This window comes from Thalassophryne amazonica, chromosome 7 (assembly GCF_902500255.1).
Source record: "Thalassophryne amazonica chromosome 7, fThaAma1.1, whole genome shotgun sequence".
NCBI lineage: Eukaryota > Metazoa > Chordata > Actinopteri > Batrachoidiformes > Batrachoididae > Thalassophryne > Thalassophryne amazonica.
Genome location: NC_047109.1, coordinates 36,210,916 through 36,326,006, shown reverse-complemented (window position 1 = coordinate 36,326,006; position 115,091 = coordinate 36,210,916). Strand labels below are relative to the sequence as shown.

At 41.6% G+C, this 115,091-nt stretch overlaps 3 protein-coding genes across 3 annotated transcripts; 2 read left to right on the top strand and 1 right to left on the bottom strand.

Annotated features, from left to right (window-relative positions):
* Nucleotides 1-16,895: 16,895 nt before the first annotated feature.
* Nucleotides 16,896-51,449, top strand: LOC117513420 (E3 ubiquitin-protein ligase CBL-like). Its single transcript, XM_034173605.1, is given in 12 exon segments — nt 16,896-17,123; nt 19,440-19,524; nt 19,527-19,560; nt 22,805-22,942; nt 23,031-23,118; nt 23,264-23,395; nt 33,824-33,997; nt 37,206-37,343; nt 37,492-37,544; nt 44,987-45,064; nt 45,174-45,232; nt 50,836-51,449. Coding segments are annotated over 12 exon segments (1,341 nt in total). The 3' UTR covers nt 50,970-51,449.
* A 1,217-nt stretch (nt 51,450-52,666) lies between these two features.
* Nucleotides 52,667-71,719, bottom strand: LOC117513786 (trypsin-like). Its single transcript, XM_034174015.1, has 6 exons — nt 71,611-71,719; nt 71,018-71,174; nt 54,563-54,661; nt 53,378-53,541; nt 53,153-53,289; nt 52,667-53,071 (listed from the first exon to the last, which is right to left on the bottom strand). The coding sequence occupies exons 1-6, from the start codon at nt 71,702-71,704 to the stop codon at nt 52,919-52,921; spliced, it is 804 nt and encodes a 267-aa protein (XP_034029906.1). The 5' UTR covers nt 71,705-71,719; the 3' UTR covers nt 52,667-52,918.
* Nucleotides 71,720-88,443: 16,724 nt separating this feature from the next.
* Nucleotides 88,444-94,486, top strand: LOC117513787 (anionic trypsin-1-like). Its single transcript, XM_034174016.1, has 6 exons — nt 88,444-88,449; nt 88,628-88,706; nt 88,804-88,957; nt 89,052-89,311; nt 93,941-94,077; nt 94,168-94,486. The coding sequence occupies exons 2-6, from the start codon at nt 88,667-88,669 to the stop codon at nt 94,318-94,320; spliced, it is 744 nt and encodes a 247-aa protein (XP_034029907.1). The 5' UTR covers nt 88,444-88,449; nt 88,628-88,666; the 3' UTR covers nt 94,321-94,486.
* The last annotated feature ends 20,605 nt before the right edge of the window (nt 94,487-115,091 follow it).

The window sequence follows — 115,091 nt, the reverse complement described above, 5'->3', positions numbered from 1 at the left end:
GGTGGTGTGGTGGTTATGGTTAAGGTTGGGGTTGGGGGTAGGAGTAAGGTTAGTAATAGTGAGTTAAAAAAAACCTGTCATGAAAATTTTAATCATTTCGTGATGGGAGCACAAAAAAAACGTGAGACTAGGATGACCCATACTCAGGTGTCCCCTCATGACACAAGTCCTGTTTCACATCTGACTCTCCCTAATTCGCCACTCGTTTGAGAAAAAGAAATTCCAATGATAGTGCCAAAGTTATCCAGCCATTACCTTAGGTCACTGGTTAGCACCCTCTCTAACACCATACAAGAATCACCAGGACCCTAAAGACTTGCACCTTGGTGAAGTATATAATTAAATTTTGATTATATCGAGATCTATTTTCAGTTTAAAAATAAATGGCAGAGTATATAAAAAAGGTAAAACAAACCTGACAAACTTTATTTGTTAACATTGCACCAAAGTGCTGTATAGAAGAATAAATAAAAATCATAATAAAAGACATAACAATTCACATAAAATGTAAAGTTGTAAACAAAGTACAACTAAAATAATTAAAACTCATATAACATTAGTAAAAATAACAACCATATGATAAAAAACAATGACAAAATCAAATAAATGAATGAAGACAATGTCTTAATAGGTGATGAAGGCCACGGAGGAGATATGGGTTTTCAGACAAGATTTAAAAACGGAGACAGAGATGAGGCCTGTCCAGTTTGCTGAGGCAGGTCATTCCATAATGTTGGAGCTGAAACAACGAATACATGGTCCCCTCTGAGCTTCTACTTTGTTTTAGGCACACTCAGGAGCAGCTGATCAGCTAACCTGAGAGAGCAGGTGGGTTTATAAAGGTGTAGGAGCTCAGAGAGGTAGGTTGGGCAAGAGCATTCAGGAATTTAAAAACAAATTAAAGAATTTTAAAATGAATCCTAAAGGTATGGGCAGCCAGTGGAGTGATGCTAAAATGAAGGAAATGTGCTCAAATATACATGTGCCGGTTAAAAAGACATGCAGCAGTGTTCTGTACCATCTGGAGACAAGAGATGGAGGATGCATCAACCCCCACATACAGTGCATTACAATTATCCAGCCGAAGTAGTAACAAGGGCTTGGATTACTGTCTCAAAGTGTTGTCTCAACAGAATTGGCTTTATTTTGGCCAGCTGTCTCAAGCTCTGATATGACTGCCAAATTTCAAATCTTTGTCCACTTCAACCCCTAGATTTGTGATGGTTGACTTCATATACTGGGCCAAGGAACCCAAATCTAGCAGGAGAGTCCCAGTGGTGCCACCAAAAACCATCACTTCAGTATTCTTTTCATTAAAATTTAAAAAGTTCAGAGCCATTCAATCTATGCTTTTATGTCATCAAGACAATTGACTAATGAAGCAACAGAGTGTGCATCATTCTTTTTAAGAGGCACAATATATTTGACAGTCATCTACATAACAGTGGAAAGAAATACCATGCTTTCTAAGTATAGAACCAAGTGGGAGGATATATAGAGAGAAGAGGACAGGGCCTAGAACTGAGCCTTGTGGGACCCCACGTGAGAGAGGAACAGAGGAGAACACAGAGTCGCCAAGGCTGACACAGAAAGTTCAGTCTGTCTAGTATGACCTCAACCACTTCAGCACTATGCAACTGATGCCCACCCACTGCTCCAAGTGAGAGATCAGGATTTAAAAGCACGAGTCACCAGAGTCAGTGGCTATAAAAATATCATTAAAAATTCTTAAAAGGGCTGCCTCTGTGCTGCGGAGGGTTTTTAAACAGGGATGGAAAACCTCAAGAATATTGTGTTCTTCCAGAAAGGCCATGAATTGACTGTAAACAATCTTCTTGAAGATTTTTGAAAGAAAAGGCAGATTGGAGATAGACCTGAAATTGGCAAGAACTGCAAGATCTAGCCCAGGCTTTTTAATCAGAGGTCACACTACTACCTGTTTAAAATTTTTAAGGACCACACCTGAGGACAAAGTGCTATTAAAAACTGCAAGAACAGATGGTCCTACAGTGTGAAAAACCTCTTTAAATAGTCAAGGAGGGACAGCATCATTTGGAGAACCTGAGGGCTTCAATGACCAACAATCTCCTGTAAAAAGGAGAGAGCCACAGGCTCAAACTGGTCAAAGACAGCAGAGCAGGGACAGAGATTGAGGGCTCATAAGCAGAAGGTGAGATAAGAGCCCTAATAGAAGAGACCTTGTCAATAAAAGTGAAGAAAATTTTCACAAACAGCAGCGGAGGTCTCTATACAGTCTGTGGACATTGAGAACTGAGCAGATAGTCTTAAACAAAACATGAGGGTTGTGACAGTTTGACAGAATAATCTCAGACAAATGCTTTCTTTTAGTATTTTTCACAGTTGTTTCATAATGATGACAGCAGTCCCTTAGCATATGAAAAGACACCTGCAGTTTGTCCTTCTTCCACTTGCGTTCAGCTCTACAGCACTTGCGTCAAACAGCACGAGTTGTGTCATTTCACTAGATTCAGGTTTAGTTTTAGGCTGCCTGATTTTTAAACGGAGATACAGCATCTAAAACAGTCTGGCAGGTGGAGTGAAACCATGAGCTAAGCTCCTCTGTACTGCACACTGACTCAGGAATGACACAGTTGTAATAAGCCTTTTCACACTCTGGGAATGCACATGCGTGACCAGGTTGGTTCAAAGATGGAGAGGTGTAAAAACGTAAACAGATGCTCAGGCGGTCAGTGACAGCATCAGTCAAACAACTGTCTAATCCATAATAAACATAATTTTACAGATGCTTATAAGAACGAGGTGAAAATGCAACTGTTTTATCAAGCCATTACAATATAAATATTATAAATAATTACCTTTGAGATTCCCTTAGCAAAAAGTAGTATACTTAAAGTTCATTTTATTAAGTATGCTTCAGTATAAGTATAGCAAGTACGTATACTACAGACCGTGTACTGTTAGTATACTAGAAAGTACACACATTTAATACTTTTTGGACTAAATTGGAACATTTCAAGTTTATAAAAGTATATTTAAAGTTCATTTTAAGTTTGCAAAAGTACACGTTAAAGTATACAAGTACACTCATCTATATACTATCAATGTACTTGGTATATCCCCCTTGTATGCTTAAAGTATACCACACGTACACTTATCAGTGTACTTGATATATCCCTCTCCTATGCTTAAAGTATACCACAAGTGCACTTATCGATATACTGCCATTGTACTAGTTGTATACTTTGAGTCCCTATTTTTAGTTTATTATCATATACTTAAAGTATACTGTTATACACATTGGTTATTTCACTATTTTACTTTTTATACTTTAATTTTGCTAGGCATATTACTTGTAGCTTACTATTTATATACTGAAAATATACTCCTTAAAGTATTCTTAAAGTTTACTCATACTGTATGTACACAAGAGTGTGATGCATTTAAAAAATCACAAGACAGAATGTTGAAAACAAGTTTGATATATCTTCAAACATTTCAAAAACAAAGACGTATGAAATTACGTCCTTCCTTTGTGGAGAAAATTAAAGGAAAAAGTGCATGTAAAATGTAAACATAATGGTCTCTCCAAGATCAAGTCCTTATTTGTAAAAATGTAAACATAGCGTCTTCAACTGAGAACTAAAGTCCATCCTTGTCAAAAAAGGTAAAAGAAAAGTGCAAGCCTTTGCAACCAAAAATAAATAACTACATAGAAAAAGAAATCTGTACTTTTATGACTTCTTTTCAGTTACTTGAGTCAATGGCTTGACTTAGTATATCTTGCTCCAAGTGCATAATAAGCGTTAGTACTTTGTGGCAGAAAGATGTAAAAGTATACTAAAGTATAAGTTTTAGTATTAAAGTATAAGTGTAAGTCTTAGTATTAATGTACTTAGACTTAGACTTTTGTTTACGAGTATACTTTTCAGTATAAGCCAAGTATATGTCTCTATACTATTCTTAAGTATATAAAATATAGTTTATAAGAACTCACCTTCAGGTATACTTCCTCAAGCAGAGTGTAGACATTCAGAGCAAACAGTGACACAAACAGCACAAACACACACACACAGCAGTAGCAGTGACAGAAGGCAAGCCGCACACACTGGTGCCATTTTGGCAATCAAATTGGTACCAGTGACACAAATAATTTGCTAATCTGAAGGTGTGCACACATTTTTTTTCAAACTGTACGCTCCACTGCTCAGCTTCTGATGAAGGAAGTAGCCAAGAGGTGTTAACGCCTCTGTAACAAAGCAGTACAGCATGTCCTGATGATTTCCTGTATGCAGCCGTAAAGGGGGGCAAGAAAAGAAAAAATAACTATGCTTCAGAGACCACAGTGGAACCTGCACCCAAGTAAACTTCCTCATTACTGCTTGATTTACTCCAGAATGACCTGCAAGAATGAAAGGCAAATGAAGTAGCTAAGTCATGGTTTTAACATTTCTTCTTTTGTTTGTGCGTGCATGTGCCATAATTGTCTCCATGAGCTAGAACTATTCCAGAAAGGGCCGAGAGGGTGCAGGTTTTCCTTGCAGCCACTGACCTCCAGCAAGTGATTTCACTGATGAACTCATCCCAGGGAAGTTCATCAGTGAAATCACTGAAATCATCTGGAATAGTTGGACACCACTGAGATTTATAAGTAAATAGTTAGTTTTGACTTTGCCTGCTGCCTCATGCACTCTTTTGACAGTGCTGCAAGTATGTTCCAGCAACTACCCACACACTATAATTTACACACTTGCATGTCATTCACTGGCAGAATAGCTACTCCTCAGTGGTAGGTCTCCCATACATTATCGCCACCTCACACTGCAGATAGACGAGGCCCACATGGTAAGTTTGATGCACACATCTGACCTGGCTGTGGCAGATAGATGACTACTTTTGGGAAATAGTGATAAACCACTGGTCTGCCTGTGTGACTGACAGTTGGGACCCAGGGTGATATATAGATGCAAAAACTTGCAGCACCAGCAAATGCCTCCGATAATTGATCTAACGATCTGGCGGTGTAGGTGGACACATTTGGCTGCAGTTTTTCTTCAGTGGTGAATGCAAGTGCATCACTATAATGACTGGAGGGCACACTATAGGTCATGCCCGGGGCTATCTGTCTAACTGAAAGTCATTATCACTCTCTCCATTTGACTCTGACCTCCTAAAGGTATACATAGCCCTTACCCTAATCACCCTGTCCCTAACCTTCACCCTCACCTGTCAAAACCAGTTCTTTTTGTGGCCGCAGTACAAGACAGACTTCTGATTTGTGCTTTGATAGAACTATGACACTGCCACATATTTATTTTTAAAAATGGCTAAATTCATAATGCCACCTTGTGTTGTTGTACTGACAAATTAATTTATACTAGTGTGGTGCCTGTGGGGATCCATGGGTTCTAGATTGGGTAGTGTTTATAAAATAGGTAGCTGACATTTTTTCAAGGCTGGCAATAAATTATGCAAGTTTCGACAATGAGTTGGCATGGCGTGTGAGTCCAGAATATTTTTAGAACCTTACATCTCAACAGTTTTTAGGAGAACTCAACCCTTTCATTTTCTGGTAGTTATGTAATTTTTTTATGTTAATTTGCTGTCTTAATGTATTTATAAATTGTTTAGGTTGCTATCATATACACACTATTATTATTATTATTATCATCATTGTTTGGATTATTATTATTATTATTATTATTTTATTATTACTTCCACAACCCCAATTCCAATGAAGTTGGGACATTGTGTAAAATGTGAGTAAAAACAGAATACAATAATTTGGAAATCTTTTTCAATCTATATTCAATTGAATACACCACAAAGACAAGATATTTATTGTTCAGACTGATAAACTTTATTGTTTTGTGCAAATATTTGCTCATTTTGAAATGGATGTGTGCAACACATTTCAAAAAAGTTGGTACAGTGGTATGTTTACCACTGTGTTACATCACCAATCACTGTTTGGAACATTCCACAGGTAAACAGGTTAATTGGAAACAGGTGAGTGTCATGATTGGGTATAATAGAAGCATCCCCAAAAGGTTCAGCCATTCACATGCAAAGATGGGGTGAGGATCACCACTTTGTGAACAACTGCGTGAAAAAAAATAGTCCAACAGTTGAAGAACAATGTTACTCAACGTTCACTTACAAGGAATTTAGGGATTCCATCATCTATAGTCCATAATATAATCAGAAGATTCAGAGACTCTGGAGAACTTTCCACATGTAAGTGGCAAGGCCGAAAAATCAACATTGAATGCTCGTGACCTTCGATCCCTCAGGCGGCACTGCATTAAAAAACCGACATCATTGTGTAAAGGATCTTACCGCGTGGGCTCAGGAACACTTCAGAAAACCATTGTCAGTGAACACAGTTCGTCACTACATCTACAAGTGCAAGTTAAAACTCGACCATGCAAAGCGAAAGCCATACATCAACAACATCCAGAAATGCCACCTTTCTGTCTGGGCCCGAGCTCATTTAAAATGGACAGACGCAAAGTGGAAAAGTGTGCTATGGTCTGATGAGTCCACATTTCAAAATGTTTTTGAAAATCATGGACGTTGTGTCCTCCGGACAAAAGAGGAAAAAGGCCATCCAGATTGTTACCAGCGCAAAGTTCAAAAGCCAGCATCTGTGATGGTATGGGGGTGTATTAGTACCGATGGCATGGGCAACTTACACATCTGTGATGGCACCATCAATGCTGAAAGGTACATACAATTTTTTGAGCAACACATGCTGCCGTCCAAGCAACGTCTTTTTCAGGGATGTCCCTGCTTATTTCAGCAAGACAATGTCAAGCCACATTCTGCACGTGTTACAACAGCGTGGCTTTGTAGTAAAAGAGTGCGGGTACTAGACTGGCCTGCCTGCGGTCCAGACCTGTCACCCATTGGAAATGTGTGGCGCATTATGAAGTGCAAAATATGACAACGGAGACCCCGGACTGTTGAACAACTGAAGTCGTACATCAAGCAAGAATGGGAAAGAATTCCACCTGCAAAGCTATAACAATTAGTATCCTCAGTTCCCAAATGCTTATTGAGTGTTGTTAGAAGGAAAGGTGATGTAACACAGTGGTAAACATACCACTGTCTCAGCTTTTTTGAAACATGTTGCAGGCATCCATTTCAAAATGAGCAAATATTTGCATAAAAACAATAAAGTTTATCAGTTTGAACATTAAATATCTTGTCTTTGTGGTGTATTCAGTTGAATATAGGTTGAAGAGTATTTGCAAATCATTGCATTCTGTTTTTATTTACATTTTAAACCACGTCCCAACTTCATTGGGATTAGGGTTTTATTTTGTCATTTGATTTTAAATGGACCACAATGGAAACGAGCAATCAGAGATTTCTGACATCCGCCAATCCAGATCTGGATTACCTCCAAAATTTAATGGAGTCTTCCATGCCCTAATATCCATCTATGGTGCAAAATTAGTGAGAATCTCATTCAAAGCCTATATAAAGTGAAATCTTGATCCAGAATCCAGATTCAGATCCGGATCAACTCCAAAATTTAATGGGTTCTTCCAAGGTCTAATATCTATCTGTGGTTCGTCAAAACCTCTGCAGTAGTTTTGATGTAATCCTGCTGACAGGCAGACAGACAAATAAATAAATAAATGCAAGTGATTTTATTATGTCCTTGACAGACGTAATAAGTGTTTTCACATTCTTGTCTCATCCATGCAATTTTAATGTATTTACAGTTATAGTATGTTCTTACATTGAACTTACTAAATAAACATGCATGCTTTTATTATATAGATGATTTACCATCCCCTGCTGGAATGGTGTGTGAGTCCATGTAATTATCACATTGTTCAGTGTTGTTAGCTAATATCCGTAGTTTCTCCAAAAATATTAGTCCTATCAACTTTTTGTTTGGGTGGCCTCATTCTTGACCCAAAATTCATAAGCATACCAGACAGTAAATGTCAGCTCTCCACAGTTTGTCTGTGATCGAGGCCATACAATAATTACGGAAAAAACCCAACGGTCAAACGACCCCCTGTGAGCAAGCACTTGGCGACAGTGGGAAGGAAAAACTCCCTTTTAACAGGAAGAAACCTCCAGCAGAACCAGGCTCAGGGAGGGGCAGTCTTCTGCTGGGACTGGTTGGGGCTGAGGGAGAGAACCAGGAAAAAGACATGCTGTGGAGGGGAGCAGAGATCAATCACTAATGATTAAATGCAGAGTGGTGCATACAGAGCAAAAAGAGAAAGAAACACTCAGTGCATCATGGGAACCCCCCAGCAGTCTAAGTCTATAGCAGTATAACTAAAGGATGGTTCAGGGTCACCTGATCCAGCCACCTAACAGCCCTTATTTTTTCTTTTTGAATTTTTATGCTTAAATAGATTTTTACTGGTTTTTGGTGGTCTGGGAGCAGGCACCGTCTCTACGGAGATGGGGTAATGAGGGGATGGCAGGGGGAGAGAAGCTGCAGAGAGGTGTGTAAGACTACAACTCTGCTTCCTGGTCCCAACCCTGGATAGTCACGGTTTGGAGGATTTAAGAAAATTGGCCAGATTTCTAGAAATGAGAGCTGCTCCATCCAAAGTGGGATGGATGCCGTCTCTCCTAACAAGACCAGGTTTTCCCCAGAAGCTTTGCCAATTATCTATGAAGCCCACCTCATTTTTTGGACACCACTCAGACAGCCAGCAATTCAGGGAGAACATACGGTTAAACATGTCACTCCCATCCGCACATGGATCACCTCTAATTTCCTGCTTTTAAACTCAGATAAAACTGAAGTTATTGTACTTGGCCCCACAAATCTTAGAAACATGGTGTCTAACCAGATCCTTACTCTGGATGGCATTACCCTGACCTCTAGTAATACTGTGAGAAATCTTGGAGTCATTTTTGATCAGGATATGTCATTCAATGCACATATTAAAGAAATATGTAGGACTGCTTTTTTGCATTTGCGCAATATCTCTAAAATTAGAAAGGTCTTGTCTCAGAGTGATGCTGAAAAACTAATTCATGCATTTATTTCCTCTAGGCTGGACTATTGTAATTCATTATTATCAGGTTGTCCTAAAAGTTCCCTGAAAAGCCTTCAGTTAATTCAAAATGCTGCAGCTAGAGTACTGACAGGGACTAGAAGGAGAGCATATCTCACCCATATTGGCCTCTCTTCATTGGCTTCCTGTTAATTCTAGAATAGAATTTCAAATTCTTATTCTTACTTCTAAGGTTTTGAATAATCAGGTCCCATCTTATCTTAGGGACCTCATAGTACCATATCACCCCAATAGAGCGCTTCGCTCTCAGACTGCAGGCTTACTTGTAGTTCCTAGGGTTTGTAAGAGTAGAATGGGAGGCAGAGCCTTCAGCTTTCAGGCTCCTCTCCTTAAAAATTTCCTTTTTGCTAAAGCTTATAGTTAGGGCTGGATCAGGTGACCCTGAACCATCCTTTAGTTATACTGCTATAGACTTAGACTGCTGGGGGGTTCCCATGATGCACTGAGTGTTTCTTTCTCTTTTTGCTCTGTATGCACCACTCTGCATTTAATCATTAGTGATTGATCTCTGCTCCCCTCCACAGCATGTCTTTTTCCTGGTTCTCTCCCTCAGCCCCAACCAGTCCCAGCAGAAGACTGCCCCTCCCTGAGCCTGGTTCTGCTGGAGGTTTCTTCCTGTTAAAAGGGAGTTTTTCCTTCCCACTGTCGCAAGTGCTTGCTCACAGGGGGTCGTTTTGACCGTTGGGGTTTTTCCGTAATTATTGTATGGCCTTGCCTTACAATATAAAGCGCCTTGGGGCAACTGTTTTGTTGTGATTTGGCGCTATATAAAAAAATTGATTTGATTTGATCCATGTATTTATGTCTGAAAGACATTCCTGCAGTTTAACTAATTGGTGTGTGTCCTCCAGCTTCATGGATAGATAAAGCTGGGTATCATCTGCGTAACAATGAAAATTTAAGCAATGCTTTCTAATAATACTGCCTAAGGGAAGCATGTATAAAGTGAATAAAATTGGTCCTAGCACAGAACCTTGTGGAACTCCATAATTAACCTTAGTCTGTGAAAGACTCCCATTTACATGAACAAATTGTAATCTATTAGATAAATATGATTCAAACCACTGCAGCAGTGCCTTTAATACCTATGGCATGCTCTAATCTCTGTAATAAAATTTTATGGTCAACAGTATCAAAAGCAGCACTGAGGTCTAACAGACAAGCACAGAGATGAGTCCACTGTCTGAGGCCATAAGAAGATCATTTGAACCTTCACTAATGCTGTTTCTGTACTATGATGAATTCTAAAACCTGACTGAAACTCTTCAAATAGACCATTCCTCTGCAGATGATCAGTTAGCTGTTTTACAACTACCCTTTCAAGAATTTTTGAGAGAAAAGGAAGGCTGGAGATTGGCCTATAATTAGCTAAGATAGCTGGGTCAAGTGATGGCTTTTTAAGTAATGGTTTAATTACTGCCACCTTAAAAGCCTGTGGTACATAGCCAACTAATAAAGATAGATTGATCATATTTAAGATCGAAGCATTAATTAATGGTAGGGCTTCCTTGAGCAGCCTGGTAGGAATGGGGTCTAGTAGACATGTTGATGGTTTGGAGGAAGTAACTAATGAAAATAACTCAGACAGAACAATCGGAGAGAAAGAGTCTAACCAAATACCAGCATTACTGAAAGCAGCCAAAGATAACGATATGTCTTTGGGATGGTTATGAGTAATTTTTTCTCTAATAGTTAAATTTTATTAGCAAAGAAAGTCATGTAGTCATTACTAGTTAAAGTTAAATCCTCCTAGTAGAGTCTGTCATGGCAAATTGGTCTCAGGTGAGGGGCCAGACTAAGAATGGTTCACAATGACACCATGACAAAACGAGGAAAAGGAAATGTGAGTTCTGCTATGTTGGTGTTTACCCCTTTAGATGAGAGAGTCGCCTCCCTGCTTCTTCAGGTGGAAGTGGGGGAACAGCACTTTGAGTATTCAGCCTTCTTGGAGTCCCTAAATGGAGTCCTGTATGGGGCTCTGGTGGGGGACTCCATTGTTGTGCTGTGGGACTTCAACACACATGTGGGCAATGACAGACAGAGATACCTGGAGAGGTGTGATTGGGAGGAACAGCCTCCCTGATCTAAACCCGAATGGTTGTTTGTTATTGAACTTCTGTGCTAGTCACAGACTGTCCATAACAAACACCATGTTCGAACATAAGAATCCTCATAAGTGTACATGGTACCAGAGCACCCTAGGCCAAAGGTCGATGATCGATTTTGTGATCGTATCATCTCATCTACGGCTGCATGTTCTGGACACTCAGTGAAGAGCTGTCAACTGATCACCATTTGGTGGTGAGTTGGATCAGAAGGTGGGGGAGGACTTTGGACACACCTGGTAAGCCCAAACAGATAGTGTTGGTGAATGGGGAACATCTGGAGGAGCCCACTGTCTGACAGATCTTCAACTCACACCTCTGACTGAGATTTTCTAGCATCCCTGTGGAGGTTTGGGGTATTGAATGAATGAATGAAAACTGTTTATTTCGAACATTTGATACAACAACAATTACAAGATAGATCAGTAAAGACAACAACAAAAAAGTTCCTACTGTGTACCCAACATGTCCGAAAAGGGGTAGGGTGAAGCATCAGCTTATTTATCCCTACCCCTTCTTCCCCACAACCAGTAACCCTTTGCCACATATACACATAGATTCCTACACACCTAAACCGATATCAATATATATATATACATTATATACACCATACACATACATATATACATACACACATCAACATACATACACATATATACACATATACATATATACACATATACATACACAAACAATATACACCTACACATACCTACTTACATACAAAATACTATATATTTACAAGCCGAAGCAAAAAACAAAAACACCCTAACCCTCATTACCCTTCCTCCTCCCTATACCCAGAAAAAAACATATTTTTGTACCGCTGTTTGAACTGGTTCATGCTTGGACATTGTTTGAGCCCCACTCCCAATCTGTTCCACATCCTCACCCCACAGACAGAAATACAGAAACCTTTTAATGTTGTTCGTGCCCACTGATGCTTTAAATTAAATTTCCCCCTCAGACTGTAATCCCCTGATCTGTTAAAAAACATATTTTTAATATTTGCTGGAAGTAAATTGTTTATTGCTTTATACACAATTTGTACTGTTTGAAAATGAACCAAGTCTGTGAATTTTAAGAATTTGGATTGTAAAAATAGTGGATTTGTATGATCTCTATAGCCAGTATTATGAATAATTCTTATAGCTCTTTTCTGCATTACTGATAGTGATTGTGTTGTACCTTTATAAGTATTACCCCATACCTCTGCACAGTACTGTAAATATGGTAAAACCAGTGAGCAGTAAAGAATGCGGAGTGAGTTGTGGTCCAGAATATGTTTCGCTTTGTTTAGGACTGAAATGCTTCTTGACAGTTTACTTTGTATATGTTTTATATGAGTCTTCCAGTTTATCTTATCATCTATTATCACCCCAGAAACTTATTTTCATGTACCCTTTCATATCTACCCCCTCGACTTGTAACTGAACCGTAGTCCTGTATTACAATAGCCAAATAACATGTATTTTGTTTTACTTTAAGTTAATGGATAATTTGTTTTCTGTCAAACCATATTTTCAATTTTCCCATTTCTATACTGATCCTCCTCAGTAACTCCTGCAAATCCCCCCTGAACAAAAAAATGCTTGTGTCATCTGCAAATAATACTAATTTTAATATTTTGGAAAACATTGAACATATCATTTATATAAATTAGAAACAGTTTTGGACCCAATACTGACCCCTGTGGGGACCACACAAGCACTTGTCCAAGCATGATGATGGTAATTCCCCCAACTTCACAAACTGTTTCTGTTACTTAAGTAGCTTCTCACCCAGTGCAACACCAACCCCCTAATCCCATACTGTTCACGTTTATTGATTAATATGTCATGATTGAATTGTATCAAAAGCCTTTTTAAGGTCTATAAATATTCCAACTGAATGTAATTTGTGGTCTATGGCGTTGTAATCTCCTCAACTGATTCTATTAATGCAAGTGATGTTGAACTATGTGCTCTGAAGCCATATTGACTATCAGTAAGTAATTTATGTTTATTATGAATTTGTCTATCTATTATTGAATAACTTTTCTAATAATTTGGAAAATTGTGGAAGCAAAGAAACAGGTCTATAATTTGTGAAGTGGTGTCTATCCCCAGTCTTATACAGCGCACAACCTTAGCTATTTCATTTGATTGGGAAATTTACCGGTTTGAAATGATAAGTTACAGATGTATGTTAATGGTTCTACAATCCATTCAAATGACCTGTTTAAACCACCACCCTATCAATTTCATGTTAAATCGTAGATGTTTTATATTACAATTATTCACAATGTCTATAATTTCATTTCCTCCACTGCTGTGAGGAACATTGAACAGGGATTTCTTTCTATAAGATTATTATCCCAATCCTCAGGTTGGGAATCGGAATTTTTTCTGCCAAGCTTGGTCCATATTTACAAAAAATTATTAAAACCGGTTGACTACCCTCATCCGTATTTTCCTTCTTGACATTATTATCATGAAATACTGAGGGTAACTCTGTTTTTTATTACCATTTTTGATAATGCTATTTAATATATCCCATATTCCTTTAATATTGTTTTTGTTATTATATAATATGTTACTATAATATTCCTTCCTACATACCCTTATAATATTAGTTAATCTATTTTTGTATTTCTTATATCTATTTTCTGCCTCTTTAGTCTTTAGTTTTATGAATTCTCTATACAGTGTATTTTTCTTATTACATGCATTTCGTACCCTTTCGTCATCCATGGTCGAGCTTGGATTTTTTGTTTTCTGTAGTCTTGTTTAATTGGGACAATTTTATCATATAAATGATGTAAATATTTGTAAAAAAGTTCATATGCACTATCACATCACTTTCACTGTATACCTTTTCCCAGTTTTGCTCCTGTAAATCCTTCTTAGTGTGTTCATGTTTCCTCTGTCCGCACTCGCCTGTATTTTATTTTCTCCTCTGGCTGATTCCGCCGATGGTTTCTATTATAAACGGTGAAAACTGGTAGATGATCACTAATGTCATTGATTAATAATCCCTCACAGTGTATTCTCAATATCATTGCTGAATATATTATCAATTAAGGTGGCACTATGGGATGTAATTCGCTTGGCCTGGTGATTTTTGGATATAAACTCATACTGTACATTATACTGATAATTCATCTGTTATTTTATGCTTATTTGGATTGAGCAGATCAATATTTAAGTCACCACAAATGAACACAGTTTTTTGATTAGTTTTTGAGAACATTTTTCCCAATACAGTCAGTGAATGTTTCAATACTAGATCCTGGTGCTCTAATATACAGCTGACTAATACATTTTTGCTTTTTTCTTCACATATTTCAATAGTTATACATTCTAATAAGTTATCAATCACAGTTGTCATATTGTCTACTATTTTAATCCATGTTCTTATCCACATACACAGCCACTCCTCCTCCACTCTTATTTTTTCTGTTTTACACAATTAAATTCATATCCATCCAGTTCAAAATCCATTCCTTTATCTTCATTGATCCATGTTTCTGATATAGCAATTATGTTAAATATTTTTTAAACTGACTTAAATATTCTTTAATGTTGTTAAAGTTTGCATATAGACTTCTGCTGTTGAAATGGATTATTGATAATTTGTTATCCGTTTTAATGATCCGATTAAACTGTTCATCTGTATAATAGCAACAACTGTCATTGATATTTGAGAAGAAATTATTGTCCGGGTCTATATCGTGCTCCAAGTCCAGTATATTGTGGTCTGTGTATTTAAATGTTCTCAGTTCTACTTTTCCATGATCAGCAATCCTTTGAGTTATATCCTTCTTGTCTCCAGATGTAGATGAGTAGGTAGTAGATGAATAGGTTCCTCTGGTCTGTGTCATGGTGTTGTGATGTGTTTGTGTCCTCATACCTTATTGGTCATATTTGTCCAGATCCTCGCTTTAAAAACACTATGGTCATATTTGTCCAGCTCCTCGATGTTCCTTATTTGCCATGACTTTTGCTTGTTCTGGTGATCCGTTCAGTTTGATGAATATTTACAGTTTGAAGTCCATGTGTGCTGGATTTTCCTGTTTCTTCAAGAAGCGTGCTTCCTGGCGATGTCGGCATTCCGTTTGGTGAGATGTTCATTGATGAATCCGTTGTCCCTTTCAGTTTTCTTTCCTTTTTTAACAGTGCTGTTTGTGTTTCTGTTGATGAATCTCATGATGACGGTTCGTTTATCACCGTCATTTCTTCCGGGGCAGAGGGTGGCACGCTTCAATGTATTAAATCCCATTTCTATACTTTAGATAGGAGGAAATCAGCAACCTTTTTTCCACAGAGCTGACCTCCTGTTCACTGGGCTCCCCTCCGCTCTCATCTGTTACCCGCCCGTGCGTAGGACCGTGGTTTGATAGTGAAGACCTGTGATGATGAACGTCGTTAATTCTGGTGTACTGCTCCAATTCAGCCACTCTATTTTCCAGCTGCACCAGATGCCGGTCTTTCTCGGCATTCTGGAGCCGTAATGCCTTCACCTCCTCCACCAGATCCATGATTGATTTCTGTTGCTGCTTCACAACAGAAATCTCCTCTGATAAAAGTCCAGAGATTTTTTAATATCGTCACCTTCCTCCGCTGTCAGAACCTTCTTAGGCCCATGGTCGGCTTATTGAGCAGCTTGTCGATCCGCCGATGTTAACAGCCTGCGTTGTTTGTCACCGGGATGGATCTGCACTGCGCTGGTTGCCGCGCGGCCGTCGGTGTTTCCGCGCTGATGGATCCGCGGTGGCTGCACGAGGCCTCGGGGAAGCGGCACTCGTGACGCGCGGCTCTAATGACGCAGCCGCGCGGCCTCAGTGAATTCACCACGTTGGGCCTCGGACGTTGTTGCTGTCCAGTCGCGGGGCTAAGTTGCCGGTTGAGGTGGTATTCCCACTGTCCGGGTTGGCAAACACCGGCGTGGCAGATGGCAACTACAAACACCACCTCTGAAAACTCAGGTACAAACTTTTTGCAGCTCGCTCTGACGACACGCAGCTCTGACTGACTGTGATTGAACAGAATGGGCAATGTTCAAAGCTTCCATTGCTGAAGCTGCAGCGGTGAGCTGTGGCCCTGAAGGTCTTAGGTGTCTCACGGGGCACCAACCCTTGAACACCATGGTGGACAACGGTGGTCAGGGGACACCATCCCACTGAAGAAGGAGTCCTTCTGCGATATGTTTTCTTGGAGGACCCCGGTGGCAGTTGTAAGGTACCGACAGGCCCAAAGGGTGGTAGCCTCTGTTGTGGGGAGGCAAAGCAGCGGGTGTGGGAAGAGTTTGGCGTAATCATGGAGAAGGGACTTTCGGTCAGCCACCTTCTGGCAGACAGTGAGGCACCTCAGGAGGGAAAAACGGGAACCATCCAAGCTGTCCACAGTAAGGATGGGACTCTGTTGACGAAACTGAGGATGTAATCTAGCACTGGAAGGAAACACTTTGAGGAACTCCCGCATCACACCAGAACTCCCTCTATTACTAGGGGCACAGCTGTAAACTGATGGGAGATCATCATCAATTTCCCTGGTGGAAGTCACTGAGGTAGTCACACAACTCTGCAGTGGCAAAGCCCTGGGGGTTGATGAGATCCGTCCAGAAATGCTGAAGGCTCTGGGTGTGGAGGGACAGTCATGGATGAGACTCTCTTCAACATTGCGTTGAGGTCTGGGACAGTGCCAAAGGAGTGGCAAACTGGGGTGCTGGTCCCTATTTAAAAACGGGGGACCAGACAGTGTGTGTCAATTACATGGGCATCAGACTACTCAGCCTCTCTGGTAAAGTCTACTCCCAAGTGCTGGAAATGAGGTTTCGGCCAATAGTTGAACCTCTGATTGAAGAAGAACAATGCAGGTTTGTCTTGGTCATGCAACAACTGACCCAGCTCTTCACTCTCACAAGGATCCTGGAGAGCGCCTGGAAGTATGCTCATCCAGTCTACATGTGTTCTGTGGACTTGGAGAAGTCGTACCATTGGGTATCCTGGAGATGCTGTGGGAAGTGCTGTGGGAGTAGAAAGTGAGGGGGCCATCCAGTCTCTGTACTCAGAAAGCAAGAGCTGTGTTCAGGTTCTTAGCAGTAAGTCAGACTTGTTTAAGGTGGGGGTTGGCCTCCGCCAGGCTGCGCCTTGTCACCAATCCTGTATGTGATCCTGTTGGTTTCATTGGTCCATGACCTCCAGCACTCACTGGATTGGTTCGCAGCTGATTGTGAAGCAGCTGGGATGAAGATCAGCACCTCTAATCTGAGGCCATGGTTCTCTACAGAAAACCGTTGGATTGCCTGTTCCGGGTTGAGAATAATGGTCTTGCCACAAGTGAAGGAGTTCATGCACCTCGGGGTCTCGTTCATGAGTGAGGGGACGATGGAGTGTGAGCACTTCTTTTCTCCTTTATTTCTCCCCTCCGAGGTTGAAATTCTAAATTCTTCCCAGACTACTTGAATTTTGATCATATTGTCAGTATTGTGTTATGAATTCCTTATCTAATGCTACAGAATAAAATTATAGTTGTGCCAAAGAAAATTCTTTTCATAACGTAACTCTTTAAAAAAATCCCAGGGGCACTATACCTTTAAATAATTAGTGCAGAGCTGAATAATATAGTGAAAAATGTATTAGTGGGAAAATTGACATTGTTCTTTTCAGGAAAGCCAAAGTATATTTTTTAAAAAGACTGACATGAAAACATCAGTGTTGTGTAAACGGCTAGCCTGCAGTGACACACTGCCCAATGGAACATTTGTGGTTTTTTGCACACAACCAAGCAAAAAAACAGCATCCTGTTTGCTCACTGGACTACAAATGCATGTGCATGTGAGTGCAACAATCTGTGGAAAGTATCAGCACTACTGCAAACAAAGGAAAGTGGTACATCATCATATCTGCCATAGATTTCCACATCTGAGTCACTGATTTTATTTCTATCGTGTGTGTTTTTTTTAACCCAGCTTTGTTGTGCAAAATCTGCTTTTGCTGGACTTTCACATTTAATCATTTGGATATTCAAGTCAAATGCCCTCAATGCCCACAATAATGTGGTGCATGTAGAAACTCCCCTAGTATGGGCAAATTATGACCTAATTTGCTTCATTTTAGACATACGGTATGTCACAGAAGCTCATATCTGAGCTCTCATTTACTATGAAAGCCTGAACAGTCTTACATAGGACAGACTGATCCTTTCTGTGTGATCTGCTTATGTGAAGTGGTGACAAAGCATCGAAGGTAACTGTAACCTTAGCCCATTGTTCAAAAATAACTTTAACCTAGCTCTATCCACTTGTGCTATTTTTGGTTTGAGGTAAACATGTGCTTCCTGTGCAGTAATCAAAACAGAATCACTTTCAGAGATCACTACCATGAAGTAGGTAGGTCGGTTGTGAGGTTGAAGAGATCTGATAAAACATTAAGATTTGGCAGACTTGAATAGTGTTGTTAGACTGTGTGCTATCACAGACTTAAATGTCTTATTTGTCTTTCATTCCCAGGAGGAACTTGACTAAACTGTCCTTACTATTCAGCCACATGCTGTGGGAGCTGAAAGCTCTGTTTCCCGAGGGAAGATTCATGGTGACACTTACAGGGTGACCAAGTCAGAGGCTGAGGAGTTTGGAGACATTCATTTGGCAACAAGTGAGTATGGAGACATATTGAGGACTTTGTGGATTGTCTGATACTGAAACAGTTTATAATGTGGGATTATTTATGTTCTTCTGACAGGTGCATTGTGCAGTGGACTACTTTCAAACAGCAGCTAAAAGCGTCCATGCATTTGAAGAAGGGATGGAATCAATGGCTCTGAAGTCAACAATAGATCTCACCTGCAATGACCATATCTCCATCTTTGAGTTTGATATCTTCATTAGACGTTTCAGGTGATTATGGCTTAGTTTAGTATATTTTTACAAAGAAACATCTCATTAAATGTTCTGATTTTCTTCTCTCCTCTTTTCACTGCAGAGCAGGTAGCACAGTTCCAATATGTAGGTTTGGGTCAGTTCCTACTTATGCTACCTGTCTGTGTCCCAGTTAACCAGCTGTAAAGGGGTAGCAGCCTTGTCGTAGACTCTCACCTGCTTTTTCCCTATGGAATCCAGGCCTTGGGACATATATAGAACTTAATTCTTCTTTTTTAGCCTCGAAGATCACTTATTCTGAACTGGAACTAGTTCACAGTGGACAGTTCACCCAGGTGTAAATGGGTACCAGCCTTGTCATAGACTCTCATCTGTTTTACACTATGGAATCGTGGCCCCAGGACTTATATAGAACTTACTTCTTTTTGTTTTTTAGCCTTGGATGTCACTTATTCGGAACTGGAACCAGTTAGCGGTGACCCATCCAGGGTACATGGCCTTCCTTACCTATGACCAGGTGAAGGTCGTCTGAAACACTACCTGCACAGACCTGGAAGGTAAGAACGGGAACAGAAAGTCGATGCTACTAATTAGCCACACAGAAAAACTAATATCTGTTTCATAGTCTCCTCAACTTATGAATCACTCTGGACAGAGTTGTGTTTGATATACACCAGAAGCCAAATCAACAGACATTCTATCATCACATTCCCTTCATCTTTTCCAACTCTCCCTGCTGCATCTATTGTTAATTAACTATGTCAGGTGTGCTCAACCTATCAAGGGCAAGGAAATACCATATTAATTTACCATATTCATTAATCAGCTATGGTTGGAGCAGGTACATGGAAAAATTGTAGGGCATGTGATCTCCAGGACCAAAGTTGCTGATTTCTGTGGTAGAATAATCATTATGAGAAGTTCAAAGTAGGGATGCACCAATCCACATTATTCACTTCCAATCTAATCCTGATACCTGACTTTGAATATCTGTCAATACCGATACTACACTGATACCAGAGCTCTGTTTGCTTTAATATTATTATCATTATTGTTCATTTTCTATGAGGATATTTTATATCCCCAGTTGTAGAGCTTCATGATGAAGTGGTATAGAGGAGGTTTTTCTTAAACAGAAGACCTGAAAGTTCAGCTACAATTTGCCAGAAGGTACATTTAAGATGCAAGCCCAGATTTGATATTTTGGTGAAAGAATTAAGTACTTTTATTTATTTGACAGTTCTGGGCACTACTCATGAATCCTTATTCCACAAAGAGCTATAAAATTCTAAGAGATGTTGGCAGACTCTTTGCTGATTTTACACTGAATGACTTCTCACCGGACAGGCCTGTCAAGTTGCTTTAGAAGGGTTGTTGCTAATCACAGGGACTTGGTGACCACTGAAGGTCACAGTTGCTTGTTTTGACAAACCACAAACTATTTGTAAGAGGTGCGTGCAAAAAGTAAGAAACCTTATTTTATCCCACGGAAACAAATGAAGCATGGGAGTTGTTATTTTATTCAAGAGCACCAAACCAAAGAGTGAACCCATCTACTGCACCTCCTTCAGATTTTAACATGAGGGAATGACTTGAGGCAGAGACTTTTGACAGAGAATTTGGGCATGTAGAAAGCTCATTCAGGCTTTCCTGGCCAAACACATCACTCCTGTAATTGGTCAGACTTCTTACTCTCCTAATATGGCTGTCTCTGATTTTTGGCAGTTAAAAATGACACTAAAAGGGACTTGATTTGAGTCATAACAAGACTTCATGCAGAATGTGACGGCCTAGCTGGACACTGTTCTGACAGACGACTTTCCGAAATGCTTCTATCAATGGTACAACTGCTGTGAGAAGTGTGTGTGAGAGAGAAGGGATCCTGAAGAATCACAGGAGTAGTGTATCATATGTCATTTTTTGTCATCATTTCGGTTACAGAAGCATTAATAGGCTTTGTTAGTGGAGAAGATGTGAACCCTTATAGCTGTGTGTCTGCTTTGGATACAGAGTGAAAATTGTCCTTCAAGAATTTCTTATTCTTATAATATAGAGTAATTTGTACACTTTGGTATTTGGCACTTTTTTGGTTTTAGACAGTGTTCCAGTCTGAGATCTTCCAGATCTTTAATTAATCATTTTTTACCATTAATATATTGTCAGGATACTAAAATCAATGTTCCCTTGCCTGGTAACAGCAGGGGCTGTGTTTTTCTCCAGATAAAACATGGAGTTGCATCAGTAATGGCATCCGGTGTAAAACTTGAGCCACATGCCAATGCGGATCTAACTGTATCCATTGTGGCTACCCCGAACAGCCAATAAGACAACAATATTATTTATTCTCTTTTGATGCAAGTAGTGGCAGTCTTTGTGGCCAACAGACATTGATTATGGAAGTGAAAACGAACTGACAAGCAAGCACATGATGTGGGTGAAGTTACAAGTAACTTCACCCACAATAATTATCTAAATATTTTTTCTGGTTTATCCTGGGTGGGAGGCAGGGGTTTCCCTCTGGGTCAACACAGCAGATCTGAGATAGATCCACATGTTGATTGTCATTCCTGATGTAACCCCAGATGCTAAAGAATGCTGCACAAATGGCCTTCAACTTTGCGAAGCAACCACACTAAATGCTTAAAATATAACTTTGACTATGCTCCTAATTCCCATTATGCATGTGACGATAACATTATTTCCTGCAGTAACTTTAAAACCTGATATACACTGAATGGATCTGATGCTTCAAAGTTAACCTACATTTAATCAGTTTATTGTCATTATTTGCTCTTTTAATCATAACTTTTATTTCATAAGTTATCACATTAACACTCACTTTTCTATCAATTGGCTTCCTGCATTTTATAGCGCACCTACAGAAACCTTTGCCAAAACCTCAGATTTTTGATGAGGACACTGATCTCTGATTGTGCCTTTTATCACAGCCTTATTTTCCATCAAACATTAGAGCTAAAAAGCTTTAAATCATTTTGTTTGTTTTAAAGAAGTGTGTCAAATTAAATGCAGCATCCTTAAATTCTATTAGTTAAAAGAAGAGAGAGGGCAGTTTAAAGAACTGTACTTTATAATGTTTACTGCTGTACTGTAGTTTCAACTTGGATGTTTAGAATTTATAACGCAAGTAGAGCCAATTAAAAGACAAAGCTAAAATAATAAAGGGACAAAGTAATTTTGAATTCACTCATGACTGAACTATTGAACATCAGTGCTCAAGGTGTCACCCCCGAAAAAAATCGGTCCACCCTGCCTTCACTGCACATGCATCATTTTGCGGTGTCAGCAGCAATTCACTGATTATCACCTCGTTTCTGCTTCAAACTACACTCCAGTCATCATCTATCTCAGCGACAGATATCTGAAGCTTTTGTACAACAATCATTTGCACATAAATTCAACATTATTTCATCATAAAAGACAGGGGACTGATCAGAGTGCCACAGCAGCACGTCTGAGTCATTCGTGCTGCTCTGCCTATATCATTTCAAAGCGTCAGTAGCGATTCGCAGTTTATTGCCTTGTTTCTACTTAAAACTGTCTTTACAATGATTTAAGAGGTTTTACTTTGTCATCTGATGCTTAATAATCACATTATTCCCTTTGATCACTTTGGGTATAGAGAATCAAACCCAGAGTCAGTCTCAGACGCATGCGCAGTGAAGGCAGGGCGGACCGGTTTTAGAGGGAGTCGTTCGGTTGGCGACAAAGGTTCTGTTTATGTCAGTCTTGATGTTGTGTCTTATAAATGTGAAGCCCACAGATCATCTCTCTCCTTCTCAGCTATATATACCGTCTGAGCTGCACGAGGATGGGCCAGTGGGCCATTGGCCATGTGACCACGGACGGTGCTGTTGTGCAGACTATTCCACAGAATACACCTCTCTACCTGGCACTCATTCAGGGATTCAAGGAAGGCTGGTTCGGACAAACACACACAAACACAGGCCTGTCTTGTATTTAGCCTTTGAGTGCGTTTACTCATGCCGACCGTGTGTTATGCCTGCAGCTACTTGTACCCAGATGGCCGCGATGTGAACCCTGACCTGACGAGCCTGTGTGAACCTTCCCAGAGGGGTAAAGTCAAAGTCACAGAGGTAACACACACCTTCTTCAATTTTGCAGCAGGCTGCAGGCAGAATTCTAAAGTCATACTGAGACAAAATATGTCACATCCTCATGTTTGTTCCACTGTTTTGTGTCTTTATTTCTATGTCTTCCTGTCTCACCTCCATCCAACAGGAGCAGTATGAGCTCTACTGTGATATCGGCAGTACTTTCCAGCTGTGCAAGATCTGTGCAGAGAGGGATAAGGACACTCGTATCCAACCCTGTGGACATCTCCTGTGCCAACCCTGCCTCTCCGGATGGCAGGTATATTCCTCCAAATCCCCAGTCATAATATTTGCAGCTTCATTAAAACCGCATCATCTATGCAGCCACTCATACATGAAACTGAGAGGAACTTTCACTGTAAAAGGAGAGATTGTCCCATCAGAGTGACACACTCGTGTTTCAAACCAGTGGTTTTTTGCATCTCAGGCCAGCCACTCTTTACAGGAATGTAACAGAAACAGGACATGCTTGCAGGTTTGTGCATCAAAAACACAAAGTGCATAAATAAACCCGCTCACTATGCAGCTTATATAACACCCACAGGGATACACGAGCACTATCTGAAACATCTGAGGGTGAAGCAACATGGTATCTAGGTTCATTTTCATTCAGTTCTTTTCTGGCATGGCCAAAACATCAGTCAAAGTTCAATATCCCAGCATGGCTTGCAGTATTTGGCGTGGTCAGATAGGAGCATGCATTTGGACAAATACACATTACATCAGGTATGACAGTCTGATGGTCCAAGACCTCAATGTACAGTCAAGATGTTATTCAGTCCACAGTATAGAAACTTATTTGTCAACAAAGAGAGGCTTAAAAAAATCACTCAAACTGCAAAATCTACTTATTAAAAAAAAACAGGAATTAACAATTAAACTGCAAAAATAGAAGCTCATTAACTGAATAAGCAAAGGCACTCTTTAACATAACACGAGTGGCTTTGGACAAATCCTCGGCTGTATATAACAAACGTATGTAGTAGTGTTGTAACGGATCATAGTTAATCCATGAACTGTAAAGATCCCCCCACCCTGTACACATACACACACAGACAGTTTGGCATGTATGTGGATTGCAAATTGATAGCAAAATTTACAGAAGTGGAATTAAATGTCATGGTGACTTTTTAAAGTGATAGCACTGTTAGCCTCAATCCAGTTGTGGTAAAATCAAAGTCTGACTGCAGGGTAAAGCAGCTGCATGTGCACAACGTGAAGTCACAAACTCAACCTGTTAAAAACAGCCTTGTGCTCTCCTTGCTTCATTCTCAGCACTCTTCAGGATCCAAAAACTGACAGAATCTCTCAAAAAATTAAAGGAGTTGAGGGCAAAGTGTCCGTCATCTCTTCCCTGTGCAGCAGTGAACCCACTGACTGACCCAAGCATTGCACTCAAAGTGGTGTGTAGCTGGGCTTGCCAAAAGTCGACAGCTCCAAAAAATAATGAGTATTTCTTATTTTTTCTGAACATATGCTATGCAGGACCACATGGGCTTCTCCTTGGCTTTGCCCAAATGGTGGAGTTTGCAGCATTGAGGCATTTCCATGATGTATTATACCCATACCAACCCAGTCTCATGGCATGTTGTGATTCAGTAGTACGAAATATACATTAATCTATTGGTTCATGATATTATCACAAAAAGTGCCTCATTTTTGTCATGGCAGCACAAATTCATTCTAATTTATTCCGTTATGGCTGCAAGAAATTAAAAGTGAAGCGGGGGGGTGGGGGGGGTGGGGGGTGGTGGTGGTGGGGGGTGGTGGTTATGGTTAAGGTTGGGGTTGGGGGTAGGAGTAAGGTTAGTAATAGTGAGTTAAAAAAAACCTGTCATGAAAATTTTAATCATTTCGTGATGGGAGCACAAAAAAAAACGTGAGACTAGGATGACCCATACTCAGGTGTCCCCTCATGACACAAGTCCTGTTTCACATCTGACTCTCCCTAATTCGCCACTCGTTTGAGAAAAAGAAATTCCAATGATAGTGCCAAAGTTATCCAGCCATTACCTTAGGTCACTGGTTAGCACCCTCTCTAACACCATACAAGAATCACCAGGACCCTAAAGACTTGCACCTTGGTGAAGTATATAATTAAATTTTGATTATATCGAGATCTATTTTCAGTTTAAAAATAAATGGCAGAGTATATAAAAAAGGTAAAACAAACCTGACAAACTTTATTTGTTAACATTGCACCAAAGTGCTGTATAGAAGAATAAATAAAAATCATAATAAAAGACATAACAATTCACATAAAATGTAAAGTTGTAAACAAAGTACAACTAAAATAATTAAAACTCATATAACATTAGTAAAAATAACAACCATATGATAAAAAACAATGACAAAATCAAATAAATGAATGAAGACAATGTCTTAATAGGTGATGAAGGCCACGGAGGAGATATGGGTTTTCAGACAAGATTTAAAAACAGAGACAGAGATGAGGCCTGTCCAGTTTGCTGAGGCAGGTCATTCCATAATGTTGGAGCTGAAACAACGAATACATGGTCCCCTCTGAGCTTCTACTTTGTTTTAGGCACACTCAGGAGCAGCTGATCAGCTAACCTGAGAGAGCAGGTGGGTTTATAAAGGTGTAGGAGCTCAGAGAGGTAGGTTGGGCAAGAGCATTCAGGAATTTAAAAACAAATTAAAGAATTTTAAAATGAATCCTAAAGGTATGGGCAGCCAGTGGAGTGATGCTAAAATGAAGGAAATGTGCTCAAATATACATGTGCCGGTTAAAAGACATGCAGCAGTGTTCTGTACCATCTGGAGACAGGAGATGGAGGATGCATCAACCCCCACATACAGTGCATTACAATTATCCAGCCGAGTAGTAACAAGGGCTTGGATTACTGTCTCAAAGTGTTGTCTCAACAGAATTGGCTTTATTTTGGCCAGCTGTCTCAAGCTCTGATATGACTGCCAAATTTCAAATCTTTGTCCACTTCAACCCCTAGATTTGTGATGGTTGACTTCATATACTGGGCCAAGGAACCCAAATCTAGCAGGAGAGTCCCAGTGGTGCCACCAAAAACCATCACTTCAGTATTCTTTTCATTAAAATTTAAAAAGTTCAGAGCCATTCAATCTATGCTTTTATGTCATCAAGACAATTGACTAATGAAGCAACAGAGTGTGCATCATTCTTTTTAAGAGGCACAATATATTGACAGTCATCTACATAACAGTGGAAAGAAATACCATGCTTTCTAAGTATAGAACCAAGTGGGAGGATATATAGAGAGAAGAGGACAGGGCCTAGAACTGAGCCTTGTGGGACCCCACGTGAGAGAGGAACAGAGGAGAACACAGAGTCGCCAAGGCTGACACAGAAAGTTCAGTCTGTCTAGTATGACCTCAACCACTTCAGCACTATGCAACTGATGCCCACCCACTGCTCCAAGTGAGAGATCAGGATTTAAAAGCACGAGTCACCAGAGTCAGTGGCTATAAAAATATCATTAAAAATTCTTAAAAGGGCTGACTCTGTGCTGCGGAGGGTTTTTAAACAGGGATGGAAAACCTCAAGAATATTGTGTTCTTCCAGAAAGGCCATGAATTGACTGTAAACAATCTTCTTGAAGATTTTTGAAAGAAAAGGCAGATTGGAGATAGACCTGAAATTGGCAAGAACTGCAAGATCTAGCCCAGGCTTTTTAATCAGAGGTCACACTACTACCTGTTTAAAATTTTTAAGGACCACACCTGAGGACAAAGTGCTATTAAAAACTGCAAGAACAGATGGTCCTACAGTGTGAAAAACCTCTTTAAATAGTCAAGGAGGGACAGCATCATTTGGAGAACCTGAGGGCTTCAATGACCAACAATCTCCTGTAAAAAGGAGAGAGCCACAGGCTCAAACTGGTCAAAGACAGCAGAGCAGGGACAGAGATTGAGGGCTCATAAGCAGAAGGTGAGATAAGAGCCCTAATAGAAGAGACCTTGTCAATAAAAAAGTGAAGAAAATTTTCACAAACAGCAGCGGAGGTCTCTATACAGTCTGTGGACATTGAGAACTGAGCAGATAGTCTTAAACAAAACATGAGGGTTGTGACAGTTTGACAGAATAATCTCAGACAAATGCTTTCTTTTAGTATTTTTCACAGTTGTTTCATAATGATGACAGCAGTCCCTTAGCATATGAAAAGACACCTGCAGTTTGTCCTTCTTCCACTTGCGTTCAGCTCTACAGCACTTGCGTCAAACAGCACGAGTTGTGTCATTTCACTAGATTCAGGTTTAGTTTTAGGCTGCCTGATTTTTAACGGAGATACAGCATCTAAAACAGTCTGGCAGGTGGAGTGAAACCATGAGCTAAGCTCCTCTGTACTGCACACTGACTCAGGAATGACACAGTTGTAATAAGCCTTTTCACACTCTGGGAATGCCCATGCGTGACCAGGTTGGTTCAAAGATGGAGAGGTGTAAAAACGTAAACAGATGCTCAGGCGGTCAGTGACAGCATCAGTCAAACAACTGTCTAAATCCATAATAAACATAATTTTACAGATGCTTATAAGAACGAGTGAAAATGCAACTGTTTTATCAAGCCATTACAATATAAATATTATAAATAATTACCTTTGAGATTCCCTTAGCAAAAAGTAGTATACTTAAAGTTCATTTTATTAAGTATGCTTCAGTATAAGTATAGCAAGTACGTATACTACAGACCGTGTACTGTTAGTATACTAGAAAGTACACACATTTAATACTTTTTTGGACTAAATTGGAACATTTCAAGTTTATAAAAGTATATTTTAAAGTTCATTTTAAGTTTGCAAAAGTACACGTTAAAGTATACAAGTACACTCATCTATATACTATCAATGTACTTGGTATATCCCCCTTGTATGCTTAAAGTATACCACACGTACACTTATCAGTGTACTTGATATATCCCTCTCCTATGCTTAAAGTATACCACAAGTGCACTTATCGATATACTGCCATTGTACTAGTTGTATACTTTGAGTCCCTATTTTTAGTTTATTATCATATACTTAAAGTATACTGTTATACACATTGGTTATTTCACTATTTTACTTTTTATACTTTAATTTTGCTAGGCATATTACTTGTAGCTTACTATTTATATACTGAAAATATACTCCTTAAAGTATTCTTAAAGTTTACTCATACTGTATGTACACAAGAGTGTGATGCATTTAAAAAATCACAAGACAGAATGTTGAAAACAAGTTTGATATATTTTCAAACATTTCAAAAACAAAGACGTATGAAATTACGTCCTTCCTTTGTGGAGAAAATTAAAGGAAAAAGTGCATGTAAAATGTAAACATAATGGTCTGTCCAAGATCAAGTCATTATTTGTAAAAATGTAAACATAGCGTCTTCAACTGAGAACTAAAGTCCATCCTTGTCAAAAAAGGTAAAAGAAAAGTGCAAGCCTTTGCAACCAAAAATAAATAACTACATAGAAAAAGAAATCTGTACTTTTATGACTTCTTTTCAGTTACTTGAGTCAATGGCTTGACTTAGTATATCTTGCTCCAAGTGCATAATAAGCGTTAGTACTTTGTGGCAGAAAGATGTAAAAGTATACTAAAGTATAAGTTTTAGTATTAAAGTATAAGTGTAAGTCTTAGTATTAATGTACTTAGACTTTTGTTTACGAGTATACTTTTCAGTATAAGCCAAGTATATGTCTCTATACTATTCTTAAGTATATAAAATATAGTTTATAAGAACTCACCTTCAGGTATACTTCCTCAAGCAGAGTGTAGACATTCAGAGCAAACAGTGACACAAACAGCACAAACACACACACACAGCAGTAGCAGTGACAGAAGGCAAGCCGCACACACTGGTGCCATTTTGGCAATCAAATTGGTACCAGTGACACAAATAATTTGCTAATCTGAAGGTGTGCACACATTTTTTTTCAAACTGTACGCTCCACTGCTCAGCTTCTGATGAAGGAAGTAGCCAAGAGGTGTTAACGCCTCTGTAACAAAGCAGTACAGCATGTCCTGATGATTTCCTGTATGCAGCCGTAAAGGGGGGCAAGAAAAGAAAAAATAACTATGCTTCAGAGACCACAGTGGAACTGCACCCAAGTAAACTTCCTCATTACTGCTTGATTTACTCCAGAATGACCTGCAAGAATGAAAGGCAAATGAAGTAGCTAAGTCATGGTTTTAACATTTCTTCTTTTGTTTGTGCGTGCATGTGCCATAATTGTCTCCATGAGCTAGAACTATTCCAGAAAGGGCCGAGAGGGTGCAGGTTTTCCTTGCAGCCACTGACTCCAGCAAGTGATTTCACTGATGAACTCATCCCAGGGAAGTTCATCAGTGAAATCACTGAAATCATCTGGAATAGTTTGGACACCACTGAGAATTTATAAGTAAATAGTTAGTTTTGACTTTGCCTGCTGCCTCATGCACTCTTTTGACAGTGCTGCAAGTATGTTCCAGCAACTACCCACACACTATAATTTACACACTTGCATGTCATTCACTGGCAGAATAGCTACTCCTCAGTGGTAGGTCTCCCATACATTATCGCCACCTCACACTGCAGATAGACGAGGCCCACATGGTAAGTTTGATGCACACATCTGACCTGGCTGTGGCAGATAGATGACTACTTTTGGGAAATAGTGATAAACCACTGGTCTGCCTGTGTGACTGACAGTTGGGACCCAGGGTGATAATAGATGCAAAAACTTGCAGCACCAGCAAATGCTCCGATAATTGATCTAACGATCTGGCGGTGTAGGTGGACACATTTGGCTGCAGTTTTTCTTCAGTGGTGAATGCAAGTACATCACTATAATGACTGGAGGGCACACTATAGGTCATGCCCGGGGCTATCTGTCTAACTGAAAGTCATTATCACTCTCTCCATTTGACTCTGACCTCCTAAAGGTATACATAGCCCTTACCCTAATCACCCTGTCCCTAACCTTCACCCTCACCTGTCAAAACCAGTTCTTTTTGTGGCCGCAGTACAAGACAGACTTCTGATTTGTGCTTTGATAGAACTATGACACTGCCACATATTTATTTTTAAAAATGGCTAAATTCATAATGCCACCTTGTGTTGTTGTACTGACAAATTAATTTATACTAGTGTGGTGCCCGTGGGGATCCATGGGTTCTAGATTGGGTAGTGTTTATAAAATAGGTAGCTGACATTTTTCAAGGCTGGCAATAAATTATGCAAAGTTTCGACAATGAGTTGGCATGGCGTGTGAGTCCAGAATATTTTTAGAACCTTACATCTCAACAGTTTTTAGGAGAACTCAACCCTTTCATTTTCTGGTAGTTATGTAATTTTTTTATGTTAATTTGCTGTCTTAATGTATTTATAAATTGTTTAGGTTGCTATCATATACACACTATTATTATTATTATTATTATCATTGTTTGGATTATTATTATTATTATTATTATTATTATTTTATTATTACTTCCACAACCCCAATTCCAATGAAGTTGGGACATTGTGTAAAATGTGAGTAAAAACAGAATACAATAATTTGGAAATCTTTTTCAATCTATATTCAATTGAATACACCACAAAGACAAGATATTTATTGTTCAGACTGATAAACTTTATTGTTTTGTGCAAATATTTGCTCATTTTGAAATGGATGTGTGCAACACATTTCAAAAAAGTTGGTACAGTGGTATGTTTACCACTGTGTTACATCACCAATCACTGTTTGGAACATTCCACAGGTAAACAGGTTAATTGGAAACAGGTGAGTGTCATGATTGGGTATAATAGAAGCATCCCCAAAAGGTTCAGCCATTCACATGCAAAGATGGGGTGAGGATCACCACTTTGTGAACAACTGCGTGAAAAAAAATAGTCCAACAGTTGAAGAACAATGTTACTCAACGTTCACTTACAAGGAATTTAGGGATTCCATCATCTATAGTCCATAATATAATCAGAAGATTCAGAGACTCTGGAGAACTTTCCACATGTAAGTGGCAAGGCCGAAAAATCAACATTGAATGCTCGTGACCTTCGATCCCTCAGGCGGCACTGCATTAAAAAACCGACATCATTGTGTAAAGGATCTTACCGCGTGGGCTCAGGAACACTTCAGAAAACCATTGTCAGTGAACACAGTTCGTCACTACATCTACAAGTGCAAGTTAAAACTCGACCATGCAAAGCGAAAGCCATACATCAACAACATCCAGAAATGCCACCTTTCTGTCTGGGCCCGAGCTCATTTAAAATGGACAGACGCAAAGTGGAAAAGTGTGCTGTGGTCTGATGAGTCCACATTTCAAAATGTTTTTGAAAATCATAGACGTTGTGTCCTCCGGACAAAAGAGGAAAAAGGCCATCCAGATTGTTACCAGCGCAAAGTTCAAAAGCCAGCATCTGTGATGGTATGGGGGTGTATTAGTACCGATGGCATGGGCAACTTACACATCTGTGATGGCACCATCAATGTTGAAAGGTACATACAATTTTTTGAGCAACACATGCTGCCGTCCAAGCAACGTCTTTTTCAGGGATGTCCCTGCTTATTTCAGCAAGACAATGTCAAGCCACATTCTGCACGTGTTACAACAGCGTGGCTTTGTAGTAAAAGAGTGCGGGTACTAGACTGGCCTGCCTGCGGTCCAGACCTGTCACCCATTGAAAATGTGTGGCGCATTATGAAGTGCAAAATATGACAACGGAGACCCCGGACTGTTGAACAACTGAAGTCGTACATCAAGCAAGAATGGGAAAGAATTCCACCTGCAAAGCTATAACAATTAGTATCCTCAGTTCCCAAATGCTTATTGAGTGTTGTTAGAAGGAAAGGTGATGTAACACAGTGGTAAACATACCACTGTCTCAGCTTTTTTGAAACATGTTGCAGGCATCCATTTCAAAATGAGCAAATATTTGCATAAAAACAATAAAGTTTATCAGTTTGAACATTAAATATCTTGTCTTTGTGGTGTATTCAGTTGAATATAGGTTGAAGAGTATTTGCAAATCATTGCATTCTGTTTTTATTTACATTTTAAACCACGTCCCAACTTCATTGGGATTAGGGTTTTATTTTGTCATTTGATTTTAAATGGACCACAATGGAAACGAGCAATCAGAGATTTCTGACATCCGCCAATCCAGATCTGGATTACCTCCAAAATTTAATGGAGTCTTCCATGCCCTAATATCCATCTATGGTGCAAAATTAGTGAGAAGTAATCATTCAAAGCCTATATAAAGTGAAATCTTGATCCAGAATCCAGATTCAGATCCGGATCAACTCCAAAATTTAATGGGTTCTTCCAAGGTCTAATATCTATCTGTGGTTCGTCAAAACCTCTGCAGTAGTTTTGATGTAATCCTGCTGACAGGCAGACAGACAAATAAATAAATAAATGCAAGTGATTTTATTATGTCCTTGACAGACGTAATAAGTGTTTTCACATTCTTGTCTCATCCATGCAATTTTAATGTATTTACAGTTATAGTATGTTCTTACATTGAACTTACTAAATAAAATCATGCATGCTTTTATTATATAGATGATTTACCATCCCCTGCTGGAATGGTGTGTGAGTCCAGAATGTAATTATCACATTGTTCAGTGTTGTTAGCTAATATCCGTAGTTTCTCCAAAAATATTAGTCCTATCAACTTTTTGTTTTGGTGGAGCTCATTCTTGACCCAAAATTCATAAGCATACCAGACAGTAAATGTCAGCTCTCCACAGTTTGTCTGTGATCGAAGTTAAATGCACGCAATCATGCACACAGAGTTTTTTGTTTTTTCTGCATTCTGCTGCAAGCAGGTGCTTTTAATTTCACACACCCACAAACAGAGACATGGTGGAAGATATCAAAAACACTACACTTTTCACTCATTGTAACGGCAACATGAGACTTAACTCACTCATGGTAATGACAACATGAGACTTAGCTAAATTGACTAAACCAATTGAACTACAAAAAACACAATAAATCAATAACACTAACAACACTGTTAAGCTAACATGAACCACAATAACAACATTTAAAACCCCAAAAAGCCCAAACTCCCATGGTGCATTGCCGCACAATGTCCATTGTTCACTTTTGTTAGCTAAAATTGCAAATTTCTCCAAAAATAGTCCCATCAACTTTCCATTTTCATAGCATTCATCCTTGACCCAAAATACATAAGCATACTAACCGGAAAATGTCAGCTCTCCCCAGTTTCTCTGTGATCAAAGCCATAAACACGCATGCATACATGAATACACAGAGACCACTTGGCTATTATAATTTAGACTTGACACCTCCTAATAAGAAAAGGTTGGGGTGTCTGCATGTTTTCCTGTTTGCATGGATGATTCAGCTTCCTGGCAGAGCCCAAAAAACAAGCAAGTTAGGCTATATTAAATGTAGGTGTGAATTTCAGAGTGAAAGGTCACTGTCTGGAACCTTATCCCCAAACCCTGTGCTGCTGCTTTCACCCTGTCACCCTTAGCAACATAAACAGAAACAAATACATAATGAATTGTTTATTGGATTATTTACATCCTTCTGCATCAGGGAGCTTCATTCCACAATTGCACAAAGTCCAAACCATTCCAGTATTTCATTGTACAACAGTGGCTTAGCCTTACTAGCATTGACCATCATATATGAGTCAGTTTTTCTGTGACTTTCTTCACATTTTATTACTGATCCCAATCTAGCAGAAGTCAGCTGGCCACACCTGTCCTTACTGTCGCTGTGACATCAAAGGCACAGAGTCCATCCTGATTGAGCCATTCTTGCCAAGCAACAATCAGAACAACAGTGAGGACGAGGAAGATGACAATGACCATGAGGATATTGAACTGCTGATAAAGGAAATGGCTGCTATGAAAAAGGTATGTGGCTTTATTGTACACTGCTCAAAATAATTTAAGGAACATTGTGTTCCCTTTATTGTTTTGATCAGTAAATATACGAGGTCTGTCCAAAAAGTAACGGACCTTTTTATTTTTTGCAAAAACCATATGGATTTGAAGCACGTGTGATTGCATCAGCCAAGCTTGAACCTTCGTGCGCATGTGTGAGTTTTTTCACGCCTGTCGGTTGCGTCATTCACCTGTGAGCAGGCTTTGTGTGAGCACTGGTCCACCCCTCTCATCGGATTTTTATTGCGAAGAAATGTCTGAACAATTTGGAGCTTTGCTGCATCAAATTTTTCCAGAAACTGTGAGAGACCTCCAGCTGAACACCATTCGGAAAATTTAGATGGCTTTCAGTGACGATTTTATGGGGATTACACAGATTAAGGAGTGCTCCAGCCGGTTTAAAGACCACCCGCGCAGCGCACTCCGAGCACCAATCGACAGGCTCAAACCCCACTCAAACAACCAGATCATTTCCAATGTGAAGGCTTTGTTGATCTGGGACGTTGTCTGACTTTCACAAAAAAGGCAGAAAGCGTGGACATCAGCACTTTTTCGGCACATTCTACTGTTACAGGAGTTTTTTTCATGGAAAGAGAAGCGGAGGATTGCACCACCGTGCCGATCATGGCGCGGGACAAAACCACCTCCGTGTTGGTCTCACAGGATGGCTTTCAGGTTGCTTTCAGATGGCTTCCGGTTGCTTTTCAGTCATGTGAGTATCCGAGAAATTGTGCATGAGCTGGACATGCCCCAACATGTCCTGTGAGGCTTCATCACGGCGTTGCTTTGCGCCATGCGGCTCAGCCGCGACGCGCGGAATTCCTCCGCACGTCTGTCTCAATGTGCCGAAAAACTGCTGATGTCCATGTCTTCCGCAATTCCTGTGCTAGTCAGAGGACATACCAGATCAAGACAGCGTCCAGTTTAGAAATGAATGGCACATTCCACTGTTACAGGAGTTTTTGTCTTGGAAAGAGGAGCGGAGGAATTCCGCGCGTCGGGACGGAGCCGCATGGCGCAAAGCAACGCCGTTATGAAGCCTCACAGGACATGTTGGGGCATGTCCAGCTCATGCACAATTTCTCAGATACACACATGACTGAAAAGCAACCGGAAGCCAACTGAAAGCCACCTGAAAGCCGTCCTGTGAGACCAACACGGAGGTGGTTTTGTCCCGCGCCATGAACGGCACGGTGGTGCAATCCTCCGCTTCTCTTTCCATGAAAAAAACTCCTGTAACAGTGGAATGTGCCGAAAAAGTGCTGATGTCCACGCCTTCTGCCTTTTTTGTGAAAGTCAGACGACGTCCCGGATCAACAAAGCCTTCACGTTGGAAATGATCTGGTTGTTTCAGCGGGGTTTCAGCCTGTCGATCGGCACTCGGAGCGCGCCGCACTCTCAGACGCTGTGGGCGGTCTTTAAACCGGCTGGAGCGCTCCTTAATCTGTGTAATCCCCATAAAATCGTCACTGAAAGCCATCTAAATTTTCCGAATGGTGTCTAGCTGGAGGTCTCTCACAGTTTCTGGAAAAATTTGATGCAGCAAAGCTCCAAATCGTTCAGACGTTTATTCGCAATAAAAATCCGACGAGAGGGGTGGACCAGTGCTCACACAAAGCCTGCTCACAGGCAAATGACGCAACCGACAGGCATGAAAAAACTCACGCATGCACACGAAGGTTCAAGCTTGGCTGATGCAATCACACGTGATTCAAATCCATATGGTTTTTGCAAAAAATAAAAAGGTCCGATACTTTTTGGATAGACCTTGTATATATATATATATGTATATATATATGGATAAGCACTGAGATCTTCTGGACACTTTATTAGGTACACCATGCTAGTATAGTGTCGGACCCCCTTTGGCCTTCACAATTGCCTTAATTCTTCATGGCATAGGTTCAACAAGGTGATGGAAACATTTCTCAGAGATGTTGGTCCATATTGACATCACAGCATCACAAAGTCACCCATTCAACCAATCTGTCCATTCTCCTCTGACCTCTGACATCAACAATGCATTTTTGTCCACACAACTGCCGCTCACTGGATACCTTCTCTTTTCTGGACCATCCTCTGTAAACCCTAGAGATGGCTGTGTGTGAAAGTCCCAGTAGATCAGGAGTTTCCAGAATACTCAGACCAGCCTGTCTTGCACCAACAACCATGTCACAGTCAAGGTCACTTAAATTCCCTTCATTCCCCATTCTGATGCTCGGTTTGAATTTCATCAGGTTGTCTTCACCACGTCTAGATGCTTAAATACATGGTGTTGTGATTGGCTGTTGAGCTATTTTTGTTAATAAGCAATTTAACTCTCTGGGGCCGACGCTGTCGTATACGACAGCTGAGACCAAGCTTTACTAAATTATAAATAACTTTTTAATGATATGAGATAGAAACTTACTTTTTTGCTGAAAAGTTAACTCCGCAGACTTTTGAGCCACCGTCCACTATCTTTGTACTCCTCATAGAAGCTGTGTGATGACGTGAGCAATGTGAGTGTCCAATCGGAATTGGTTCACCGTCACATGGTTTTCCAAAATACAGTCATAGGGCAGATTCACCTCACGTCACACACCAAAGATTGTTTTTCGGAGTGATGTGTTACTAGTTGGCCTATTTAAGTAGCCCCCTGGCTGCTCCAATGCGCCCTGCGCCATTACGCTCAGCGAAAGTGAAAGTGAGCAGACGGAGAGCCTCTCATACAATCTCACGTGCTCAAACAGTGTGTGAGTATCAGGATTGCTTGACTAGTTTTCCTGTGAATGTTACTGGATATTCCTGTGGCAAGCTCTCTCGCTCCGGCGTAAAGCACTGTTTACCATATCAATGGATCGAGTGGGAAGGGGCCGCTCCTCAAACTGAATGAGCCTCAATGTGTGAATGTTGCTTTCAGAGCAGGAGAGAACAATGATTGTAAACCTTTATTATACTTATAAAACACAACTATAGCATATATATTTTGAAAGTACAGGTTGTCCTGAAAAAAGAGACATAAAACTTGAGCAATAATAAAACATTTATGCCAGGTGAGTGAACTGTCCAAAAAATGCCCTCGGACCCCAGAGGGTTAACAGGTGTACCTAATAAAGTGGCTGGTGAGTGTCTGTATATGTGCGTGTGTATGTGTATGTGTACAAATGCAACCATCCTGTCTGTGTTTTTTGTACAGCTCTCAAGTTTGGAATATCAGGTTCAAACCTCCTCCCTCAATGCTCCAGCACTGCCCCCAAAAGATACAACAACACCATCTGCTCCCACACAGTCTCGGCTATCCAAATCCAATGTCCTGACCAAACACTCCCACTCAGTAAGCTGCCACCTCTGTCTTCAATACTGTTAAGTTCTCTGCAGATGGTAAACTGTGATTAATTCCACATTAATGAGAGTAACGTAACAGGCATCGGCGGAGCAGATAATGCCCGTAAAATCTCTGTGGCATTTTATTTCATCTATAGGCTCACAGTGGAAATGTACAGAGAAGACACAAACAACATGGAACTGTGAGCAGGTGAGCCAGGGAAAGGATGGGTTAGTGTTACAAGGAGTTAATGTGATCGTCACTGTTTGCTCATCGGATGGCTCACAATGCTTTCATATCCGGGTGATTCTTTAACTACGGGCACTATTGGCTTTGTAAATGTAATTTCCACCACACCATTGCCTTACAATATAAAGCGCCTTGGGGCAACTGTTTGTTGTGATTTGGCGCTATATACATGTGCTCTGATGTCACTGTTTATCTCCATAGAAACTACCCAAACAATCTTTCATACAAACTGTTTAGGGACATTACAGTGTTGTGGTGGAAATTACGGCAATAGTGTGGGACAACTACATTTTGTTTAAAAAAATCACAACAGTTGTATGACATTGAATACCCCAATTATGTTTTGATTATTTTACTGATATTTTATTCAGAGATATTTTAAAACATTAGAAAAAACGTTTCTTTACCATTCATTTTTATCATTGAAGATCAAAAGTCTGGGTGTGGGACAAGCACAAAACGGCAATATTTGCATATAATGATGCTGAAAAAAGGTGAAAAAGTCATCATAGACTACTAGAACAAATTTCTTAACACACTTTCATTGTAAAGATAACTATAAAAGTGTGAAATTTCCCCTTTTTTCTGTTTTTCATACAATATGATCAAAGGACATAATAAGTGCCCGTAGTCTAAGAATCACCCATCCGTACTCAAACTGAAGGAAACATAAAAGACAGAGATACATAGTGGTTTTTACGAGGGTCAGCTGAAACATTCTGCATTCTACGTGATTATTTCAATAACAAGCAAGATACTCGCATGAATCGCATATCTGAAGAAAGCTTGGAATGGTCTCTAATAGGCAGTGTCATTACTTTACACATAGTCACACACTTACATCAATGCCTGACAAGTTTTTGTATCCCATGTATGAAGAAATTGGGTGTCTTCTCTCTGCACCAGGGAAGCATAGCCATTTGTACAGAGCTAAATCAAGGCCAAAAGTTTTGTAATATGAAAATAAAAAAGATTGAAAAAATAAATTTTGAAACTGAAAATTAGTTTTGTAACCTGAAAATAAAAAAGATTGAAAAAATAAGTTTGTTGTTGAATTTTATTATTTTAAAAGTATTATCAAAATAAAATATATTTTTCAGTTTAAATAAATTTTTGATTCAGCTCTGTAATTTTTTTGATCAAATAATTTATTTTCATTCATATTTCTTTTTTTTTTTTTCACCTTCAGATCTTTTTTTCACTTTCAGATCTTATTTTTTCAGTTTCAAACTTTTGGCCCCGTTCTGGCGTGGGAGGGCGTGGCTTCGATTGAGAGGGGCGTGGAATTGTGAGTGACAGCAGAGCAATCAGTCCTCACATGATGTTGCTTTCAGGAAACGTGGGTCCTTTGATAGATAATGACTCTGGTCCCGTCTCCATTGTTTATAAGAAAATAGAGAGAATGAAAGCTTATTTCAAGGCTTTAAACCCTCGAGATAAAGCTGTTTATTGTGATCGATGTGTAGCAGTTGGTTCAGTGGATCCATGTTGTAGCGGATAGTGAATTAAATGATGATGTAACAATGCAGACCGCCCGTAAATCCAAATCCAAAGCCGCCCAGAAGAGCGCTGCTGCTACCGGCGGTGTGAAGAAGCCTCGCCGTTACAGGCCCGGCACTGTGGCCCTGAGAGAGATCCACCGCTACCAGAAATCCACCGAGCTGCTGATCCACAAGCTGCCGACCAGGTCACAGCCTCGCTGGCCTCCTGCAGAGCATCACAACGGAGCCCTGAAAGTGGAGGTCGGTCTTGAAGTCCTGAGCAATTTCTCTCACCAGGTCCTGCAAGGGCAGCTTGTGGATCAGCAGCTCGGTGGATTTCTGGTAGCAGCGGAGCCGCGCCTGTAACGGCGAGGCTTCTTCACACCGCCACTAGCCGGAGTGCTCTTTCGGGCGGCTTTGGATTTGGATTTACGGGCGGTCTGCTTGGTTCTGTCCATATTAAAGCTTCCTTCAGATCTGCTGAGCCAGGCCTCTCCGTGTGTCACTTACGATCAGAAAGCTCGTAACACTTCACTACAGCCTGTAAAATGAGCGACCTGCCTCATTTTCATGCGGCGATGCTGCGCTGCGTTCACGGTCTTGTGTGGATTTAGGACACATCGGTTTTTTAGGTATAGGTGTTAAACTTTGCAATCTTGCATATTTTACAGTTTTTAAACATCAAAAATGACCAAGAGTGGTCTTGAATTACTTGTAATAGACATCTTTAGCATCACTTTATTTACAGGTATCAAGACAATACAATGGAGAGAAAGTGTTAAGTCATTATCTATCAAAGTGCCCACGTTTCCTGAAAGCAACATCACGTGAGGACCGATTGCTCTCCTGTCACTCACAATTCCACACCCTTCTCAATTGAAGCCACGCCCTCCCACGTCAGAACGGGGCCAAAAGTTTGAAACTGAAAAAATAAGATCTGAAAGTGAAAAAAAGATCTGAAGGTGAAAAAAAGAAATATGAATGAAAATAATTTGATCAAAAAAAATTACAGAGCTAAATCAAAAAAATTATTTAAACTGAAAAATATATATCTTACACTTATTTTTATTTTGATAATACTTTTTAAATGATTATAAAATTCAAGAACAAAACTTTAATTTTCAGTTTCAAAATTTATTTTTTCAATCTTTTTTTATTTTCAGATTACAAAACTTTTGGCCTTGATTTAGCTCCATACATTTGCGGCATCCCTTCAGGCATTCTTTGAACTTGGGGAAAAAGTAAAAAGTCACAGTGTGTGAGATCTAGGCTGTACAAAGGGTGTGGTAATATTTTAGCTGCTGCAATGCGACTGTGTGGACAAGCACTGTCATGCTGAAGAACTGCATCTTTTCCATGATAAACCTGCTTCAAGTGTGTGCACAGCTTTTGCAAACTGTCCAATACTGGCTGAAGCTCTACTCGTCCGCCTGTGTTTGATTCTGTGCATCTGTGGTGGTTATGGGACACCCCCTACGGGTCTGGTGATGCACACTTGTCGCGTTTGGATTTCACCCTTCAAACTCCTTGCCCACCTCCAGACTGCATGTACATCGACATGCTTTGCCATAGACGGCACCTATTCGTCAATGAATGTCCCTGGGTGCATACAAAGAATTCAATCACAGCACATTGTTTTGAACACACTTTTTTGTATACTGTGAGCATGGGTTACATCAACGTTAATTCTACACATGGCTGAAACAGCAGCTGAAAACTGTTTGGTTTGGCAATAGTTAATTAGTAAAGGATCACTGTTGGGCCTGTTTCACTAAGATGTCTAGTTTTTTATTGAAATAATGGCATTGGAGGCAGAACTTTTCAGCTGAATCTGTTGTGTTCAGTTCTGTTAAATGTACAAAAACACATAGGATGAGGACCCAATTTACAAAGAGGCAGAATATTGTAAGTGATTTATTGGAGTAAGTTGAGTTCCCTTGGAGGCGCAGGAGAAAGGGAGGACACTGAGGACTTCTAGTGCGTGGTGATGGTTGCCAAGGTGGAACGGTTGGGTGGAACTGTGCAGCAGGATGATTTGTAAAGACAAACAGACTGGTTACTGTGTCTGGAATGAACAACTGGAAAAAAAAAAAACATTGACAAAAAAGGGATATGAGAGATAGCATCAAAGAAAAGCTAGAGGACCAGAAGTACCGTGCGAGAAATGGAATTTTCTGGGGAAACCTGGAAGGAATTCTGGGGAATAAATAGCCAAGTGATTGTGATGCAGGTGTGACAGCAGCCACAGGTGTCCATCATCAGCAATCAGCATCCACAGTGTCACTGGGAGGAGCAGAGGAGGAGAGAAAGAGAGATGGGAAAAATGACAGACAACACCCCAACATAATGATGCACAACAGAACCTCATAGTTACAGTAGTGTTCAGAATAATAGTAGTGCAATGTGACTCAAAAGATTAATCCAGGTTTTAAGTATATTTCTTATTGTTACATGGGAAACAAGGTACCAGTAGATTCAGTAGATTCTCACAAATCCAACAAGACCAAGCATTCATGATATGCACACTCTTAAGGCTATGAAATTGGGCTATTAGTAAAAAAAAGTAGAAAAAGGGAGCGTTCACAATAATAGTAGCATCTGCTGTTGACGCTACAAACTCCAAACTATTATCTTAAAACTGCTTTTTTAGCAATCCTGTGAATCACTAAACTAGTATTTAGTTGTGATTGGGGTCACTGTCTTGTTGAAACATCCATTTCAAGGGCATGTCCTCTTCAGCATAAGGCAACATGACCTCTTCAAGTACACTCAACAAAAATATAAACGCAACACTTTTGGTTTTGCTTCCATTTTGTATGAGATGAACTCAAAGATCTAAAACTTTTTCCACATACACAATATCACCATTTCCCTCAAATATTGTTCACAAACCAGTCTAAATCTGTGATAGTGAGCACTTCTCCTTTGCTGAGATAATCCATCCCACCTCACAGGTGTACCATACCAAGATGCTGATTAGACACCATGATTAGTGCACAGGTGTGCCTTAGACTGCCAACAATAAAAGGCCACTCTGAAAGGTGCAGTTTTATCACACAGCACAATGCCACAGATGTCGCAAGATTTGAGGGAGCGTGCAATTGGCATGCTGACAGCAGGAATGTCAACCAGAGCTGTTGCAAGTGTATTGAATGTTCATTTCTCTACCATAAGCCGTCTCCAAAGGCGTTTCAGAGAATTTGGCAGTACATCCAACCAGCCTCACAACCGCAGACCACGTGTAACCACACCAGCCCAGGACCTCCACATCCAGCATGTTCATCTCCAAGATCATCTGAAACCAGCCACTCGGACAGCTGCTCAAACAATCGGTTTGCATAACCAAAGATTTTCTGCACAAACTGTCAGAAACCGTCTCAGGGAAGCTCATCTGCATGCTCGTCGTCCTCATCGGGGTCTCGACCTGACTCCAGTTCGTCATCGTAACCGACTTGAGTGGGCAAATGCTCACATTCACTGGCATTTGGCACGTTGGAGAGGCGTTCTCTTCACGGATGATGCGAAGGAGATGTGTTGCACTGCATGAGGCAAATGGTGGTCACACCGGATACTGACTGGTATCCCCCCCCAATAAAACAAAACTGCACCTTTCAGAGTGGCCTTTTATTGTGGGCAGTCTAAGGCACACCTGTGCACTAATCATGGTGTCTAATCAGCATCTTGGTATGGCACACCTGTGAGGTGGGATGGATTATCTCAGCAAAGGAGAAGTACTCACTGTCACAGATTTAGACTGGTTTGTGAACAATATTTGAGAGAAATGGTGATATTGTGTATATGGAAAAAGTTTTAGATCTTTGAGTTCATCTCATACAAAATGGGAGCAAAACCAAAAGTGTTGCGTTTATATTTTTGTTGAGTATATTTTGACATATCCAAACTGATCCATGATACCTGGTATGCGATATATAGGCCCAACACCATAGTAGGAGAAACATGCCCATATCATGATGCTTGCACCACCATGCTTCACTGTCTTCACTGTGAACTGTGGCTTGAATTCAGAGTTTGGGGGTCGTCTCACAAACTGTCTGCGGCCCTTGGACCCAAAAAGAACAATTTTACTCTCATCAGTCCACAAAATATTCCTCCATTTCTCTTTAGGCCAGTTGATGTGTTCTTTGGCAAATTGTAACTTCTTCTTCACATGTCTTTTATTTAACAGAGGGACTTTGCGGGGGATTCTTGCAAATAAATTAGCTTCACACAGGCATCTTCTAACTGTCACAGCACTTACAGGTAACTCCAGACTGTCTTTGATAATCCTGGAGCTGATCAATGGGTGAGCCTTTGCCATTCTGGTTATTCTTCTATCCATTTTGATGGTTGTTTTTCATTTTCTTCCACGCATCTCTGCTTTTTTTGTCCATTTTAAAGCATTGGAGATCATTGTAGATGAACAGCCTATAAATTTTTGCACCTGCGTATAAGTTTTCCTCTCTCCAATCAACTTTTTAATCAAACTATGCTGTTCTTCTGAATAATGTCTTGAACGTCCCATTTTCCTCAGGCTTTCAAAGAGAAAAACATGTTCAACAGGTGCTGGCTTCATCCTTAAATAGGGGACACCTGATTCACACCTGTTTGTTCCACAAAACTGACGAACTCACTGACTGAATGCCACACTACTATTATTGTGAACACCCCCTTTTCTACTTTTTTTTTACTAATAGCCCAATTTCATAGCCTTAAGAGTGTGCATACCATGAATGCTTGGTCTTGTTGGATTTGTGAGAATCCACTGAATCTACTGGTACTTTGTTTCACATGTAACAATAAGAAATATAACCTGGATTAATCTTTTTAGTCACATAGCACTACTATTATTCTGAACACTACTGTATTACCTCCACCAACTGACAGAGGATGATGTAGGTCACATAATCAGCACAGAATAGATGGAGAAGAATTGATTGCAACACCAGTTCATGATGATAATTCAGCTCTAGTTCAACATGTTTTCCCTCTGTCTCCTGAATGCATTTATGACATCATAAAAGCCTATAGATATGCTGCTGTTGAAGAGGATTCTTATCATCCTGCATTGTTGGTCATTACTCCAGGCACGTGTGCACTTTCTCAGTCCCTGTCAGTTGTCACAGTCAGAATCTGGAAATTTGCACTTGATTTAAATAAATCAGGTAAAGTGAATTTCAGTGTTGTAAAAAGGGCTGAGGCGGGGTGCTGGAATTGAGAAGGCATAGACAAGAGATAAGAGAGGGAAGCTACCAAGCTACCCATAGCAACTCTGAAGGCATTGCCCCTGTCAAACACCTTGGGTTGGCTTGTGTTTTCATTTGGAGCTATGCAAATTAAATAGAACTGAACTGAATTGTGGGTTTCTAGAACTGTAACTGGAGGAACTGTGCAAACTCTGACCTTTGTCTGTTGCATCACGAGTTATAGCTTCATGGTTGAGTAGACAGTTTAGTTCAACTTTGAAAGAAAGCACATGGGAGACTCCAGCCTGTATTTCCTCTGAGTCATGTGAAATTCCTAACTTCCTCAGCATTGTTGTTAGTGTCTTGGGGACTTCAATTAGTTGTCTCTTTTACACTTACTTTTGGAGAACTGCCTTCTCTAGACACATATACCATATAGTACAATACTGTATGTATTACGTATTATTTAATGATTGATGCAAATTAATTACAAGACATACTTGCAAATGTTCATGTTCATCCTCTGGCATGTCCAAAGTGATGATTTGTATTAATAACTATCTTTATATTTGCTGTAGTTCTGTGGCATAGTAGGAGTAAGCAAGTAATGTAATCACATTGGGGCCCACTATTATATGAGTGTCCACAATACCTTCAAATACTGAGCCATGTGACATGACTGATTTCTGTTTGGGTGCCAAATTTCTGAATCTGATCTGAATCTTTCTTTTACTTCAAGACATCTGGGACCATCAGATAATATCCATCAGAGACATTCTGGCTCAGGTCCGCTTGTGCCCTGCCCACTCTCCTGCAGGTGAGTAAACCCTGTATCCATAGTGGCAGTTATTTCCATATTTAATTTTTTCAAACTTTACTGTGAGACAATCATCTGTATGGATTTTGTATTTCTCTCTTTGAAGCAATGCAATGGACCAGGTAACAGAAGGGGCGGTTTCTTCTTCCTCCCAGATGGCTGGAGATGGTAGGTTTGGGTGTTATTCATATAATCTGATATCTTGTGTGGGCACATTGATGAGATGTCTCTTCAACATTGCATTGAGGTCTGGGACAGTGCTTAAGGAGTGGTAAACTGGGGTGGTGGTCCCCATATTTAAAAAAGGGGAACAGAGAGTGTGTGCCAAATGCAGGGGCATCACACTACTCAGCCTCCCTGGTAAAGTCTACTCCCGGGTGTTGGAAAGGAGGGTTCGGCTGATAGTCAAACCTTAGATTGAAGAGAAACAATGCGGGTTCTGCCCTGGCTATGGAACAACCGACCAGCTCTTCACCCTCACAAGTATCTTGGAGGGTGCCTGGGAGTATACCCATCCAGTCCACATGTGTTTTGTGAACTTGGAGAAGCCGTATGATTGGGTACCCCTGGAAATACTGTGGGAGGTGCTGCAGGAGTATTTAGTAAAGGGGTCCCTTCTCTGGGCCATCCAATCCCTGTACTCACAAAGCGAGAGATGTGTTTGAATTCTCAGCAGTAAGTCTGGGTTGTTTCCGGTGGGGGTTGGCCTCCGACAGGGCTGAACCTTGTCACTATTCCTGTTTGTGATATTCATGGACAGGATATCGAGGAAGTCGGGCAGAGGAGGGTGTTCAGTTTGGTGGGCACAGGGTCTCATCATTGCTTTTTGTAGATGATGTGGTCCTGTTGGCTTCATTGGAGTGTGACCTCCAGCACTCACTGGGTCGTTCACAGTCAAGTGTGAAGCGGCTGGGACGAGGATCAGCAACTCTACATGTGAGGCCATGGTTCTCAGCAAGAAACTGATGGAATGCCTACTCCGGGTAGGGAATGAGTTCAAGGGTGAGGGGACAATGGAACGTGAGATTGACTGGAGAATCTGTACTGTTTTGATGAAAAGGGAGCTGAGCCAGAAAGAACTACATCTTGGGTACAAGCGGCCGAAATGGGTTTCCTCAGGAGGGTGGCTGGTGTCTCCCTTAGAGATAGGGTAACAAGTTCGGTCATCCGTGGGGAGCTTGGAGTATAGCTGCTGCTCATTCGCTTTGAAAGGAGCCAGCTGAGGTGGTTTGGGCATCTGGTCAGGATGCCTCTCTAGGGAGGTGTTCCAGGCACGTCCATCTGGGAGGATATCCTGGGGAAGACTCAGGACTAGGTGGAGAGATTGTATCTCCACAATGGCCTGGGAACACCTCGGTATCGCCTAGTCAGAGGGTTAATGTGGCCCGGGAAAGGGAAGTTTGGGGTCTGCTGCTGGAGGTGTTGCCCTGTGACCCAATCCTGGATAAGCGGTTGAAGATGAGTGATGAGATGAGAGAGTGGTGAATAGATTTGCATATTAATTGGGGTGAAGTCAACTGTACCTGTCATTACTTTAGAACAGTTAATGATTGAGACTTTATAGTCAGAATGTGTTTAAATTATGGTTCACCAAATACAAAAATTAGGGTGCTCATTTGCATGAAACATCATACCAGCTAGGCTCTATCAGAACAGGCACTTCACATTCAGAATTCATTCATTCATTCTGTGATGTGTTAATACAGACATGATGAATATAAGGATATGTCATTATCAATGGCAGCTGCTGGTCTGTCAAAGAGGGATGTTCATAACAGTGCCTAGTTGCACAAGCATTTCACAATGTATATCTCTATTACATACAGTAATTTTTGATGGCACAATTAACAAGTGGTTAGTGCGCTTGGTTTCAGTGCGGAAGGTTCCCGGTTCAAACTCCACCCCTGCCACAATTCTCTATGTAATGTGGAGTTCCGTCAGGAAGGTCATCCGGCATAAAACTTGTGCCAGAATCAACTGGTAGGTCCACCTTGGATCTGCTGTGGTGACCCAGAGTGAAAACAATGCAGCGGACATAGAGACATACTTTTACAAGAATATTATTAATGTTTTTAAACAAAAATATCATCAAAAATTTCAAGAAGCACATAGAACCTTTATTATTAAACAGTCTGTTTCATGACTGTTCCATGCAAATGTTATTTTATAGTTTGGCCAGCAGATGTCGCCATATCTAATTGTATGAAAAGGTTTAAAATACTGAACCATTGCTTCATATTGATTCAGTGGTTCAAAACGCTTCATTTTTTTCCGTCACTAATTTTCATGAATAAAATGCATCAGCAACCACTAATTATTACCACATATGCCCGGATAGACTTGTAATTATGAAGTATGAATACTTTGATGTTAAAGTGCAACGACTCTTTAAACACTTACTGAAGAGCAAAGCAGAGAGTAACTCACTGATATCTTCTCACATAACATCTAACCCATTGTGCTTCTCTGTGCACCTTTAAAACAGACTCATTTATAGAGCACGCAAAACACTTTGGCATAAATTTAAAAATGCATAAATATGCAAACTAATTCTCACATTCCAATAGCTGTCAATTAAAGCTGGATTCAGCCTTTTGACTGTTCATCCAATCATTGTGCAGAACTCCAGTGTCCAGGGCCGCCCACAACTCCATTCACCCCATAGAAGCTCAGCTTCTGGAAGTGTCTGGGCGCGGGACAAAATCGTGGCTTTATCCAATGACCGTCGCGTTTCGTGGAAATGAAAAAAAAAAACCCTTTCCAGCCAGTCCTATTGAAGTGAAAGGACGCTCGGCTTCTACAGGAAAATACATTGACCACAGACCGTATGAGAAAAAAGATTTATGAGAAGTTAACAAAATACAGTCAATCAATTTGTGATAAGTAGCTGATTCTGAACTAACTTGTCTTCAAGATGAACGTGTTCTAATGCATTTGTAGTCAATGAAATGATAACAAACTGTACATATTTGACCATTTAATTTTTTGACATTTTAGGGGAAGCTGAGCTTCCCTTGCAGTCTTAGAGAAACTGCCTCTGGTTATTATAGTGCTGACTGACTTTATGGTTAGCCGTGTTGCCTCACAGGGAGATGGTATGAGGTTCACTTCTGATCTGCTCCTTTCTGTATAGAATTTGCGTGTTCTCACTGTTTTTATGTAGGTTTTTCTGTTTCCGCCTCCCATTTCCAAAGACATGCATGTTCGCTGAATTTGTGACTAAATTGTCAGTTCAGTAATAGAGTGGCAGTCTGTAACCCCACTCTCACCCAGTCACCATTGGGAGTAGGCTGCATAACCCCCTCCCTCAGATGTCTTAACTGAAATAAATGGGTTGGATGGATGTGCTAACTTACAGACTCTAAAGTAAGCTCATTGTGCTTTACTCTTTGGGGTCACCACAGCATGCAGATCTTGAACCAGGAACCTGCCTGGAAACAAGCGCACTCACCACCTGGCCACCACACTGTTTGACACTATGAAAAGATCTGTGTCAACACAATCTTAATTTTCATGAACTATATGTGCACATTTACAGTTTGGTCTATGTTCTATTAACGGCACATGTCACTGATCATTAGCTCTACATTCATATTACCTGTACACTGCTGTTTATAGTTATTTTGTATTTATATTTTTCAGTGTTTTCACTAAAAAATGGTATCCATTCGCAAAATATAATAATTTTCTCTCAGTCATACTATTTATATGGCAGCCTTATCCATATTTTGCAATGTATTGATGGGCTTAAATTCACTAGGTGATATATCATTCCAAGCAATAGCTGCACAAAATATAATTACTTTTTATGTAAAATATTTTTTTTATGTTCAAATGTGCATTATATTTGATTAATGTCAATTTCATATTCTTTAAAAACGAATCAGCAATATTTTGAAGCAACTAAAATGTTCATACAATTAATATTTATAAATAGTTAAATCTAACAGAAAAATCCATCTTGGGCTTTGAAGGAATTGGTTTTGTGCATTCATGTTTGGTGAATTTTTTTTCACATTTTGCAATTCACAATTTGTGGATAATTCATGATTTTCAGCAGATTCACATTTTGGGGGTTAGCAAGGTGTCCTAATATTCAGGCCTGGGATTAAATCCTGCTCATGCTGTCTGTCTATGTCCTTGGAGAAGAGGCTCTATTACACCTGCTAGTGTTACTTTATAAGAGTTCCGTGTAATAGTCTTAATTTTCTGAAACTGGTGTAGAGTATTATTAGTGTTAATTTATCACTGAAGAGTGGACACGTAAACATTTTTGTAGTGTTAATTTTAACACTGTCAGTGTTAATCTAACAGTTAGATTAACACTGACCATGTTAGATTTACACTGTCTGTGTTAATCTAACACTGGCGGGTTTGCTGTATAATGATTTCAAGTAGCACCTGTTAAATGTTCAGTATTTCTGATTTAAAGCTATTGTTGATTGATTCAAAACAGAGCAATGGGTTTTTGGAATTATTATCCATCCATCCACTATCTATAGAGTGTTTTCACTGTTGTCAGGATTAGGGGCATGCCAGCCGATTTTGGCAGTCTTGGCGGTATTGGCGAGTAAACTTTAGATAGTGGAAACATATGTTCTACTCTCTCCAATGGCGATTGTGTGTGAAAACGTCGCAAAACTTCATGAGGCAGCCGTGACATATAGAGATGGAATCAGCAGTGAAGGACGATTGCGCTATGTGATGAAGATGAAGTTAATTGGTGATGAAGATCTGTATGAAATGCCGCCATCTGCATGGTCAGAGAGTGAGACTGCCTGGTGTTGCATACATGGACATTGTGAATTATTTATTTTCACTTAGCCCCATCAGAGGACTTGGAAAAACTACAAAAGCTTGGATGTCTACAACCAATTTGTTTGTGGCTGGGTAAGAGAAAAAGTGTCAAGCGATCATGGAGGATGAATGGAAAAGTAGGTATCAGTACATCCACAGCGCACGTCTTGGATTGTGTTTGTTGTTCTCCCACGTTAAATGTTTACACATTAATGTTTCCATGTTAATGTTACCTGCATGTTCACACATGCAGGTAAAATACATGTACCAACCTTAACTTGCTTTAATAACTGTCACTGTTTGCGCATTTACCATGCTCATGCTCTGTTTTGCTTAACAGCCTCGGAGCACTGACAGGTTTAAAACAGTTTGAAAATGCTTGATTCATGTTTTTCATCCAGATTTTATTGTTAAATGGACAGATTTAAAAATGAAATAATCTTAGATCCAATAAGATCATTAATAAAGAGGTCATATTGCAGAAAATCACTTTTTACATTCACACAGTTTTTATTTTTTACAAGCATCGCCCTGATTCCTGATCACCTTCAGCAGTCTACAGTAATGCATGTCTGTCTCTCTGCATGACCAACAGCACTACAGTAATTCACCATGACCGCATTTGAACACTAAGAATAGATGGTGGTATAAACAGAAGGGATAGCGAGATGGCAGAGTTACGGGTTCGTGACATCAAGCAAGGGTCAGGGTGTGGGAGAAAGCCGGAGCACCCAGAGGGAACCTACGCAAAATCAGGGAGAACATACGAACTCCACACAGAAAGGAACAAGATCGGAACTGATCCCACAACCTTTTTGTGTGAGGCAACAGTGCAAAACACTAAGCCACCATGCTGCCTGCTATTATTGTTGTGATTATTATTGTTGTTGTTGTTGTTGTTATTTTTCAGCATGCTAATTAGACATTTAGGGTTCTTTATGATGTGATTGTTATTTATTTGGCCAACTTTGTAGGTGGAACTGTACTGCCTGGACCTTCAAACCCCATCAACCAAAAAAGAAGACATAAAGAAAGTCATGAAAAACAAGCAGGGATCAGAAACAGTACATCATCTCAACAAGAAATGGCGAGGACAATGTCAACCTGACAAAACTGACCTCTGGTATCAAATGATCATTTCAGTCTTTTGACAGATGCAGAGAACCGAAACACCATTTCCAAGGAAACCAGCCTTCAGTGAATGTAAAAATAATTGGGTGTCATGTGTGAAAGATAAAATGACTTCATGAGCGGGTAGAAAAATTGGCCACAGAAGTCATGGACTGTTTAATGATCACACTGCGTTTATCTCAACAGTGGGATCAGTAAAATACAAATATTGTGTCACTGTCCTGAAGTTATGCTTTCAAGAAGCCACTGAAATGAAAAGCTGAATAGATGTTCACTGTCATCATGTGGGAAAAATGCTTTACTGTTTGATATTTGCACACTCAGAAGGAATATGTTGGAGTTCAGATGTGAATACTGTTCTTTCCATATGTTTTCTCACGGAAAATGTTTTTATTACTTTAGCTGTCCATCACAGCAGATTTGGAAGGAATAATAAATATGATCTGCTGGACTCTCATCTTTTATTTTTGGATAATTATATTGAGCTCAGCTGAAGGTATGAGTGGTGGCTACGTGGTTCGTGCATTTGGTTTCAATGCGGAAGGTTCCCGCTTTAAACCCCACCCGTGCCACATTTCCACTTAAGTCACTCATGGTAAGAGCAACATGAGACTTTACTAAACTGACTAAGCCAATTGAGCTACAAAACCACAATAAATCAATAACACTAACAACACTGTTAAACTAACATACATCACAATAACATTTAAAACCTAAAAATCCAAAACTCCCATGGTGTATTGCAGCACAATGTCCATTGTTTACTGGTTAGTTAACTTGCTAATTTGTCCAAAAATATTTATCCTATCAACTTTCCATTTTCGCCGCGTTCATCCTTGAGCCAAAATAGCAAACCAAATGGCAAATGTCAGCTCACCCTGGTTTTTGCGTGATTGAAGCCAAACACACACACACACACACACGCACACACAGACAGAGGCCACTTGGCTATTATAATATAGATGATTCCAAACTCTGGATATTAGGTCATTTATCTAATGCTTTGATCCAGTATAAAGAAAGAAATGAAAACCAAATACAACTGACATGTCGCTTGGAACAAAAACAAAGCCAAAAACTTAATATTTTTATGTTCTGGAAAAGAAACATTTCTTTTCTGAACAGCAAGGCCATATTTGAATGGTTGAGATAAATTTAGCAGTGGCAAGCAATTAGCTTTGGTCATCAACTTCATGAACATTTGGTGAGCAGATTAACATGTAAAGAGAAATAGTGTTGAAAATAGCTAGCTCCAGTTATGCGAAACAATGTGCTCATCATTGCCTAACTTGTTAGCAATAGATTACAGCGCTTGTGGAGACGACCAACAGCGGGTGGGAAGTACAAATATGGATGGAATCATCTTCAAGTTAAAGTTGAATGTCCACATTTTAAAAATTTAAACTCCCACAATTTGTGACTGACAGCAAAACCTCAAAAACATTGTCAATGTCTAAATTTGTCATGACCTGTTTGTAGGTGTTTAAAACCTTTAATTTACAAATATGAAAGGGTGTTCTATACTCACAGAATTTAAATGATCAAATAATAATATTTTTAAAAAATCATCCTTATAATGCCATCAAATATTTGTTAGTATTGTTTAAAACATAGTCTCTAAATAAAAGTTTGAATTTTCTGGTTCGGTGACTCAAGAACATACACAGAAACAAATTTAAATATATGTACCTGCTTTTATTTTGTAATTTTTGTGATGTGCTGAGTTCAGGTGTGTAAGAGAAAAGTCCGTCTGTGAGAGTTTGAAAATGCCTCGGACAGAAGATCCAAGAAGACGACAGAAATAAAAGAAGGATTAGAGATGTTAAAGGATGGAGCGTTGTTAGATTTGAGGAAAGTCGGAACAGGCAGTAATGACGAGCAGAGACATAAATGAATGAAGCACGGAGGAAAGAAAGGGTGTTTCCTTTATGAATATGCAGCCATGGTTTCATCGATCCAGGGCAGGAACTCGCACAGTTTGACGTAGACGCCAGGGTGATTGGGCTCAGCACAACCATAACCCCAAGACACTAACCCGTGGACCTCATTCAAACACACCAGAGGGCTTCCAGAGTCACCCTGACAAAAAAAAAAAGAGTGATTAATACCTCATTATCACATAAAATTTGAGTTCATGTTATCCATGCAGTGGACTCTCACATTGCATGAATCTTTGCCTCCTTCCAGGTATCCTGCACACATCATTCTGCGTGTGATCATGCCAGGATAGGATTTCTCGCATTCAGTTTCATCCAGTATGGGCATATCCAAACACTGCAGGCGGGTGGGCATGGGCACTGTAACAAAACAGGCACTTTAGAGGAAGCTGTTCACCTGCAGTGTTCAGATCACAGGGTAGCAGTGGTTTAAGTCAAATAAACCCACCCTCATTGTCCACAGCTATTTTACCCCAACCAGACACGGAGCAGACGAGTCCAGGGTACGGGCATCCTGTGGGCAAGGGGATGGGAGCAACTGCTTCTGTCGCCTCAATTGGGTGGAAGAGCTTGATCAGCATGATGTCATAATCTAGAGTCTGGTAGTCATAACTACACACACACAAAAAAAATTAGCTTTATGACATTTATTATTATTATTATTACGTACACCAAGAACATAATAAAATCATTGGAATTTATTTATTTGTCTGTCTGTCGTCTGTTAGCAGGATTACGTCTAAACTACTGAACAGATTTTGATGAATTTTCACCACAAATAGATATTAGGCCATAGAAGAATCCATTAAATTTTGGAGGTGATCCGGATACGAAATCTGGATCAAGTTTCACTTCATATAGGTTTAGGATTACTGTTAGCAGGATTACATCAAAACTACTGCATGGGTTTTAACAAAATTTTCAACACAGATAGATATTCGGGCATGGAAGACTCCGTTAAATTTTGGAGGTGATCCAGATCTAGATCTGGATTCTGAATCAAGATTCACTTTATATAGGCTTTGAAGGATTACATCAAAACTGCTTCATGGATTCTCACCAAATTTGCACCAGAGATACATATTAGAAACCAGATCCAGATCTGGATTCTGGCTCAAGATTCACTTTATATAGGCTTTGACAGATTACATCAAATCTGCTTCACGGATTCTCACCACATTTTCAACACAGATAGATATTAGGACATGGAAGACTCCATTCAATTTTGGAGGTGATCTGCATCTGAATCCGGATTCTGGATCAAAATTTCACTTTATATATGCTTTGAAGGATTACGTCCAAACTACTTCATGGTTTCTCACTAAATTTGCACCACAGATAAATATTCGGGCATGGAAGACTCCACTGAATTTTGGAGGTGATCTGGTGTAACAGTGTATTATTATTATTATTATTATTATTATTATTATTATTATTATTATCTTTGAACCTGTGTGATTGCAGATTACAGCACAATACAGTGAAATAAGTACAAATGTCAAAATGAAAGCATGACTCGTATTTCACTGTAGCAGTTTTTGTTCTCTTAAATGAAGGAAAGATCATAAAATGATCGATGAGAATTTCTTGTCCAGAAATAATTTCTCAAAAAAAAAAAAAAAAAAATCCTCACCTTGGGTGCCAGATGATGGTGTCAGTACGCATGAGCATCTCAGTACCCTCAAAGACTCGGGTATCATGTTCTCCCAGCATAATCTGCATGGCACTGGGGCTGACAGAGGACATAAATCACAGAAGGAAATCTTTAAACGTGCAAAGTGTACCTGTATACCAGCAGTTTAATCGTAATTCATTTTCATTCTGACGTCTCTATCTTGTGTATACTGTTACACGTTTGTTATTAGATTTAACACATGTCCTCCAAGGGAATTGAGGTTATACATGTCACTAACAGCTCATTTTAAATATTAATACGAGGTCTGTTAGAAAAGTATCCGACCTTTTTATTTTTGCGCATGAGGGTTCAAGCTTGTCTGACGCAATCACACGTGATTCAAATCCATATGGTTTTATAAAAAAATAATAAGGTTGGATACTTTTCTAACAGACCTCGTATAGATAACCACAAAGTTAACCCAGTAACATTAAACCCAAGTGTCACATTTTGTTGACACACATGTCCAAAATAATGGAGTTTGGTTGCATTCTTCTCTACAGTGCTCCCCCTACAGCTCAGGAGTACATATGTCCCAAAACTGTTGTAAAAAAACTCACACTTCTTTAACTTTCAGCTCTACCGTTCCAAGAAAGTCTGACCAAGGCTGACCTGTCTGTGACACATCACTCCGTCACACTGTTTATCTCTTTCTTGCTTCATCCAACAGTGTTTTTGTTTTTATCTTTTTTGTTGGCTCTGCCATGATTATGAACATGTAAGAAATAAAGCCTTTGTTAGCTTGTTCTTATAGCCGCTAGCTTGTCCATGCCTCGACAGAGTCGCGCCACCGCTAGCTTGGGGGAACAGGGACCTGCCGCAGCTTAAAAACTGCGCAGCCCCTGGAGGGGGGGGGAGGTGGCGTGAGCGGTGGCCGGGATGGGGTAAAGTGATGGGGGAGCAGGAAGGGAGGTAAAGGGAAAAAAATATGGAGCATGCTTCAGTCTTGTCCACGTGTAAGTCTGTCAGTTTATTGTCTTTGTGGGTTGAGATAAGAAGGAGCCGAATAATCTCACCAGAGCCTGAGGACATTCCTCTGGAGGTAAACATTGGGCAATTTGTCCTTGAGGCTGGATAAGCCTGAACAACCAAATCCCAATTATGAATTAAGAATATTCACCGGCCTCCGAAACGTTCAGCTTCAACTACAAGGCAAGCATCAGGTCCAAGGTGTCATCCAATTTGCATCTGAGTTCAAGATTCAATGCAGTCTGAGAATGCATTGCCTTGCCAACCTCATTAATCATGATGGACAAGTGAGGGGCCGTGGTTCTTGATGCCGCTCTTGCCAATTTTCCGGTATATCAGGGCAGCACATAAGCCAAAAAGTACCAGCCCTGCTACCAGGAGACCAAAAATGAATAAATCCTCAACGTCCTCAACGGAGAAAGGCACCAAGCATGCAACACACCAAGACCCCCAGGAGTCAAAGACATAGCCCGCAGGATACGTTCCATCTGGGCAGGTAGGATCCCCCGGTCCTGACCTTCTTGTAGAAAAAAATGGTGTCAATAGCGTTCAGAGACCAGCTGATCAATTCCATGGTTAGACCAATAGTAGTCCAATAGATCCAGTATCAAATATAATTTGAGGAATTCACAGTCTGGTGAAGTAGGGACTTGAGGGTTAAAGGCAGAGAACAGAGAGAACAGAGATAAGGGAGAGTGGAGGAGATGCGACCGCCCTCATCAGAGTCCCAAGCGTAACCCAAGCTTAGAAGAACAACTGTTAGGCTAAGAGCTAAGCACATTGTTCTGCAGGTTGTATGTGTCCGTAAATGCTAATAAAGCCAATTAATGAAACAAAGGCTGGATACTTCATGACAATGACCAACACAGAAGTAAACAAAATTTTCACACACTGGGGGTGTTTCTTGGCAATAGCAATCATGAGGTCATTTTGCCCATGAAAATTGTCGACTAACATACGTACAATTGTATGCAAAAGTTTGGGCACCCCTGATAATTTTCATGATTTTCTTTTATAAATCATTGGTTGTGTGGATCAGAAATTTCAGTTAAATATATCATATAGCAGATGAACACACTGATATTTGAGAAGTGAAATGAAGTTTCTAGTATTTACAGAAAGTGTACAATAATTATTTAAACAAAATTAGGCAGGTGCATAAATTTGGGATCCCTTGTCATTTTATTGATTTGAATATATTTAGCACTGATAACTGGAACACAAAATTGGTTTAGTAAACTCATTGACCCTTGACCTCCTTACACAGGTGGATCCAATCATGTGAAAGGGTATTTAAGGTGACCATTTGCAAATGTTTCTCCTCTTTGCATCTCTTCTGATGAGTGGCAACATGGCAGCCTCTAAACAACTCTCAAATGACCTGAAAATAAAGACTCATCATGGTTTAGGGGAAGGATACAAAAAGCTATCTCAGAGATTTCAGCTGTCAGTTTCTACTGTGAGGAACATAGTGAGGAAATGGAAGACCACAGGTCTTCCACTAGTTAAGGCCCGAAGTGGCAGGCCAAGAAAATCTCAGATAAGCTGGAGTGAAGGATGGTGAGAACAGTCATAGTCAACCCACAGACCTGCTCCATGATCTTGACCATGACCTACAACATGATCTTGCTGCAGATAGCGTCTCTGTGCATTGTTTAACTATACAGTGCACTTGGCACTCGGAGATGCTGTATGGGAGAGCAATGCAAAGGAAGCCTTTTCTGCATACACACCACAAACAGAGTCACTTGAGGTATGCTAAAGCACATTTGGACAAGTCAGCTTCATTTTGGAATAGGGTGCTGTGGACTGATGAAACTAAAATTCAGTTATTTGGACAATCACAAGGGGTGGTATGCATGGCTGAAAAAGAACACAGCATTCCAAGAAAAACACTTGTTACCTACAGTAAAATTTGAAAGTGGTTCCATCATGCTGTGTGGCTGTATGGCCAATGCAGGTACTGGGAAACTTGTTAAAGTTGAGGGTCACATGAATTCCAAATATAAGCAGATTCTTGAGAACTGGCTTGTTATTTCTGCAAAAGGAGGATCTACTAAATATTGTATTTTTTCTGTTGGGTGCCCAAATTTATGCACCTGCCTAATTTTGTTTAAATAATTATTGCACACTTTCTGTAAATCCTATAAACTTCATTCCACTTCTCAAATATCACTGTGTTTGTCTGTTATATGATATATTTAACTGAAATTGCTGATCCAGACAACCAATGATTTATAAAGGACAATCATGGAAATCATCAGGGGTGCCTAAACTTTTACATACAACTGTAATTCATAATTCATAATTTGTTTTATTGTGTAAAAATAGTATACATGATTTGCATATAATAACACATCATAACTGATAAAATCCAACATAATAAAAACTGTTATAACATGGTGGTGTTTCTGGTGGAGAAAAAACTATCATATCTATTTTTTTAAAACATTAACACTTGGTGAGAGTACCACTTCATTAGGAAGACTATTCCATAATTCTACAGTTCTGATGCTGAAAAAGTTTTTTTGTACATTTTTCCTTGCTCTCTTCACCTCCAGACTGATCTGGTGGCCTCTGAGGCCACCAGATGAATTCAAAGAAATTCTCATAATCAACATTCTCATAACCATTCAAAATTGTATACATTTCAATTAAGTCACCTCTAAGAAAGATCACGTAACTCAGGAACTAGCTTAGTAGCTCTCCATTGAACTTCTTCTAAGACTTTTTTTTAATCTTTTTCAAAATAAGGTGACCAGGCCTGCACACAGTATTCTAGGTGTGGGTGTATGAAGCTTTTATAGAGAATAAGTAAGGACTCCTTCTCTAAATAAGAAAAGGCTTTATGTAGCATTCCCAAAACACTGTTAGCCTTAGCAGCCAATACTGCAATATGCCTAAAAAAAGAAAACTTATTTTAAACTAGCACACCAAGATCCTTTTCTTCCGTAGCTGTTTCTAGAATTTTATCATTAATTGTATAATCATAACACAGGTTCTTTTTTCCCATATGAAGAACTTTGTATTTTTTTTCATTGAAACCGAGCAGCCAGTCACTTGACCATAATAGAAGATTATCTATATCTTTCTGAAGTTCGTCTCTATCAACTAAGGAGACTATGGGGTGATATATACCTTACTATCATCAGCAAAAATTTTACACCTCAAATTGATTACGGATGGCAGGTCATTAATAAATAAAAGAAACAATATCGGTCCAATGACCAACGGGGGACGCCACTAGTGACCTGCATCCAAGGTGACTGTGCTTCATTGATACAGACACATTGTCGCCTCTCCCTAAGAAAATCCTTGATCCAGTTACAAAGCGTGCCGCCAATACCACATTTTCTCAGGTTGTAAATCAATCTAGGATAAGGCACGGAATCAAACACTTTTTTGAAATCTAGGTAAAGGCCCCTTCACACATAGTACAGAAGTGGTTGAACTGCGCATGAAGCAGGAATCGTATGCAATATGTATAAAATCGTAGCTGCCAACGCCTCTTACACCTGTTGCTATAATTACTGCACACACCAGTGGCTGAAAGACAGAGTGTGCCCTGGGAGAGCACATTCGATCCCTCTCGCGGCAGGTGTCGGCCAAATTCCAGGTCACACACACGTACATCTACGCCCATCTACGTACCTCCGTGTTGATAACCATTTGTAAAAACCAGGCAGCTTTTGATGGCTTTCAGTTGAGTATCTGAGAAATTGTTTAACAGCTGGACATGTTCCAACTTGTCCTTAAGGCTTCCAACGGAGGTGTTTTTCCTGTGGCGGCGCACCGCGCCAGCTGCCTGCCGATGCGCCAATCCGTCCGCACGTCTTTCATTACAAAATCTCCTTTAACAGTGGAATGTCTGGATAATCTGCTGATCCCGACCTCTTCTGAAAGTTCTCTGTTCTCTCACGACGTCCTGGGTCAACAGAGGCTTAAATTTGGAGGTTTTCAGTTTGAAACAGGCTGGCGACGGCAGCTTGGAGTGATGTCCCACTCCATGGGAAGTCCTTAAAGCGACAGTAACACTCCATAATCTCTCATCAGCCGTTAAAATGTTCACCGAAAACCAGCTGAATTTTTCGAATGGTGTCCACTTCGATGTGCCTCACAGGTTCTGAAAAAATTTTGATCAAGCAAAGCACCAGTCTCTCAGGAAGTTGTCAGACAAAGGGATTCCGACGGGAGGGGTGGACCACTCCTCACTCAAAACCTGCCCACAGGCGAATGACGTAACCGACAGGCGTGAAAAAACTCTTGCATGCCCACGAGGGTTCAAGCTTGTCTGATGTAATCACACGTGATTCAAATCCATATAGTTTTTGAAAAAAATTAAAAAGGTCCATTACTTTTCTCTCATATATATATATATATATATATATATATATATATATATATATATATATATATATATATATATATATTTTTTTTTTTTTTTTTTTTTTTTTTTTTTTTTTGCTTTAGTTTTCTTAAGTCTGGTATTTACTGCAGTGATTTATTTTAACAAAGAAAAAACTCTGCCCAGAACTGACATGACACACAGGCAGACGCAGTTGGGACATTTATTATTTTGCTGTTCTGGTTTAATTTTGTGGGTCATTGAAAAAATACAGCACTTGGGCCAAAAAACATTTATGAACAGAATTTTATGTGGCGAAAAATAAAGATGTACAGTTGCAAAGACAGAGGTGGGAAACAGATTATCTGGCATCTATGTGAGCCAATCAGAAGCGCTCACTAAGGTGCTCTCAACCAGTGAAATGGAGGAACATGCTGCTGGATGTCCACCTCCTTTTCCATGTGACAGGAAGAGAAATACTTATGCTTTCGCATCAGTCACCAGTAATACCACTTATCTCTATAATAATAATTCTAATCTATAATATATACAGATCAGTGATCAGATCTGCTCTCTCTCTCTCTCTCTCTCTCTCTCTGATCGGCTGCTGTCTCTCTCTCTTTTCATGCAATAGACTGGAGACGACCAGAGAAACCCAGAAGTGAACTGTCCCCTGTGCGCCCCTCCCCTTTTTTCTTCCACCCACGGCTTCTCTCAGAGGCCAAACAGGGGCATCACCTGATGCCTACAGGGGGCGCCAATTTGCCAATTCGACGCACAGTAACATTTTACTGTGGAGATTTTTTTCTTTTTTTTTTTTAAGTGATAGTGCCCATAGTGCCGCCCCCACCATAAATGGCGCCCCGGGCTGTGACCCGCATCGCCCATACCAAAAACTGCCACTGTTACCAAGCATGTTAGTTCACTGTAATCATCACAATTATAGTCATATCTGAAGAGTTCTCTGTTACAAGACCTATCTACGGTTACATGAAAATCCAGCGATAGCACAATGTGGTCTGCTTTACCAATGGGGCAACAAATACTAACACTGCTTACACTAACACTGCTTACAAATCACTAAATCTAAACAGTTAGGGGTATTGGTTCCCCTTTGTCTAGTGGGTTCTAATACATTTTGGCACAGAAAGAGGTCACAAAGCTTATCATAGAAGCTTTGTGAGAAAGACATCACCTTCATTGACCATACACTTAGACCAATCAATATATGGCAAATTAAAGTCACCATTTATAAGTATTTTGCCCTTGCAGGTCTTGAAAGCAACATCAAATTGTTCTAATAATCTTGCATTATAATAATCACAGGCATCGCCCTTTCTATATACAACACAAAGAAGATTATCATTACCACACTTGTCCTTCATCCAAGTCCATAACTTATCTTTGCCATTCATATTGTTTACCTCTGTACATAGTTCAACCTCAGTGTGGTCTCTCACCCTAAGTATTACACCACCTCTAATCTCTGAGGTATCTTCACGTAAAAAATTTTAAACCAGGTATGTTTGAAAGACAATCAGGTATGTCACATTTTAACCATGTTTCCGTTCCAAATATAAAGTCAGGTTTAATCTCTTCAACACACATTCTGAATTCATCTATTTTACTTTGAAATCCTTGATTTTAAAGTCATCGAATGATCAAGCAAAATGTCATGATGTGTGGCTAAATCCTACGCTTGTGGAAGAGTCATGGCTGGTTGGTTGCTGCGTACAGTCCAGTTGTCCGTGACAGTTTTAATGTTCCTGATGATGAGGTTCTGTTCCCTGTTTTGTTTCCTCCTTTTCAACCTGTCGCGAGCTGCATGATCCAGTTCTCTCTGCATTAGAGTGAGGTCGAGATTTACAAACATGTTCTTGTGCTATGCAGTGGTTGATTCCCTGAGCAACTTGGCATGTGCCAAGAGTTGTCATTGAGCTTCAGCATGTCATCATTTCTGGCAGCACCCAACCTGAACACGCTCGTCAGCAGATACTTGAACATCGGAGACTGTCATACAAATTTGGTTATGTCGGCATCCTTTCTTTCTTGGCCAGTGGTTGCTCTACTCTCACCATCAGCATCTTCTGTCTCCAGGGCTGGTTCTGGTAGACCGTGGGCAATCACATTGTTTCCTTTTTTCAATTTCAGCTTCTTCTTTGAAGTGGTCCTAGACCACCTCCTTGATGACTGCTTTAACGTCTCTGTTCCCTTCCAGGATGGAAAGTCCCTTCTTTATGTCTGCAAGTTTACTAGCAAACTGGATTATACTCTTGTCACACTTATTGTAGAACCACCTGATTACATTTAGCAAATCATTGTCTTTGAGGGCTCTGTAATTCACTCTGTCAATGTTGCAACATGGTTTCTGATGGAACCAAGAGAAACAGCCTTCACACTGTATGCTGCATGTATCGTCAATTATCACCTGCCTGCATTCTCCACAGTGGGTATTGTCACTTACCGCATTTCTGCTTTGGTTTCTGCTGATAGTTGTTCTGTTACTATCAGAAGTTGTACCTGCATTTGCCAATTCTTCATTTGACGTTTCTGCATTGTTATGGATGCCATCTTGCCTATGCAGGCACTCAAAGTAACAGACTCCATCTGCGTTCAGTTTCCAATTTTTACCCCTCTTGCATTGGACACAGGTTCCTTTCTTGTCACCTGGCATGGTTCAGGTACACTTGTCTTGTAGCCATTTTCCATTGAAAGTATAGCCTCTGTGATTGGAGGTGCGAGCGAGCAGAGCTCAGTCCAGCAGGCATCTTTCTCCGCCAATCCCAAACTCAGCACTAAAACTTTCCAGCCATCTGTGCTGAAACGGTTTCCAGGTGTGGTGGCTTACCGTGGCTCAGTGGCCGGAGGCTGGGGCTGGGTGTCGGCTAATCTACAAGTTTAGCCGTCAATGTGAAATGGAGGTTAGATGGATAGTGTCGGACAACTAACTGTAGTCAACTAAGTAAGCTGAGTAGATTAAAAGATTAGACTGCTTTATGAAACCGGGACAAGGTCGGTTTCTCTGAAGTTGCGAGTCTGGTTTTCTGCTATGAGACCCCTGGAGGGGGGGCTTCTCTCCAAAAGCCAGTTATTCATCCATTACAGTATACTGCCAAACTCAAAAATTAAGGTCAAAAAGTTACTCAGTTCTCCTTTAAAGCAACAGGTGCAAAACGAAGTGCATTAAAATGTTTGTTTAGGATCATTACATTGAATTCTATTGAAATATAAAATATTCATTGAAATATAAAAACAAACTAACTAATATAATCAGAGCCAGCAAGAAATTATATTATACCAATCTATTAAATAATAATAAAAATGACACCAAGAGAATCTTGGAAATTCTTAACACTATAATCAAAAATAAGGTAAGAGGTAATTCTTATCCAAATTATTTTATTGATAAGAACAAGGACATCTATAATATGTATAACATAGTTAATGGTTTTAATAACTTCTTTGTTAATATTGGACCTGACTTGGCAGCAAAAATTCCCGATGGTTGTAACAAGGAGCAGGAATCACTCATAAAAATCAATCCAAACACAATGTTTCTCTCCAGTGTTAGTGAAGCCGAAATAATAGATATTGTTAATAAATGTAAAAATTAAAAATCAACTGACTGTTATGACATAGATATGAAGCTAGTAAAAACAATAATCAAAAGCATATCAAAACCCCTGACTCATATATGTAACTTGTCATTTCAAACTGGGACATTCCCGATCAAAATGAAGATGGCAAAAGTTATTCCACTATACAAAAATGGAAATAAACATATCTTCACAAACTACAGACCAGTCTGTCTACTTCCACAATTTTCCAAAATTTTAGAAAAGCTTTTTAACAACAGGTTAGGATCCTTTATAGAAAAATATAACATAATTAACGAATGTCAATATGGGTTTAGGTCTGGTAGGTCAACTTCACTTGCAATAATTGAAGCAATAGCAGAGATTACAAACACCTTAGATAGTAAAAACTATATAGTTGGAATATTCATTGATTTAAAGAAAGCGTTTGACACACTTAATCACTCAATTCTACTCAATAAATTGGAAAGATATGGTATCAGGGGAGTGGCTTGGAACTGGATTCAAAGCTATTTAACGGAGAGACATCAGTTTGTGCAGATGGGTGCATTTAAATCTGGGTGTTTGGGCATCCCTTGTGGGGTCCCACGGGGATCCATACTGGGTCCACATTTTTTTAATCTTTATATAAATGACATATTTAATGTGTCACAATTATTACAATTATTATTATTTGCAGATGATACCAATATATTCTATTCCAGTGATAACTATAGCAGACTTATTAATGTGGTAAATAGTGAATTAATTAAGCAGAAAACTTGGTTGAATATTACTAAATTATCCCTAAATATAAAAAAGACTAAAGTCACGTTTTTTGGAAATCATAATGTCAATTCTAATTTACCAATAAATATAGACGGTGTCGAAATAGATAAAGTGTCAGAAGTCAAATTTTTAGGGATAACCATCGATAGTAAATTAAGCTGGAAGTCTCATATCAGCCACATACATAAAAAAGTTTCCAAGAATGTCTCTATTATGTACAAAGCAAAATATTTTCTGGATCATAATGCATTATATTTATTGTATTGTTCTTTAATCTCTCCTTACTTAACATATTGTATAGAAATCTGGGGTAACAATTACAAAAGTTTGCTACATCCCCTCTGTATAATCCAAAAGCGGGCAATAAGAATCATCTATAAGGTAGGATATCTTGATCACACAAATAGTCTATTTTTGCAATCCAAATGGTTGAAAATGCCAGATCTGGTTAATTTTCACACTGCACAATTATTATATAAAGCCAGTAAAAACTCATTACCCAGTAATATTCTGAGTCTCTTCACCCAGAGAGAAGGAAGCTATAACTTGAAGGGATGTGGTAACTTTAAAGTCAAGGCAGTGAGAACTACCAGGAAAAGTTTCTGTGTGTCCGTGTGTGGCATTAAGCTGTGGAATAGTTTGGCACCTCAGCTCAAGCGATGTCCTAACATCCATCAATTCAAAAAAAGATAGAAAGAAATGGTTCTGTTGAAATACATGAATGAGGAGAGAGGTGCGTGATCGTCACGTCTTTTTAATTTATTTCTAGTTAATTTACCTTTGCTTTTTTGCCTTGTCAGCAATAGAAGGGGTCTCGCTAGGACACACAAACTTTCATAAAATACCTGGAATTATCCTGTACATCAATTTAATTATATATATCATAGCCATAATTGTAAACTATATTATAAAAAAAAATGATAATAATGATAATAAAATCTTACTATATGTTTGTTAATATAATAGATGTTAACATATTTGCATAATACCTGTTATTGCCGGTGTTGCAACCATGGTCAAAAGTATTATTTTTATACATCATGATCCTGTAGTTGAAATGCTAGTCAAATAGAAGTATGGTGATGATGGTAATAACTTAGAGAGAGGGGGAAACATGTACACTCAACAAAAATATAAACACAACACTTTTGGTTTTGCTCCCATTTTGTATGAGATTAACTCAAAGATCTAAAACTTTTTCCACATACACAATATCACCATTTCCCTCAAATATTGTTCACAAACCAGTCTAAATCTGTGATAGTGAGCACTTCTCCTTTGCTGAGATAATCCATCCCACCTCACAGGTGTGCCATATCAAGATGCTGATTAGACACCATGATTAGTGCACAGGTGTGCCTTAGACTGTCCACAATAAAAGGACACTCTGAAAGGTGCAGTTTTATCACACAGCACAATGCCACAGATGTCGCAAGATTTGAGGGAGCGTGCAATTGGCATGCTGACAGTAGGAATGTCAACCAGAGCTGTTGCTCGCGTATTGAATGTTCATTTCTCTACCATAAGCCGTCTCCAAAGGCGTTTCAGAGAATTTGGCAGTACATCCAACCAGCCTCACAACCGCAGACCATGTGTAACCACACCAGCCCAGGACCTCCACATCCAGCATGTTCACCTCCAAGATCGTCTGAGACCAGCCTCTCGGACAGCTGCTGGAACAAAAGGTTTGCATAACCAAAGAATTTCTGTAAAAAGTCTCAGAAACCGTCTCAGGGAAGCTCATCTGCATGCTCGTCGTCCTCATCGGGGTCTCGACCTGACTCCAGTTCGTCGTCGTAACCGGCTTGAGTGGGCAAATGCTCACATTCGCTGGCGTTTGGCACGTTGGAGAGGTGTTCTCTTCATGGATGAATCCCAGTTCACACTGTCCAGGGCAGATGGCAGACAGCGTGTGTGGCGTTGTGTGGGTGAGCGGTTTTCTGATGTCAATGTTGTGGATCGAGTGGCCCATGGTGGCGGTGGGGTTATGGTATGGGCAGGCGTCTGTTATGGATGAAGAACACAGGTGCATTTTATTGATGGCATTTTGAATGCACAGAGATACCGTGACGAGATCCTGAGGCCCATTGTTGTGCCATACATCCAAGAACATCACCTCATGTTGCAGCAGGATAATGCACGGCCCCATGTTGCAAGGATCTGTACACAATTCTTGGAAGCTGAAAATGTCCCAGTTCTTGCATGGCCGGCATACTCACCGGACATGTCACCCATTGAGCATGTTTGGGATGCTCTGGACCGGCGTATACGACAGCGTGTACCAGTTCCTGCCAATATCCAGCAACTTCGCACAGCCATTGAAGAGGAGTGGACCAACATTCCACAGGCCACAATTGACAACCTGATCAACTCTATGCGAAGGAGATGTGTTGCACTGCATGAGGCAAATGGTGGTCACACCAGATACTGACTGGTATCCCCCCTAATAAAACAAAACTGCACCTTTCAGAGTGGCCTTTTATTGTGGACAGTCTAAGGCACACCTGTGCACTAATCATGGTGTCTAATCAGCATCTTGATATGGCACACCTGTGAGGTGGGATGGATTATCTCAGCAAAGGAGAAGTGCTCACTATCACAGATTTAGACTGGTTTGTGAACAATATTTGAGGGAAATGGTGATATTGTGTATGTGGAAAAAGTTTTAGATCTTTGAGTTCATCTCATACAAAATGGGAGCAAAACCAAAAGTGTTGCGTTTATATTTTTGTTGAGTGTATATGTATGTATGTATATATGTATGTGTGTATGTGTGTATATATATATATATATATATATATATATATATATGTATATATGTGTATGTGTGTATGTGTATATGTGTCAATCAATCAATTTTTTTATATAGCGCCAAATCACAACAAACAGTTGCCCCAAGGTGCTTTATATTGTAAGGCAAGGCCATACAATAATTATGTAAAACCCCAACGGTCAAAACGACCCCCTGTGAGCAAGCACTTGGCGACAGTGGGAAGGAAAAACTCCCTTTTAACAGGAAGAAACCTCCAGCAGAACCAGGCTCAGGGAGGGGCAGTCTTCTGCTGGGACTGGTTGGGGCTGAGGGAGAGAACCAGGAAAAAGACATGCTGTGGAGGGGAGCAGAGATCGATCACTAATGATTAAATGCAGAGTGGTGCATACAGAGCAAAAAGAGAAAGAAACAGTGCATCATGGGAACCCCCCAGCAGTCTACGTCTATAGCAGCATAACTAAGGGATGGTTTAGGGTCACCTGATCCAGCCCTAACTATAAGCTTTAGCAAAAAGGAAAGTTTTAAGCCTAATCTTAAAAGTAGAGAGGGTGTCTGTCTCCCTGATCTGAATTGGGAGCTGGTTCCACAGGAGAGGAGCCTGAAAGCTGAAGGCTCTGCCTCCCATTCTACTCTTACAAACCCTAGGAACTACAAGTAAGCCTGCAGTCTGAGAGCGAAGCGCTCTATTGGGGTGATATGGTACTACGAGGTCCCTAAGATAAGATGGGACCTGATTATTCAAAACCTTATAAGTAAGAAGAAGAATTTTAAATTCTATTCTAGAATTAACAGGAAGCCAATGAAGAGAGGCCAATATGGGTGAGATATGCTCTCTCCTTCTAGTCCCCGTCAGTACTCTAGCTGCAGCATTTTGAATTAACTGAAGGCTTTTTAGGGAACTTTAGGACAACCTGATAATAATGAATTACAATAGTCCAGCCTAGAGGAATAAATGCATGAATTAGTTTTTTCAGCATCACTCTGAGACAAGACCTTTCTGATTTTAGAGATATTGCGTAAATGCAAAAAAGCAGTCCTACATATTTGTTTAATATGCGCTTTGAATGACATATCCTGATCAAAAATGACTCCAAGATTTCTCACAGTATTACTAGAGGTCAGGGTAATGCCATCCAGAATAGGATCTGGTTAGACACCATGTTTCTAAGATTTGTGGGGCCAAGTACAATAACTTCAGATTTATCTGAGTTTAAAAGCAGGAAATTAGAGGTCATCCATGTCTTTATGTCTGTAAGACAATCCTGCAGTTTAGCTAATTGGTGTGTGTCCTCTGGCTTCATGGATAGATAAAGCTGGGTATCATCTGCGTAACAATGAAAATTTAAGCAATACCGTCTAATAATACTGCCTAAGGGAAGCATGTATAAAGTGAATAAAATTGGTCCTAGCACAGAACCTTGTGGAACTCCATAATTAACTTTAGTCTGTGAAGAAGATTCCCCATTTACATGAACAAATTGTAATCTATTAGACAAATATGATTCAAATATAAATATGTGTATGTATAATATGTATGTATATGTGGGTGTGTATGTATGTATATATACATATATGTATATTTATGTTTACATTTATATAAATATGTACATATGTAAGTTTATTGATACATAAAAAGACTTTTCCTTTTCTTTCCTCCTTGTTTCCCCCTCTTACATCACTTACATCATTATCACCAGATCAGGGTCGGCAAGTGGGGGTCTGTTGCTCAAAGGTCTCCCCCTTCTGCCAGCAGACTCCAAAACCTTGTCTTTTAATGCAGAGCCTAGGACATTCAGCAAAGGGTGGACCTGTGTCAGGGGTGACCCCTCTCTGGCAGCAGGTTTACAAAATACTTTGCATCTTTTAATGCACCACGCACATGACAAATGGGGAAGGAGGGGAAGGGGAAAAAAAAGAAAAAAGAAAATAATAATGATAAATTAATAAAAAAGTTAAGGTAATTAAATTAATAAAATAAAATGAATGTAGCATAATTGTATATATGTATATGTATTATGTGTATACATGTGTGTATAGGTGATGTATGTGTGAATTTTGTGTATGTATGTTCGCATGTATGGTGTATATATATATATATATATAGAGAGAGAGAGAGAGAGAGAGAGAGAGAGAGAGAGAGAGAGAGAGAGAGAGAGAGACAGAATTACCATCGACACACACAAGAATAGTCCTTTTAAATAGTCATTTTCTGAGTAAATGTGGGGAATTTATTGACATATGAAAATGGCTTAAGGAATGACACCAGCAATATCAATAGCAATTAAAAAAAATGGTAGTAATAATAATAATAGAAATTAAAAAAAAAAAAAATTTTTTTGATTGACAATAATTATTGTCATTATTACTGTCTATTATGGTGGGAATTGTTTTTATCATTATTATTATTATTATTATTATAGATACTCATCACTAATATATGATATCAATTACATAGTAATAAAAAAGGAATATTGGTCACACTCGGTAGTCGTAATAACGTATGGGTGTTTGGGGGTGGGATTAAATAAGTTCGTCTTCATCCCACCCCTTTTCGGGTTAAGTGCGCGGGTATGTATGCGTGTATGTTTGTATCTCCTGTTCTTTTCAACCCAATGTGGGTAAATGTAGATGTCAAAGAAATGCTTATTTTGTAAAACTCAAAATAAATGATCAATCAGTCAATATGTATGTATATGTACGTGTATATGTGTGTGTATATATGTATATGCATATATGTAGTATGTATGTGTATATATGTATACATGTGTGTGTGTGTGTGTATGTATGTATATGTGTGCGTGTATATATATGTGTATATGTGTAGGGGTATCTATATGTATGTGTAGGTATAAATGTATGTATGTGTATATATATGTAGTGTATATTTATTTATGTGTTAGTGGGTATGTATATAGGTATATATGTGAGTGTGTATATGTGTGTGTATAAGTGTATATATGTATATAATGTGTGTGTATGTATGTACGTATACAGGTATATATGCACGGCCCAAGCAGAGGGTCACCCCCTAGAGCCTGGTCTGCTTGAGGTTTCTTCCTAAGAGGGAGTTTTTCCTCACCACAGTTGCCTAGTGCTTGCTCTGGGGGTCGGCAGGGTTAATATGGAGTGACTTGGGCCAAGTTTGCTGTGATTTGGCGCTTTATACATAACATACTTATACATGAATTGAAATGTAATTGAATATTGAAGTGTATGTCTGTGTTGATATGGAGTGTGTTGTGAATTTGTGTATATGTTGTTATGACTGTTATAATTGTTGGACTCATTCTAGCAGGGGTGGGTGTTGATAAGCTTTGCTTCTGCCCACACCCTTTCGGACTCACAGGCTTGTTTATATAACATTCATATTATTGGTATGTTTCTGTTCTTTCGGATTTGTGTGTGTGCCGAATAAATCCATTCATTCATTCATTCTATGTTGTTCTATGTCGATTCTGTTTTTTGCTTGTTTTTTGGCTACAAAATTTAATATGGTGTTTTAACAAGAACATCATGAAGAAAACAGGATGTAATATTGAAGAACTACACCAACCAGTATATCTTTGCGTTTGTCTGGCATGAAAAATGCTGTTCACCACTGGGCTGCACGTACATAACTGACCAAATATTCCAGGTCACTTGTCTTTATTGTTTTAATCAATGCTATTCACATGTTTATTACACTAAAAAACAAGGCAAAACTTGGAAAAGCTTTAAAAATTATAGTAATTTGTCATATTTTTTTCGTTTTCCTCAAACAATATTTATCATTGAATGTTTCAACTGATTTATAAATGTCTGTATATTGAGAGAAAAAATAAATTTTGTTTCACTTTCTTTCTTTCTTTCTTTCACTTTTGTCAGTGTACTTGTAAGTTTGAGATAAATATACAATCAGTAAAATAAAATATGAAGAATTGACATGCAACAGCTGACAGCAGAGTTTATCTGTTCATACGTACTTGTACCAACAGTGGGCGACAGAGAGTACCCACTGGTTGTTGATGAGCACCCCACCACAGAAGTGGTAACCATAATTGAGTGAGGCCATGTAAGGGCGAGAGTGGGGCACACACTCCTCCCCACCAATGATCCTTCCATCTTCACGAGGAACTGCCACTAGCAAACAAACAGAGGCACAGAATTTTACTTGCCAATGATCATTAAATCATGAATTCATTTCTGCCACTTATCCAGGTCCAGGGCATGATGGCAGCAGACCAAGCAGCTCAAGTTTTTTTTTTATGCAAAAAGTGTGCAAATCTGGAACACACATTCAACACATGTTTAGGTATCAGTTGCATCAATTCCCGAATTCACAGTAGTAATATTAATTGTTTGTAGTACTGGACTAAAACATAATACCTTAAACAAATCTTGCAGTCAAGTTAGTGTGCAGTTACAGTGTTCAAATACAGTAATTCCTGAGGATATCTAAACTATTAAAAAGTTTTAAAAGACTCGGTGGAGATGAACGGAATTGTAACCTTAACAAGATATAATGTATGTTTTTCCAAGTGTCTCTTGGTGTATGTATGCATGTCGGTGTGTTTACCAGCAGCTCCGGCAATCAGCAGCAGAGCCAGGAGTCTCATGATGTCTGGTGACAGGTGAATGATCGGGGGACATCTGGATGACTCTTGCTTCATATTTATATGCCGCCACCCTCGCTGTGGCTGCCCTGTTCTGCCGTCCTTTCTGCAGCGCTTCACAGTGCTTATCACAACCCCACTTTCATGTTTGCCTCCGTCTGTCCCTATCTTTGTTTATGTTGCTAACATAACTCATGTCTTGGCATGCACCAAGGTCTCAACACATTTAACACCTGGTTATGGGTCTCTATGATTCACACGTTGTTGTCAAGCTACAACTATCAATACAACCAATGGTGAAAATATTCAAATTAAAAAGGGGTTAAAAAAACCATGCAATATTTGCATTATTTTATTGTTTGTGTTTTCTCTTGAATAAGTAAATGAAAAATGCATATTGCAGCAGCAAGGTGATGTTTGTTTAACCTTGAACCTTGATTAATGGTCACAGAAATAACCCACCTGTTGTTTACAGGCAGAAAATTGAAACATACTTTTTTTCATTGCTGTATCTAACACTAGAATATAAAGATGCTTTAATTTGATTCTTTTCTAGCAAGTCAGAGTTTGACATTATTAATTAATTAATTAATTAATTAATTAATTGAGTGATTAATTAATTAATTGGCAGGAATATTATAACTACTCAACAAGTTGCTATGAAACCTGGTGGAAAGAAAATTTGACTTGGTCTGTACTACAACTCAGCTTATGAAAAAATACGCACAAAGTTGTGGATGTTTTAATTGTCCTCAATATTTTGTGAACATCAGTGTGTATAAATTTTCTCATGCTCCACCTCTTGAAATATATATATATATATATATATATATATACATACACACAAGGTCTATTAGAAAAGTATTCAACCTTATTATTTTTTTCAAAAACCATATGGATTTGAATCACGTGTGATTGCGTCAGCCAAGCTTGAACCTTTGTGCGCATGCGTGAGTTTTTTCACGCCTGTCAGTTGCGTCATTCGCCTGTGAGCAGGCTTTGAGTGAGGAGTGGTCCACCCCTCTCGTTGTTTTTTTCATTGTTTAGGAATGGCTCAGAGACTGCCGCTTTGCTTGATCAAAATTTTTTCAGAATCTGTGAGGGACATCAAAGTGGACACCATTCGAGAAATTCAGATGGTTTTTGGTGAAAATTTTATGGGCTTCAAAGAGATTACGGAGTGTTACTGTCGCTTTAAGGACGGCCCAGAGCGACTGGTGGTGCGCCGTGGTCCGAAGCCGCCATCGACAGGCTGAGCGACCATTTCATTCCTAAACAGATGGCTGTATGGATCCATGACCATCGTGTGCAATTTCTCTAGTTATCACAAGAGCTGGACATCAACCATTTTCCGTCAGATTTCACTTTTAACAAGAGATTTTTCATTTAAAGCTGAGTGGAGGCTTCGCGCGCCACGATGGATTCGCTACTGGAGCGAGACAAAACCACCTCCGTTTTGGTCTCACAGGACGGCTTTGAGATGGCATTCAGACAGCTGTCGGTGGTTTTTCCATCAAGTGATTATCCGAGAAATTGTGGCTGTGCCTGGACATGCCAGAACATGTCCCGTGAGGCTTCATCATGGCGTTGCTGTGCACCATGCGGCACCGCCGTGATGCGCGAAGCCTCCGCTCCTCTTTCCATGACAAAAACTGTAACAGTAGAATGTGCCGTTCATTTCCAAACTGGATGCTGTGTTTTATCCGGGATGTCATCTGGCTAGCACAGGAATTGTGAAAAGACATGGACATCAGCACTTTTTCGGCACATTGAGACAGACGTGCAGAGGAATTCCGCGCGTCGCGGAGGTGCCGCATGGCGCAAAGCAACGCCATGATGAAGCCTCACAGGACATGTTCTGGCATGTCCAGGCATATCCACAATTTCTCGGATAATCACTCGATGGAAAAACCACCGACAGCTGTCTGAACGCCATCTCAAAGCCGTCCTGTGAGACCAAAATGGAGGTGGTTTTGTCTCGCTCCAGTAGCGAATCCATCGTAACGCGCGAAGCCTCCGCTTGGCTTTCCATGACAAAATCTCTTGTTAAAAGTGAAATCTGACGGAAAATGGTTGATGTCCAGCTCTTGTGATAACCAGAGAAATTGCACACGATGGTCACGGATCCATACAGCCATCTGCTTAGAAATGAAATGGTCGCTCAGCCTGTCGATGGCGGCTTCGGAGCGCGGCGCACCACCAGTTGCTCTGGGCCATCCTTAAAGCGACAGTAACACTCCGTAATCTCTTTGAAGGCCATAAAATTTTCACCAAAAGCCATCTGAATTTCTCGAAGGGTGTCCACTTTGATGTTCCTCACAGTTTCTGAAAAAATTTTGATCAAGCAAAGTGGCAGTCTCTGAGCCATTCCTAAACAATGAAAAAAATGACGAGAGGGGTGGACCACTCCTCACTCAAAGCCTGCTCACAGGCGAATGACGCAACCGACAGGCGTGAAAAAACTCACGCACGAAGGTTCAAGATTGGCTGACGCAATCACACGTGATTCAAATCCATATGGTTTTTGAAAAAAATAATAAGGTCGGATACTTTTCTAATAGACCTTGTATATAAGCTCAAACGTTTACATACCCTAGAATTTTAGATTTTTGCTCGTTTTGTTTTTTTTTTGTTTTTTTTGTTGTTTTTGTTTTTGTTTTTTGTTTTTTTGCCATTTTTCATAGAAAATGAGAGAAACCTTTCAGAGAAACCTTTTTTCACTAATGGTTAGTGGTTGTGTGAAGCCATTTATTGTCAGACAACTGCGTTTACCACAGTTGAAGTCAATTTAATTGTAATGCAAAATTTGGATTAGATTACGATTATATTATTTAATCTAATCAGTTTTTTCATATGATTTAATCTAATCTAATCCAAAAACTTTCCATTTAATCCAAATTTTTGGATTAAGCATGTCTGACGTAAAAACATATGAATGAAATCCATATAGATTTTGAAAAAAATAAAAAGGACCTATACTTTATTGACAGACCTCGTAAATCCGAGCAGCTCATCAGCTGACCTGAAGAGGTGGATGCGCTCCTTTCCATCCGCGCAGATCAGCAGCCTCCGTGACGTGTGCGCGCTGACTGTGAATGAAGCCTGACACGGTTTATAACGAGTCAGACAAATGTCTCTACTTCAACTGGGATGTGCAGTTGTCATTAAACCACGAGAAAGATCTGATGTGCGCACCTCCATGCACCTCCAAAAGGATCCCCGCCAAACTTTGGTGTCATTGATTTAATTCGTTTTTGTCCCGTTTTAAACCTCGGAAGACATAACGAGCAGGAGTCCCAGAGTTCTTCAACTTACTCCAGCAAAACACACGGAGACAAAATAAAAATAAATAAATATAACCCAAACGTCGTCGTCGCTCTTCCTGACTGACTGACAGCAGCAGCTGCAGTGTCACGTATATCACTGACTGTAATCTAACGTTCCTGCATTTTTGTAGTAGGGGCCAAAATTACGGCACCCCAAAGCCATTAATTTTGGCAATGTTGATTTGCCAAATATTTATTAATTTTCCCTAGCAACTACATACAATTGGTTATTTCGCTGCACTTCAAGGGCGCTTGAATGACCGCCCAAGACGAGGAATGATACGTTCTCTGCTTCTGTCGGTGGAAATGCACTGTTGAATGAGAGTCAGTTGGAGGAAGTGTTGTTTTAATCATTCATATTACATGTAGGCACATACTATTAAGTAAAACTGACATTGATAATACTTTTTAAAAATATATATATTATGACTTTTCCCCTCCACATCGAGGAGGGCAGCGCCCGAGCGCCCCCTATGGGCCGGCCGCCACTGAGTGTTATGTGACTAAAAAGATTAATCCAGGTTTTGAGTATATTTCTTATTGTTACATGGGAAACAAGGTACCAGTAGATTCAGTAGATTCTCACAAATCCAGCAAGACCAAGCATTCATGATATGCACACTCTTAAGGCTATGAAACTGGGCTATTAGTAAAAAAAAGTAGAAAAGGGGGTGTTCACAATAATAGTAGCATCTGCTGTTGATGCTACAAACTCAAAACTATTATGTTCAAACTGCTTTTTTTTAGCAATCCTGTGAATCACTAAACTAGTATTTAGTTGTATAACCACAGTTTTTCATGATTTCTTCACATCTGCGAGGCATTCATTTTGTTGGTTTGAAACCAAGATTTTGCTCATTTACTAGTGTACTTGGGGTCATTGTCTTGTTGAAACACCAATTGCAAGGGCATGTCCTCTTCAGCATAAGGCAACATGACCTCTTCAAGTATTTTGACATATCCAAACTGATCCATGATACCTGGTATGCGATATATAGGCCCAACACCATAGTAGGAGAAACATGCCCATATCATGATGCTTGCACCACCATGCTTCACTCTCTTCACTGTGAACTGTGGCTTGAATTCAGAGTTTGGGGGTCATCTCACAAACTGTCTGCGGCCCTTGGACCCCAAAAGAACAATTTTACTCTCATCAGTCCACAAAATATTCCTCCATTTCTCTTTAGGCCAGTTGATGTGTTCTTTGGCAAATTGTAACCTCTTCTTCACATGTCTTTTATTTAACAGAGGGACTTTGCGGGGGATTCTTGCAAATAAATTAGCTTCACACAGGCATCTTCTAACTGTCACAGCACTTACAGGTAACTCCAGACTGTCTTTGATAATCCTGGAGCTGATCAATGGGTGAGCCTTTGCCATTCTGGTTATTCTTCTATCCATTTTGATGGTTGTTTTTCATTTTCTTCCACGCATCTCTGCTTTTTTTGTTCATTTTAAAGCATTGGAAATCATTGTAGATGAACAGCCTATATTTTTTTGCAACTGCGTATAAGTTTTCCCCTCTCCAATCACCTTTTTAATCAAACTACGCTGTTCTTCTGAATAATGTCTTGAACGTCCCATTTTCCCCAGGCTTTCAAAGAGAAAAGCATGTTCAACAGGTGCTGGCTTCATCCTTAAATAGGGGACACCTGATTCACACCTGTTTGTTCCACAAAACCGACGAACTCACTGACTGAATGCCACACTACTATTATTGTGAACACCCCCTTTTCTACTTTTTTTTACTACTAGCCCAATTTCATAGCCTTAAGAGTGTGCATATGAATGCTTGGTCTTGTTGGATTTGTGAGACTCTACTGAATCTACTGGTACCTTGTTTCCCATGTAACAATAAGAAATATACTCAAAACCTGGATTAATCTTTTTAGTCACTTAGCACAACTACTATTCTGAACACTACTGTATATATATATATATATATATATATATATATATATATATATATATATATATATATATATATATATATATATATTTGATTCACTGTAGATTCTGCAAGTTTTCCCACCTTCAAAGAATGGAGAGGTCTGTAATTTTTATCGTAGGTACACTCCAACTGTGAGAAACAGAAACTAAAAAAACATCATAAAATGACTCACCCGATCATACTGGGGCACCCCTGGCTACAACGTCATGGACCCAACTTTGATTGGGTTAAGAGCGAGATTGTTTCTTGGAGCCCATCATGTACTAATTTATGTCTGCCTAAAACTGAATGCATTCCGCAGGGTTCCAATCCGGATCTTGCAGGGGTTCCTGAGTATTTCCATGACCTCGCAGCCGTTTTTAATAAAGCCAATGCTAAATCGTTACCACCACATCATTATGATTGCGCTATCGAACTCCTCCCCAGGGCGACTCCGCCACGGGGAAACTTTTATCTCTCTCTGCACCTGAACATCACGCTATTAATGAGTACATTCAGGAGTCCTTCTCAGCTGGCTTGACTCACTCATTGTTGTCGCCTGCAGTGGCGGGTTTCTTCTTTGTTGAGAAGAAGGATAAGACACTGCATCGATTACCGTGGCTCGCTGCCGCTAATCTCCTCCGCATTTAAGTTGTTGGAAAGAGCCACAGTTTTTACTAAGCTCGATCTGCGGAACGCATATCATTTGGTCAGGATTAAATAAGGTGATGAATGGAAGACGGCCTTTAATGCACCCTCCGGTCATTATGAATATCTAGTGATGCTGTTTGGACTAACGAACGCGCCTGCCATTTTCCAAAACTTGGTCAATGATGTATTACGAGAATTTTTAAATAAGTTTGTTTTTGTTTACCTGGATGATATCCTTATTTTTCCACCAATCTGGCCACGCACACCCGAGATGTTGCTTGGTATTACAAAATGGGCTTTTTGTAAAAGCTGAGAAATGCGAATTTCATAGATCCATGGTCTCTTTTTTAGGTTTTGTTATTTCCACAAGGGAAATTAAGATGGATCCCGCGTCCGTGCGCCTTTTTGTCTAAAAAACTGACCTCAGCAGAACGTAATTATGGCATTGGCGACCGCGAGCTGTTAGCTGTTAAAGTGGCTTTGGAGTAGTGGCAGCACTGGCTGGAGGAGGCACAATTACCGTTTATAGTCTACACCGATCACAAGAATCTTGAATATTTTCACACTGCCAATCGTCTCAACTCCCACCAGGCCCTGAGGGCAATATTTTTCAGTCAGTTTAAAATCCTGCAGGACATGCAAGGTCCTCCTGCTCAAGCCAGCACATGTCCAAGCCCATTTGAAGTTTGCTAGTGACCATGTGGATGATCCAGAGAAGGCATGTGAGAAGGTCTTGTGGTCAGATGAGACCAAAACAGAGCTTTTTGTTATCAACTCCACATACCGTGTTTGGAGGATAAGAACACCATCCCACGCATAAAGCATGGTGGTGGAAACATCCTTTTTGGGGATGCTTTTCTGCAAAGGGGACAGAACAACTGCACCATATTGAAGGGAGGATGGATGGTGTCATGTATCATGAGATTTTGGCAACAATCTCCTTCCTTCAGTAACAGCATTGAAGATGGGTCGTGGCTGGGTCTTCCAGCATGACAATGACCCAAAACACACAGCCAAAGCAACTAAGGAGTGGCTCCATAAGAAGCATTTCAAGGTCCTGGAGTGGCCTAGCCAGTCTTCAGACCTGAACTCAATAGCAAATCTTTGGAGGGAGCTGAAACTCAAAACCTGAAGGATCTGGAAAAGATCTGTATGGAGGAGTGAACCAAAATCCCTGCTGCAATGTGTGCAAACTTGGTCAACAACTACAGGAAACATCTAACCTCTGTAATTGCAAACAAAGGTTTCTGTACCAAATATTAAGGTCTGATTGTCTATTGTATCAAATACTTATTTCATGCAATAAATGCAAATTAATGATTTAAAAAACATACAATGTGATTTTCTGATTTTTTTTTTTTTTTTTTTTTTTTTTAGATTCTGTCTCTCACAGTTGAAGTGTACCTATGATAAAAATTACAGACCTCTCAATTCTTTGTAGGTGGAAAACCTGCAAAATTGACAGTGGATCAAATACTAATTTGCCTCATTCCCTTGATTCCTGCTTGGTTCTGACGTTTCCTCTCTGTGTTTCCAGGTGGCGTGCTGCTTAACATCTGCGTGCACCTGTGGCTCATCTACTCAGTTATATTTAAACCCAGATTTAACACTTCCATCTTCGCCAGAAACTCAGTTTCCCAACACTGTCTCCTGACCTCTCTATTTTCTGGGATAGAGCTTATATGCCTGTGCATTCCTATGCAGTTCCTTCAGGCTTGTCTGTGATTAGTGCATTCCTACACTGTTTTTGAGCTTAGCGCTGTCAGCGCAACTCTAGCTATCTTTTTGGACTGTGAGCGTTCTAACGCTTGTGCTCTGTTAAGAATGCACTTGGATGCCTCTCACCTGTGTCTGTTCCTCCTCTTCTGTAGGGGTCCCACACCTTCTCAGCTCAGCAGGCGGCCACCTGGCTCAGGTATTCGTCATCATCACCGCCTCACCCCATGGCCCTGGTTTCCATGCCACCCTCCGTGCTGGTTCACTTCACTCGCAATCTCTGATTCTCGTTTCATTGGACTGTGGCACCCTGTTTCACAGCAGCCGAACCTGGGTCTCCACGCTCCAGACCTCCTCAAAATCTCTACAACCATTGTTGCACATTTGCATTCTGTAAATAAACCTGGATTCATTCATTCATTCTGTTTCCCGCATTTGGGTTCTACATCACAGTTTGGGTCCAGCTGTAACAGGAGTTTCTGGCCAACATCACTGATCCAGCGGGAGCAGAACACATCAAACAGGCCTTCAGCCTGAAGGAAGAGTTTCTGGGAAGGTACCCAAGTCGTTCAGGTTCACTTCCTCACCTAGCAGGTAACACATTCAGACACACACATCACTGCCCTGTCTGCCCATTTAGAACAACTCAAAGTCAGACCAATTTCAGCACCACCCTCTCTGACCCCACTAACACTTCAGTCACGGCTGCTCAGACCCATGAACCATACATCCAGAACTCTTCTCTGGCTGTAACTCTTGTGCCTCCTTTCTCATGCAGTATTCCCTGGTTTTCACTCAACGCCCTTCATATTATTCCACAGATGATAGTAAAGTATCTTATATTATCAGTTGCTTGACTTGGGCCAACACCCTCTGGAGCAATGATTCCCCACTGATTCACTCCTACTCTGCCTTCTCCAAGGAGTTTAGACTGGTGTTCCACCACCCCATGCAGAAGCACTCCACCTCCCAACACCTACTGTCTCTCTGACAGGGGATTACTCCATCGACTTCCGCATCCTTGCCACGTAGCCCAAGTGGAACCCCAAGGCATTGCGAGGTGTCTACATAAATGGGTTGCCTGATGCCCTGAAGGACAAACTGATGGTTTGGGATAAACTGGAAGACCTGGACCAACTCATTGCCTTGGTCATTAGGATTGACAATCGGTTGAGGGAGCACTGGCAGGAGAAAGGCCAGAGGATTGATCAGGTTACTCCCGCTCAGGTCCCTCCATGACATGGACCAGGGCCATCCTTAACGAGGTCCACTGGGACCCCCCTCTCCGGTTCTCCAGCTCCTCCTGCCAATGGGCCCATGCAGCTTGCCAGGGCTAAATTGACCCTCCAAGAGCAACAGAGGAGACTGGATGATGGGAAGTGTCTCTGTTGCAGTGCTCAGGGACATATCCTGAGCACCTGCCCCATGTGGCCAAAAGCCAGTGCTCGCCCATAGGGTCTGGTCTATTGGTGAGCCAAATCAAATTCAATGGTGAACCATCGGGTCGCACTCAAATCCCAGCTACCATTTTGTTTAAAGATCTGTCCCTGTCTGTCCCTGCACTTATCGACACTGGGGCAGAGGGTAATTTCCTAGATCAAAAGTTTGTCTCTGATGCATGCATTCCAATTAAGTCACTTCCGTCACCCCTTTCAGTGCATGCATTAGACGGTACGCCCCTGCCGGTCATAACTTCCCAGACTGAGCCGGTCACATTAGTGGTGTCGGGCAATCATAGGGAGTCAATTCAGTTTTTTGTTTTTTCAACCATGCCCCCCATGGTTCTACGACACCCCTGGGTACTGAAGCACAACCCCTAGGTCAATGGGCCGTTCGTGGCCCATCCTCCTCACCATCCTTATGACTGTGCCATTGATGTGCTCCCATGTGCGACATTACCATCCAGGCACCTGTACAATCTCTCACGCCTGGAGAGAGAATAAATGGAGAGCTATATCCAGGACTCCTTGGCAGCTGGGTTGATTCGATCCTTGTTGTCCCCACTTGAGGAAGGTTTCTCCTTTGTCTGTAACAAGGACAGCACACTGCACCCCTGCATTGACTTCCGGGGACTGAACACAATAACAGTCTTTAACCAATGCCCATTTCCCCTTCTGGATTCAGCATTCAGCCCCCTGCATGGGGCTACAGACTTCATAAAGTTAGATCTGAGAAACACTTACTGTCTGCTACGTGTCAAGGAGGGGGATGAGTCGAAGACTGCATTCAACACCCCTCTGGGTCATTTTGAGTACTTGGTCATGCCCTTCGGACTCACCAACCCTCCCGCCACCTTTCAGACACTGGTAAACGACATTGTGCATGATTACCTCAACTGGTTCATTTTCATCTACCTAGATGATGTTCTCATCTACTCCCAGATTCCACTGCACATACCCAGCATGTATGCCTGGTTCTCCAGCAGAGAACCGTCTCTTCATCAAAGCAGAGAAGTTGGAGTTTCATCAGAGTACTGTCTCATTTCTTCATTTTTGTCATCTTGCACAATCACATCAAACCCAATTTCTCGAAAGTGAATGCAATCACTGAGTGGCCTGTTCCCTCCCCATGAAACAGCTCCAACAGTTTTTATGGTTTGCTAATATTTATCACCGTTTCATCCGTGGTTACAGTGAGGTTGCTCCCCCACTCACTGCCCTCACATCATCTAAGGTTCACTTCCAGTAGTCTCCTCTGGCCAACAAGGCCTTGAACCAGTTAAAACAGTGTTTCTCCACAGCCCCCATCCTCACCCAACCAGACACAGACCATTAGTTACAGCCCCGATTCCAATGAAGTTGGGACATTGTGTAAAATGTAAATAAAAACAGAATACAATGATTTGCAAATCCTCTTCAACCTATATTCAATTGAATACACCACAAAGACAAGATATTTAATGTTACAGTTTTGCCAGACTGTGATGATGAATCCCACTGAAATGAACAGGTGGTGTAAATATGCCAGATTTAATTAAAAGCTACTTTCCATCTGTAGTCCTCAGACACACAACAACAAACAATAATTACGATAAATAAATTAAAACAAAACATGCGATTATGTATAATACATCTCACCTGTGTTGACAGGTTTGATTGTTTTTGAGCCATTTTTCTAAGCTTATTTTTAAAAGCACTCAGGGTGGGACTGTCTGCGCCTTGGGGCAACTGTTTGTTGTGATTTCGCGCTATATAAAAAAAATTGATTGATTGAATTGACTGTCTCGTAGTCTCGAGTCCAAGATGATTCCAAGGTACTTGAAATTGGATACCGTTTCAAGTACCTCTCTACCTATCAACATTTTGAGACTGTTCTCTCCTGGTCTTTTTTGAAAATGTCATACAAACTGTTTTAGTTGTGTTAAGCATCAGGCAATTGTCATCAAGCCAGTCTTGAACATTGTTTAAGATATTGGTAAGTTTGTAAGATGTTATATCAGTTGTAGAACCATATGTGTAAATGACTGCTTCGTCTGCATACATTTGAGTATTGAGATCACAGCATACAGTACCTCTGGAAGGTCATTTATGTATAATGAAAATAATAAGGGCCCCAGGACTGACCCCTGTGGGACACCTACAGGAGAGCTACGAAAGGAGGATTTGACTCCGTCAACTGTAACACATTGTGTTCTATTTAAAAGATACAACTCAAACCACTGAACTGCACCAGGTGAGAAATTAAAGTATGTGAGTTTATTGAGCAAAACTTTGTGATTGACGGTGTCAAATGCCAACCTGAAGTCAAGAAACACTGCACCTACATAGGAATACTTATCCAATAAACACTTAACCTTTTCAGTTAACATACAGTTGGCTGTTTCAGTTGAGTGGTGTGACCGAAACCCAAACTGCATTTGATCTAGTGGTGTGAAGCCTTTATCAAGATGTTTGATCAGCTGATTTCCCACTAATTTTTCATCTACCTTGGAGATAACTGGAAGAATACTGATTGGCCTGTAATTGGCTACTTGAGTTTTACAGCCCGATTTAAAAATGGGAGTCACTGAAGCAACTTTCCAGGCTGTTGGGACTGTTTTATGATGAATTGACAAATTAACAAAATGAGTGATAGGTTGTACTAATGTATTAACGTGTGTTTTTACAAAGTTGGTATCCATACCATATATCTTTAGCTTTGGAACATTTAAATCCTTTAATATTTTTTAATACTTCGTCTTCAGTTATTTTGTCCAGTTGAAAAATGGGTTGGTCACATTTTAGAACACAATGTGCAACAGAGGTGGGGGGAAACTGATTTGTTTTATTGAGTACACTATTTAAAAAGTAGTCATTCAAAGTATTCGCTATTTTTTTAGGATCTTTCTCCAGAGCATTATCAATATCTAACTCAAAAGTGTTATTATCATATTTGCTATTTTTACCAAGTAATTTATTTAATGTCTGCCAAACTTTCTTGCCATTACCCTTTGAATCCTCAATAACTGAGATTAAAAAAATTGGCTTTGGCTTTCCTTAAGGTTTGAGTAACTTTGTTCCGCAAATGAGTGAATTTGCGGAATCTGTAACCAATTGAGTTTTCAAATAGAGCTTAAGCTGCATGTCTCTAGATCTCATCAGATCTTTACAGGTTTGATCTAACCATGGGAGTTATTTTTGACCTTTCTTGACCCTGAAGTTAAACTTCCTGTCACTCCATGTGTGATAGTTTAATATTTGAAACAGTCTGTCGCCAATCATTGGACAACATTAACTGACATATTTCAACTTATGAGTAAATTGGAAACGTGTGTCAACAATCACATAACTTATCTACAACTTATGTCTCGCATGTGCATGAGTATGTGTATGAGTATGAGTCATACACAGACATGTGTTGAAAATTTTCATGCCCATCATCACATGCCCAAAATGTTTAGAGGTGTTCAGCATATTACGACGTATATAAGCATGCGTCAACGTGCTTCAACATGCTCTTAACTTACACAAAACTTACCCATGACATATTAGACATATGCCAGCATTTTTTAATGCGGACGGCATTTGCTGGCTAAATCATCAAGGTCTGACAGGGCCTTTACCGATCCAGCTGTCCTGTTGTCCAAGCCTGCACCACCTGTGCCAGGGGCAAGACTACTCACCAACATCTTGCTGGACTTCTCCATCTGCTTCCCATTCCTGGTCGCCCCAGGTCCCACGTGTTTCTGGACTTTGTTAGGGGATTGCCTCCATCCCAGGGTAACCCAGTCCTCCTCATGGTCATTGATCGGTTCTCCGAGGCAGCCCACTTTGTGGCCCTACCGAAGATTCCATCAGCCTAGGAAACCGGTGACCTTTTAGTCCACCATGTTATTCAGTTACATGGCATACCTCAAGACATCGTCTCTGACCGAGGTCCCCAATTCATTCCCAGATGTGAAGGAGCTTCTGCTCCACACTTGGTGCCTCAGTCACTTTGTCGTCCGGGTACCATCCCCAGAACAACGGGCAGGTGGAATGGGACAACAAGGATCTGGAATCCATCCTGAGGTGCATCACATCTTCCCATCCAATTAACTGGAGCCTCCATCTGACCTGGGTGGAGTATGCCCACAATTCACAGACCTCCTCCACTACCAAAGCAACACCTTTTGAAGCCTCTCTGGGGTATCTGCCCCTTCTGTTCCCCTCACAGAAGTCGGGCATCTCCGTTACATCAGACAGTGTTGTCGGGTATGGAGGACGGCCCAGTCTGCCCTTCTCCGGATGAAGGACGCAACACCATGCCAACTGCCCCCCCGGTTGTCATTCAGAGACATTCCACTCCAGACTGAGTTGCCTAAATTGGCTCCCTGCTATATTGGACCTTTTGTGGTGGACCAGATGGTAAATCCAGCTGCACCACTCACCTGTGTCTGTTCCTCCTTCTCCACAGTGATCCCACACCTCGTCAGCTCTGCAGCCGGCCACCTAGCTCTGGTCTTCTTCATTATCACCACTTTGCTCCTTGGCTCTGGTTTCCACTCCACCCTCTGTGTTGGTTCACTTTACTCATCATCTCTGGTTTTGGTTCCATTTGACTGTGGCTCCTTGTTTCCACAGCGGCCTCCACACTCCAGGTGTCCTCAAAACCTCTTGTTGCACATTTGCTTTCTGTAAATAAACCTGGTTTCATTCATTCATTCTGTTTTGTTATGGTTAGGTGGTAAGAAAAACTAATTGAACCCCAAAAGCAGGTTAGCTCAGACAACGAAGGTGGAGTAAACAATGACAGCAGTTTATTCATGAAAGGTGAGAACAAACAGTCAATGGGGAGGCAGGATAAAACTGAAGAAACCTTATAGGTGAGTTCAGCTTCGGATTATTTTCTCTTCAAAAGGTAGGTTCAACAGAGGAACAAGCTCAACAGAGGATAGTCTTCAAAAAGGTGAGTTCCAACTGAGGAAAGTCTTCTCTTCATAGCAGGTGATTTCAGCACAAACATACAAGGAAACTGAGGAGTTTCTTTTCTTCACCGAAGGTGAGTTGCAACACAGACAAAACTGAGGAGTTCCTTTTCTTCATAGAAGGTGAGTTCCAACAGAGAGACAGAATATATAAACTGAGGAGTTTCTTTCCCTCACAAACAAGGGCGCAATTTAGAACTAGAAATTAGGGGGATAAAGTGCGAGGCCCATAGGCCGGGGGTCTGGGGGCCGCTTTAGGCCCCCAGAAGCCAACGGTTTCTAGATAAGCTCAGATGCATTCTGAGCATCCAGAACAGTAATTTTAATGTTTTGAGAAGACCATAAAGTGGACACCATTTGACTTATGCAATTTGGAAACTGTGGATATCAGTACCTTATTCTGAGAATAGCCACCATTGATTTTATTAACACCCTGGTGTAAATAAGGTATCACCACATGTGTAGAACTCAAAAAGAATGATAGGTTGAGTTTTCATTAAAAAACAACTGCAATGTGGTAAAATGTATTCATAAATATGAAAGAACAGGCTCTTAATAATGATTAACTATTGCATACTGTATTTTGTTTTCTCAAGATTTGTTTTGCTTAAGTTTGAAAAAACAACAGATCATAAGTTTAGGATAAATTACTTATCATGAATTTAATTTTCGAAGTGGCACTAATGACAACACTCATACTGAACATAATTTCGCTTGCATAGACTGATTTTGGAGATCAAGCAATAATTGCAGATGTGCTTTCTGAGGTCCCAGATAGCTTTTCTGATTTCCTTTTCTAACTTTCAGAATTTAGTAAATTAGCATATGGTCCATTGGTACTTATGTGTAGACACTAGTCCCTAGAGGCAACTATTTTTGGTTTCAAATCTGGGCAAATGCAGTCCCAGAAAATTCCGAATGTGACAAACAAGAAACAGGTGTTGTAAACAAGTCAATGCTGCTAAAAATACAAACTTGCAGAAACAAAGATACTATTCTGACATGGTTTGCACATAAGACTGGCATAGCATGTTTCAAGTACACATATGTCAGAAGGTGGGGGGGAGACATACCATATTCTGTCCCCCCTGGTTGAAAAGGTGGGGGGGAGACATGTCCCCCCTATCCCCTACCAAATTGTGCCCATGCTCACAAAAGGTTGAGTACCAACACAGAGACAGGTTTAAATGAGGGAATGTCTTTCTTTCTTAGAGTGACAAAATTAAACTGAATACTCACAAACCACAGTGATCACAGGAAACGTAGTGGACAGGAAGCGGCTTCCTGTCCACTACGTTTCCTGTGATCACATACAATTCATTGATTACATACAATGGACCCACAACTAGAGACAAACCAGAGTCACAATAAAAAACCACTCCAATTAGCCACAGGTGAAGATCTGGGCAGGTGCAGAATTAGTCAGAAACATGCAAGGATGTAAAAGAACACCAGGGGGATAGGGAGCTAAGACAGAGACTACAACATGTAAGGACGTAAATGAAAACCAGAAGGGATAGAGAGCCAAGACAGAGACTACAACATGTAAATACATAAATGAACACTAGAGGGGGTAGAGAGCCAAACCATGCATAAGATGATCAGGGAAAAATATGATGAGAAAATAGAAAAATAAACATGAGACGTAAAAGGCTGTGATAAGATCAGACAAAGACTGTGGTGAGAAGAGACATGATACCCAGGAGAGATGACAGGGTGTGGCACAAGAAAAGGAAACTGGGACTGACTGTGAAGAATGCATAACACATGAAATAGACGAAAGGGAGAGAGAAAGGAAAAAAGAACGGGGCAGTGCATGAGAGAGAGAGTGATTAAATTCATGCAAGTGTCAAGGAACCTTTAGGGTTTTTTATTTTTAATAAACTTGCAAAATACTAAAAAAAAAAAAAAAAAAAAACTTTTTCACATTGTCATTATGGGATATTGTGTGTAGACTTTTGAGAGGAAAAAACTAATTTCATCCATTTTGTAATAAGACTGTAGTAACATAACAAAATGTGGAAAAAGTGAAGCGCTGTGAAAACTTTTTGGATGCATTGTATACTCCAAGAAACACCTTAAATTGATGTCAGCTATCAATAGGCCTTTATTACAATCTCTGTCTTATTGGTCTTATGCCTTAAGGCACTTAGCTAAGAATCTAAATGTCTTTAGGTATAATTCTTTTGGGAAACACCTGCTTAGCATAAGAATATTGAAATATTTTTTTGGAAAACAAGGCCAAGTGGTACAATAATAATATTGTTGAGAGCAATGCACACAGTAAATTTTACAGAGTAAAATTTACTCTGCTGGGATAACATTTGGTCCCACTCCAAACAGCGTTAAATATATTCTATCACAGTGCTAATTCAACTCTATCACAGTGTAAAATCAACTCTCATTGGAGTAGAAACACTTGATTTGACAAGACGGTAGAGCTGATTTCACACTATAATAGAATGTATTTTACTCTACTTAGACTGGGACCAAATGTTATCCTGGCAGAGTATATTTTACTTGGCAAAATTTACTGTGCGGTAGTTCAAAGTACAGTTTGATCTTGTGGATTCCTAAAGTATTTATAGTAACACAGTGAATGAATTGCTTTCTACATAAAATGTTATCCACAATGAGTAAACTGTTGTTAAAATAAGTGATTTCCTTCTATATTAAATTTTAGCCTCAATAAAAGAGGTGCAGAAGACCTACAAATTCATTTTCAGTCCAAAATATAAACAACCAAACACTTTCCAAGGACAAAACAGATCATTTATTAACTAAGGAGATGACCATGGAACATAAGGTGATAAGAGTTTTTTTCAGATGGGAACACAGACTTGACCAGCTGGGGATATTCGGAGTTGGGGGGGGGGGGGGGGGGGGGGGGGTGATAGGATGTGTGTATGGGTGAGTATAGGGGAGGATACAGTTTGAGGTATAAATGCACTAAATGACAGACCGTGCACATTCACTCTGGTCTGAGGAAGGCTTGAGTCATCCACAAGATGATTGGCCTGATTGTGCTCACTCTCCTGGGCGCTGCAGGTAACATGATGCACAGTGTACGCAAAAGGATTAAGGTATCAGATTTAATGATATTATTGATTACGATAAAGCACTTTTTTTTATCTTCATGCCACAGCGGCAGCCCCCATGGATGACAGGATTGTGGGAGGCTACGAGTGTACACCTAATACCCAAACCTGGCAGGTATCACTCAGTATAGGCTATCATTTCTGCGCTGGCTCCCTCATTAACGACCAGTGGATCATCTCTGCTGCCCAGTGCTGGAAAAAGTTTGTACTGCATGCATGGATTTTTGAAAGTTGAAAGTTTCTTTGTTAAATGATAAATAAATATGACCTGTCCCTTTCTACTTCTTCTTTATAGCCCATATTCACAGATTGCTATCCTGGGTGAGCATCACCTGTGGAATTATGAGGGTAAAGAACAGTACATAGCTGTGGATGCCATCTATTGGCACGAGAAATATGACTATCAGACCATGGACTATGACATCATGCTGATGAAGCTTGCACACCCTGTCATCATCAATGACTATGTCGCTCCAGTGGCCCTGCCCTCCGCCTGCCCCAAACCAGGAGACATATGTGAAGTGTCTGGATGGGGAAGCGTCTATGCTGATGGTTGTAAGTTGCAAAAACATTTTCTTTATATACAGTATAAATCAGAAGTGAGTGCATCCTTGTATCAAAGTTGTATCACCTCTCAATGGACCTTATTCTCTAATATGTGCAAAGAAATGTTGTTACTCTGCACAAAATAAGCATGTATGCAAGATTCATAAGTGCATACCAGCCAATTTTATTCTCACTCCCTTGCTTTTGTCTGTTAATCTTTCTAAGCAGACAGGAGCATACACTCCAGCAGCAATCTGCATACTGCCACACCTCTATTTCTCTATGGTGTTTCATAACAAGAGCACTACATGAACCTGAGTTATGTTTGAATTGTTGAGTTCAGTTGAGATATGAATAAGAGATAAGGCCCCAAAAGGTAAATTCATAAAAGAGGAGAATTTCATAATAGCAGAAATGGAATTAATTGTGTCAAATCTGGACACTGGAAATGGCACAGTTTTCCATAGCGTTTCCTCTGCAGTGATGTGTTAAAAAAATAAAAACCATAAACTCCATAAGGGACTATCCTCTGAGGTTCAGGCGGTTTTGACATCAAACTCACTGCCAAACAATGACTCACTGCCAGAATAGAAATAAACAGGAATAGGAGAAGGAACACAATCAGCATTAAGTGGAATTTGTTTGAGGAATGACAGAGAAAGTGATGATCCAGCAACAGCCATTACCCAGAAGTAATTTATTTCATCATTCAGTTGCAATTTTTTGCATGTTTTACAGTTAATGAGTACATTTCAGAACATAATTTAGTTTAAATAAAAATGGCATTGTGGCAGCATGGTGGATTAGTGGTTAGCACTGTTGTCTCACAGCTAGGTTATGGGATCGATTCCCACCTGTGGCCTTTCTGTGTGAAGTTTTCATATTTTCCACATGTTTGTGTGGGTTCACTCTGGGTGCTTTGGCTTCCTCCCAAATACAAAGACATGCGGGTTAGGTGGATTGCAACCTTTATAGTGTGTGTGCAGGTGTGAATGTGTTTGTTTGTTTATATGTGGCCCTGCGACAGACTGACATCCTGTCCAGGGTGTATCCCGCCTCACGCCTGTTGACTGCTGGGATAGGCACCAGCTCCCCGTGACCCGATCTTGGATAAGTCTTGAAGATGAGTGTGTGTGGTGTGTGTGTGTGTGTGTGTGTGTGTGTGTGTGTGTGTGTGTGTGTGTGTGTGTGTGTGTGTGTGTGTGTGTGTGTGTGTGTGTGTGTGTGTGTGTGTGTGTGTGTGTGTGGGTGTGTGTGTGAGTAAAAGTAGCATTGCTGCTTATGTTTGGAGCTAAATAGAGTAATTTATATACAGTCAAAAAATGGCCCTTTGAATGAACTCAATTCACTTATGGGCAGGATTTCTATCTAATGAATACATGTAATCCCAACTAAATTAAATTAAAATAGAAGCACTCAGAGAGCGCAAACCTCCGCCAAGGCCATAGGGTCACCTACGTCACATGGAATACCCTTTGGCAAAGAGACGTATTCCATGTCGTTTCACGCATCTACAGTCATGTTTCACATTCAGTGGTTAAACCCTTAGCTCTTCAGCAAATGTATTTATAAAGAGAAACTGCATGAACTGCACAAGTTTTTTTATTTTCTAATAACAATTTTATTCAATGAGGAGAAAGAAATGCTAAATTGTTGTGTCGTAACTTAATTTTTGTTCAGCCTTTGTGACCTGTCTTCATGAAGTTAGATGCAAAAATGTTGAAATTGGCCCTATCCTGCAATGATAAAGAATCCTTTAAAAAATTACTGGATCCGGATCGTGTTCCAGATCATTACCAAAATTTAGGCCAAGATACACCCCTGGTAAAAATTTCATTGAAATCCATTGAGGATTTTTTCCATAATCCTGCTAACAAACCAACCAACCAACCAACCAACCAGAAAAACAAACGGACGCGACCAAAAACATAACCCCCTTGGCGGAGGTAATTACCTTGCATGGATGCGTTTTATTTGAGTTGGGGCTACATATATACTCAACAAAAATATAAACGCAACACTTTTGGTTTTGCTCCCATTTTGTATGAGATGAACTTAAAGATCTAAAACTTTTTCCACATACACAATATCACCATTTCTCTCAAATATTGTTCACAAACCAGTCTGAATCTGTGATAGTGAGCACTTCTCCTTTGTTGAGATAATCCATCCCACCTCACAGGTGTGCCATATCAAGATGCTGATTAGACACCATGATTAGTGCACAGGTGTGCCTTAGACTGCCCACAATAAAAGGCCACTCTGAAAGGTGCAGTTTTATCACACAGCACAATGCCACAGATGTCACAAGATTTGAGGGAGCGTGCAATTGGCATGCTGACAGCAGGAATGTCAACCAGAACTGTTGCTCGTGTATTGAATGTTCATTTCTCTACCATAAGCCGTCTCCAAAGGCGTTTCAGAGAATTTGGCAGTACATCCAACCAGCCTCACAACCGCAGACCACGTGTAACTACACCAGCCCAGGACCTCCACATCCAGCATGTTCACCTCCAAGATCATCTGAGACCATCCACTCGGACAGCTACTGGAACAATCGGTTTGCATAACCAAAGAATTTCTGCACAAACTGTCAGAAACTGTCTCAGGGAAGCTCATCTGCATGCTCGTCGTCCTCATCGGGGTCTCGACCTGACTCCAGTTCGTTGTTGTAACCGATTTGAGTTGGCAAATGCTCACATTTGCTGCCGTTTGGCACGTTGGAGAGGTGTTCTCTTCACGGATGATGCGAAGGAGATGTGTTGCACTGCATGAGGCAAATGGTGGTCACACCAGATACTGACTGGTATCCTCCCCCAATAAAACAAAACTGCACCTTTCAGAGTGGCCTTTTATTGTGGGCAGTCTAAGGCACACCTGTGCACTAATCATGGTGTCTAATCAGCATCTTGATATGGCACACCTGTGAGGTGGGATGGATTATCTCAGCAAAGGAGAAGTGCTCAATATCACAGATTTAGACTGGTTTGTGCACAGTATTTGAGGGAAATGGTGATATTGTGTATGTGGAAAAAGTTTTAGATCGTTGAGTTAATCTCATACAAAATGGGAGCAAAACCAAAAGTGTTGCGTTTATATTTTTGTTGAGTATATTTATTAGATGGAAATCCTGCTCATAACTGAACTGAGTTCATCCAGTGCCTCAGTTTTTTAATGTACTCTGCATCCTTTTAATGTGCTCCCAATTAATAAATTAAAATCAACTAAAGATGTACAATTCCATGGCACTAAAAATTATTGGGAGTGATCAATCAATTATAGGCTAATAAACAATATAACAAAAGTCACCACTAAGACATTGCAATAAACATTGCAATGAACATTCTCATATACTCCACTGTAAACTAACTCAACTGGTAAAATTAGAGATTTAAATTATGACACTAAATGATGAGAATGAAATGGTGTCATGTTCATGGTAACTGAATACATTTTGTCAATGTATTAGTAAATTTATTCATCCATTCATTTTCTATACCTGCTTATTCCAACTAAAGCTGGCACGGGGGCTGGAGTTTATCCCATTGGTCACTGGGCGAGGGGTTGGGGGGTACACCCTGGACATGCCAGCAGTCAACCGCAGGGCCACATATAGACAAACACATTCATGCTGTCACACTCACCTACTGTTAATATAGACTCAACAATTCACAGAACCTACATGCCTCTAGAAGTGGGAGGATGCTAGAACTCACGCAAACACAGGGAGAACATGCAAACGACACAAGAAGGGACCAGGTGGGAGGAGGCAAACATGGAACCTTCTCACAGGGAGGGAACAGTGCTAACCACTGAGCTACTGTGCTGTCCACATTAGTATATTAAATTATTAAGGGTCTCACACCTCACACCCTATGGCCCTATGCCTCACACCCTATGACCCCTAGGAATGGCTCCAGCACCCCATGACCCTTGATTGGAGCAAGCAGGTATAGAATATGAATGAATGAATATACTGTGCATTAAGTTAAAAAGAAAGTGGCAAGTGGAAGCACACACTCCTCAGTCTGATTTAACCTGACATGCTTTCATTGATCCATTTCCTACAAATACTGAATGTATGGTGCAGAAGGCACAGGAGGCAGAGAGTAGACATGATCAACCAGTAAGACAAAACTCTATTAATTTGTCCTGTTCTTGTCTACACATGCTACACTTAGTTCAGATGTAATGGTCAGGTTAGTTTCAGAATAACACACATTATGCTCATACTACGCAAAACAGAAATAAGAGGTAAAAACTCGTGAAAATGCCAAATGTCGGTTATTGTCGGGAAGATAGTTTTCCCCAAAAGTTTGATTTGGTACCTAGTTTGACACCAGATGCCTTTTCTCACACAAGTCCACATTACATGAAGAACTGGCATGGGTGGTCCTGAATCAGGAACCTTTAGTTTTGGAAGCAAGTGCACTAACCACTTTGCCACCAGTGACCCCACTGCATGTTATTACTTTCGAGGTAAAAACTTACAACATTTGAGAGATTTCCCTTTGCTTGTATCACTGCAGTTGGCAAATCTCCAACAAAATTCTGGGACTATTTTTGAAAATATTCTTATTAAATAATTGTGTGCTAAACAAAAATCAATTGGCTGGTCTCCATATGTGTTACTTTCAGCATTATACCCATATGCACTTCACTGTGTGGAGGTCCCGATTGTGTCTGATGCGGATTGTGAGGCCATCTACCCAGGCCGGATCACTAATCAGATGCTGTGTGCTGGACATAAGGAAGGAGGCAAGGATGCTTGTCAGGTATTTACATGGCACATGGATAAACACTGGACTCAGTGAAATTGTGTTATCTTTAAACGGTTTCTCTCCTCTTCCTGTTCTCCTATTCAGGGTGATGGTGGTAGTGGTTTGGTGTGTAACAAGGAGCTACAGGGTATTGTCTCTTGGGGTAATGGCTGCGCTCTGCCTGACTCGCCAGGGGTCTACACCAAAATCTGCTCTCTGATGCCCTGGATCAAGGAAACTCTCACCAAATACTCATAGACAACGAGAGACTTGGAAGACAGAAGGTAGAGAACACAGAAACAGGAAGTGGTGGTTTGTGGCAGAAAGAAGAGCAGCAGGAGAATGGCGAAGAAGCTATTGAAAGACGGGGAAACAAGATCTTCATTTTGGGCACAATCAATAAAATGTACCATTTTGTGATGCATTACTGTGTTTTATTACTGATAATGTGATAACCTCTGTTAACAGTAGCCAGGTGGATCCTAATACCTTTAATGTCTAGAAAACTTTATTAGTGGTCACGCCAAATAACATTTACACAATTAGAACAAGAAACTTGTAGTTTCTGCTAAATGCACAACATGTCTTTTTGACCCCATACCAACAAAACTGTTTAAGGACCTGTGGCCTTGACTTGGCCCTACTGCATTGGAAATTATTAACCAAGTCAGTGATCTGGGGATCTGTTCCTAAATCCACAGTGATTAAACCAACACTTAAAAAAAAAAATCTAACCTTTCCTGAAAAATTACGGGCTGGTATGAAATCTATCATTTTGTTCTAAAATCCTTGAAAAGTAGTTTCACAACAGCTTGTGGACCACCTTACTGAGAATAACAACCTCTCTGACCCACTGCAATTTGCATTCAAAACACACCATTCCATGATGTGCTGCTCGCTATGGATTCGGACATGACCACGGTTCTGTTACTGTTAGATCTTAGCACTGCATTTGACAAGGTGGATCATTGTATTCTACTCGATAGGTTGGAGAATCATTTTGGGATTGCTGCGAATGTCCTTGTATGGTTGACATCCTAACTAACCATTCACTCTCGCTGTGTCCTGTACAATAACATCTCCTCAAACCTTGTTCCGATGAAATATGGGATTCCACAGAGAACTGTCTTAGGCCCCCTGCTTTTCTTCCTTTATATAGCATCCCTTGGTCATATACTAGTGGGAATCTCATACACATCAAGACATCAGAGGATTGCCTTGCTTCAGTGAAAAGCTGGATGTCTAGTAATTTCTAACTTTTAAATTCAGTGAAGACTGAAATGATGGTCCTTGGTCCAGTGAAACATCAACATCAGTTTGACCAGCTAACGCTTAACTTAGATTCGTGTGCTATACATCACTCTGAAAAAGTGCAGAACTGATAGGTTCACCCAGTAATAGAAATCACAGACAACCTGATATCAAAGAAACACACCAGAAGTCACTGTTTATCTTTTGCTCGCGAGCAGAGTGTTGGGTTGCGAGGAAAGACAGAGAGTTTCAATCTTTAGTTAAGTGTCAACATCAGCAAAATAAGATGACAAATACCACGTGCAAATGTGTGGCAACAACCTATTTTTCTACTTGCTCTCACTAAGCAAAACAAAACTCAGATATCCTCATGTATCTGAACACTGCGTATTGAAAAACAGACTTTGCATTAATCATGCCATGAGAAAACAATTCCTTTAGACATTTACAGTAAGTGATAACAAAATAAGGCATATTCACAATTTTTCCAACAAGAACCTTGGGGTGATTTTTGATCCCACGTTGTCTTTTGACCAGCACTTCAGAGAAATCATGAGGACTGCTTTCTTCCACCTTCATAACATAGCGAAGATTCATCCCATCCTGTCTATGGCTAATCCTGAGACTCTGATTCATGCATTTGTCTCTTCTAGACTGGACTACTCCAATGTTCTATTCTCTGGTTTACCACAGTGCAGCATTAGGGGTCTCCAATTGTTTCAAAATGTTGCTGCCAGAGTTTTGACAGGAAGCAGAAAATTTGACCATATTACACTGATTTTGGCCTGCCTTCATTGACAGACTTGTGGATAGTTTAAACTCAGCGCTCAAAACTACACTCGACATGATTGCACCACTTATATTAAAACCACGTCCCCCCCAAAACACAGTCACCTTGGTTAACTTTATTCATTCATTCATTCATGAACAAAAATTTCCATGAACAAGGAACAATAGAAGATAAATCTTGTAAATGTTGTCCCTTATAACATAAGTTCACAAAAACATCCAGAAATGTCCACAATTTCAACCCCAACACCGTCTCCTCGTCAGTCACCAGACATCAAATAAACATAATTAACAACTAGAAGCACTCAGAGAGTGCAAACCTCCGCCAAGGCCATGGGGTCACTGACGCCATAACACCTACACGCTGTGGAATCACTGAACCTAAAAAAGTCTAACAGTGATGTTTGCTCAGTAGTAAAAAAAGTTTATTCTGCTGTGACTGGATAGCATGTGTCCTTAGTGCTTGGCATCACAGTTTATTGCAACTTGCACCTTTCCCAGAAGCTACTGTCATCTGAGCACTGATATTGATATTGCGTGTGCTTATAGACAAAAACAAATAAGAGACAAAATTCAATTTATTATTCAACTAAACTGCAAATATATGATTTTTTTAACATTTATGAAACACTTCTCTAAACAAGGCCACAGGGTCACAGACCCTAAAGAGATTACCTCCTTGGTACAGTGATCTAATTCTTTTTGTCTCTTTCTCTAAAATTGTATATAATAATCATTAGATTATTAATATATAAACAAAAATAAATTTAAGAAATATTACAATTTGAAAACAAATGCACCAGAATGTGATGACAGCTGCAACTGCTTAATGCTAACTTTTAACATTGTGAAATGCCATAGACATGCTAATGCGTTAGCATCGGTATCCAGATCGTGTCCGGATCACCACTAAAATTTAATCACTTGTTCCTCTTGTCATTTCCAACCACTCCACAAAATTTCATCAAAATCCGTTCAAAACTTTTTGAGTTATCCTGCTGACAAACAGACAGACAGACAAACAAACAAATGCGACCAAAAACATAACCTCCTTGGCGGAGGTAATGACATAACTGTCTTACATTTTAGCAGCTGCATTCATTTTTCTTCTAGTTAACTGTATTCACTGATAATTTTATCCTTATACATTTTTTTGAACTTGTAAACATTTGTACAACATTTAATTTCATCAGCAGGGCATTCCATTAACTCCATATACAGAGGGACATTTCTGTTTCATAGTAGTTTGTGAGTACTTAACCCGAAAGTTATATTTTCTTCTATGGCAAGTGGCCTGTGTAACAAAACTAAACAAACTCTGGACTTCATCTGGCGCTGGGCAGCGCAGGCCCTCCTGCTGCAGCCTTCACCCACTTTGCCTCAATTCGGATGACGGACTGCTTCATGTTTAGTGCACATAAACAATATTGATTGATATTTGGACATCGTTGGAGTTTCTCAGGTAGCTTATTCCATTTTTTTTCCACAAATAGAGACACAGAAGCATTTCCTGGTCGTCCTTGAGCCCGCAATTTCAAAATGATACAAACCCCTTAAATTGTATATTCCTTCTCTTTGTATAAAATATCCTTGAATTCTGAGAGGTACTTGCTTATTTTTTACTTTATTTACATTTACATTATTTATTTTTACATAAATTGAACAGTCTTAAATGAAATCATGTCATGGAGTTTTAAAATCTTTGATTTAATGAACAGTGGATTGGTATGATCCCGATAACCTGCATTATGAATTATTCTTAATGCTCTTTTTGGAAGGTTGAATAATGGTTGTACTGTAGTTTTGTAGTTATTGCCCCATACTTCAGCACCATAAGTCAAGTAAGATGCAATCAATGTGCAATACAGTGTATGTAGTGCTTTACCATCACGAATGTGCTTGTCCTGCTTAATATGTGATTCTGTCATCGATGACCACACCTAACAACTTGTTCTCTTTGACAGGTTCTATATTTAACCCCTGTATGTTTAACTGTATTTGTTCATCATTTTTATGGTTTCCAAATAACATTATTTTAGTTTTAGACCAATTTAGTGACAGTTTGTTCATATCGAACCATCTCTTCAACTTTATCATTTCTGATCCCAGATCATCTAATGATTGTTGCAAATTATCTCCTGAACAAAATAAGTTTGTATCATCTGCAAAGAGGACTGCTTTAAACAGATTTGTGACTTTATATAAATCATTGATATACAATATGAATAACTTTGGTGCCAACACAGAACCCTGAGGAACTCCACAAATGATGTCCAGATATCAATCAGTGTAAATATTTATACAAAGAAATGGTGTTTGACGGATCTGATGGAAAACGTTGAGTTGTGTAGTATGATGAATGTGCTTCATTTAAATTCTTACTATTGAATGTACTGGGGTAACTAGAACAAAATAGGAGCTGTTCAAAATTTGATGTTGTTGAGGCGCACTGTGAGTATAGACTTTATTACGAATGGTAGCTGGACTTCATGGCTCTTCTCTGGATCATGGTATCACATCCTGCTAAAACTGCTCACCCCATTGTTGTTTTTCTGGGCTTACTAAGTGTTATGATTTGTTGTATAATTCCTCTTGCTTGATCAATGGCTCAACGGATGATTTCCACTACAGTTGATGGCTTATTGCTAGACCGTTACTATATCGGATGCTGAATTATGTCACCCCATCCAAACGGGGAAAAATGATGGTTAAGTACACTGTTTGTAAGATTTTTGTTTGTTTCTACAATGATGATGTTGAGAATGTAGACATTACAATTCGATAAACAGGGGGGAATAATGACAGGGTTTTCTACATATCAGCTGTTGGGAAAGTGTAGTGACACGGACCCACAACAGGGGGCGTAAATGAACGGACAATGGATAAGCCAAAAATAACAATTTAATGTGAATTGCACAACGGAATACAGACAATTGCAGTTGAGAAGTACAGTCAATCGTACAAAAGGTGACGTGTGGGCAGGCTCGAGGATAGAAGACATCTGTCCAGAGAAGAGCCAGATCCCACACGGCTTCCACCGCCAATGGATCTGAAGAACACCGGAGCCGCCAAGTCCTGGGTCCCCAGGTGGCCACCGTCTCCAGCTGTCAGACCTGGTACTGCTGGCAGAAACAGAAACAGTTAATGGTGGGTGTGTGAATACACACCGAGTAATCTCTCAGTACTCAGTTCCTCCGGGACGGAGAACCTCCACCTCCAAAATAGGAACACCTGTGCAGCTCCTGGCAGTCGCTTCTCTGGATGGAGTGAGAGGTGAAGACGTCGCAAACCCGCACTATGCACCAATCCAGCAGAAGACTGTATCCACAGGAACAACAGCTGCACACAGAACAATATTTAGTCACGGTAAGGCACAGCAGAGAAGGTTACCTGAGTGGTAGCTGATTTCTCAGCGGGGAGGTGGAGGTGCAGTCCGGCTTTTATGGTGATGTGGATGATGATAGTAGAATGAGTGACAGCTGGTGCTGTTGATGAGTGACAGCTGTCACTCTCTGTTGCTCCGAGGCCCTCTTGTGCTTGAAGCCTGCACTTCAAGCAGGGCGCCCTCTGGTGGTGGTAGGCCAGCAGTACCTCCTCTTCAGCGGCCCACACAACATCAGCAATATGATTATCAAATATTAATGTCTTTGATGTACTGTCTTTGATCTTGTCTTTGATTCTGTTCTCTATTTTCATATATACATATATGCATGTGTGAGAGTTCATGTACCATTACTCTTGTAATTAATCACTTATTGTTAAAGCAATCATATACACTGAACTGTTCAAATAATCATTACAACTGCTTACACAGGAAAGTGAACAGATGATCTTTGGCTTAGTGAATGTGCAGACTGTTTTGCTAAAGCTATGTTTTTGCTAAGCGCAGATGTGCGTCTTTAATTAATGGGTCAGCCTTGAGGGAAGAACAGTGCGACCGGCACACTGGTTCAGAGCTGAACGTTGTTATGGGAAAGCTAGGAGACTGAAGGCTTAAAGCCATAACAGTTTTCATATCGACATGAAACCAGACTCTGTGTCTTTTTCTTGTTTTGTGATATTGTCACCCCTATATGCTTGTATGTAACTTTATTTCGATAAATATGAGAGGCAGATGGGCGGGGCCCTTCAGAGCTGATGAGACGGTCGGTGGCGAGGGGTCACGCTCGTTTGCTCTCTCCTATAAAATACCATGCTTAGCTTTCCATTTAATAAGAGCAATTTTTGAGTCAACAAAATCTTTAAATTTTAACTGATTGGCTGTAATCACGCTGTAAAAATGATTGTTAGTATGCTCTCTGTAACCTTTTTTGTTGACTTTTCTAATGGCTCTCTTTTGTACAACCCCAATTCCAATGAAGTTGGGACGTTGTGTAAAATGCAAATAAAAACAGCATACAATGATTTGGCAAATCCTCTTCAACCTATATTCAATTGAATACACCACAAAGACAAGATATTTAATGTTCAAACTGACAAACATTATTTTGTGCAAATATTTGACCATTTTGAAATGTATGCCTGCAACACGTTTCAACAAAGCTGAGACAGTGGTATGTTTACCACTGTGTTACATCACCTTTCCTTCTAACAACACTCAATAAGCGTTTGGTAACTGAGGACACTAATTGTGAGTGTCATGATTGGGTATAAAAGGAGCATCTCCAAAAGGCTCACAAGCAAAGATGGGGTGAGGATCACTACTTTGTGAACAACTGACTTCTTTATTTTTTTGTATTTCTTGTATTTAAAATGGCATAAACAAATTAAAATGTGTGAAATTCCAAGTATTCCAATACTTTTGGAGGGCACAGCATCCTAACTTTATGATGAGTGCAAAATGAGTGTGGTTTTATTACTGTTTTGTTTAAGAATGTTTAATTTTCACTGTTGCTGCATTTTGTGTGACATGACATCATAGTCATATCGTATATCATATTTATATGACAATATTAAGATATGACAATTTGGCCATATTGTGCAGCCCTACTGTCAGCTAGCTGAAAACTTTGAATATTAATTTACATCTACATTAAAAAAAAAAATGCAGGGGTTAAGAGGGCTGTAAACAGGGGGGTCAGCTGAAAAGCAAAAAAGAAAAATGCTTAAAAGGGTGGAGGGTATGGGGAGCGGAGCCCCCCCCCAGGACCTGAAATGTTTTAGTCATGCTCATGCTCCCAAGAATTTTACTGAAAAAAAAGTCTGAAGGACCTAAAGGACATGGTTAGATGGCGAGGAGCTTTTCCAGGCATGTGAGAGGCAAATAAAGAAAAATGTTTAAATAGGCAGGGGGTCTGCTCCCCTGAAGCATTTACTCAAAATAAAGTCTGAAGGACCGAAATGACATGGTGAGATGCTGATGAGGTTCACTCGTTCATGTCCGCGACATATGCATATTAAAGTATCAAATAAGTATTTATGAAAAAATTGTAAGCTTCATTTGCTTTGTCCACATAAACTCCAGACTAGTCTTGCTCTAAAAGTTCTCTTCTAAATTCAGAAATTGTTTTCTCGTTTCTGACTCTGAGGGTATGTGGGCTGATTTGATTTCTCATATTTTTAGGCTGCAAATCAAGAACTGTAAAGACTAGGCTAATGATCACTGATGTCATTTATCAACAAATCACTGAGCAATATGCTCAATCTTATTTGTGATAATACAATCATTTAATGTGGCACAAGAAGTGGTAATCCTGCTTGGATGTAAAATCAAAGAGAAAAGGGACTGAGCCGATAATGTGTCCAAAAAAATCAGAAATATCTCTACATTTGAATGGCTTATGAAAATCAATATTAAAATTTCCAGCTATCAGAAACATTTTCTGGTTGTTCTGTGTGTCTACTTTCAAAGCTGTCCCTGAAATCGTCCACATTTGAGTCTTGCCCTGTTGGGAAAGGTGTCGTAGCACGGACCCACAACAGGGGGCGCAAATGAATGGACAATGAGTAAGCCAAAAGGTAACAATTTAATGTTGTGATAATGTTGTATGGCTGGGGGCCTGGCTGCCTTTTTGTTTCTGTCTTTTGTTTTTCCTTCCAGGTGGCTTGCATTTGGGACTGAGTGGCTGTGTTGCTGAGGTTATCAGGACCTCACCCTGATCACCTGCGGCTCGTCAGGACTCACAGCTGAGGTGCATCTATATGGATTGGAACATGGTGGCATTTAAGACTGGAGTATACAGTGTGTATTTGCCAGAGACTCGACCTTGTGACCAGACGGGTGAGATCGTCGTCTCGGGAGCCATCTCATCATCAGTGGATGCAGAGAACGTCCAGGGTTTGATGCACGGTCTGTGAAAGAGGAGAGGGTGAGGTCTCACGCTCGTCAGCACACTTCCTGAGGTACGTTAGATTTTGTGACTAACGTTTATACAGTCAGTAAATGTGGTGTCCCGCACACCTTTATTATATTGAGCTGTATGTTAGTCATGTATCGGCTTCCACTGCAGTGGAGTTTTGTGAACTGGATGTTCCATGCCTGCAGGTTGGGAAGCTGATTAGTAATCAAGCCAGGAAGTGTTTGCTGTTTGTACACCTTTAAGTGTTCTCTCTGTGTGTAGAGTGTGGACTCACATAATGGTTCCTTCTTTCACAGACTCGGTTTGTTGCGGCCACCTGGGGGGTGTCGGCGGGGTCCTTGGGTCCGAACAGCTTCTGGCTCCGGACCGTTAGCGCTGCTGGGAGCGCACCACGCCAGACCGCACTTTCTTTGTTATTTTTTGTATCACTGTTATGTATTAAATTCAGTTAGCCTTTGTACCGTGCTCTGCTTATTTCATACTGGGTCCTTCAAACGCTGGTCGGTTCTCCGAGCTGCGTCCGACACATAACAGTAGTCTCTGGCCAAACATCACGGACCCAGCGGTAGCAGAGACGGTAACGCGCCGGGAAGGCGGCAGCAGACGTTCAGTAGTTATCCGGATCAGTTGCGGGTGCTCTCCGCCCGGATGGTGCGTGTTTGAGACCCATTGCTGAATACTGATTTGTGCTCTCTTGCAGCCGTGTTCCTGTGTTTGTGCCTTATCCGTGGGTCGTGGTGGAGTGTGACTGGCGACGGCTTCGCGTCACGCTCCGACCGGATAAGAGGTTTAAACGGGAGCTGCAAGAGTGTGTCTGTAATGGGTGCACGCGCACGGCGGAGCTCTGTGTCACGGGTCGCTGAGCTTCCTGTGTTACAGTTGTAGCCCCGTTTCCCCGGATAAAGATAACTACTGCGTCTGTTGTATCAGCGCCGGCGTTATTTAGTTGAGCACATTTTGGTTGTGTGTTGCACACAGCTGCGCACGGAGATGCAGCTCGTTTGTTTTCTGTCACCAAAGGGGTTTTTTTCATTTTTAGCACTTTGGCTCCCTCTTTTGGTGACTTAGTCACATTACAGTTAAGCTCTTAAGTTAGAACAGGTGTGTTCGATTTGTTTGAGCTTAACGGTATACGTCACTTATTTGTTTTGTGTTAGTTCATTTTGTGTGGGTGTTTTTTGAGTTGGTTTTTGTGTGGGATTTTATTTTTTGTTTTTCACTATTTAGTGTCTGGGGTCGTGACCCTGCAGTTCTGCCAAAAAAAAAAAAAAAAAAAAGGACCCGAGCAACCTTATGTCAGTCTGTTAGTCTTTCTTTTTATTTTTTTTTTTTCAGTTTCACCTCCCAGGGTTTGATGGGACGGTCCCCTGGGGGGTCATGGGGGGGGGGGGGGGTATTTGGGTTGTTGTTTTTTCTTTCTTTGTTTTTGTTTTGTTTTTTGTTATGCCCTCTCTTCTCCTCTGACTCCAGCCGTGTGAGCCGTAGTGTCGGCGTTGCTGGAGTGGTGCAGTTAGGTTGTGCTGGGCGTTTCCCAGGTAACCTCTGCACCCGGGAGGGGAGGGGGGGATTGGGGTATTTTCTTTTTGTTCCCTCTCTTCTCCTCTGGCTCCAGCCGTGTGAGCCGTAGTGTCGGCGTTGCTGGAGTGGTGCAGTGTGGTTATGCTGGGCGTTTCCCAGGTAACCTCTGCACCTGGGGGGGGGGTGTTTTCCCCCCCGTTTCCGCCCTCAGGGTTTGACTGTGGTGTCCTCTGGGGGGGAAAGGGCTGTGGGTCCATCTAGCCATAGACGGCCGGGGCTGGGTCCGTTGGTCGTGAGGGGAGGCGTCTCCTGGGGTTGACGAGTGGTCCTCTGGGAGGCGCTGGGAGTCCCCGTGGGTGACGTTGGATCCCAGAGGGACCTCGGCTGTGGTTATTACTCCTGGAGCTGGCGGGAAGTCCTCTGGGGGGTGTTGGTCCCTACATGTCGTTTGGGTGGGGGGGGGGGGGGGGTGTTTTAGCGCTTTTATTTGTAAGCTTAAGTTTGGGGTTTTTCTTTTCTCCTCTTCCCGGGGTTTGATGGGACGGTCCCCTGGGGAGGGGGGGTGTTTTGGTTGTTTGTGTTTGTCTTTTTTGTTTTATGACTAATGACCGCACATGGTTGGATAAAGGCTGACCGCACAGGTTTAAAAACTCCTGGCCACACCTGTGCTAAGTGACTGACTGAAACAAAGGCAAGGATGCAGCGAGAGGAGAGGACATCAACCATTCTGTTGGAAGACGAATGCAGATGCGGTTTCCAGCCATGGTCCCTGGAGGGGGGTGTTTCTCCTGGGCCAGGTTTGTGTGGTCGCCGGGAGGCTTCCCGTGAGGGTGGGGTACTGTTGTATGGCTGGGGGGCCTGGCTGCCTTTTTGTTTCTGTCTTTTGTTTTTCCTTCCAGGTGGCTTGCATTTGGGACTGAGTGGCTGTGTTGCTGAGGTTATCAGGACCTCACCCTGATCACCTGCGGCTCGTCAAGACTCACAGCTGAGGTGCATCTATATGGATTGGAACATGGTGGCATTTAAGACTGGAGTATACAGTGTGTATTTGCCAGAGACTCGACCTTGTGACCAGACGGGTGAGATCGTCGTCTCGGGAGCCATCTCATCATCAGTGGATGCAGAGAACGTCCAGAGTTTGATGCACGGTCTGTGAAAGAGGAGAGGGTGAGGTCTCACGCTCGTCAGCACACTTCCTGAGGTACGTTAGATTTTGTGACTAACATTTATACAGTCAGTAAATGTGGTGTCCCTCACACCTTTATTATATTGAGCTGTATGTTAGTCATGTATCGGCTTCCACTGCAGTGGAGTTTTGTGAACTGGATGTTCCATGCCTGCAGGTTGGGAAGCTGATTAGTAATCAAGCCAGGAAGTGTTTGCTGTTTGTACACCTTTAAGTGTTCTCTCTGTGTGTAGAGTGTGGACTCACATAATGGTTCCTTCTTTCACAGACTCGGTTTGTTGCGGCCACCTGGGGGGTGTCGGCGGGGTCCTTGGGTCCGAACAGCTTCTGGCTCCGGACCGTTAGCGCTGCTGGGAGCGCACCACGCCAGACCGCACTTTCTTTTGTTATTTTTTGTATCACTGTTATGTATTAAATTCAGTTAGCCTTTGTACCGTGCTCTGCTTATTTCATACTGGGTCCTTCAAACGCTGGTCGGTTCTCCGAGCTGCGTCCGACACATAACAGATAATACACAACTAAAGTCACAGAATTTGCAGAGTCAATAAACACCAGGTGACGTGTGGGCAGGCTCGAAGATAGAAGACCCCTGACGAGAGAGAAGTCGCGTTCCACACGGCCTCCACCACCAACGGTCTGAAGAACACCGGAGCCGCCAAGTCCCGAGTCCCCAGGTGGCCTCTGTCTTCGGCTGTCAACCCTGGTACAGCTGGTAGAAAGCAGAGATATGATGTGTGAGTGTGAGTCCGCACACTCAGTAATTCACAGTCCAAATACAGTTAGGAGGGAGCACCTCCACCTCCAAATCACACACACTCGTGCAGCTCCTGGTCAACCACTTATCTGAGATGGGGTGTGGGGCGAAGCCGTCGCTGTCACACCAAACGCCAATCCTCTAGATAAGGCAACACTCCAGGAAAACGGCTGCAATAGAAGTTCAAGTTATTACACACACAGTGTTAGTCAGCAGAGAAATTACTTTGGTACTGGTAGTCGATTTCTCGGTGAGGAGGTGGAGTTGCAGTCCAGCCTTTATGGTGATGATGATGATGAACGAGTGACAGCTGGTGCAGAGGAAGAATGACAGCTGTCACTTCTTCTGGGTCTGGCGCCCTCTCGTGCTTGGAGCCCGCACTCCAAGCAGGGTGCCCTCTGGTGGTGGTGGGCCAGCAGTACCTCCTCTTCAGCGGCCCACATAACAGGACCCCCCCCTCAACGTGCGCCTCCTGGCGCCCGACCAGGCTTGTCCGGATGTCTTTTGTAAAAATCGGCCAGGAGGGCCGGGTCCAGGATGAAGCTCCTTTTCACCCAGGAGCGTTCTTCAGGTCCATACCCCTCCCAGTCCACCAGATATTGGAACCCCCGGCCCTTACGACGGACGTCCAGGAGCCTGCGGACTGTCCAGGCAGGCTCCCCGTCAATGAGCCGGGCAGGAGGCGGCGTAGGTCCCGGAGCACAGAGGGGCGAGGTGTGGTGTGGTTTAAGACGAGACACATGAAACACAGGGTGAATCCGCAGTGAAGCTGGGAGTTGGAGCTTCACTGCGGCCGGGTTGATGATCTTGAGGATACGAAAAGGTCCGATGAATCTGTCCTTCAGTTTTGGGGAGTCCACACAGAGAGGGATGTCCTTAGTCGAGAGCCACACCTCCTGCCCGGGCTGGTATGTGGGGGCTGGGGAACGCCGGCGGTCCGCATGGGTTTTAGCCCTCGTCCGGGCCTTTAACAGGGCAGAGCGGGCGGTCTGCCACACCCGGCGGCACCTCCTGAGGTGGGCCTGGACCGAGGGCACACCGACCTCTCCCTCCACCAGCGGGAACAATGGGGGCTGGTACCCCAAACATGCCTCAAAAGGGGAAAGGCCGGTAGCAGACGAGACTTGGCTGTTATGGGCATACTCGATCCAGGCCAGATGGTGACTCCAGGCCGCCGGGTGCGCGGAGGTGACGCAGCGAAGGGCCTGTTCCAACTCCTGGTTAGCCCGCTCTGCCTGGCCGTTGGTCTGGGGGTGGTACCCAGACGAGAGACTCACGGTGGCCCCCAGCTCCTTACAGAAACTCTTCCACACCTGCGAAGAGAACTGGGGACCACGATCTGAAACGATGTCCGATGGTATCCCATGCAGCCGCATGACGTGGTGGACCAGGAGGTCTGCCGTCTCCTGGGCCGTCGGGAGCTTCGGGAGGGCCACGAAGTGGGCCGCCTTGGAGAACCGGTCCACTATCGTGAGGATCACGGTGTTGCCCTGGGACGGCGGGAGGCCCGTGATGAAGTCCAGGCCGATGTGAGACCAGGGGTGATGAGGCACTGGCAGGGGTTGGAGGAGTCCCGTCATCCTCCGATGGTCTGCCTTGCCCCTGGCGCAGATGGTACAGGCCTGGATGTAGTCCCGGACGTCGGTTTCCAGGGACGCCCACCAGAAGCGCTGCTGGACTACTGCCACGGTCCTACGCACTCCGGGATGACAGGAGAGCTTGGACCCATGGCAGAAGTCCAATACGGCAGCTCTTGCCTCTGGTGGGACGTACAGTCTGTTCTTGGGGCCAGACCCCGGGTCCGGGCTCCTTGTCAGGGCCTCCCGGACGGTCTTCTCCACGTCCCAGGTGAGGGTGGCCACGACAGTGGACTCGTGGATGATGGTCTCGGTGGGGTTCGACAGCCCCGCTTTGGCTTCTTCTTCGTGCACCCGGGACAATGCATCTGATTTTTGATTCTTGGTCCCGGGGTGATACGTGATCTGGAAGTCAAAGTGCCCGAAGAACAGAGACCAGCGGGCTTGCCTGGGGTTCAGCCGCTTGGCGGTCCGGATGTACTCCAGGTTCCGATGGTCCGTGAAAACCGTGAAGGGCAACGATGCCCCCTCCAGCAGGTGTCTCCACTCTTCAAGAGCCTCCTTCACCGCAAGAAGTTCCCGATTGCCAACGTCATAGTTCCGTTCAGCTGGGGTCAACCTGCGGGAATAAAAGGCACAAGGATGGAGAATTTTATCAGCCTCCACGCTCTGGGACAACACGGCTCCTATCCCTGAGACAGAGGCGTCCACTTCTACTATGTACTGGCGATCAGGATCAGACTGCACCAGAACTGGTGCAGTCGAGAACCGGCGTTTCAACTCCTGGAACGCGGCTTCGCACCGATCCGACCAGGCGAAGGGGACCTTGGTGGAGGTCAGGGCAGTCAGGGGGCTAACTACCTGACTGTAACCTTTAATGAACCTCCTGTAGAAATTTGCAAAGCCTAGGAACTGCTGTAGTTTCCTGCGGCTTGTTGGTTGGGGCCAATCTCTCACCGCCGCAACCTTAGCCGGATCAGGGGCGACGGAGTTGGAGGAGATGATGAACCCCAGGAAGGACAAAGAAGTGCGGTGGAACTCGCACTTCTCGCCCTTCACAAACAGCCGGTTCTCCAACAACCGCTGTAGGACCTGACGTACATGCTGGACATGGGTCTCAGGGTCCGGGGAAAAGATGAGTATATCGTCCAGATATACGAAGACGAACCGATGCAGGAAGTCCCGCAAGACGTCATTTACCAAAGCTTGGAACGTCGCGGGGGCGTTAGTGAGGCCGAACGGCATGACCAGGTACTCAAAATGACCTAACGGGGTGTTGAATGCCGTCTTCCATTCGTCTCCCTTCCGGATCCGAACCAGGTGGTACGCGTTTCTAAGATCCAATTTAGAGAAAATTTGGGCTCCATGCAGGGGCGTGAACACTGAATCCAACAGAGGCAACGGGTATCGGTTGCGAACCGTGATCTCGTTCAGCCCTCTGTAATCAATGCATGGACGGAGTCCGCCGTCTTTCTTGCCCACAAAAAAGAAACCAGCACCCATTGGGGAGGTGGAGTTTCGGATCAGCCCGGCAGCTAAGGAGTCCCGGATGTAGGTCTCCATTGATTCGCGTTCCGGACGTGAGAGGTTGTACAGTCTACTGGACGGGTACTCAGCGCCCGGGACCAAATCGATGGCACAATCATACGGTCGGTGCGGGGGAAGAGTGAGCGCCAGATCTTTGCTGAAAACGTCAGCAAGATCATGGTACTCCTTTGGCACCGCCGATAGATTGGGGGGGACTTTGACCTCCTCATTAGCCGCAGTGCCGGGAGGAACCGAGGATCCTAAGCACTGCCGGTGGCAGGTTTCGCTCCACTGCGTCACAACCCCAGATGGCCAATCAATCCGGGGATTGTGCTTCACCATCCATGGAAAGCCCAAAATCACTCGGGAGGTAGATGGTGTGACATGGAACACTATCTCCTCCCTGTGATTCCCAGACACAACCAAAGTCACTGGTTGTGTCTGATGTGTGATTAATGGAAGCAGGGTGCCATCTAGTGCTCGCACCTGCAAAGGTGCCGGCAGAGCCACCAGAGGGAGCCCTACTTCCTTTACCCATCTGCTATCCAGCAGATTCCCTTCACACCCCGTGTCTATTAGTGCTGGGGCGTGAAGGGTTAAATCCCCACAAAGGATTGTTACTGGGATTCGTGCAGATTTGCGGGGTTTTCCCGCGTGCGTGTTATGACCCACCCTTAGCCCAGTTTCTAAGGACGGGCGTTGTAGTTTGACCGTCTTAGGGCAATCCTTCTGCGGGTGCTCGCAAGAGCCGCAGACAAAACACTCCCCGCGGGCCAGCCTCCTTTGTCTGATATTTGATTTTAATTTGGCCCTGCTCGTGTCCATAGCCTCCTCAGCAGGGGGAGCTGTAGCCACACGGAGCTCTCTGGCAGTGAAGCGTGGGGACGACGTCACCTTGTCGGAACCGGAAGGGGGAGGGACGGCTCGTGCCTGGTCACGCCTCCTGGCCTGCTCCCGACGATGCTCGTTTAAACGGTTGTCTAAGCATATAACTAAAGCGACAAGCCCGTCAAAATCCTGCGGTTCCTCCTTGGCCAGTAGGTGCTCCTTAAGGACCGGGGACAGTCCACTTACAAAGGCGGCGCGGAGCGCAACGTTATTCCAGCCGGACCTCGCTGCCGCGATGCGGAAGTCGACTGCATACTCGGCTGCGCTATGGCGCCCCTGTCTCATTGACAGCAGCACGTTCGAAGCGGTCTCGCCTCTGTTGGGATGATCAAACACTTGTTTGAACTCCCGTACAAACCCAGTATAAGACGTTAGGAGCCGTGAATTCTGCTCCCAAGGCGCCGTAGCCAATGCGCGTGCCTTTCCTCGAAGCAAATTAATAACATAAGCCACCCGGCTAGCGTCTGATGCGTACATGACGGGGCGCTGTGAAAAGACGAGCGAACACTGCATGAGGAAGTCCACGCACATCTCGACACAGCCCCCGTACAGTTCCGGAGGGCTTATGTATGCTTCAGGGGACGGTGGGGGGGTTCGTTGAACGACCAGTGGAACGTCTGATACAGGCCCAGGACCAGCCAGAGGAGTGGCTGCAGCAGCGCCCTGAATGCGCGCTTCCACCCTGGCGGTGAGAGCCTCCACCCTCCGATTAAGGAGGACACTCTGCTCGGTCACTAAATCTAACCGAGCCTTGAAGGCGATTAAGATTTGCTGCAGCTCACTCAACCCGCCTCCCGCTGACGCCTGCACTCCTGGCTCTTCCATTGGCCGTTCAAGCTTGAGTTGACGCCCCTCGGAATCCATGACGATGGCCGAGAAATCCTGTTGGGAAAGGTGTCGTAGCACGGACCCACAACAGGGGGCGCAAATGAACGGACAATGAGTAAGCCAAAAGGTAACAATTTAATGTTGTGATAATACACAAAGTCACAGAATTTGCAGAGTCAATAAACACCAGGTGACGTGTGGGCAGGCTCGAAGATAGAAGACCCCTGACGAGAGAGAAGCCGCGTCCCACACGGCCTCCACCACCAACGGTCTGAAGAACACCAGAGCCGCCAAGTCCCGAGTCCCCAGGTGGCCTCTGTCTTCGGCTGTCGACCCTGGTACTGCTGGTAGAAAGCAGAGATATGATGTGTGAGTGTGAGTCCGCACACTCAGTAATTCACAGTCCAAATACAGTTAGGAGGGAGCACCTCCACCTCCAAATCACACACACTCGTGCAGCTCCTGGTCAACCACTTATCTGAGATGGGGTGTGGGGCGAAGCCGTCGCTGTCACACCAAATGCCAATCCTCTAGATAAGGCAACACTCCAGGAAAACGGCTGCAATAGAAGTTCAAGTTATTACACACACAGTGTTAGTCAGCAGAGAAATTACTTTGGTACTGGTGGTCGATTTCTCGGCGAGGAGGTGGAGTTGCAGTCCAGCCTTTATGGTGATGATGATGATGAACGAGTGACAGCTGGTGCAGAGGAAGAATGACAGCTGTCACTTCTTCTGGGTCTGGCGCCCTCTCGTGCTTGGAGCCCGCACTCCAAGCAGGGTGCCCTCTGGTGGTGGTGGGCCAGCAGTACCTCCTCTTCAGCGGCCCACATAACATTGCCCTCTGGAGATACATGCTGCGATCACATTCCTGCCCTTCTGCATCTCAATTTCAACTGCCACACTTTCCATAATACCTCCTACAGCAACAGACATTGGTTCAATCAGTTTACATTTCACTTTACTACCCACATATAACATGACCCTCCCCCTCTCTTTCCTGGATGGTTTACGTAATACAAATTATATCCTTCCATTTCAAAGTCTATTCCTTTGCCCTCACAGAACCAAGCTTCAGAAAAGGCAATAATTTAAATTGACAATTAAGTGACCTCAAATAATCTGCAGCTTTATTAGCATATAGGCTTCTAATATTGAAATGAATGAAAGATACATCTCTTAAATTAAAAGTTGAACTAAATTTACCATCCATATAATATTTACATGTATTACTTGTATTGTTCCAGAAAGCAGCTGATCTTCTCTGTGTCAGCCTGATACCGTTAGATCTCAGAAGCTAAGCAATGCAGTGTCTGGTTAGTACTTGGATGGGAGACTTCTTCGGAACACCAGCGGCTGTGTGTGTTTCTCCTGGTAAAACTGGAGTTGGGTCAGGAAGGGCATCCAGCGTAAAATAAATACCTATGCGGATCTGACTGTATCCACTGTGGCGACCCCGAACAGTAACGGGAGCAGCTGAACTGACAACACTTGTATTGCTCCATAAATGGCTCTCAGGAGCTAAATCTATCTCAAAATCATGCATGTTATTCTCCCTTAAATCATAATTTCCCATAGTTAATTATTCCTGAGTTTATGCTACAAAACATGCTTAATAATTAATAAACAAATACAAATTTCTACTGAATGTAAGTGTTATATGGCTGGGGGGGCCTGGCTGCCTTTTTGTTTCTGTCCTTTGCTTCTCCTTCCAGGTGGTTTGCATTTGGAACTGAGTGGCTGTGATGCTGAGTTTATCAGGACCTCACCCTGATCACCTGAGGCTGATCACCTGCGGCTCATCAGGACTCACAGCTGTGGTGCATCTGCATGGATTGGAACATGGTGGCATTTAAGACTGGAGTGCACAGTGTGTATTTGCCAGAGACTCGACCTTGTGACCAGACGGGTGAGATCGTCGTCTCGGGAGCCATCTCATCATCAATGGATGCAGAGAACGTCCAGGTTTGATGCACGGTCTGTGAAAGAGGAGGGGGTGAGGTCTCACGCTCGTCAGCACACTTCCTGAGGTACGTTAGATTTTGTGACTAACATTTATACAGTCAGTAAATGTGGTGTCCCTCACACCTTTATGATATTGAGCTGTATGTTAGTCATGTATCGACTTCCACTGCAGTGGAGTTTTGTGAACTGGATGTTCCATGCCTGCAGGTTGGGAAGTTGATTAGTAATCAAGCCAGGAAGTGTTTGCTGTTTGTACACCTTTAAGTGTTCTCTCTGTGTGTAGAGTGTGGACTCACATAATGGTTCCTTCTTTCACAGACTCGGTTTGTTGCGGCCACCTGGGGGGTGTCGGCGGGGTCCTTGAGTCCGAACAGCTTCTGGCTCCGGACCGTTAGCGCTGCTGGGAGCGCACCACGCCAGACCGCACTTTGTTTTTTATGTATCACTGTTATGTATTAAATTCAGTTAGCCTTTGTACCATGCTCTGCTTATTTCATACTGGGTCTTTCAAACGCTGGTCGGTTCTCCGAGCTGCGTCCGACACATAACAGTAGTCTCTGGCCAAACATCACGGACCCAGCGGTAGCAGAGACGGTAACGCGCCGGGAAGGCGGCAGCAGACGTTCAGTAGTTATCTGGATCAGTTGCGGGTGCTCTCCGCCCGGATGGTGCGTGTTTGAGACCCATTACTGAATACTGATTTGTGCTCTCTTGCAGCCGTGTTCCTGTGTTTGTGCCTTATCCGTGGGTCGTGGTGGAGTGTGACTGGCGACAGCTTCGCGTCACGCTCCGACCGGATAAGAGGTTTAAACGGGAGCTGCAAGAGTGTGTCTGTAATGGGTGCACGCGCACGGCGGAGCTCTGTGGCACGGGTCGCTGAGCTTCCTGTGTTACAGTTGTAGCCCCGTTTCCCTGGATAAAGATAACTACTGCGTCTGTTGTATCAGCTCCGGCGTTATTTAGTTGAATCACATTTTTGGTTGTGTGTTGCTCACAGCTGCGCACAAGTGAGCGGCTCGTTTGTTTTCTCTGTCACCAAAGAGGGTTTTTTATTTTTAGCACTCTGGCTCCCTCTTGTGGTGACTGAGTCACATTACCGTCAAGCTCTTAAGTTGGAACAGGTGTGTTCCATTTGTTTGAGCTTGACGGTATAAAACACTTATTTGTTTTGTGTTAGTTCATTTTGTGTGGGTGTTTTTTGTGTTGGTTTTTGTGTGGGATTTTTTTTTTGTACACTATTAGTGTCTGGGGTTGTGACCCTGCAGTTCTGTTCAAAGATAAAAAAAATTAAAAAAAAAAAGAAAAAAAAAAAAGAATGGGGACCCAAGCAACTGTATGTTACTCTGGTAGTCTTTCTTTTTATTCCTTTCAGTTTCGCCTCCCAGGGTTTGATGGGACGGTCCCCTGGGGGGTCATGGGGGGGTAATTGGGTTGTTTTTTGTTTTGTTTTTTGTTGTGCCCTCTCTTCTCCTCTGACTCCAGCCGTGTGAGCCATAGTGTCGGCGTTGCTGGAGTGGTGCAGTTTGGTTATGCTGGGCGTTTCCCAGGTAACCTCTGCACCTGGGGGGGGGGGGGGGGGGTGTTTTCTTTTTGTTCCCTCTCTTCTCCTCTGGCTCCAGCCGTGTGAGCCGTAGTGTTGGCGTTGCTGGAGTGGTGCAGTTTGGTTATGCTGGGCGTTTCCCAGGTAACCTCTGCACCTGGGGGGGGGGGGGGGGGGTGTTTTTTTCTCCTTTTGTTTTTCCCCCCAGTTTCCGCCCTCAGGGTTTGACTGTGGTGTCCTCTGGGGGGGAAAGGGCTGTGGGTCCATCTAGCCATAGACGGCCGGGGCTGGGTCCGTTGGTCCTGAGGGGAGGCGTCTCCTGGGGTTGACGAGTGGTCCTCTGGGAGGCGCTGGGAGTCCCAGTGGGTGACGTTGGATCCCAGAGGGACCTCGGCTGTGGTTATTACCCCTGGAGCTGGCGGGAAGTCCTCTGGGGGGTGTTGGTCCCTACATGTCGTTTGGGGGTGTTAGCATTTTTATTTGCAAGCTTCAGTTTGTGTTTTTCTTTTTTCCCCTTCCCGGGGTTTGATGGAACGGTCCTCTGGGGAGGGGGGGGTGTTAGCATTTTTATTTGTTAGTTTAAGTTTGGGTTGTTTTTCTTTTCTCCCCTTCCCGGGGTTTGATGGAATGGGCCTCTGGGGAGGGGGGGGGGTGTTTTGGTTGTTTGTGTTTGTCTTTTTGGTTTTATGACTAACCAGACTGTGAACACAGTTGGACAAAGACTGACCGCACAGGTTTAAGAACTCCTGGCCACACCTGTGCTAAGTGACTGACGGAAACAAAGGCAAAGATGCAGCCAGAGGAGAGGACATCCATCATTCTGTTGGTTGACGAATGCAGATGCGGTCTCCAGCCATGGTCCCTGGAGGGGGGTGTTTCTCCTGGGCCAGGTTTGTGTGGTCGCCGGG

What these genes read in the sequence shown, in the direction of transcription:
- LOC117513786 (XM_034174015.1), bottom strand. Translation starts at nt 71,704, where the DNA reads ATGAAGCAAGAGTCATCCAGATGTCCCCCGATCATTCACCTGTCACCA. An exon ending in ACCATCATCTGGCACCCAAG is followed by an intron (nt 53,542 to 54,562) that starts GTGAGGATTTTT and finishes GTGTGTGTGTAG; the next exon opens with TTATGACTACCAGACTCTAG. An exon ending in GAGGCAAAGATTCATGCAAT is followed by an intron (nt 53,072 to 53,152) that starts GTGAGAGTCCAC and finishes TTTTTTTGTCAG; the next exon opens with GGTGACTCTGGAAGCCCTCT.
- LOC117513787 (XM_034174016.1), top strand. Translation starts at nt 88,667, where the DNA reads ATGATTGGCCTGATTGTGCTCACTCTCCTGGGCGCTGCAG. An exon ending in GCTGCCCAGTGCTGGAAAAA is followed by an intron (nt 88,958 to 89,051) that starts GTTTGTACTGCA and finishes TCTTCTTTATAG; the next exon opens with CCCATATTCACAGATTGCTA. An exon ending in AAGCGTCTATGCTGATGGTT is followed by an intron (nt 89,312 to 93,940) that starts GTAAGTTGCAAA and finishes TGTTACTTTCAG; the next exon opens with CATTATACCCATATGCACTT.